We start from the raw sequence: 144179 nt of genomic DNA on the forward strand, positions 1-144179 counted from the left end.
TAGTTGAAGAAGTAATGGCCCCTAAACTATGTTCTGGGATGAAAGTTACAGCTTCAGTTAAATCCGTTTGCAAATCGGCGTGATAGATTAGAATCTAGAGCCAACGGTAAGTTTTCTATGTTAAACCATTACACCATTGAAAAACTGGTTATGTTTGCAATTGAAAGAAAAATGACTATAGTTGAAGAAGTAATGGCCCCTAAACTATGTTCTGGGATGAAAGTTACAGCTTCAGTGAAATCCGTTTGCAAATCGGAGTGATAGATTAGAATCTAGAGCCAACGGTAAGTTTTCTATGTTAAACCATTACACCATTGAAAAACTGGTTACGTTTGCAATTGAAAGAAAAATGACTATAGTTGAAGAAGTAATGGCCCCTAAACTATGTTCTGGGATGAAAGTTACAGCTTCAGTGAAATCCATTTGCAAATCGAAGTGATAGATTAGAATCTAGAGCCATCGGTAAGTTTTCTATGTTAAACCATTACACCATTGAAAAACTGGTTACGTTTGCAATTGAAAGAAAAATGACTATAGTTGAAGAAGTAATGGCCCCTAAACTATGTTCTGGGATGAAAGTTACAGCTTCAGTGAAATCCGTTTGCAAATCGGAGTGATAGATTAGAATCTAGAGCCAACGGTAAGTTTTCTATGTTAAACCATTACACCATTGAAAAACTGGTTACGTTTGCAATTGAAAGAAAAATGACTATAGTTGAAGAAGTAATGGCCCCTAAACTATGTTCTGGGATGAAAGTTACAGCTTCAGTGAAATCCGTTTGCAAATCGGAGTGATAGATTAGAATCTAGAGCCAACGGTAAGTTTTCTATGTTAAACCATTACACCATTGAAAAACTGGTTACGTTTGCAATTGAAAGAAAAATGACTATAGTTGAAGAAGTAAGGGCCCCTAAACTATGTTCTGGGATGAAAGTTACAGCTTCAGTGAAATCCGTTTGCAAATCGGAGTGATAGATTAGAATCTAGAGCCAACGGTAAGTTTTCTATGTTAAACCATTACACCATTGAAAAACTGGTTACGTTTGCAATTGAAAGAAAAATGACTATAGTTGAAGAAGTAATGGCCCCTAAACTATGTTCTGGGATGAAAGTTACAGCTTCAGTGAAATCCGTTTGCAAATCGGAGTGATAGATTAGAATCTAGAGCCAACGGTAAGTTTTCTATGTTAAACCATTACACCATTGAAAAACTGGTTACGTTTGCAATTGAAAGAAAAATGACTATAGTTGAAGAAGTAATGGCCCCGAAACTATGTTCTGGGATGAAAGTTACAGCTTCAGTGAAATCCGTTTGCAAATCGGAGTGATAGATTAGAATCTAGAGCCAACGGTAAGTTTTCTATGTTAAACCATTACACCATTGAAAAACTGGTTACGTTTGCAATTGAAAGAAAAATGACTATAGTTGAAGAAGTAATGGCCCCTAAACTATGTTCTGGGATGAAAGTTACAGTTTCAGTGAAATCCGTTTGCAAATCGGAGTGATAGATTAGAATCTAGAGCCAACGGTAAGTTTTCTATGTTAAACCATTACACCATTGAAAAACTGGTTACGTTTGCAATTGAAAGAAAAATGACTATAGTTGAAGAAGTAATGGCCCCTAAACTATGTTCTGGGATGAAAGTTACAGCTTCAGTGAAATCCGTTTGCAAATCGGAGTGATAGATTAGAATCTAGAGCCAACGGTAAGTTTTCTATGTTAAACCATTACACCATTGAAAAACTGGTTACGTTTGCAATTGAAAGAAAAATGACTATAGTTGAAGAAGTAATGGCCCCTAAACTATGTTCTGGGATGAAAGTTACAGCTTCAGTGAAATCGGTTTGCAAATCGGAGTGATAGATTAGAATCTAGAGCCAACGGTAAGTTTTCTATGTTAAACCATTACACCATTAAAAAACTGGTTACGTTTGCAATTGAAAGAAAAATGACTATAGTTGAAGAAGTAATGGCCCCTAAACTATGTTCTGGGATGAAAGTTACAGCTTCAGTGAAATCCGTTTGCAAATCGGAGTGATAGATTAGAATCTAGAACCAACGGTAAGTTTTCTATGTTAAACCATTACACCATTGAAAAACTGGTTACGTTTGCAATTGAAAGAAAAATGACTATAGTTGAAGAAGTAATGGCCCCTAAACTATGTTCTGGGATGAAAGTTACAGCTTCAGTGAAATCCGTTTGCAAATCGGAGTGATAGATTAGAATCTAGAGCCAACGGTAAGTTTTCTATGTTAAACCATTACACCATTGAAAAACTGGTTACGTTTGCAATTGAAAGAAAAATGACTATAGTTGAAGAAGTAATGGCCCCTAAACTATGTTCTGGGATGAAAGTTACAGCTTCAGTGAAATCCGTTTGCAAATCGGAGTGATAGATTAGAATCTAGAGCCAACGGTAAGTTTTCTATGTTAAACCATTACACCATTGAAAAACTGGTTACGTTTGCAATTGAAAGAAAAATGACTATAGTTGAAGAAGTAATGGCCCCTAAACTATGTTCTGGGATGAAAGTTACAGCTTCAGTGAAATCCGTTTGCAAATCGGAGTAATAGATTAGAATCTAGAGCCAACGGTAAGTTTTCTATGTTAAACCATTACACCATTGAAAAACTGGTTATGTTTGCAATTGAAAGAAAAATGACTATAGTTGAAGAAGTAATGGCCCCTAAACTATGTTCTGGGATGAAAGTTACAGCTTCAGTGAAATCCGTTTGCAAATCGGAGTGATAGATTAGAATCTAGAGCCAACAGTAAGTTTTCTATGTTAAACCATTACACTATTGAAAAACTGGTTACGTTTGCAATTGAAAGAAAAATGACTATAGTTGAAGAAGTAATGGCCCCTAAACTATGTTCTGGGATGAAAGTTACAGCTTCAGTGAAATCCGTTTGCAAATCGGAGTGATAGATTAGAATCTAGAGCCAACGGTAAGTTTTCTATGTTAAACCATTACACCATTGAAAAACTGGTTACGTTTGCAATTGAAAGAAAAATGACTATAGTTGAAGAAGTAATGGCCCCTAAACTATGTTCTGGGATGAAAGTTACAGCTTCAGTGAAATCCGTTTGCAAATCGGAGTGATAGATTAGAATCTAGAGCCAACGGTAAGTTTTCTATGTTAAACCATTACACCATTGAAAAACTGGTTACGTTTGCAATTGAAAGAAAAATGACTATAGTTGAAGAAGTAATGGCCCCGAAACTATGTTCTGGGATGAAAGTTACAGCTTCAGTGAAATCCGTTTGCAAATCGGAGTGATAGATTAGAATCTAGAGCCAACGGTAAGTTTTCTATGTTAAACCATTACACCATTGAAAAACTGGTTACGTTTGCAATTGAAAGAAAAATGACTATAGTTGAAGAAGTAATGGCCCCTAAACTATGTTCTGGGATGAAAGTTACAGTTTCAGTGAAATCCGTTTGCAAATCGGAGTGATAGATTAGAATCTAGAGCCAACGGTAAGTTTTCTATGTTAAACCATTACACCATTAAAAAACTGGTTACGTTTGCAATTGAAAGAAAAATGACTATAGTTGAAGAAGTAATGGCCCCTAAACTATGTTCTGGGATGAAAGTTACAGCTTCAGTGAAATCCGTTTGCAAATCGGAGTGATAGATTAGAATCTAGAGCCAACGGTAAGTTTTCTATGTTAAACCATTACACCATTGAAAAACTGGTTACGTTTGCAATTGAAAGAAAAATGACTATAGTTGAAGAAGTAATGGCCCCTAAACTATGTTCTGGGATGAAAGTTACAGCTTCAGTGAAATCGGTTTGCAAATCGGAGTAATAGATTAGAATCTAGAGCCAACGGTAAGTTTTCTATGCTAAACCATTACACCATTAAAAAACTGGTTACGTTTGCAATTGAAAGAAAAAAGACTATAGTTGAAGAAGTAATGGCCCCTAAACTATGTTCTGGGATGAAAGTTACAGCTTCAGTGAAATCCGTTTGCAAATCGGAGTGATAGATTAGAATCTAGAACCAACGGTAAGTTTTCTATGTTAAACCATTACACCATTGAAAAACTGGTTACGTTTGCAATTGAAAGAAAAATGACTATAGTTGAAGAAGTAATGGCCCCTAAACTATGTTCTGGGATGAAAGTTACAGCTTCAGTGAAATCCGTTTGCAAATCGGAGTGATAGATTAGAATCTAGAGCCAACGGTAAGTTTTCTATGTTAAACCATTACACCATTGAAAAACTGGTTACGTTTGCAATTGAAAGAAAAATTACTATAGTTGAAGAAGTAATGGCCCCTAAACTATGTTCTGGGATGAAAGTTACAGCTTCAGTGAAATCCGTTTGCAAATCGGAGTGATAGATTAGAATCTAGAGCCAACGGTAAGTTTTCTATGTTAAACCATTACACCATTGAAAAACTGGTTACGTTTGCAATTGAAAGAAAAATGACTATAGTTGAAGAAGTAATGGCCCCTAAACTATGTTCTGGGATGAAAGTTACAGCTTCAGTGAAATCCGTTTGCAAATCGGAGTAATAGATTAGAATCTAGAGCCAACGGTAAGTTTTCTATGTTAAACCATTACATCATTGAAAAACTGGTTATGTTTGCAATTGAAAGAAAAATGACTATAGTTGAAGAAGTAATGGCCCCTAAACTATGTTCTGGGATGAAAGTTACAGCTTCAGTGAAATCCGTTTGCAAATCGGAGTGATAGATTAGAATCTAGAGCCAACAGTAAGTTTTCTATGTTAAACCATTACACTATTGAAAAACTGGTTACGTTTGCAATTGAAAGAAAAATGACTATAGTTGAAGAAGTAATGGCCCCTAAACTATGTTCTGGGATGAAAGTTACAGCTTCAGTTAAATCCGTTTGCAAATCGGCGTGATAGATTAGAATCTAGAGCCAACGGTAAGTTTTCTATGTTAAACCATTACACCATTGAAAAACTGGTTATGTTTGCAATTGAAAGAAAAATGACTATAGTTGAAGAAGTAATGGCCCCTAAACTATGTTCTGGGATGAAAGTTACAGCTTCAGTGAAATCCGTTTGCAAATCGGAGTGATAGATTAGAATCTAGAGCCAACGGTAAGTTTTCTATGTTAAACCATTACACCATTGAAAAACTGGTTACGTTTGCAATTGAAAGAAAAATGACTATAGTTGAAGAAGTAATGGCCCCTAAACTATGTTCTGGGATGAAAGTTACAGCTTCAGTGAAATCCATTTGCAAATCGAAGTGATAGATTAGAATCTAGAGCCATCGGTAAGTTTTCTATGTTAAACCATTACACCATTGAAAAACTGGTTACGTTTGCAATTGAAAGAAAAATGACTATAGTTGAAGAAGTAATGGCCCCTAAACTATGTTCTGGGATGAAAGTTACAGCTTCAGTGAAATCCGTTTGCAAATCGGAGTGATAGATTAGAATCTAGAGCCAACGGTAAGTTTTCTATGTTAAACCATTACACCATTGAAAAACTGGTTACGTTTGCAATTGAAAGAAAAATGACTATAGTTGAAGAAGTAATGGCCCCTAAACTATGTTCTGGGATGAAAGTTACAGCTTCAGTGAAATCCGTTTGCAAATCGGAGTGATAGATTAGAATCTAGAGCCAACGGTAAGTTTTCTATGTTAAACCATTACACCATTGAAAAACTGGTTACGTTTGCAATTGAAAGAAAAATGACTATAGTTGAAGAAGTAAGGGCCCCTAAACTATGTTCTGGGATGAAAGTTACAGCTTCAGTGAAATCCGTTTGCAAATCGGAGTGATAGATTAGAATCTAGAGCCAACGGTAAGTTTTCTATGTTAAACCATTACACCATTGAAAAACTGGTTACGTTTGCAATTGAAAGAAAAATGACTATAGTTGAAGAAGTAATGGCCCCTAAACTATGTTCTGGGATGAAAGTTACAGCTTCAGTGAAATCCGTTTGCAAATCGGAGTGATAGATTAGAATCTAGAGCCAACGGTAAGTTTTCTATGTTAAACCATTACACCATTGAAAAACTGGTTACGTTTGCAATTGAAAGAAAAATGACTATAGTTGAAGAAGTAATGGCCCCGAAACTATGTTCTGGGATGAAAGTTACAGCTTCAGTGAAATCCGTTTGCAAATCGGAGTGATAGATTAGAATCTAGAGCCAACGGTAAGTTTTCTATGTTAAACCATTACACCATTGAAAAACTGGTTACGTTTGCAATTGAAAGAAAAATGACTATAGTTGAAGAAGTAATGGCCCCTAAACTATGTTCTGGGATGAAAGTTACAGTTTCAGTGAAATCCGTTTGCAAATCGGAGTGATAGATTAGAATCTAGAGCCAACGGTAAGTTTTCTATGTTAAACCATTACACCATTGAAAAACTGGTTACGTTTGCAATTGAAAGAAAAATGACTATAGTTGAAGAAGTAATGGCCCCTAAACTATGTTCTGGGATGAAAGTTACAGCTTCAGTGAAATCCGTTTGCAAATCGGAGTGATAGATTAGAATCTAGAGCCAACGGTAAGTTTTCTATGTTAAACCATTACACCATTGAAAAACTGGTTACGTTTGCAATTGAAAGAAAAATGACTATAGTTGAAGAAGTAATGGCCCCTAAACTATGTTCTGGGATGAAAGTTACAGCTTCAGTGAAATCGGTTTGCAAATCGGAGTGATAGATTAGAATCTAGAGCCAACGGTAAGTTTTCTATGTTAAACCATTACACCATTAAAAAACTGGTTACGTTTGCAATTGAAAGAAAAATGACTATAGTTGAAGAAGTAATGGCCCCTAAACTATGTTCTGGGATGAAAGTTACAGCTTCAGTGAAATCCGTTTGCAAATCGGAGTGATAGATTAGAATCTAGAACCAACGGTAAGTTTTCTATGTTAAACCATTACACCATTGAAAAACTGGTTACGTTTGCAATTGAAAGAAAAATGACTATAGTTGAAGAAGTAATGGCCCCTAAACTATGTTCTGGGATGAAAGTTACAGCTTCAGTGAAATCCGTTTGCAAATCGGAGTGATAGATTAGAATCTAGAGCCAACGGTAAGTTTTCTATGTTAAACCATTACACCATTGAAAAACTGGTTACGTTTGCAATTGAAAGAAAAATGACTATAGTTGAAGAAGTAATGGCCCCTAAACTATGTTCTGGGATGAAAGTTACAGCTTCAGTGAAATCCGTTTGCAAATCGGAGTGATAGATTAGAATCTAGAGCCAACGGTAAGTTTTCTATGTTAAACCATTACACCATTGAAAAACTGGTTACGTTTGCAATTGAAAGAAAAATGACTATAGTTGAAGAAGTAATGGCCCCTAAACTATGTTCTGGGATGAAAGTTACAGCTTCAGTGAAATCCGTTTGCAAATCGGAGTAATAGATTAGAATCTAGAGCCAACGGTAAGTTTTCTATGTTAAACCATTACACCATTGAAAAACTGGTTATGTTTGCAATTGAAAGAAAAATGACTATAGTTGAAGAAGTAATGGCCCCTAAACTATGTTCTGGGATGAAAGTTACAGCTTCAGTGAAATCCGTTTGCAAATCGGAGTGATAGATTAGAATCTAGAGCCAACAGTAAGTTTTCTATGTTAAACCATTACACTATTGAAAAACTGGTTACGTTTGCAATTGAAAGAAAAATGACTATAGTTGAAGAAGTAATGGCCCCTAAACTATGTTCTGGGATGAAAGTTACAGCTTCAGTGAAATCCGTTTGCAAATCGGAGTGATAGATTAGAATCTAGAGCCAACGGTAAGTTTTCTATGTTAAACCATTACACCATTGAAAAACTGGTTACGTTTGCAATTGAAAGAAAAATGACTATAGTTGAAGAAGTAATGGCCCCTAAACTATGTTCTGGGATGAAAGTTACAGCTTCAGTGAAATCCGTTTGCAAATCGGAGTGATAGATTAGAATCTAGAGCCAACGGTAAGTTTTCTATGTTAAACCATTACACCATTGAAAAACTGGTTACGTTTGCAATTGAAAGAAAAATGACTATAGTTGAAGAAGTAATGGCCCCTAAACTATGTTCTGGGATGAAAGTTACAGCTTCAGTGAAATCCGTTTGCAAATCGGAGTGATAGATTAGAATCTAGAGCCAACGGTAAGTTTTCTATGTTAAACCATTACACCATTGAAAAACTGGTTACGTTTGCAATTGAAAGAAAAATGACTATAGTTGAAGAAGTAATGGCCCCTAAACTATGTTCTGGGATGAAAGTTACAGCTTCAGTGAAATCCGTTTGCAAATCGGAGTAATAGATTAGAATCTAGAGCCAACGGTAAGTTTTCTATGTTAAACCATTACACCATTGAAAAACTGGTTATGTTTGCAATTGAAAGAAAAATGACTATAGTTGAAGAAGTAATGGCCCCTAAACTATGTTCTGGGATGAAAGTTACAGCTTCAGTGAAATCCGTTTGCAAATCGGAGTGATAGATTAGAATCTAGAGCCAACAGTAAGTTTTCTATGTTAAACCATTACACTATTGAAAAACTGGTTACGTTTGCAATTGAAAGAAAAATGACTATAGTTGAAGAAGTAATGGCCCCTAAACTATGTTCTGGGATGAAAGTTACAGCTTCAGTGAAATCCGTTTGCAAATCGGAGTGATAGATTAGAATCTAGAGCCAACGGTAAGTTTTCTATGTTAAACCATTACACCATTGAAAAACTGGTTACGTTTGCAATTGAAAGAAAAATGACTATAGTTGAAGAAGTAATGGCCCCTAAACTATGTTCTGGGATGAAAGTTACAGCTTCAGTGAAATCCGTTTGCAAATCGGAGTGATAGATTAGAATCTAGAGCCAACGGTAAGTTTTCTATGTTAAACCATTACACCATTGAAAAACTGGTTACGTTTGCAATTGAAAGAAAAAAGGCGCATGTGCAGAGCTACAGAGAGGATGTGTGCTCTGTGAGCTCTGCAATCTAAGGGCTTCCACCACTAACAGCACCAGCCAAACCTGGGATCAAAGCACACCATTGGAAAGCTTATCTTCTAAGCTATGAGAAGATCGCCCTTTGGATATCCCCTGAGAAGCAGAGCCGACACTAGACCCCTTCTTTCCCCGCTGAAATTCCGGAGAAGATACTCTAAGATGGCCGACCAGGCCCAAACAAAAGCCTCCAGGTCCAGCGCTGCTCTCCCAAGGGCTCAGGCCGCTTACCAGGCACCAAAAGGGGCGGCCGGAAAACTGACAGGCTCACCTCTACACCGCCCAGCCACATCACCGCCGATGGCAGCCACCGGGACCTTCGCACAGCATCCGCAGCAGGTAGGCGCCAGCTCCCCACCGCAGAACGCTATGCCAGAGGCCGGAACAGAGCCCACTGTTTCACCGCAGGGAGACACGCGTACGGCGGCGGAGCACGCGTACATAAGTACGCATGACACGACGCGTCCAGATCCGCATAGAGGTACGCCTTCCCCTCCATTGCAATATGTCAGGCCTCCATCCACTCATGATGATACGTATGAAAATACGCATAGCGATCCGCATAGGAATCCGCATGGCAACGCGTACACAGGCACCCAGAATACGCATGGCGCTTCACATAGGAATTTGCATGGCAATCTGCATACAAGCCCCCAAGGAGATGGGCAGACTCACAAGAATTCGCAGGGACATATACAGGATATTCACAACAGAAATACGCATACAAATACACAACCCCTCCCAACAGGAGCTATGTCAAACGAAGAGCTACTGATGGCAATTACACGCATCTTTCGCGCGGAACTACGTGAGGCTGTAAATGAATTAAATACTAAAATCGATGACCTGGGTGAACGTGTCAATCTACTGGAAAGTCAGTCTGATGACCTACTATCAGCAGTCCAAATCGATAAATCTCAAATAGACTCCCAAGATAATCGAATCACCTCTGTTGAGGAAAAAATGGAGGACTTAGAGAACAGATGCCGACGAGCCAATGTAAGAATCAGAGGCCTTCCTGAAACGTACGATGACCTAGAACAGATCGCCTCAAACATGATCTCTGAGCTTCTTCCAAATATAGAACCGTCCCTAAGGCGCATAGTTCGAATCCACAGAGCTTTTGCTCGCCCTCGAAACCCAGAACTGCCCAGGGACATAATAGCTAAAATAGCATCAGAGGATGCCAGGGACAAGATCCTATTAGCGGCTCGAGACCTTGATCATCTACCCGGAGTCCCACAAACGGTCCAGATTTTTGCAGACCTGGCGCCTACCACCATTGCAAAAAGACGGGCACTGAGACCGTATACACTTGCTCTCCAGAAGGCCCAAATAAGATATCGCTGGAGATTCCCTTTTATGATATCTTTCTCCATCAACGGCAAACAGCACAACTGCAAGACCCCGGAGGAAATGGCCACAGCTTTAGACGAAGCAAATATACCTTACACAGTACCTCCACCTAACAACCAACCGGCGAAACAACAGAGATCCCCGAGGAGAAGGAGAAACTGGGACACGATCGGCCGATCGCGTTTTCAACCACGGGCTCTGGAATATCCTTCCCATGATCCTTCGCAAGATGAGTAACAGGCAGTATGACCACAACGCCAATTACAGCTTTGACCTCCATTAGGTAGGTCGTACTCTTTAGAGTTCCCCTGCTCCTCCTGTAACGTCACAGGCTCCTAGACAAGTCCCCTTTATGATGTGGGATAGAACCTCATGCCAACGAGTCGGGCTGCAAAACGGAGACTTCAATAGAACCTATTGATAAGCCCTACAACAAACCCCCCTTTATGATGCGGGGGCCCTCCCATGCTCACACGACCCCCCTTTATGATGTGGGGGTCAAGGTTATTTGGAGCCACTGGAACTAACCATGTAGGACTACTCCAGCGAAGCTAGGATCTTGGAGAGCCGTTAGGCTCCATCCTGACGGACATCTTGAAGGACTTTAGCATGGGAACTCAAGTTGTAAAACAACAACTTTTGGTTAAATCTGTTTAGTAAGTAAACCCACCATCAGGTGTGTATTGGTGATCTGTTTTAATAATTTGGTTCTGTTTTAAGATAGAAGTTTATCCAATGTAAGCTAGGAATGTTTAAATGTTAATAACCCCAGGCCAGGCTGTACACACGGTTTGTAGGTTTTAACGGGTGGATAGCCCTGGAGTTTATTGCGTCCCCCGAACTAGTCATTCGAGTGCAGCCTTACCTTAATATGGGCTGTATCTCAGCTGAGTTATTAGCCCCATTGGGCTACCTTAAGGCTCTTGGCCTTATCCTAATCTCCTTGTTAGCAAATAGTTTACACCCAGTTCTGAACTCCCTAAGAATATGTAGCATAGAGCAAAAATATACAATTAACACACAGCTAATCAAAACTACCCTTACTTTCTTCTTTGAGCGTCTTATAGCATGGCCCCTTTTAGACCATGGCTAATAAGACCCTAAATATAGTTTCGCACAATCCCAGAGGCCTAAACTCGCCTCAAAAACGAAATAAAGCCTTTAAGGAATATAGTAAGCATTCCCCCGATATTCTATGTCTCCAGGAGACACATTTCACCCCAAAGTCCCACCCGTCCTTTTTCCATAAAAAATTTCGGAGATTTTATTTATCAAACTATGCCACGAAACGTAGAGGGGTGGCAATATTCCTATCCAATGATTTCCCCATAGAAGTACAACAACAAATCATGGACCCTGAAGGTACATTTATCATTCTGATAGGAACCCTTTACTCAAAAACATTATGCGTAGTAAATGTATATGCGCCTCCTGATAAGCCTCATGACACCATAACCAAGGTTTCGGAACCTTAAATTTGATTCTATAATCTGGTCAGGGGACTTTAATACCACCCCAAATGATAATCTGGATAGGACCAACCCCCCCCGACCATCTGATGTTAAGAAAAACAAGACATATTTCGATAATTTATGCAGACTCCACTCCTTGGTGGACTCATGGAGGGAGCATAATGGTTCCAAGAGAGGCTACACATTCTATTCAGCACCACATAACACATACTCTAGAATAGATTTGATTCTAATATCGGCAGCATGTGTTCCCTCCGTGGTCTACTCAAGGAACTTATTGACACCATGGTCAGACCACGATCCTGTGCTGACAGTATTATCCACTCTATCCGCCAGGCCCCAACCATCACCTTGGAGATTTAATGACTCCCTACTCCTCAATTCGGACATATATGAAAAAATAGATACTTGCATCAATCATTATTTCGCAGAAAACGAGACTCCAGACATATCTCCTGGTATTTGCTGGATGGCTCACAAAGCTGTTGTTAGAGGGGAGTTTATTCGCATCGCTTCAACTTATAAAAAATCTAAAAACACAATTCAAGCTAATCTAGAGCACAAAATACGAATGCTCGCATTTAAAAACCAGACTAACCCCTCTAGATTCTTAAAAAAACAGATCCAAGACCTGCAATTACAGCTGAACGTTATTCTTAACACAGAGTCGGAAAAATCTCTAAGGTGGTGCAAGGCAATAACATACGAACAAATCAACAAGCCGAATCGCTGGTTAGCAAAAAAACTAAGAGGCCAACAGGTCCTCAACAGAATTACCAAAATCAGAAAGGCGGATGGTACAGTTACATCAAATCCTGATAAGATTTATGGCACCTTCCTGGAGTTTTATAAATCCTTATACACTGATCGATCCGATAACGCCTATTCCAAAACCCAAGAGGATTTCTTAAACCATAACATCAGGGGCTCACTTTCTGAGGATACTGCAAAATCCCTTAACCATGATGTAACACAGGAGGAACTTCATGAAGCCATCAAAAAACTTAAGAGGCCAAAAGCCCCGGGCCCGGACGGCCTGACAGCTTTCTATTACAAAAAATTCGAATGTAAACTCGCCCCATATTTACTAAAATTTTATAACACTATATTAAAAGGAATAGTCCCCCCCCCTGAATTTTTATCCTCAGCCTTAGTAGTCATCCCCAAGCCCGACAGAGACCCTCTCCTAGTAAAAAACTATAGGCCCATATCGCTTTTAGGCATTGATTATAAACTATTTACATCAATATTAGCAACTAGATTAAATAATGTATTGCCCATGCTTATTAACAAGGATCAAGTAGGATTTATTCCCTTTCGCCAGGCATCTGACAACATCAGAAAAATCATCGATATACAACACACCTGTAAGCAGTCCCACACCAATCTGGCCCTCCTAGCCTTAGATATGGAGAAGGCCTTTGATCTAGTAAAATGGCCCTACATGACAGCAGTTCTCCAGAAATTAGGCTTCAAGGGCAATTACCTGAAAGCCTTGAATGCTTTATACTCGTCACCTTTCGCTACTTTGAAAATGCCCTCTTCATGCAGATCTTCATTCCCTATACAGAGGGGGACTCGACAGGGGTGCCCCTTGTCACCTGGGTTATTTGCCCTCATGATGGAGCCCTTAGCCAACGCAATACGCAACTCTAAAGAAATTCTTGGTGTTACTATAGGGAACAGAGAACAGAAAGTTAGTCTTTTTGCAGATGATATTTTTTTGACCCTTACCTCCCCACACACCTCTATCCCAAACCTTTTTAAGATCCTCCAGACCTTCACTACTTTCTCAGGCTTAAAGCTCAACTTTGATAAGTCAGAATTGATGCTCACTGAATCTTCCTCACGGGATACAGAATCTCTAGCTAAATCATTAGGCATTCAATCTCAAACCACAAAGATAAAATATCTGGGAATTAACCTTACCCGTGACCTCAAAAAATTATATGATCATAATTATCCAGCCTTACTCAGGAAACTTCAGGCAGACCTGGAGTCTTGGAATGAATATCCAATTTCGCTTCTTGGTAGGATCATATCAGCTAAAATGACCCTCCTCCCACGCATCTTATATTTATTTAGGGTACTCCCTATTCCCGTCAAAAAGTCCGCTATTCACAATCTACAACAACAGATCCAAAAATTTATCTGGAGACAACGCAAACCTAGAATTAAATATCTCACACTAGCTAGACCAAAAGATAGGGGCGGCTTAGGTGCCCCCATACTTTGGAACTACTACTTAGCTGCGCAGATATCCCAATTGGCGGTGGCAAATTCGGGAACCGCAGCACCACTATGGGTAAATATAGAATCACAATTAATAAGCCCATTATCTTTACCAGCAGCTATGTGGGCAACTAAAATTCCCTATAAAACTATACATAAGAATTCCCCTGTATCAGCCCATTCATTAAAACTTTGGAATAAATTCAGATATAAATACGGTTTTCAAGCACCAGTATCTTGTATGACTCATATCCTGAGAAATCCCGACTTCCCCATGGGCCACACCACATCACCCTTTAAGTGGTGGTATGAAAAAGGGCTGCTATTTCTGGGAAAATTCCTAAGAGCATTTAAAATTATGTCTCTACCTCACATGCTCGAAGAATTGGCAGTTCCACTAGCTGAACGCTATAGAGCAGGCCAGATATTTAGCTTTTTGAAATCACTTGACAAAAACGACGATTCTTTAGTTTACACCCCATTTGAGGTGAGATGCAGAGGAAGAGCACTAGACAGAGGCTTTATTTCTGAGATTTACTCCAAGATTCTCGAACACGATATGGAGGACAAATTGAAATGTCAGATCGACTGGGAGAGAGACTGCTCAACTACTATAACAACCGCAAAATGGTCACACTGTTGCACCCAACTGACCAAAAATAGCCTATTTTACTCATCCATAGAAACCTCATTCAAACTTCTCCACAGAGTCCACTATACTCCTGCAAGACTTAGCATATTCTCCACATCACACTCTGATCAGTGTTTCAGAGGATGCCCTGAAAAGGGGGATACATGGCACATATGGTGGGCATGCCCGGTAGCGCAAGCATATTGGAAAAACATATGGAGAAAAATAGAATTGATCTTGGGCAAAAAAATCCCGTTTGACCCCACAATATCCCTCCTAGGCAATAAACCTCCATCTCTGTCATATGCTTCACATACATTTCTTCAGTTTATCATGGCACAAGCCAAAAGACACCTTGCCTCTAAATGGCGGTCGCCCTCATTGTCAACTGACGCAGTCTTTCAAGGCCTCAACGGCACGATGCAATCTGAGCACATTCTGGCTAAACTTTTTGATAAACTAGATAATTTCTTTAAGATATGGGAACCCTGGATAACATGGCAGGACAATCAAGGCTTTTCCTACATTCTACACACCTTTTAGGCCATGATTGTGCGAATATCTCTTACTTTCATGCTACATATAGGGTACAATGATGAAGTTGTGTGCTGATGAACTGGGCTTTGATCCATAAGATGTTAATTCTGACAAGTTATTGATGTTTTCACTTTTTCTTGCACAATATATTCCCCTGCCCTGTCTTATCCCCCTTCCCCTCATTCCTTTCCTCTTTGCCTCCCCCCATTCTGTGCGGACGCGAGAGACCCTTGGCATGATGTGGAATCCCCACTCAGGGCTCTTGCTACCCACACCTACCCCATCCCCCCCTACCTTCTCTCCCTTTCCCTTCCCCATTCTCACCTTATTCCCTACCTCCTATCCCTTACCCCCTAAACGATATGGAAGTGTGTAATTTGAAGCAATCATTAGCAGTTCTCTTATACTAATTACATGTGAATCTTTCATTGAATAAATAATGTCATGTAGAGCTATAAATATGTTCCCCTAAGGGGGGTAATCTTAAGTATACCACATTGTTGTTATTGTATTTTACACTTTCTGTCAATAAACACCCTTGAAACGAAAGAAAAAAGACTATAGTTGAAGAAGTAATGGCCCCTAAACTATGTTCTGGGATGAAAGTTACAGCTTCAGTGAAATCCGTTTGCAAATCGGAGTGATAGATTAGAATCTAGAGCCAACGGTAAGTTTTCTATGTTAAACCATTACACCATTGAAAAACTGTTTACGTTTGCAATTGAAATAAAAATGACTATAGTTGAAGATGTAATGGCCCCTAAACTATGTTCTGGGATGAAAGTTACAGCTTCAGTGAAATCCGTTTGCAAATCGGAGTGATAGATTAGAATCTAGAGCCAACGGTAAGTTTTCTATGTTAAACCATTACACCATTGAAAAACTGGTTACGTTTGCAATTGAAAGAAAAATGACTATAGTTGAAGAAGTAATGGCCCCTAAACTATGTTCTGGGATGAAAGTTACAGCTTCAGTGAAATCCGTTTGCAAATCGGAGTGATAGATTAGAATCTAGAGCCAACGGTAAGTTTTCTATGTTAAACCATTACACCATTGAAAAACTGGTTACGTTTGCAATTGAAAGAAAAATGACTATAGTTGAAGAAGTAATGGCCCCTAAACTATGTTCTGGGATGAAAGTTACAGCTTCAGTGAAATCCGTTTGCAAATCAACGGTAAGTTTTCTATGTTAAACCATTACACCATTGAAAAACTGGTTACGTTTGCAATTGAAAGAAAAATGACTATAGTTGAAGAAGTAATGGCCCCTAAACTATGTTCTGGGATGAAAGTTACAGCTTCAGTGAAATCCGTTTGCAAATCGGAGTGATAGATTAGAATCTAGAGCCAATGGTAAGTTTTCTATGTTAAACCATTACACCATTGAAAAACTGGTTACGTTTGCAATTGAAAGAAAAATGACTATAGTTGAAGAAGTAATGGCCCCTAAACTATGTTCTGGGATGAAAGTTACAGCTTCAGTGAAATCCGTTTGCAAATCGGAGTGATAGATTAGAATCTAGAGCCAACGGTAAGTTTTCTATGTTAAACCATTACACCATTGAAAAACTGGTTACGTTTGCAATTGAAAGAAAAATGACTATAGTTGAAGAAGTAATGGCCCCTAAACTATGTTCTGGGATGAAAGTTACAGCTTCAGTGAAATCCGTTTGCAAATCGGAGTGATAGATTAGAATCTAGAGCCAACGGTAAGTTTTCTATGTTAAACCATTACACCATTGAAAAACTGGTTACGTTTGCAATTGAAAGAAAAATGACTATAGTTGAAGAAGTAATGGCCCCTAAACTATGTTCTGGGATGAAAGTTACAGCTTCAGTGAAATCCGTTTGCAAATCGGAGTGATAGATTAGAATCTAGAGCCAACGGTAAGTTTTCTATGTTAAACCATTACACCATTGAAAAACTGGTTACGTTTGCAATTGAAAGAAAAAATGACTATAGTTGAAGAAGTAATGGCCCCTAAACTATGTTCTGGGATGAAAGTTACAGCTTCAGTGAAATCCGTTTGCAAATCGGAGTGATAGATTAGAATCTAGAGCCAACGGTACGTTTTCTATGTTAAACCATTACACCATTGAAAAACTGGTTACGTTTGCAATTGAAAGTAAAATGACTCCCAATCACAACCTGATATACTGGCTATACAAGAAACCCATTTCTCAAGAAACTCCTTCCCAAAACTATTCCACAAAAATTACACTAGGGTGTATATGTCTAACTTTCATAAAAAACAAAGAGGCGTAGCCACCTTCCTATCCAATTTCTTTCCTATGGAAGTCTCCACACACATGGAAGACGAACAGGGAACCTTCAATATTATTTTGGGAAGCTTTCAGAATGGGACCCTATGTATAGTCAATATATATGCTCCACCAAACCTAGTCCACTCAACCATTAACAAGATTTCTGAAATTCTGGTAACACTAAAATATGACTCAATAATTTGGCTAGGAGACTTTAATATGGCCCCCAATGACTCCCTAGATAAGACACTCCCTGCCCGTCCTTCTGAGGCTAAGAAAAACAAAGCCTTTTTTGACAACATACTGAAACAATATGCGTTGGTGGATTCTTGGAGAGAACATAATGGTAATCGACTAGGCTATTCTTTCTACTCAGCACCTCACAATTCGTACTCAAGAATAGACCTGGTATTGCTATCCTCTCATTGCATTCCTAACATTGCATACTCAAGACATCTTTTATGTCCTTGGTCAGACCATGATCCAGTCTTAACATCTATGACCTCCTTATTACCAAAGACCCAGAGAGCCCCATGGAGGCTCAACGAGTCCTTTTTGCACAACCCAGAGATTTGTGGGGAGATCGATAAGGCATTGGATAACTATTTTGCAGATAATGTCACTCCAGAGGTTTCTCCAGCAATTTGCTGGATGGCCCACAAAGCGGTAATTAGGGGTAATTTTATCAAAATAGCGTCAAAACATAAGAGAGAGAGGGGAATTGCAATTTCAAACTTGAAGCACAAAGTAGCTAATCTGCATTACCTTAATCAGATCCATCAAGGTACCTGAGTAAGCAAATCTACGATACAAACACACAACTGGAAGCTATCTTGAATTCAGAATCCGAAAAAGCCCTAAGTTGGACAAATGCTAAAGCCTATGACCAACTAAATAAGCCCAATAGGTGGCTAGCCCAGAAGCTGAGAGCCCAACAAACCGTGAACAGAGTAGTCAGAATTAAAGATCATAAGGGTAAAATAACCTCTAACCCTGACAAAATGTATGATACATTTTTAACTTATTATAAACAACTGTATAAGGATCAAGACCCCCAAAGTCACTCGGAGAGTGGGATCAAATTCTTGAATTCTACTATCCATAAAACCTTATCCCCTATCACTGTATCTCAGCTTAACCAGAATATAACACCTGAGGAACTGAAGGAGGCTATTAAAAAAACAAAAAACGCAAAGTCACCGGGCCCAGATGGTCTAACCGCTCTCTATTATAAAAAATTTGAGCAGACCCTAACGCCCCATATTCTAAAAATTTTTAATTCTATATTGAAAGGCCATCTCCCCCCTCAAGAATTTTTAGCTTCCTCAATTGTAGTAATTCCAAAGCCCCAACGTGACCCCCTACTAACAAAGAATTACCGCCCGATATCCCTACTAGGTGTGGATTATAAATTATTTACAGCCATTTTGGCCACTAGACTAAATAACATACTACCCGCTCTGGTCCATAAAGATCAGGTGGGATTTATTCCATCAAGGCAGGCTTCGGATAACATTCGAAAAATTGTAGATATCCAGCACTTCTCAAAGAGGTCTTCCTCATGTTTAGCCATTTTAGCGCTGGACATGGAGAAGGCCTTCGATTTGATTAAATGGCCATACATGATCTCGGTTCTTCAGAAATATGGGTTCTCTGGTAATTATCTTAATGCTATAAGAGTCCTATATTCCTCCCCCACAGCTTCCCTTAAAATGCCGGCAGTCAACAGGGTGTCGTTCCCAATTCAAAGGGGGACCAGGCAGGGGTGTCCCTTATCACCTGCAATTTTTGCTCTAATGATAGAACCCCTGGCTGAAATGATAAGGCGAACCCCTTCTATAGAGGGTGTCACTATAGGCTCAAAGGAATATAAATTATCTTTGTTTGCGGACGACATCCTGTTGACTCTATCCTCCCCCAAAACATCCATCCCAGCCCTACTAAAAGTGGTAGAGGAATTTTCCCTTTTCTCAGGATTTAAACTGAACCTGGAGAAATCCGAGCTGATGTTGTCCAATACCTCGACTAAAGCAGGTCAAGACCTAGCACGCTCTTTAGGTCTACAGTACCAGCCAAAATTCATAAAATACTTAGGCATAAATTTGCCCATAGATCCCCTTAAATTGTATGACCAAAATTATCCCTCAATGATTAGAAAAGTATCCAATGATCTGGAAATCTGGAATAACTACCCAATTTCACTCTTGGGCAGAGTTACCTCAGTTAGGATGACTTTATTGCCACGTATTCTCTACTTATTTCGAGTATTGCCCATAGCTGTAAAAAAGGGAGAACTGGGGCGACTCCAAAAGCAAATTCAACAATTTATATGGAGAAAACGTAAAGCACGTATCAAGTATCCAACTCTGGCAAGGCCTCGGGACATGGGAGGCTTGAATGCCCCGATTCTGATAAACTACTGTTATGCTGCCCAGCTGTCTCAGCTTGCAGTAGCAAATTCAACTTTTAACCTGCCGATTTGGGTGGAAATAGAGTCGGGGCTTCTTGGCCCTTCATCCCTAGCAGGCTTGATGTGGTCCAGAAAAATTCATACCAATATAATTAGGAAAAAAGCCCCGGTTGCTGCTCACTCATTGGGAGTTTGGTCAAAATTAAGATTTATTCATGCATTACAATCACCAATCTCTTGCATGACTAATATATTTAAAAATCCGGACTTCCCAAAAGGCCTACAAATCAATAGGTTCAAATGGTGGGTCTCAAAGGGATTCATCACCTTGGGCAAATATATGTCCCATTTTAAACTGGCCTCTCCAGCACAATTTAGCAGGGAACATAGTGTCCCGAGGGAAGAAATGGATAATCTGGTTTTTATCTTTAATTTTTTGCAATCCTTGGTCAAAGAAGGGGAGATCTTGATCTATACTCCATTTGAGGTAAGGTGCAAAAACCGTCCCATGGATAGAGGTTTTGTTTCGGAGCTATACACCATATTGTGCCACACAAACATAACGCCTAGGCTGAAGGTCCAGGATCAGTGGGAACAAGAATGCAATATCTCCCTCTCTGAAGCGAGATGGGCTCACTCTTGCTCAATTCTCACGAGGGGCTCTATGTTCTACTCATCCATAGAAACGTCTTTAAAATTATTCCATAGAATATACTTTACCCCCTCTAGGCTACATCTATTCTACCATGATACCTCTGACCTTTGTTTTAGACAATGCCGTAAGAAAGGAGATTTGTGGCATATGTGGTGGGAGTGTCCCACAGCAGAACACTATTGGAGGGCTATATGGAATAAAATATGTCTAATGCTGGGTAAGCAGATACCTTTAGATCCATCGGTTGTTCTCCTTGGGAACAGGCCCAAATCTGTGCTACACCCAAATCATAAGCTTATTCAATTTATTATGGCACAAGCTAAAAGACACCTTGCTTCACAGTGGAAACAGCCCCTTCTGTCCGTGGATGTTGTCTTTAGAGATCTCAATAAAACAATGCTCTCCGAACATATTAGAGCCAAGATCTTTGATAGATTAGAACATTTCTTTAAAATATGGGATCCTTGGATTGTTTACCAAGATAATCTAGGTCTCAGGTACACTCTTCATACATTCTAAATCCCCTGACAACAACCATTCCCCTTTGAGAAATGATCTGGCTTTGGCGACCTGGGATGGGTGCGACTTCTCTCTTAATCGTTGTTAGAAATGGTGGTACGTGTTGATAATGAGCGTAATTCTCACCGTCTGCTTCCCTTTCCCCTACTTTTTCCCCGGCTCTACCCTGTCTTGCCGTAGGACTGATCCATCGGCATGATGTGGCTTTCTCCACCCATGGATCGTTCTTCATCCCTCCCACTCCCCTATCCTCCCCCCCTCTCACCATCCAATTTTCCCTCATCATTCCTTCCCCTTACCCCCTGAACTATACCCGCTATTATAATATGGTTGTCTCTATTCGATGTTTTTGTGAAACCTTTATAACTAAACCACACTGTTAGTTAAATATACAATGTTATCTTATATAGCGATTCCCCATGTGTGGGGTTATATTGTTTTACCCTATTGTATAACTGAGATTATATCAATAAAAACCCTTGAAACGAAAGAAAAATGACTATAGTTGAAGAAGTAATGGCCCCTAAACTATGTTCTGGGATGAAAGTTACAGCTTCAGTGAAATCCGTTTGCAAATCGGAGTGATAGATTAGAATCTAGAGCCAACGGTAAGTTTTCTATGATAAACCATTACACCATTGAAAAACTGGTTACGTTTGCAATTGAAAGAAAAATGACTATAGTTGAAGAAGTAATGGCCCCTAAACTATGTTCTGGGATGAAAGTAACAGCTTCAGTGAAATCCGTTTGCAAATCGGAGTGATAGATTAGAATCTAGAGCCAACGGTAAGTTTTCTATGTTAAACCATTACACCATTGAAAAACTGGTTACGTTTGCAATTGAAAGAAAAATGACTATAGTTGAAGAAGTAATGGCCCCTAAACTATGTTCTGGGATGAAAGTTACAGCTTCAGTGAAATCCGTTTGCAAATCGGAGTGATAGATTAGAATCTAGAGCCAACGGTACGTTTTCTATGTTAAACCATTACACCATTGAAAAACTGGTTACGTTTGCAATTGAAAGAAAAACGACTATAGTTGAAGAAGTAATGGCCCCTAAACTATGTTCTGGGATGAAAGTTACAGCTTCAGTGAAATCCGTTTGCAAATCGGAGTGATAGATTAGAATCTAGAGCCAACGGTAAGTTTTCTATGTTAAACCATTACACCATTGAAAAACTGGTTACGTTTGCAATTGAAAGAAAAATGACTATAGTTGAAGAAGTAATGGCCCCTAAACTATGTTCTGGGATGAAAGTTACAGCTTCAGTGAAATCCGTTTGCAAATCGGAGTGATAGATTAGAATCTAGAGCCAGTGGTAAGTTTTCTATGTTAAACCATTACACCATTGAAAAACTGGTTACGTTTGCAATTGAAAGAAAAATGACTATAGTTGAAGAAGTAATGGCCCCTAAACTATGTTCTGGGATGAAAGTTACAGCTTCAGTGAAATCCGTTTGCAAATCGGAGTGATAGATTAGAATCTAGAGCCAACGGTAAGTTTTCTATATTAAACCATTACACTATTGAAAAACTGGTTACGTTTGCAATTGAAAGAAAAATGACTATAGTTGAAGAAGTAATGGCCCCTAAACTATGTTCTGGGATGAAAGTTACAGCTTCAGTGAAATCCGTTTGCAAATCGGAGTGATAGATTAGAATCTAGAGCCAACGGTAAGTTTTCTATGTTAAACCATTACACCATTGAAAAACTGGTTACGTTTGCAATTGAAAGAAAAATGACTATAGTTGAAGAAGTAATGGCCCCTAAACTATGTTCTGGGATGAAAGTTACAGCTTCAGTGAAATCCGTTTGCAAATCGGAGTGATAGATTAGAATCTAGAGCCAACGGTAAGTTTTCTATGTTAAACCATTACACCATTGAAAAACTGGTTACGTTTGCAATTGAAAGAAAAATGACTATAGTTGAAGAAGTAATGGCCCCTAAACTATGTTCTGGGATGAAAGTTACAGCTTCAGTGAAATCCGTTTGCAAATCGGAGTGATAGATTAGAATCTAGAGCCAACGGTAAGTTTTCTATGTTAAACCATTACACCATTGAAAAACTGGTTACGTTTGCAATTGAAAGAAAAATGACTATAGTTGAAGAAGTAATGGCCCCTAAACTATGTTCTGGGATGAAAGTTACAGCTTCAGTGAAATCCGTTTGCAAATCGGAGTGATAGATTAGAATCTAGAGCCAACGGTAAGTTTTCTATGTTAAACCATTACACCATTGAAAAACTGGCTACGTTTGCAATTGAAAGAAAAATGACGGTGGGCGCTGTTGCAGTGCCACAGAGTGAGGATGTGTGCTCTGTGAGCTCTGCAATCCAAGGGCTATAACCGCAAAAATATTAGCTCAATCTGGGACATACATACATCGCCGGAAAGCTTAACTCCTAAGCTATGAGAAGATCGCCATCCGGATACCCCCTGAGAAGCAAGCCAGAAGTAAGACCCCTTCTTTCACCGCTGAAATTTAAGAGGAGATTATCTAAAATGGCCGACCAGGCCCAAACAAAAGCCTCCAGGACCAGCGCTGTCTCCCAACAGGCTCATGCCGCCTACCAGGCACCAAAAGGGGCGGCCGGAAAAATGACAGGCTCACCTCCGCATCGTCCAGCCACATCACCACCGCCAGCCGCCACTGGGACCTTCAAGCAACACTCGCAGCAGGTAGGCGCCCACACCCCATCCCAAATAACCACATCAGAGGCCGGAGCGGGACCTTCCTCTATACCGCATGGGCCAACGCGTACGGCGGAGGCTAACGCGACCATTAATACGCATGACCCAACGCGTCAGGAGTCGCATAGAGATATGCCTTCACCTCCAATCCAACTCGCATCCACTACCGCCAACGCGTACAAAAATTCGCATGGAGTGTCGCACAGCGATCCGCATAGCAATTCGCATGCAGCCATGCAAGGCGAAATACAAGGTCATGAATAGCCGCATAGAAATACGCAAGACACAACCAATAGAAACACCTATGCGAATTCATCACAGGCACCAGGCGCCATGACAAATGAAGAGCTACTTGGGGCAATCACACATATTTTCAGGTCAGAGTTACGCGAGGCAGTAAACGAACTTAACGTCAAAATCGACGACTTAGGGGAACGAGTTCATCTTCTAGAGGGACAGTCAGATGATTTACTATCGGCAGTCCAAATCGACAAAGCCCAGATTGACTCTCAAGATGTCCGTATCACTACGGTTGAAGAAAAAATGGAGGACCTAGAGAACAGATGTAGGTGAGCCAACATCAGAATTAGGGGCCTTTCTGAGTCATACGATGACCTAGAACAAATAGCCACCAACATGTTCTCAGAGCTACTCCCAAACATTGACCCGTCCCTAAGGCGCATAGTGAGAATCCATAGAGCCTTCGTCCGTCCCCGAAACCCGGAATTGCCCAGGGACATAATTGCTAAAATAGCATCCGAAGATGCCAGGGACATGATACTGCTGGCAGCTCGTGATCGCGATCATCTACCGGGGGTCCCACAACCGGTCCAGATCTTCGCCGACCTGGCGCCCATCACTATCACTAAGAGAAGGGCACTAAGACCTTACACGCTAACCCTCCAGAAGGCACAAATAAGATACCGCTGGAGATTTCCATTTATGATCTCCTTCTCCATCAACAGTAAACAGTTCAACTGTAAAACCCCAGAAGAAATGGCTACTGCCCTGGATGAGGCGAATATCCCATATACACTACCTCCTCCTAACAACCAACAGGCGAGACAGCAGAGATCTCCTAGGGGTCGAAGGAACTGGGACACGGCTTCCCGATCGCGTTTCCAATCGCGGGCCCTGGAATTCCACCCTCGTGGCTCTTCACAAGATGATTGATAAGCTTCATGAACACATCACCTTACAACGAAAAGAGTCTTCTTTTCATATGTTTATTCGCTCCAGCAATGAAAAGTCTTAGCCTTTTAGAATAGTCCCCTTTATGATGCGGGACGGAACCTTCAGCTAATAAGCCTGGCTATAACATTGCAATATCTCTGGGTTTAGTTGAAGAGCCCTGTAATAGACCCCCCTTTATGATGTGGGGACGAAATATCCCGGCCCCCTTTATGATGTGGGGGCCAAGGTTATTTGGAACTACCGGAGAAGACCCAGCAGGACTATCCCAGGAAAAGCTTATCTCCTGTGAACTAATAGTCTTAAATGGTTATTGGATAACATATGCCTTTCTTTATAGGTTGTTATAATCATTAGTTTGTTAGAATTTATTTTGGTTTCATGTCCCAGATGGGCTTCACCTCAGCTTAACACTTTAGAACTAAGCGGTTGGCCCTGGAGTTCTATGCTCCCCCCTATCTCGATGTCCTGGTCGTGGCTCTCTATTATTATGGGCCACGTGCCGGATATCTTCTTTGCCCTACTGGGCAGTTTGCTGGCACTTGGCCAGCTTTATCCTAATTTTCTTGTCCTCTCATCTCAAACTTGTTTGTCTTATGTTTTAGTTAAGGTAACACCAATTCTTGCCCTGATGACCCTGTTATATTCAAAAAAGACTTCAACCCTGCATTATGGCTAACAAACCAATTATAGTGCTGTCACACAATCCTAGAGGCCTAAATTCCCCCATGAAACGTAATAAGGCCTTTAAAGAATACCATAAACACGCCCCCGATATTCTATGCCTCCAGGAGACGCACTTTACTCAAAATTCCCACCCCAAATTTTTTCATAGAAACTACCACAGATTCTACTTATCTAATTTCTCAACTAAGCGTAGAGGGGTGGCAGTCTTTTTATCTGACAATTTCCCATTCGAAGTAACTACAAAGAACATTGATATAGAGGGAACCTATGTTATACTGACTGGTGATTTTCAGGGAAAAGTGTTATGCATTGTAAGCATCTATGCTCCCCCCGAGAAAGCTGCAGCTGTCATATCAAAGGTCTCTGACATCCTACTTACAATGAAATAAGACTCCATGATCTGGACCGGAGACTTTAATATAGCCCCCAATGACAACCTAGACCGCACCACCCAGACAAGACCCTCTGAGGCTAAAAAGCACAAACTCCTTTTTGATAACTTATTTAGACAGCTGTCTCTGGTGGACTCATGGCGGGAGCACAACGGCAATAAAGGAGGATATACTTACCTCTCAGCACCTCACAACTCGTACTCGAGAATTGATTTGATTCTTCTCTTGGCCTCATGTGCTCCCCTTATGGCCTACTCTAGACATCTTCTCACCTCCTGGTCAGACCATGACCCTGTCCTCACAGCTCTAACCTCACCCATTCCCCGATCTCAACCATCACCATGGAGACTCAACGATTCCCTACTACTTAACACGGAAATTCATGACAAAATAGACACTTGCATCAATAATTACTTTACTGACAACACCACACCTGATGTTTCACCAGGCATATGTTGGTTGGCACATAAGACGGTTGTAAGAGGAGAAATCATTAAATTATCTTCAGCCTACAAAAAGTCCAAAAACATTATTCAAGCCAACATAGAACACAAAATTCAGACCCTATCCTTAATAAATCAATCCAACCCCACCAGATTCCTACTAAAACAAATACGGGACTTACAACTACAACTGAATATAATTTTAAACACAGAAGCAGAAAAAGCCCTTAGATGGTGTAAAGCCATATCATATGAGCAGTTAAACAAGCCGAACCGATGGCTGGCTAAAAGACTAAGAAATCAGCAGACCCTTAATAAAGTCTTAAGAATTAGGGACTCCAAAGGCTCAGTAACGTCTAACCCAGACAGAATTTATAGCACTTTTCTAGACTTCTACAAGAAATTATATGCAGACCAATTCCCCCCAATTAGCCCCACACCACAAACTGACTTCTTAGAAAACAATATGCACTCCACGATACCCCCGGCAATATCCACTACTCTGAACAGCAAAATTTCGTCAGAGGAAATACACGAGGCCATCAAAAAACTTAAAAGACCAAAAGCACCGGGCCCAGACGGCCTTACGGCATCATATTATAAAAAGTTTGAACATCAGTTAACCCCACATATGCTTACATTTTTTAATACAATTCTCAAAGGGACGGTTCCCCCTATCCTCATCACTCATTGTCATTCCAAAACCAAATAGGGACCCCCTACTAGTTAAAAACTATCGCCCCATCTCCCTTTTAGGGATAGATTATAAGATCCTCACTTCCATTCTAGCCACTAGACTAAACTTGGCTCTCCCTCTTCTGATCAATAAAGATCAAGTGGGATTCATCCCTTTCCACCAGGCATCAGACAATATTAGGAAGATGATTGACATACAATATCATTGCAAACGACTGAACACCAATCTAGCATTGTTAGCATTAGACATGGAAAAGGCCTTCGACCTAGTGAAATGGCCATACATGAAGGCAGTTATGAGAAAATTCGGTTTCTCAGGCAGATTTCTTAATGCAATTAATGCCCTATATTCCACACCTACAATGTCACTTAAAATGCCTTCCCCTAATAAAAGCTCATTCCCCATTCACCGCGGCACCAGGCAGGGGTGCCCCTTATCCCCTGGAATTTTCGCACTTATGATGGAACCATTGGCCAATGCCATCAGACAGTCCCGCGATATACAGGGAGTCCGTATTGGCAACAAAGAACATAAAATTAGTCTCTTCGCGGACGATATTTTCCTGACACTACTATCCCCCCATACATCTATACCCAATACTTTAGATATTATCTGACACTTCTCAACATTTTCAGGGTTCAAACTTAACCTTGACAAGTCAGACCTTATGCTCACTAGATCCCCATACACCGTAACATCTAACTTAGCCTCAAAACTGGGCATTCAACCCCAACCCAAATCCATTAAATACCTTGGAATAAATCTTACCCGCGACCCTGCTCAATTATACGACAAAAATTATCCGTCCCTATACAGAAAACTCCAGTCTGATCTACAAAATTGGAACGATCTCCCTATCTCACTTTCAGGTAGAATTACTTTAATAAAAATGATGCTTCTCCCCCGCCTTCTATACCTATTTAGAGTCCTTCCAATCCCTATCAAGAAATTCGCGATTCACAATCTCCAGAAATTCATATGGAAACAGCGCAAACCACGCATCAAATACACTACGCTAAAGAGACCTAAAGACAAGGGTGGACTTGGAGCGCCTGACCTCTGGCTCTATTATGTTGCTGCCCATATCACTCAACTAGCTGTGGTTAATGCAGGAACAGCAGCGCCACTGTGGGTAGACCTCGAAACACAACTAGTACTACCACTATCTATGCCTGCCATTATGTGGGCAACCAAAATTCCTTACCAAGCAATCAATAAGGTGTCCCCCACCTCTGCCCATTCCTTCAAACTTTGGCAGAAATATAGATATACCTACGGCTTGCAAGCCCCAGTATCGTGCATGACACACATACTTAGAAATCCAGATGTTCCCCAGGGCCACATCACGAGTTCATATAAATGGTGGTATACTAACGGTCTGGTCTTTCTAGGCAAATTCCTGAGAGCATTTAAGATAATGTCTATATCAGCTTTCCGTGAAAATTTTGCAGTCCCACCGACTGAGCACTTCAGAACCAATTTGATTTTTCACTTCCTAAAATCGTTAGACAGAGATAGCGAAATATTAATATATACTCCCTTTGAAGTTAGGTGTAGAGGTCGCTCACTAGACAAAGGATTCATCTCTGAAATTTACACAACTCTGCTATACCACGATATGGCTCCTAAACTAAAGTGTCAGACTGACTGGGAAAAAGATTGCTCTATAGATTTATCAGATGTAAAATGGTCACATTGCTTCACTCAGTTAACCAAGAACAGTCTTTTTTACTCGTCAATAGAGACCTCCATCAAACTATTACATAGGGTATACTATACCCCCGCTAGGATACATTTATTCTCTGCTTCGCAACCTGACATGTGCTTCAGAGGATGTCTGGCGAAGGCCGACATGTGGCACATATGGTGGGACTGCCCGAAAGCTAAAGCATATTGGAAGAGAATATGGGACAAGCTAGAACTAATTATAGGTAAATCTATACCATTTGATCCTACGATAGCACTTTTAGGCAACAAACCCTCAGGCTTACCTCATGCCACCCACAAATTCATTCAATTTATCATGGCTCAGGCCAAAAGACACTTAGCCTCGAAATGGAGGTCCTCATCCCTACAAGTAAATGCTGTTTTCCAGTCCCTAAACGATACGATGCAATCAGAGCACATTCTTGCTAAGCTGTATGATAGGATGGACAATTTTTTTAAGATCTGGGACAAATGGATTACGTGGCAAGAAAACCCAGGTCTCTCTTACACTCTGCATTCATTCTAGGTCTCAGGATGTGGACATCACTTATTTGAATTTTATTAAGGTCATCAGGGAAATTAGTATCAGGACCAGAAAAGTTAATATGTTTAATTGGCACTATATGTTTTCCCCTGTCCCCCTGCCTTATTATCCCTAATGTCTTCCCTTCTGCTCCCCATTGTCGGCTCAGTTCGGGGTCGGTCGGAATGATGTGGTACCCCCACCCACGGCCCTGACTGTTCTGACACTTACCCTTCCCCCTTTTTCCTTTATCCCCTCCCCCCCCCAAATATACTAAGGAAGATTCACATGTTTTTTCAAGTTAAAACCTGTTATTAGATGCTATTTACATACATAATGCATACAATTTATTTGACTGCTAACATGCTATTTCCCCCATGTGGGGTACTTGATGTTGATTGAAGTTATAATTTTTTGTATTGTGCATTTTCCTTTCAATAAACACCCTTGAAACGAAAGAAAAATGACTACAGTTGAAGAAGTAATGGCCCCTAAACTATGTTCTGGGATGAAAGTTACAGCTTCAGTGAAATCCGTTTGCAAATCGGAGTGATAGATTAGAATCTAGAGCCAACGGTATGTTTTCTATGTTAAACCATTACACCATTGAAAAACTGGTTACGTTTGCAATTGAAAGAAAAATGACTATAGTTGAAGAAGTAATGGCCCCTAAACTATGTTCTGGGATGAAAGTTACAGCTTCAGTGAAATCCGTTTGCAAATCGGAGTGATAGATTAGAATCTAGAGCCAACGGTAAGTTTTCTATGTTAAACCATTACACCATTGAAAAACTGGTTACGTTTGCAATTGAAAGAAAAATGACTATAGTTGAAGAAGTAATGGCCCCTAAACTATGTTCTGGGATGAAAGTTACAGCTTCAGTGAAATCCGTTTGCAAATCGGAGTGATAGATTAGAATCTAGAGCCAACGGTAAGTTTTCTATGTTAAACCATTACACCATTGAAAAACTGGTTACGTTTGCAATTGAAAGAAAAATGACTATAGTTGAAGAAGTAATGGCCCCTAAACTATGTTCTGGGATGAAAGTTACAGCTTCAGTGAAATCCGTTTGCAAATCGGAGCGATAGATTAGAATCTAGAGCCAACGGTAAGTTTTCTATGTTAAACCATTACACCATTGAAAAACTGGTTACGCTTGCAATTGAAAGAAAAATGACTATAGTTGAAGAAGTAATGGCCCCTAAACTATGTTCTGGGATGAAAGTTACAGCTTCAGTGAAATCAGTTTGCAAATCGGAGTGATAGATTAGAATCTAGAGCCAACGGTAAGTTTTCTATGTTAAACCATTACACCATTGAAAAACTGGTTACGTTTGCAATTGAAAGAAAAATGTTAAACCATTACACCATTGAAAAACTGGTTACGTTTGCAATTGAAAGAAAAATGACTATAGTTGAAGAAGTAATGGCCCGTAAACTATGTTCTGGGATGAAAGTTACAGCTTCAGTGAAATCCGTTTGCAAATCGGAGTGATAGATTAGAATCTAGAGTCAACGGTAAGTTTTCTATGTTAAACCATTACACCATTGAAAAATTGGTTACGTTTGCAATTGAAAGAAAAATGACTATAGTTGAAGAAGTAATGGCCCCTAAACTATGTTCTGGGATGAAAGTTACAGCTTCAGTGAAATCCGTTTGCAAATCGGAGTGATAGATTAGAATCTAGAGCCAACGGTAAGTTTTCTATGTTAAACCATTACACCATTGAAAAACTGGTTACGTTTGCAATTGAAAGAAAAATGACTATAGTTGAAGAAGTAATGGCCCCTAAACTATGTTCTGGGATGAAAGTTACAGCTTCAGTGAAATCCGTTTGCAAATCGGAGTGATAGATTAGAATCTAGAGCCAACGGTACGTTTTCTATGTTAAACCATTACACCATTGAAAAACTGGTTACGTTTGCAATTGAAAGAAAAATGACTATAGTTGAAGAAGTAATGGCCCCTAAACTATGTTCTGGGATGAAAGTTACAGCTTCAGTGAAATCCGTTTGCAAATCGGAGTGATAGATTAGAATCTAGAGCCAACGGTAAGTTTTCTATGTTAAACCATTACACCATTGAAAAACTGGTTACGTTTGCGATTGAAAGAAAAATTACTATAGTTGAAGAAGTAATGGCCCGTAAACTATGTTCTGGGATGAAAGTTACAGCTTCAGTGAAATCCGTTTGCAAATCGGAGCGATAGATTAGAATCTAGAGCCAACGGTAAGTTTTCTATGTTAAACCATTACACCATTGAAAAACTGGTTACGTTTGCAATTGAAAGAAAAATGACTATAGTTGAAGAAGTAATGGCCCCTAAACTATGTTCTGGGATGAAAGTTACAGCTTCAGTGAAATCCGTTTGCAAATCGGAGCGATAGATTAGAATCTAGAGCCAACGGTAAGTTTTCTATGTTAAACCATTACACCATTGAAAAACTGGTTACGCTTGCAATTGAAAGAAAAATGACTATAGTTGAAGAAGTAATGGCCCCTAAACTATGTTCTGGGATGAAAGTTACAGCTTCAGTGAAATCCGTTTGCAAATCGGAGTGATAGATTAGAATCTAGAGCCAACGGTAAGTTTTCTATGTTAAACCATTACACCATTGAAAAACTGGTTACGTTTGCAATTGAAAGAAAAATGACTATAGTTGAAGAAGTAATGGCCCCTAAACTATGTTCTGGGATGAAAGTTACAGCTTCAGTGAAATCCGTTTGCAAATCGGAGTGATAGATTAGAATCTAGAGCCAACGGTAAGTTTTCTATGTTAAACCATTACACCATTGAAAAACTGGTTACGTTTGCAATTGAACGAAAAATGACTATAGTTGAAGAAGTAATGGCCCCTAAACTATGTTCTGGGATGAAAGTTACAGCTTCAGTGAAATCCGTTTGCAAATCGGAGTGATAGATTAGAATCTAGAGCCAACGGTAAGTTTTCTATGTTAAACCATTACACCATTGAAAAACTGGTTACGTTTGCAATTGAAAGAAAAATGACTATAGTTGAAGAAGTAATGGCCCCTAAACTATGTTCTGGGATGAAAGTTACAGCTTCAGTGAAATCCGTTTGCAAATCGGAGCGATAGATTAGAATCTAGAGCCAACGGTAAGTTTTCTATGTTAAACCATTACACCATTGAAAAACTGGTTACGTTTGCAATTGAAAGAAAAATGACTATAGTTGAAGAAGTAATGGCCCCTAAACTATGTTCTGGGATGAAAGTTACAGCTTCAGTGAAATCCGTTTGCAAATCGGAGTGATAGATTAGAATCTAGAGCCAACGGTAAGTTTTCTATGTTAAACCATTACACCATTGAAAAACTGGTTACGTTTGCAATTGAACGAAAAATGACTATAGTTGAAGAAGTAATGGCCCCTAAACTATGTTCTGGGATGAAAGTTACAGCTTCAGTGAAATCCGTTTGCAAATCGGAGTGATAGATTAGAATCTAGAGCCAACGGTAAGTTTTCTATGTTAAACCATTACACCATTGAAAAACTGGTTACGTTTGCAATTGAAAGAAAAATGACTATAGTTGAAGAAGTAATGGCCCCTAAACTATGTTCTGGGATGAAAGTTACAGCTTCAGTGAAATCCGTTTGCAAATCGGAGTGATAGATTAGAATCTAGAGCCAACGGTAAGTTTTCTATGTTAAACCATTACACCATTGAAAAACTGGTTACGTTTGCAATTGAAAGAAAAATGACTATAGTTGAAGAAGTAATGGCCCCTAAACTATGTTCTGGGATGAAAGTTACAGCTTCAGTGAAATCCGTTTGCAAATCGGAGCGATAGATTAGAATCTAGAGCCAACGGTAAGTTTTCTATGTTAAACCATTACACCATTGAAAAACTGGTTACGCTTGCAATTGAAAGAAAAATGACTATAGTTGAAGAAGTAATGGCCCCTAAACTATGTTCTGGGATGAAAGTTACAGCTTCAGTGAAATCCATTTGCAAATCGGAGTGATAGATTAGAATCTAGAGCCAACGGTAAGTTTTCTATGTTAAACCATTACACCATTGAAAAACTGGTTACGTTTGCAATTGAAAGAAAAATGACGGGGGGCGCTAGTGAGGCGCTTACTGGAGTGGATGCACCTTCAGTGAGCTCCTGCTTCCCAGCTTGATTGCCACAGCAATACTGCACCGATCGGGGCAAGACTTATATCCCTGGATACCTAAGGATCCCAGGAATGCTTGGATCTCCTCAGCAATATCCAATTAGAAGTCGTTTATCCTCCAGGCCACTTCTTTCGCCGCTCAAGTTCAGGAGAAGATTCTCCAAGATGGCCGCCAAGGCCCACACAGAGAGAGAGGCTAGAAGCCCTGCACCAGAAGGTATGTGCCATCCTGACAGCCCACCTATCTCAGGATCCTCTAAGAGGTCCCCGCAGGCTCCCGCACCCCTAGAGACCCCAAAACGAGCACCCCAAACCTCCCCAAAGGCATCAGCAAGTGAAGCCGCGCGGGCCGCCGCGCCGCTGAAAAATACGCATGCCGCATCCAAAAGTACGCCTGGCAATAGTAAAAATACGCATGCTACACATGGCAGTACGCATAGCGGACATGACAGTACGCATACCGGCAAAACAGAAAGTACGCATCAACAGCATGAACGTACGCATGGCGGGCATGAAAATACGCATACCGGCAAATCAGAAGGTCCGCATCACCAGCATGAACGTACGCATAAATGCCACGAAAATACGCATTCTCAACAGATTTCAAGACTTTCTCCACATGCAGAAAACCTGCCATCAGGAATGTCCACAGAACAACTGATGGCTATGATGCGGTCCGTTTTCAAAGAGGAACTTCGTGGGGCGGTCAATGAGCTCTCAGAACAGATTGCTGATGTGGGGCAACGAGTTGACATCTTAGAACATCAATCAAATGAGCTAGTTAAAGCAATCAACGAGGACAGGCTCAAAATAGATGAGCATGATGAACGCCTGGACGAAGCGGAAGCCAAACTGGAGGATTTGGAGAATAGGAGCAGACGCTCCAATGTAAGGCTGCGGGGACTACCAGAATCGTTCACGGATTTGGAAGCGGTCGCAGCGAATCTCTTTGGAGCCCTCCTACCACAACTCGACTCTGCACAACTCCGAGTGGTCCGCATCCATAGGTCTCTGGTTAAAATGCGCAACCCAGAGCTACCCAGAGACATCATCGCAAAATTTTACTCGGAGGATATCCGAGATAAGATCCTGTTGGCTGCTCGGGGCTTGACATCTCTTCCGGATGTCCCGGCTTCTGTTCAAATATTTGCAGACCTGGCCCCAACTACCATACTCAAGCGACGTGAGATGAGGCCATACACATTGGCGTTGCAGCAGCAAGACATACGCTATAGATGGGGATTCCCCTTCATGATCACCTTCAAAATCAATAATAAAATCCATACCTGCAAGAGACCGGAAGAGGTCGCTAAGATCTTAACAGATGCTGATATACCTTTTACTCTACCTACGCCTCTGAACCAACAACCTAAACCCAGACGTACTGAGAGGCCAGTCCAATCCTGGACCACAGCACGAGGATCCTCATCCATACGACCAAGGTCCCTTGATATGGACGCCGCCTGATCGGAGCTCGTACAACCTTATGAGCCTTTCTTGACGTAAGTCTTTTATGGGATATCCGATATTGAAACCCCTTTATGATGTGGGTAATGCTATAATAGCACTTTTATTAGATGACATCCCCCCACAGTTACATCTAAGACTATATTGTTTCCTTCGGCCTTTTAACAGCCGGAAGACGCCCCTTTTTAAGTTGTTGGGCTTGACATTCTCATCACTGCTTCACCATGAGATACCACTTTTGAATCTGGAAGGACGGTTACCCCAGACTATATATGAGCTCCGCCTTTTCAGGCGATATGTGTCCTTTCTTTTCTTTTTTTTTTTTTTCTTCTTTATTTTTTCATGCTTAAATAATTAGTTAAGTAGTTCTCCTAAAGACATGTTGATGTTATATATGCCCCGATGCCTGGTGTATAGTTTTTATATGTTTCATTTAGGTTATAAGGCAGATCAAGCTGAGACCACTGTTGCTGTCCCCCAAGTTTAGGGTGATGCCTGGACTACGGCCAGCGCTGATAGTGTGGGCTTTTCTTCAGTCATTATCTCTGCACACTTGTGCTTCTCCTTTCCCCCCAGGTTGTAAACTTGTATTTATAATTTACTCCCACTTCCTAAGAGTTGAGAATTCACTTTCCTCCCCCCTTTGCTGCCGCCTGCTCCCTGCCCGGGGCTCGATAGTTAGTGATGCCTTAATATGCTCTGGTACATGTGCTCATAATACAGCTACCTGGATATATCATTACCCATGACGAGCACTAAACCATATAATGTGATTAGCCATAATGTCAGAGGACTTAATTCTTCCCAAAAAAGGAAAAAGGCAATTACAGAATTAATAAGACTTCATCCTGATGTGATATGTATTCAGGAAACCCATTTTACCGATAAGTCCCACTCAAATTCTTCCACACTCAATATCAGAGGACATTTCTTTCTAATTATCACAAAAAACAGAGAGGTGTCTTGACCATGCTGGCAAATTCCTTCCCGTTCGAATTAATAACGCATCTCAAAGATGACGAAGGCACTCATAATATTCTACTGGGTCGGCACCAAGATAAAATTTTGTGCATAGTCAATATGTATGCCCCCCCAGATAAATATCTCTCCGTAGCCTCCAAGATATCGGATCTCTTGGTTAGAGTTGGGCCGAACGGTTCGCCGGCGAACGTGGTTCGCGCGAACTTAGGTGGTACGCGAACGTTTTGCGGAAGAAGTTCGGTTCGCCCCATAATGCACCTGAGGGTCAACTTTGACCCTCTACATCACAGTCAGCAGGCCCAGTGTAGCCAATTAGGCTACACTAGCCCCTGGAGCCCCACCCCCCTTATATAAGGCAGGCAGCGGCGGCCATTACGGCCACTCGTGTGCCTGCATTAGTGAGAGTAGGGCGAGCTGCTGCAGTCTCTCATATAGGGAAAGATTAGTTAGGCTTAACTTCTTCCTGGCTGCATACCTGTTCTGTTCAGTGAGCCCTCAGCCCACTGCATACCTGTACTGTGATCCTGCCACTGCATACCTGTTCAGTGATCCTGCCACTGCATACCTGTTCTGTGAACCCACCCACCACCACTGCATACCTGTTCAGTGATCCTGCCACTGCATACCTGTTCAGTGATCCTGCTGCCACTGCATACCTGTTCTGTGAACCCACCCACCACTGCATACCTGTTCAGTGATCCTGCCAGTGCATACTTGTTCTGTGAACCCACCCACCACCACTGCATACCTGTTCAGTGATCCTGCCACTGCATACCTGTTCTGTGAACCCACCACTGCATACCTGTTCTGTGAACCCACCCACCACTGCATACCTGTTCAGTGATCCTGCTGCCACTGCATACCTGTTCTGTGAACCCACCCACCACTGCATACCTGTTCAGTGATCCTGCTGCCACTGCATACCTGTTCTGTGAACCCACCACTGCATACCTGTTCTGTGAACCCGCCACTGCATACCTGTTCTGTTCAGTGGAGTTTGGTGTGTCAGTGTGAAGCAGTACCTTAATTACACTACCTGATTGATGTATACACATGCAAGATGTTTTAAAGCACTTTAGGCCTGTCATTTAGCATTCAATGTGATTTCTGCCGTTAAAACGCTGCTTTTCGTCAAATCCAGATTTTTCCCGGGGACTTTTGGCGTGTATCCCACTCCGCCATGCCCCCCTCCAGGTGTTAGACCCCTTGAAACATCTTTTCCATCACTTTTGTGGCCAGCATAATTATTTTTTTTTTTCAAAGTTCGCATCCCCATTGAAGTCTATTGCGGTTCGCGAACTTTAACGCGAACCGAACCTTCCGCGGAAGTTCGCGAACCCGGTTCGCGAACCTAAAATCGGAGGTTCGGCCCAACTCTACTCTTGGTAACTTTAACCTATGACTCCCTTATCTGGGCAGGTGACTTTAATATGGCCCCCAATAATACCCGAGATAGAACGCATCCTGTACGACCCTCTGAAGCCAAAAGAAATACCCAATTCTTTGACAAATTACTAAAGCTTCATTCGCTTACTGACATATGGAGGGAATATAATGGCGACAAAATGGGATACACGCACATGTCAGCACCACACAATTCTTACGCAAGAATTGACCTGATCCTGGTTTCAGCTCATTCAGTCTCTTCCCTGATATGCTCCAGAATACTATTGTGCCCATGGTCAGACCATGATCCTGTCCTAGCATCATTCCACTCCTTGACCCCCACAACCCAAAAATCACCTTAGCGATTGAATGAATCACTATTATACAATTCGGAAATTTTTGCGAAAGTGGAATCCTCTCTGGATGACTACTTCCTCCATAATGTCTCGGATGAGATCTCACCGGCCATGGTGTGGCTTGCCCACAAGGCCGTTATAAGAGGTAACTTCATTCAGATCGCTTCCAAATTTAAGAAGGAAAGGAATGAAGTCCTATCCAACCTAGAACACAAAATCCTGAAACTCCACCTGGTCAATCAGATTCAACCCTCTAGATACCTACTTAAACAGATACAGGATCTCCAACTTCAATTTGACGTTATACTGAACTCTGAAGTAGAAAAAGCCCTACGTTGGTCAGCAGCCACTGCATATGATCAGATCAATAAACCGAAGAGATGGTTAGCATCCAAGCTAAGAGCGCAGCAATCCATCAACAGAGTGGTTAAAATTAGGTACAAGAGTGGAAAGATCACATCCAGCCCGGATAAAATATATGACACCTTCTCAGAATACTATAAAAATCTCTATTCAGACGACTCCCCAAACTCCCACCCCCGACAGAGACAACAGTACTTGGATGATACCGTTAAAAAAAGATTAACTGATACCACACTAACTATGCTCAATGCAGACATTTCCTTAGAAGAACTTCACCAAGCGATTAAAAATACCAAGCGTTCAAAGGCCCCCGGACCAGACGGCCTGACGGCCCTTTATTACAAAAAATACGAGACAACTCTTTCACCCCACTTACTTAAATTCTACAATAATATCCTGAAAGGCAATACTCCCCCACCCGAATTCCTATCCTCGGCAATTGTCGTCATTCCTAAACCCCAGAGAGACCCACTACTCCCCAAAAACTATCGTCCTATCTCCCAATTGGGAGTGGACTACAAAATTTTCACCTCTATCCTAGCAGAGAGAATTAATAAAATTTTGCCAGCACTTATTAATAGGGATCAAGTAGGCTTCATCCCAATGAGACAAGCCCCTGACAATATCAGGAAAATCGTCAACTTACAACACTTTTGTAAACGAACGGCCACATGTATGGCCACCCTATCTCTAGATATGGAAAAGGCCTTTGACCTTATTAAGTGGCCATACATGTTGGCCGTACTACAACAGTACGGAATTAGGGGAAACTACCTAAACGCGATAAAGGCCCTATATTCTTCCCCCTCGGCTGCCCTCAAAATGCCGGCCTCTTTGAGAACCACATTCCCAATCCAGAGAGGCACAAGGCAGGGATGTCCCCTCTCCCCAGGGATCTTTGCATTGGTCATGGAACCTCTGGCGGAGAAAATAAGGAGAACACCTGAGATCTCGGGGGTGAAAATCAAATCAAAAGAATACAAGCTATCGCTCTTCGCTGACGACATACTCTTGACCTTGACGTCTCCTCATACGTCAATCCCAAAACTTTTAGACGAAATAAGGCACTTCTCGACATTCTCTGGATTTAAATTAAATATAGACAAATCCGAACTAATGATGTCCCATACTCCCCAGACCCAGGCAACAGCATTGGCAAATTCTTTAGGACTCACTTATCAACCTAAATACATCAATTACCTGGGCATTAAACTAACAGTAGATCCACAAAATTTATACCCCACTAATTATCCACCCATGTACACTAAACTGGCCAAGGACTTGGAGACTTGGACTGACTATCCTCTTTCAATGCTGGGAAGAGTAGCAGCGGTCAGGATGACACTACTTCCAAGACTGTTATACCTTTTTAGAACCATACCTATCTGTATTACGAAGGGACCGATACAGCGTTTGCAAACATTAATTCAGTGTTTCATTTGGAGAAACCGAAAGGCCAGGATCAAATATATAACTTTGGCTAGATCCAGGGATCTCGGGGGATTGAATGCCCCATTGCTTTTTAACTATTACAAAGCAGCCAGACTTACCCAGCTAGCGAGTGTCAATGTCCCCACAGAGATGGCTCCTTTGTGGGTTGAAATAGAATCTCTTTTGGTGGCCCCCTCATCCATGGTAGGACTTATGTGGGCCCGCACTATACCCTTACATAAGATCTCTAAAGTCTCCCCTATCTCAGCATACGCCCTAAGTCTGTGGTCTAAATCTAGACACATATACACCCTACAATCACAGGTCTCTTGCATGACTAGCATCATTTCTAACCCTGATTTCCCCCCAGGCCTAAAACCAGCCCAATATAAATGGTGGATCCAGAATGGGCTGACCAGAGTGGGAAAATTCTTACTGGCCTTTAAGATATGCACACCGAGACACTTCTGTGAAAAATGTGGAGTCCCTAAGGTAGAATTAGGCAGGCTTGATGAGATCTTTAAATACCTGAACACATTAGATCCTCATAGGACAATACTAACATACTCTCCATTTGAAATCCGGTGTAAAAACCGTCCCATAGACAGAGGATTCATATCAGATGTATATGCCATGCTCTCTCACCCGGCCCTGGCAGGCAAACTTAAGCCCCAGCTTGACTGGGAGAGAGAGTGTGGTTTCGAGCTAACTGAAGCTAGATGGGCCCACTGCTGTACCTCACTGATGCGAGGATCTTTGTTCTACTCGTCAATCGAGACATCCCTGAAGCTGCTCCACAGACTTTATCTCACTCCTTATAAGCTAAATCTTTTTAATCCTTCCTCCACGGACCTATGCTTCCACAAATGTAACCAAATTGGGGATTTGTGGCACACTTGGTGGGCCTGCCCAAAAGCACAAAAATTTTGGAAGGGAGTGTGGTCTAAGATCAAACTAATCACCAAAATTCAAACAGATCTAGACCCCTCCGTCCTATTACTTGGAAACAGACCTGCTGCACTTAAATATGCAACACTTAAATTTATTCAATATATTGCAGCACAGGCTAAGAGACATCTAGCACGTAATTGGAGGAAAGAATGCTTATCGGTGGAAGCAGTCTTCGGGGAACTCAACAATACCATGGCATCGGAACATATACGGGCTAAAATCTTTGACACTCTGGATAACTTTTATAAGTATGTATAAGTATGGGATCCATGGATCGACTGGCAGGAGAACCTTGGCCTTTCACATGTTCTCCATACATTCTAATTTTCTATATATCCCCATTTGGAGTTATACATTTTCCTATCATGCTTTTCCTCTGCAGGGTTGCTTCCTGTTGAGGTGACGGGAGGTAGCATGTTGGCAGTGTGATTACAGCTGGAATAATATGCTTTCTCAACTCGTTCTTTCCTTACCCCTTCTATACCCCTTTTTTACCCATGGATGTCACCTACGGCATGATGTGGACACCCACCCTAGGTGCACCCTTATATCCCCCCCCCCCCCCCTTCCCTCAGCTTTTCCTCCCCTTTTCCCACCCACTCTTTCCTCTTCCTATGTTCATAAGGACGAAAATTTGGAATCTTACAATCAGTATGTAGATTTGATATGTTTATTACTTTCTAAGTTGAATGTTTTGATTGGCAATGGTTAGTTCACGTGATAAGCAATTATTTGAAACTCCCCGCATGTGGGGAATATTTGACCCTATTTGTATTGTCATGTGATTTCTCTTAATAAACATCCTTGAAACGAAAGAAAAATGACTATAGTTGAAGAAGTAATGGCCCCTAAACTATGTTCTGGGATGAAAGTTACAGCTTCAGTGAAATCCGTTTGCAAATCGGAGTGATAGATTAGAATCTAGAGCCAACGGTAAGTTTTCTATGTTAAACCATTACACCATTGAAAAACTGGTTACGTTTGCAATTGAAAGAAAAATGACTATAGTTGAAGAAGTAATGGCCCCTAAACTATGTTCTGGGATGAAAGTTACAGCTTCAGTGAAATCCGTTTGCAAATCGGAGTGATAGATTAGAATCTAGAGCCAACGGTAAGTTTTCTATGTTAAACCATTACACCATTGAAAAACTGGTTACGTTTGCAATTGAAAGAAAAATGACTATAGTTGAAGAAGTAATGGCCCCTAAACTATGTTCTGGGATGAAAGTTACAGCTTCAGTGAAATCCGTTTGCAAATCGGAGTGATAGATTACAATCTAGAGCCAACGGTAAGTTTTCTATGTTAAACCATTACACCATTGAAAAACTGGTTACGTTTGCAATTGAAAGAAAAATGACGGGGCGCTAGTGAGGCGCTTACTGAAGTGTAAAAACAAAGAACCGAGAGCCCAATATAGTGCAGTACGTACCGGAATTAGTGGAATGAATGAAAAGTATAAAGATTATACTCACAAACCAGGGTTGCCGCCAAGGCAACCACTGTAAGAGCAGGTGGGGAGAACAAGCCTGTCCCCACTCAGGAATAAAACGTCGCTCTCTGCGGATAGAAGGAAAATTAGGGTATGCCACCCTTCCACCAAGGGTGGATTCTTGATGAGTAGGAAAATACAGAGGCGCCAGTAGGATAAAATATTCTAAAATGTCTAAAAAACTTATGGGAAGCGGTGGTGGACCAGCAACCCCAAAAGACAACGGTACTGTCGGTTATGGTCAAAACAATCTTTTTAATCACATACTCCTAGTATAGGTTGCAACGCGTTTCGCAGGCAAAATCCCGCTTCATCAGGCAGTAAATAACCGGAGCAAACAACTGGAAATGACAGAGATACAAAACAGTGATTGGAACAGCGTGTGTGGCAATAGTTTTACACATAGTATTCTCAAAACGATCTTAAACAAGTGTATAGAAACTGACATAGTTATGATCCACATGGTATATATAGGGAATATCCTGTTGCAATCAGATGGGGCTTACATTATATCAATAATAGTTTTATGTGGTCTGTGGTGTTAAATCAGCGTGATATGGTATTATGGTGTAACTGCTAGGGGGTGGTGCTATTTCACTATTCTTACTAAATGGTGAGAACATGTGGCGTCCTAAGTGGTTATCTAAATGATTTGGACGGCATGGGGGAAGGGAAATAAAAGGGGGGATGACGGGTTGAGGTAGGGGTTGAAATGGTGAGGAGTAGCGGAGTGTGAAAGGGAAAGGAGGTGAAGGGGTTAAGGAGGGTGGCAGACAGGTTTCATATACAGCTGCGTGGATCTGTGTATACCCTGTGGTGCAGGTATAGGCGTGCGGAGATCCATACATACTGTAGTAAGAGCGAGCAAGATTGTTTGGAGGTCACTTACCAGCACGGGGTCCAAACGGAGCTTGGCACCTCTGTATTGGTCCGTGGGAAGTGACCTGATTGATATAGGAATGCCGGCCTGTGGAGCAGTGACGTGGAGGGGGCGGGGCGGGATAAGGAAGTGAAGAGCGAGGTAAATGAAGTGGCCAATGGGATGTGAGTGGGCGGGGATGTCGTGGTACGGGGCTGACGGCACGTAGTGAACGTCAGATGGCGCTGTGGGAGGGAGTGGGGATACATTAGCAGGTTTATAAGCATGCGCGGTGAGGGACTCCTATGTTCCCTTATGTAACGCTGGCGGCCATGTTTGTAGAGGGCACGGGTGTCGTATAGACACACGAAGGTGGTGTATTTATTTGTGACATCAGTTCTCATTGGCATGTCCACTAGCGAATGAGTCTATCAAGTTCTTATTATGTCGGGGGGGGGGGGGGGGGGAAAGGGGGGTTGTTTTATGTATTTACTAATTTCGTGTATCATTTATTAAAGAAAGACATTTAAGGGGGAGAGTGATGTCGGCCCCTGCTGGTGTACAATTGGTACTGTTATCTGAGCATGTGGTTCTCAAGGCTGGAACCCACATTACATGTTGGTGAAAACAAAGTAGATCCATATGAATAGAAGTGATTATTTGAAAAATTAATAAACATACTCATGGAGTATCTGATTGACTAAAAAATGTATATATATGTATGCAACATAAAAACAATAGACATAGTAAAATAGACAAAATTCAATCAATAAAAATCAATCGATAAAATCATAAATCATAAAAAAAGAATGATTACATCCTCCAAATGCATTACAACATGTCCTTAATCAGCATGATCTCGTATTTGTATATACCAAGATAAGTTCTGTATGTTGATACATACATCAATTGGAGTAAAATACATAAAACTTAAACGATAAAAAGGAGAGGACGAATAAAAAGAGAGACTTCAATAATTGTGGAAATGACATTAGTAGATTTTCTCCAGCTGTTCATTAAGACCGCCTGGAGTTAAGGATTTTGCCTGCGAAACGCGTTGCAACCTATACTAGGAGTATGTGATTAAAAAGATTGTTTTGACCATAACCGACAGTACCGTTGTCTTTTGGGGTTGCTGGTCCACCACCGCTTCCCATAAGCTTACTGAAGTGGATGCACCTTCACTGAGCTCCTGCTTCCCAGCTTGACTGCCGCTGAAATACTGCACCGATTGGGGCAAGACATACATCCCCGGATTGCTTAGGACCCCAGGAATGCTTGGGTCCCCACGACATTACCCCATCCGAAGCCGTTCATCCAGCAGACCTCTTCTTTCGCCACTCAGCTTCAAAAGGAGATTCTCCAAGATGGCCGACAGGGCCCAGCCAGAGGAAAAGCCTGCAAGCCCAGCACTAGAAGGTGGGTCTCACCCCGACAATCTAAGCACCCCAGCCCCTTCCCAGAGGTCTGCACAGGCCCCCGCACGCTCGGAGACCCAAAAATGAGGACCCCAAACCTCTCTAAAGACCCTAGCAAGCCAGGCCGCTCGGGCCGCCTCGCAGACGAAAAATTCGCATAACGCTACCAAAAGTTCGCATGCCAATACTAAAAGTTCGCATCCTCCACAGACAACTTCGCATACAGCGCTGAAAAGTTTGCATGAAGAGCATAAAAGTTCGCATGCCGCTCGCGCGGAAAATTCGCGTCAAGGGCAAGAAAGTTCGCATCAAAGTTCGCATGAAGAGCATAAAAGTTCGCATGCCTCTCGCGCGGAAAATTCGCGTCAAGGGCAAGAAAGTTCGCATCAAAGTTCGCATGGAGAGCAAGCTGAAAATTCGCATCAACTTCATGAACATGCGCACTCTAGCCCTGAAAGTACGCGTTCACAGCCTGAATACTCCAGCCCACCACGAGTTGAGGCATTGCCAATAGGAATGTCATCCGACCAATTGATGGCGATGATGAGGTCTGTATTTAAGCAAGATCTTCGTGGGGCGGTCAACGAGCTATCCCAACAGATTGCTGATGTGGGACAAAGGGTTGACTTACTTGAACACCAGTCGGACGAGATGGTCAAAGTCATCAATGAAGATAGGCTCAAGATAGACGAGCATGATGACCGACTAGAGGAAGCTGAAGCAAAATTAGAGGACCTGGAGAACAGGAGCAGAAGGTCAAATGTCCGCTTACGAGGCCTGCCGGAATCATTTACTGATTTGGAGGCGGTCGCAGCTAACCTGTTTGGAGCCCTTCTACCACAAATTGATTCCTCATTGCTTCGAGTGGTGCGTATACATCGCTCCCTAGTCAAAATGCGCAACCCAGAGCTACCAAGGGATGTCATCGCAAAATTCTACTCGGAAGACATCCGGGACAAGATCCTTTTAGCAGCCCGAGGCCTGACATCCCTCCCAGATGTCCCATCATCCGTCCAGATTTTCGCAGATCTGTCACCCATGACCATCCAAAAGAGGCGAGAAATGCGGCCCTACACCTTGGCCTTGCAACAAAAAGACATTCGCTACAGGTGGGGTTTCCCATTCATGATTACTTTCAAGATTGACAACAAGGTCTTCACCTGCAAGAAACCGGATGAAGTCAAGGCGATCCTCATAGAGGCTGACATACCATTCACTTTACCCTCTCCACCGACTCAACAGCCCAAGCCCAGACGTACGGGACGTCTGACCCAATCATGGAACACAGCACGAGGCTCTTCATCTTATCGCCCAAGAGCCCTTGACATGGATGCAGCTTGATATTCTTCTTGCAAGACTCAAGAGGACTCACCTCTCCTAGATCGCCGCTGGGAGACTCGAGGACTAACCCCTTTATGATGTGGGTCATGGTCTACCATTAACATTACTGGTTGTCAGAATATGATGGCCCACACGGGACTATATTGTTTCCTCAGATCTCTCCCTGCGGGACTACAGGCCCCTTTATGATGTTGGGCCTGTCTCCTTCATGTTCGCCCTGTTATGGGTCATACCGTGAGGCTAAGGATGAACGAATATCCTGAAAATCATCGGGACATTGTCTTTACGGGTGATGCCCTTTTTTTTTTCTTTTGTTTATATTAGTTGATTCATCATGAGCTATAGTAAGTTACTGTTGACTTATGTGCCCCGATGCCTGGTGTTTAGGTTGTATTATATGCTTTTTCTTATAGGTTTTAAGGCAGTTCAAGTTGGGACCACAGTTGTTGTCCCCCAATACCAGGATGGTGTCTGGATTATGGACCACACTGTTAGCGTGGACCCTTTTCCGGTCATTATCTCTGCACACTTGTGCTACTCCCCTTCCCCCAGACTGTGATTTCGTGTTCATAGATACCCCTTTAACCCCCAGAGTTGAGCGATGTGTTGCTTTATGCTTTTGCAGCCGATACTTGTCCACCCCGGTGACACGCACCCCCGATGTCCTGACCCTCCCTGGGTTTAGGGCTCATCAATCTACCACCTGGATATACCACTACCCATGATGAGCACTAGATCCTTTAATTTAATCTCACATAATGTCAGAGGCCTTAACTCCCCCCAAAAACGGAAGAAGGCAATTATGGAACTGGTGAGGTCCTCTCCTGATGTGATTTGTATTCAGGAGACGCACTTCACTGACAAGTCCCACCCGAAATTTTTCCACCTCCAATACCAGAGAACGTTCCTCTCAAATCACCATAAAAAACAAAGAGGAGTCCTGACTATGCTGGCTAATTCTTTTCCTTTTGAATTATCATCACACCTTCATGATGAGGAGGGAACAAACAGCATTCTATTAGGCCAACATCAGGACAAGACTCTATGCATAGTTAACATGTATGCTCCCCCAGACAGAGCACTCAATATACCCTCTAAGGTCTCTGACATTCTGTCGACACTTACATATGATTCTCTTATTTGGGCGGGCGATTTTAATATGGCCCCCAATAATTTGATAGACAGAACACACCCAGCCAGACCCTCAGATGCCAAAAGAATCACACAATTTTTTGATAATCTGTTAAAATTGCATTCCCTCATTGATCTATGGAGGGAATATAATGGCAATAAGAAAGGATACACCCATATGTCGGCACCACACAATTCTTATGCCAGGATTGACCTGATTTTGGCCTCCTCGAACTTGGTCTCCTCGTTAATTTACTCCAGGATACTCCTGTGCCCGTGGTCAGATCACGACCCGGTGCTGGCCTCATTTCATTCTCTGACCCCAAAAACGCAGAAATCACCCTGGAGGCTGAATGAGTCGCTTCTTTACAACTCAGAGATCTATGAGAAAGTCGAATCCTCCCTAGATGATTATTTCCATCACAATGCATCGGAGGACATATCTCCAGCCATGGTATGGCTAGCCCATAAGGCTGTGATTAGAGGCACCCTTATACAGATAGCATCTAAATTTAAGAGGGAACGGAAGGAAGTTTTATCTAATCTGGAACATAAACTACATAAATTACATCTAGCTAATCAACTCCACCCGACTAAATACCTCCTTAAACAAATACAAGATCTCCAACTTCAAATGGAGGTCATACTGAATTCTGAGGTGGAAAAGGCTTTGCGATGGTCTGCGGCAACCGCATATGATCAAATCAATAAGCCCAAAAGATGGCTGGCGTCCAAGCTTAGGGCTCAGCAGGCAGTTAATCGGGTGGTGAAGATTAGAGATAAAAGTGGAAAGATCACTTCCAGTCCAGATAAAATATATGAGACCTTCTCCAACTATTATAAGAACTTATATTCGGATACCTCCCCTGACTCTTCCCCTCGACTGAGACAGAATTACCTGGCAGACACCATTAGGAAAACAGTTACTGAAACTACCCTTACCATGCTCAATGCTGACGTTTCCCAGGAAGAATTACACGACGCAATTAAGAAATCGAAGCGTTCAAAAGCCCCTGGACCGGACGGACTGACTGCCCTATATTATAAAAAATACGAGACCACTCTCTCACCCCATCTTATCAAATTTTATAATCATATCTTGAGGGGAAATGCCCCCCCCTCCCGAATTCTTGTCATCGGCCATCGTTGTGATCCCTAAACCCCAAAGAGACCCACTTTTACCCAAGAACTATCGCCCAATCTCCCTTCTTGGGGTAGATTACAAGCTCCTAACCTCTATTTTAGCGGAAAGGGTAAATAAAATCTTGCCGGCCTTGGTCAATAAGGACCAAGTCGGTTTTATCCCCATGAGACAAGCCCCGGACAATATAAGGAAGATTGTCAACTTGCAACAGCACTGCAAGCGGACAGCCGTATGCATGGCCACCCTATCGCTAGATATGGAGAAGGCCTTTGACCTTATAAAGTGGCCATACATGCTGGCTGTCCTACGACAATACGGAATTAAGGGTAACTTCTTAAACGCGATAACAGCACTTTACTCGGCCCCTTCTGCCGCATTAAAAATGCCTGCCTCTTTGAGGACTACATTTCCAATACAGAGAGGTACGAGACAAGGCTGCCCTCTCTCACCGGCCATCTTTGCGTTGGTGATGGAGCCCTTGGCAGAGAGGATACGGAGAACGCCCGAAATTACAGGAGCCATGATCAAATCCAAAGAGTACAAACTTTCGCTATTCGCGGATGATATTCTTCTGACTCTAACTACACCGCACACTTCCATCCCAAAACTTCTTGAAGAGATTGACCATTTCTCGATGTTCTCCGGATTTAAATTAAATTTGGATAAATCGGAAGTAATGATAGCGGACATGCCCCAAAATCAGGCCACAGCACTAGCAGATTCCCTGGGCCTGATATATCAGCCCAAATACATAAATTACTTAGGTATCAAATTAACTGTTGACCCACAGAAATTATATCCTACTAATTACCCGCCAAAGTATGCCAAATTAGCAAAAGACTTGGAGACTTGGACTGACTATCCCCTCTCTATGCTGGGTAGAGTGGCGGCGGTCAGGATGACTTTGCTCCCGCGGCTATTATACCTCTTTAGGACCATACCGATTCCCGTCACCAAAGGCCCGATACAACACTTACAAACCCTGATACAGCGTTTTATCTGGAGGAACCGGAAGGCTAGGATCAAATATCTGACATTAGCCAGACCCAGGGAGCTCGGAGGCCTTAACGCCCCACTGCTATTTAACTATTACAAGGCTGCCAGACTCACCCAACTAGCTAGTGTTAACGCCCCTATTGAGACGGCCCCCCTGTGGGTAGAAATTGAATCATTGCTGGTAGCCCCCTTTTCCATGGTAGGACTCATGCGGGCCTGTAATATACCCATCCAGAAGATAACAAAAGTCTCACCCATCTCAGCATATGCTCTAAGCTTATGGTCTAGAACTAGACACCTATACTCTCTGCAATCTCCCACCTCGCTTATGACCTCCATACTTGGCAACCCGGATTTCCCGTCAGGGTTAAAGGTAGCGCAATATAAATGGTGGACTTATAATGGATTAACTAGAGTGGGTAAATTCTTGCTGGCCTTCAAAATTTGTACCCCGAAACACTTCTGCGAGAAATACAGAGTACCTCGGGAGGAGTGGGGCAGACTAGAAGACATATTCAGATATCTGGATACTATAGATCCGCATGGGACGATCCTCACTTACTCTCCGTTCGAGATTAGATGTAAGAGTCGGCCGATTGATAGGGGGTTTATATCGGACACGTACGCCATACTCTCTCAACCAGTTCTAGATGGGAAGATCAAGGCCCAGCTGGACTGGGAGAGGGATTGTGGGTTTGAACTATCAGAAACTAGATGGGCTCACTGCTCCACAACTTTAACACGTGGATCCCTGTTCTACTCATCCATAGAAACTTCCCTGAAGCTGCTTCACAGAACTTACCTCACCCCATATAAATTAAATCTCTTCAACCCTTCATCTACAGATCTTTGCTTCCGTAAGTGCAACCAAATTGGAAATGTATGGCACACATGGTGGGCCTGCCCCAAAGCACAAATATTTTGGAAGGCTATCTGGGCAAAGATCAAATTGATCACTAACATCCAGACGGATTTAGACCCATCTGTGATACTCCTTGGGAATAGACCAGCCCCAATCAAATACGCTCTGCACAAATTTATTCAATTTGTAATGGCACAAGCCAAGAGACATCTAGCACGCAATTGGAGAGGGAGATCTTTGTCTGTTGAGGCAGTCTTCAGGGAACTAAATAACACCATGGCATCGGAACACATAAGGGCCAAAATTTTTGATACCATGGAAAGCTTTTATAAAGTGTGGGATCTGTGGATAGACTGGCAAGAGAACCTGGGCCTTTCACATGTTCTCCATGTCTTTTGATCCTTGACCCGTTCAGGGAGCCCTATGATTCTACGCCTCTACATGTATTTGCTTTTCCTCTGACACCAAGAAGATATCGCGCGGGATTGCGTGATGGGGGGTGGTACCACGGCTGTGTTACCCTGAGTGTGAATTTACGTTAGCTCAACTCGTATCTTTCCCTTTTCCCTTTCTTTCCCTCTCTTCCCCCCGGACGTTACCTATGGCATGCCGTGGTCTATCAACTCTAGGTGCGTCCCTGGATCCCATCCCTTTTCCCCTTGTCCTTCCTCTTCTTTCCCTACCCCTCTACCCCAAACAGTTGATAAAATTAGGGTTAAACAATCTGGGTTATAGTTATGTTATATGTTTAGATTGCAGGGTTGAAATCTCGGATTGGCAATGATTTGCTCACATGGTAAGCTATTATTTGCTACTCCCCGCATGTGGGGAATATTTGAACGTATTTGTTTTGTTCATGTGATATTACTTCAATAAACACCCTTGAAACGAAAGAAAAATGACTATAGTTGAAGAAGTAATGGCCCCTAAACTATGTTCTGGGATGAAAGTTACAGCTTCAGTGAAATCCGTTTGCAAATCGGAGTGATAGATTAGAATCTAGAGCCAACGGTAAGTTTTCTATGTTAAACCATTACACCATTGAAAAACTGGTTACGTTTGCAATTGAAAGAAAAATGACTATAGTTGAAGAAGTAATGGCCCCTAAACTATGTTCTGGGATGAAAGTTACAGCTTCAGTGAAATCCGTTTGCAAATCGGAGTGATAGATTACAATCTAGAGCCAACGTTAAGTTTTCTATGTTAAACCATTACACCATTGAAAAACTGGTTACGTTTGCAATTGAAAGAAAAATGACTATAGTTGAAGAAGTAATGGCCCCTAAACTATGTTCTGGGATGAAAGTTACAGCTTCAGTGAAATCCGTTTGCAAATCGGAGTGATAGATTAGAATCTAGAGCCAACGGTAAGTTTTCTATGTTAAACCATTACACCATTGAAAAACTGGTTACGTTTGCAATTGAAAGAAAAATGACTATAGTTGAAGAAGTAATGGCCCCTAAACTATGTTCTGGGATGAAAGTTACAGCTTCAGTGAAATCCGTTTGCAAATCGGAGTGATAGATTACAATCTAGAGCCAACGTTAAGTTTTCTATGTTAAACCATTACACCATTGAAAAACTGGTTACGTTTGCAATTGAAAGAAAAATGACTATAGTTGAAGAAGTAATGGCCCCTAAACTATGTTCTGGGATGAAAGTTACAGCTTCAGTGAAATCCGTTTGCAAATCGGAGTGATAGATTAGAATCTAGAGCCAACGGTAAGTTTTCTATGTTAAACCATTACACCATTGAAAAACTGGTTACGTTTGCAATTGAAAGAAAAATGACTATAGTTGAAGAAGTAATGGCCCCGAAACTATGTTCTGGGATGAAAGTTACAGCTTCAGTGAAATCCGTTTGCAAATCGGAGTGATAGATTAGAATCTAGAGCCAACGGTAAGTTTTCTATGTTAAACCATTACACCATTGAAAAACTGGTTACGTTTGCAATTGAAAGAAAAATGACTATAGTTGAAGAAGTAATGGCCCCGAAACTATGTTCTGGGATGAAAGTTACAGCTTCAGTGAAATCCGTTTGCAAATCGGAGTGATAGATTAGAATCTAGAGCCAACAGTAAATTTTCTATGTTAAACCATTACACCATTGAAAAACTGGTTACGTTTGCAATTGAAAGAAAAATGACTATAGTTGAAGAAGTAATGGCCCCTAAACTATGTTCTAGGATGAAAGTTACAGCTTCAGTGAAATCCGTTTGCAAATCGGAGTGATAGATTAGAATCTAGAGCCAACGGTAAGTTTTCTATGTTAAACCATTACACCATTGAAAAACTGGTTACGTTTGCAATTGAAAGAAAAATGACTATAGTTGAAGAAGTAATGGCCCCTAAACTATGTTCTGGGATGAAAGTTACAGCTTCAGTGAAATCCGTTTGCAAATCGGAGTGATAGATTAGAATCTAGAGCCAACGGTAAGTTTTCTATGTTAAACCATTACACCATTGAAAAACTGGTTACGTTTGCAATTGAAAGAAAAATGACTATAGTTGAAGAAGTAATGGCCCCTAAACTATGTTCTGGGATGAAAGTTACAGCTTCAGTGAAATCCGTTTGCAAATCGGAGTGATAGATTAGAATCTAGAGCCAACGGTAAGTTTTCTATGTTAAACCATTACACCATTGAAAAACTGGTTACGTTTGCAATTGAAAGAAAAATGACTATAGTTGAAGAAGTAATGGCCCCTAAACTATGTTCTGGGATGAAAGTTACAGCTTCAGTGAAATCCGTTTGCAAATCGGAGTGATAGATTAGAATCTAGAGCCAACGGTAAGTTTTCTATGTTAAACCATTACACCATTGAAAAACTGGTTACGTTTGCAATTGAAAGAAAAATGACTATAGTTGAAGAAGTAATGGCCCCTAAACTATGTTCTGGGATGAAAGTTAAAGCTTCAGTGAAATCCGTTTGCAAATCGGAGTGATAGATTAGAATCTAGAGCCAACGGTAAGTTTTCTATGTTAAACCATTACACCATTGAAAAACTGGTTACGTTTGCAATTGAAAGAAAAATGACTATAGTTGAAGAAGTAATGGCCCCGAAACTATGTTCTGGGATGAAAGTTACAGCTTCAGTGAAATCCGTTTGCAAATCGGAGTGATAGATTAGAATCTAGAGCCAACGGTAAGTTTTCTATGTTAAACCATTACACCATTGAAAAACTGGTTACGTTTGCAATTGAAAGAAAAATGACTATAGTTGAAGAAGTAATGGCCCCTAAACTATGTTCTGGGATGAAAGTTACAGCTTCAGTGAAATCCGTTTGCAAATCGGAGTGATAGATTAGAATCTAGAGCCAACGGTAAGTTTTCTATGTTAAACCATTACACCATTGAAAAACTGGTTACGTTTGCAATTGAAAGAAAAATGACTATAGTTGAAGAAGTAATGGCCCCGAAACTATGTTCTGGGATGAAAGTTACAGCTTCAGTGAAATCCGTTTGCAAATCGGAGTGATAGATTAGAATCTAGAGCCAACGGTAAATTTTCTATGTTAAACCATTACACCATTGAAAAACTGGTTACGTTTGCAATTGAAAGAAAAATGACTATAGTTGAAGAAGTAATGGCCCCTAAACTATGTTCTAGGATGAAAGTTACAGCTTCAGTGAAATCCGTTTGCAAATCGGAGTGATAGATTAGAATCTAGAGCCAACGGTAAGTTTTCTATGTTAAACCATTACACCATTGAAAAACTGGTTACGTTTGCAATTGAAAGAAAAATGACTATAGTTGAAGAAGTAATGGCCCCTAAACTATGTTCTGGGATGAAAGTTACAGCTTCAGTGAAATCCGTTTGCAAATCGGAGTGATAGATTAGAATCTAGAGCCAACGGTAAGTTTTCTATGTTAAACCATTACACCATTGAAAAACTGGTTACGTTTGCAATTGAAAGAAAAATGACTATAGTTGAAGAAGTAATGGCCCCTAAACTATGTTCTGGGATGAAAGTTACAGCTTCAGTGAAATCCGTTTGCAAATCGGAGTGATAGATTAGAATCAAGAGCCAACGGTAAGTTTTCTATGTTAAACCATTACACCTTTGAAAAACTGGTTACGTTTGCAATTGAAAGAAAAATGACTATAGTTGAAGAAGTAATGGCCCCGAAACTATGTTCTGGGATGAAAGTTACAGCTTCAGTGAAATCCGTTTGCAAATCGGAGTGATAGATTAGAATCTAGAGCCAACGGTAAGTTTTCTATGTTAAACCATTACACCATTGAAAAACTGGTTACGTTTACAATTGAAAGAAAAATGACTATAGTTGAAGAAGTAATGGCCCCTAAACTATGTTCTGGGATGAAAGTTACAGCTTCAGTGAAATCCGTTTGCAAATCGGAGTGATAGATTAGAATCTAGAGCCAACGGTAAGTTTTCTATGTTAAACCATTACACCATTGAAAAACTGGTTACGTTTGCAATTGAAAGAAAAATGACTATAGTTGAAGAAGTAATGGCCCCGAAACTATGTTCTGAGATGAAAGTTACAGCTTCAGTGAAATCCGTTTGCAAATCGGAGTGATAGATTAGAATCTAGAGCCAACGGTAAGTTTTCTATGTTAAACCATTACACCATTGAAAAACTGGTTACGTTTGCAATTGAAAGAAAAATGACTATAGTTGAAGAAGTAATGGCCCCTAAACTATGTTCTGGGATGAAAGTTACAGCTTCAGTGAAATCCGTTTGCAAATCGGAGTGATAGATTAGAATCTAGAGCCAACGGTAAGTTTTCTATGTTAAACCATTACACCATTGAAAAACTGGTTACGTTTGCAATTGAAAGAAAAATGACTATAGTTGAAGAAGTAATGGCCCCGAAACTATGTTCTGGGATGAAAGTTACAGCTTCAGTGAAATCCGTTTGCAAATCGGAGTGATAGATTAGAATCTAGAGCCAACGGTAAATTTTCTATGTTAAACCATTACACCATTGAAAAACTGGTTACGTTTGCAATTGAAAGAAAAATGACTATAGTTGAAGAAGTAATGGCCCCTAAACTATGTTCTAGGATGAAAGTTACAGCTTCAGTGAAATCCGTTTGCAAATCGGAGTGATAGATTAGAATCTAGAGCCAACGGTAAGTTTTCTATGTTAAACCATTACACCATTGAAAAACTGGTTACGTTTGCAATTGAAAGAAAAATGACTATAGTTGAAGAAGTAATGGCCCCTAAACTATGTTCTGGGATGAAAGTTACAGCTTCAGTGAAATCCGTTTGCAAATCGGAGTGATAGATTAGAATCTAGAGCCAACGGTAAGTTTTCTATGTTAAACCATTACACCATTGAAAAACTGGTTACGTTTGCAATTGAAAGAAAAATGACTATAGTTGAAGAAGTAATGGCCCCTAAACTATGTTCTGGGATGAAAGTTACAGCTTCAGTGAAATCCGTTTGCAAATCGGAGTGATAGATTAGAATCAAGAGCCAACGGTAAGTTTTCTATGTTAAACCATTACACCTTTGAAAAACTGGTTACGTTTGCAATTGAAAGAAAAATGACTATAGTTGAAGAAGTAATGGCCCCTAAACTATGTTCTGGGATGAAAGTTACAGCTTCAGTGAAATCCGTTTGCAAATCGGAGTGATAGATTAGAATCTAGAGCCAACGGTAAGTTTTCTATGTTAAACCATTACACCATTGAAAAACTGGTTACGTTTACAATTGAAAGAAAAATGACTATAGTTGAAGAAGTAATGGCCCCTAAACTATGTTCTGGGATGAAAGTTACAGCTTCAGTGAAATCCGTTTGCAAATCGGAGTGATAGATTAGAATCTAGAGCCAACGGCAAGTTTTCTATGTTAAACCATTACACCATTGAAAAACTGGTTACGTTTGCAATTGAAAGAAAAATGACTATAGTTGAAGAAGTAATGGCCCCTAAACTATGTTCTGGGATGAAAGTTACAGCTTCAGTGAAATCCGTTTGCAAATCGGAGTGATAGATTAGAATCTAGAGCCAACGGCAAGTTTTCTATGTTAAACCATTACACCATTGAAAAACTGGTTACGTTTGCAATTGAAAGAAAAATGACTATAGTTGAAGAAGTAATGGCCCCTAAACTATGTTCTGGGATGAAAGTTACAGCTTCAGTGAAATCCGTTTGCAAATCGGAGTGATAGATTAGAATCTAGAGCCAACGGTAAGTTTTCTATGTTAAACCATTACACCATTGAAAAACTGGTTACGTTTGCAATTGAAAGAAAAATGACTATAGTTGAAGAAGTAATGGCCCCTAAACTATGTTCTGGGATGAAAGTTACAGCTTCAGTGAAATCCGTTTGCAAATCGGAGTGATAGATTAGAATCTAGAGCCAACGGTAAGTTTTCTATGTTAAACCATTACACCATTGAAAAACTGGTTACGTTTGCAATTGAAAGAAAAATGACTATAGTTGAAGAAGTAATGGCCCCTAAACTATGTTCTGGGATGAAAGTTACAGCTTCAGTGAAATCCGTTTGCAAATCGGAGTGATAGATTAGAATCTAGAGCCAACGGTAAGTTTTCTATGTTAAACCATTACACCATTGAAAAACTGGTTACGTTTGCAATTGAAAGAAAAATGACTATAGTTGAAGAAGTAATGGCCCCTAAACTATGTTCTGGGATGAAAGTTACAGCTTCAGTGAAATCCGTTTGCAAATCGGAGTGATAGATTAGAATCTAGAGCCAACGGTAAGTTTTCTATGTTAAACCATTACACCATTGAAAAACTGGTTACGTTTGCAATTGAAAGAAAAATGACTATAGTTGAAGAAGTAATGGCCCCGAAACTATGTTCTGGGATGAAAGTTACAGCTTCAGTGAAATCCGTTTGCAAATCGGAGTGATAGATTAGAATCTAGAGCCAACGGTAAATTTTCTATGTTAAACCATTACACCATTGAAAAACTGGTTACGTTTGCAATTGAAAGAAAAATGACTATAGTTGAAGAAGTAATGGCCCCTAAACTATGTTCTAGGATGAAAGTTACAGCTTCAGTGAAATCCGTTTGCAAATCGGAGTGATAGATTAGAATCTAGAGCCAACGGTAAGTTTTCTATGTTAAACCATTACACCATTGAAAAACTGGTTACGTTTGCAATTGAAAGAAAAATGACTATAGTTGAAGAAGTAATGGCCCCTAAACTATGTTCTGGGATGAAAGTTACAGCTTCAGTGAAATCCGTTTGCAAATCGGAGTGATAGATTAGAATCTAGAGCCAACGGTAAGTTTTCTATGTTAAACCATTACACCATTGAAAAACTGGTTACGTTTGCAATTGAAAGAAAAATGACTATAGTTGAAGAAGTAATGGCCCCGAAACTATGTTCTGGGATGAAAGTTACAGCTTCAGTGAAATCCGTTTGCAAATCGGAGTGATAGATTAGAATCTAGAGCCAACGGTAAATTTTCTATGTTAAACCATTACACCATTGAAAAACTGGTTACGTTTGCAATTGAAAGAAAAATGACTATAGTTGAAGAAGTAATGGCCCCTAAACTATGTTCTAGGATGAAAGTTACAGCTTCAGTGAAATCCGTTTGCAAATCGGAGTGATAGATTAGAATCTAGAGCCAACGGTAAGTTTTCTATGTTAAACCATTACACCATTGAAAAACTGGTTACGTTTGCAATTGAAAGAAAAATGACTATAGTTGAAGAAGTAATGGCCCCTAAACTATGTTCTGGGATGAAAGTTACAGCTTCAGTGAAATCCGTTTGCAAATCGGAGTGATAGATTAGAATCTAGAGCCAACGGTAAGTTTTCTATGTTAAACCATTACACCATTGAAAAACTGGTTACGTTTGCAATTGAAAGAAAAATGACTATAGTTGAAGAAGTAATGGCCCCTAAACTATGTTCTGGGATGAAAGTTACAGCTTCAGTGAAATCCGTTTGCAAATCGGAGTGATAGATTAGAATCAAGAGCCAACGGTAAGTTTTCTATGTTAAACCATTACACCTTTGAAAAACTGGTTACGTTTGCAATTGAAAGAAAAATGACTATAGTTGAAGAAGTAATGGCCCCTAAACTATGTTCTGGGATGAAAGTTACAGCTTCAGTGAAATCCGTTTGCAAATCGGAGTGATAGATTAGAATCTAGAGCCAACGGTAAGTTTTCTATGTTAAACCATTACACCATTGAAAAACTGGTTACGTTTACAATTGAAAGAAAAATGACTATAGTTGAAGAAGTAATGGCCCCTAAACTATGTTCTGGGATGAAAGTTACAGCTTCAGTGAAATCCGTTTGCAAATCGGAGTGATAGATTAGAATCTAGAGCCAACGGCAAGTTTTCTATGTTAAACCATTACACCATTGAAAAACTGGTTACGTTTGCAATTGAAAGAAAAATGACTATAGTTGAAGAAGTAATGGCCCCTAAACTATGTTCTGGGATGAAAGTTACAGCTTCAGTGAAATCCGTTTGCAAATCGGAGTGATAGATTAGAATCTAGAGCCAACGGTAAGTTTTCTATGTTAAACCATTACACCATTGAAAAACTGGTTACGTTTGCAATTGAAAGAAAAATGACTATAGTTGAAGAAGTAATGGCCCCTAAACTATGTTCTGGGATGAAAGTTACAGCTTCAGTGAAATCCGTTTGCAAATCGGAGTGATAGATTAGAATCTAGAGCCAACGGTAAGTTTTCTATGTTAAACCATTACACCATTGAAAAACTGGTTACGTTTGCAATTGAAAGAAAAATGACTATAGTTGAAGAAGTAATGGCCCCTAAACTATGTTCTGGGATGAAAGTTACAGCTTCAGTGAAATCCGTTTGCAAATCGGAGTGATAGATTAGAATCTAGAGCCAACGGTAAGTTTTCTATGTTAAACCATTACACCATTGAAAAACTGGTTACGTTTGCAATTGAAAGAAAAATGACTATAGTTGAAGAAGTAATGGCCCCTAAACTATGTTCTGGGATGAAAGTTACAGCTTCAGTGAAATCCGTTTGCAAATCGGAGTGATAGATTAGAATCTAGAGCCAACGGTAAGTTTTCTATGTTAAACCATTACACCATTGAAAAACTGGTTACGTTTGCAATTGAAAGAAAAATGACTATAGTTGAAGAAGTAATGGCCCCTAAACTATGTTCTGGGATGAAAGTTACAGCTTCAGTGAAATCCGTTTGCAAATCGGAGTGATAGATTACAATCTAGAGCCAACGGTAAGTTTTCTATGTTAAACCAATTTCAATAATTTTTATTGGAGTTTTTTAAAACCTATAATATATATACAAGCTTTGAATGGCATGTACATCAAAATAGAAAACACAACAAATGTAGATGTTATACATAATACAGATATGAGTACAAGTACAAGTACCGTAATCTTTTCAGCATTGTAGGCCGGTGTTCAAGTGAAGCTCAGGATGGTTATACAGTTGTTATTATAGAGCTTGATTACAAACATACAAATAAGCTGTTTATCTTTATGCTAAATGGAAAATGCGCAAAGTTTTAATATGAACTCGTTGTGTATTATTTGTGATTGTATTGGTGCTAAATATACACTTATGGGTATGCTCTATATGCGTACATACATGTCCATACGCAAATTTTGTACTTAGAGACCTACAACAAAGCTGATATCATGCCTAATCAGTCTACAATGAGTAGTGGAAGTCTTTCAGAATTATTATCAAACCACAAGTTTGATATAATTCTCCTAACAACTATACTATTGTCCCATATGTCTTGTAGGTTTTATAGTATGAGGTACAGTATCACAGAGTATATACTCATATATCAGATCCAATCTAATCTAGTCTGAGGTTGAGTCTGCTTGTGTGAGAGGAAGGGTTACCTCATAAAGCTCAAAACTCAAGGAGTTTGGACTTCCTGAACACAGTAGGCCATAGACTAGCCCTGTTCAGGAAAGACTGTAGTGTTCCACATCTGATTGACCAGGCTTTTTCAGCTAACAGATTTGTTTCAACTCTTTTCAAAATTTCTCCCATTGTCGGTATTTCTGTGGATTTCCAGTTAGAGGCAATTAGGCCTTTTGTCACAATAAAGATGTGGTTTGAAATCAGTCTTTCCTGAGAGGGCAAGTCCTCAATCCCTAAGTGTAGTAGTGCCATACCAGGAGAAATAGTCTGGAGGGACATTGGAAGCTGACCGAGAAAACGTTCAATATCCTTCCAAAGGTCCTCAATTTTAGGGCATTCCCAGAAAATATGCTCAATGGTACCCGTCAAGCCACAGTTCCTCCAACATAGTGGGGAAGCTTTCATGTCAAATTTTGATATTTTTTCCGGACTCATGTACCACTGCCAAATGATCTTGAGTAATCCCTCATGATGGGCGACACAGTGAGACGATTTTTTCAAGTTTCTAACAGTCATTTCCCATTTCTCCATATCAATTTCAGCTCCCAAGAAAGTCTGCCATCTCATTAATTGCAGTTTAGGGGCCTCCTCTTTCAAATCCAATAGTGTTTTATAAAAGGTAGCTGTGCCTTTCAAATTAACTCCTTCTGGTTTGATCAATTTATTTATTTTAGGTATTAAGCTGATTGGGGTATAAGGATGTCTTGCTAGGAATCTGTGGATTAGATCATACGTTTGTTTTTCTTCTGCTGGAATACCATACGTATTTTTTAGGTAGTCAAAGGACCTGATCTCAGAGTTGTCTAGCAAATCCTCTATTGTTTTAATTCCTTGTTCTTCCCATTTTTCCAGGTTTATGTTTCTAAGGACTGCATATAATGTATTCAATGGTGTAGGTATTGGTATAGACAATAGATCTCCCTTGTGTAGCTGAACTATCTCTTTCCATAGTCTTAAGGTATTAGCTGATACTGGGTTACGAATTTTAGGTTGGACTTTCCAAACCAGTCTGGATACTAAGAATGTTTTAAATGAACTATATGGGAGATGTTCTTCCTCTATGGAGAGCCACTGTTTATCCCTATCTTCCAACCATATTGTCCTGGATTGATCTAGTATAGTTGCTCTATAGTAAGATTCAATCTTAGGGACACCTAGGCCTAAATCAGAGGTATGTGATGTTAAAATCTTGTGGGAAAATCTGGACTTTTTGTTTGCAAGGACAAATCTATTCAGTATTTTTTGAAGGTCCTCTAGAAATTTTTGGGGGATTCTAATGGGTAGATTCCTGAATAGGTACAGAAGCTGGGGTAGTAACATCATCTTAAATGCGGCAACTCTACCTAGCCAGGAATATTCTAATTTTGCTATATTTTCTAGTTTGGATTTGAGTTTGGTCAGCCAGGGAGTATAATTTTCTCTGAATAATTAGGCTATTGTAGGGGTTATTTGTATACCTAGATATTTTAGTGTTTTTTCGTTCCATGAGTAATGGCAGAGTCCCCTGAGAGCATCTTTGAGTGTTTGGGGAACAAAACATGGGAGAATAACTGTTTTCTTTTCATTAACCTTATAAAATGATATTTTAGAAAAGTTGTCAAGATCAGTGAGTACATTTGGCAGTGATACAAGAGGCTTTTGTATGAATAGTATGATGTCATCTGCATACAAACTTAATTTTATTTGGGATTTGTCTAATTTTATACCATAAATTTGAGGATTTTGTCTAATTTGTTGGGCTAATGGTTCCAGTGTTAAATTAAATATCAGTGGAGATAGTGGGCAGCCTTGACGGGTACCATTGTTGATATCAAAGGAGTCAGACAGAGATCCTGAAGACATGACTCTGGCAGAAGGATGAGTATATAAGGCCAGAATTGCCCTATGAAGGGGAGCAGGAATTCCAAATTTTGTCAACACCCTAGACAGATACAGCCAGTTAACTCTGTCGAACGCCTTCTCCGCGTCTAAAGAGACGAGGAGGGTAGGCGTCCGACAGAGCTTAAGTTTGTGTAGTAATGCTAAAACTTTCCTAGTGCTATCACTGGTGGATCTACCTCTGGTGAATCCTACCTGGTCAGAATGTATTAATTGGGGCATAAGGGGGGCTAGTCTGTTGGCAATGATTTTGGCATAAATTTTTATATCTGTATTTAAAAGGGATATTGGCCTATAGCTACTGGGGTCTGTTGGGTCTTTATCATCTTTGGGTATTGTAGATATCAATGCTGTGAGTGATTCTTGGGGAAAACTACCTTGTAAAGCTATCTCGTTAAACATTGCCGTAAGTGGTTTGGCTAGTATATCTATACATTTTTTATAATAGTCGTTAATATAGCCGTCAGGGCCAGGGGCTTTATCATTTTTGAGTGTGTTGATGGCTGAAATAATTTCTTGTTGTCTAAATGGGACTGCTATGGATTTCTGCTCAAATTCTGATAATGTGGGGAGTTCTACTTTATCTAAATATTTGTCTATTTCTTGTACTGATGGTATATGTGTGTTTGGATCTTTTTCCAGGTTGTACAGGTTTTCATAGTACGATGCCAGGGCATCCACTATGTCCTTGGGGTGATGCACTACTGTACCTGCCTTAGGGTGTTTGATCTTAACTATCCTTTGAGAGATTCTTTTTCCCTTAATTTTTTGTGCCATGGATTTTCCGGCCTTATTCCCTTCATAGTACCAACTCTGTTTCAACATAGTCTGCCATTTATCGTATTGATAAAACATACAATCTGCCAGTTCTTGTCTTTTTTCCTCTAAGGTCATAATTAGGTCTGTCTTCCCCTTGTTAAAAATCTCTTTTTCCAAACTTTTAATTTCATCTAATAATGAATTGGTCTTTCCAGATATTTTCTTCCTCAATATGGCACTGTATTTCATAATTACCCCTCTCATGAAGGCTTTATGGGTATTCCAGAGTGTAGCTCTGGAGATTTCTTTAGTATCATTAAAGTGAAAGAACTCAAGTAAATCTTTCTTAATGCTGGGAGAGGTAAATTCTGAATTTAAAGTGAACTTGTTTAGCCTCCAGATATAAGGTTGTTGGGATGTAGTTTGCAGTTTAAAGTTAGTTGTTATAGGGGCATGGTCAGACCATACTCTGGTGCCTATGTCTACATTTGAGACTAGCGGTAATGAGAACCTGTCAGTGAGACAGAGATCTATCCTGGTAAAGGATTTATGGATGGGTGAGTAGTAAGTATATTGTTTTTCTTTGGGGTGTGTACACCTCCAAACATCATATAATTCAAATCTAAGCAATGCTGGTTGGAGGATCGAATGAGCTCTTCTAATCTTAGAGGTGCTATCAATTTGGGGGTCAACAATAGAGTTAAAGTCTCCATTGATAAATATATGTCCTTTAGCCATATTAGAAATTTTTTGGAGTTTTTTATTGATAAATTTGATCTGATGGAAATTAGGGGCATAAATATTTGCAAAAGTATATTCTTTAGAATTAATTGTTCCAACAATCACTACCATCCTACCATCCTCACTGCTAAATGTCTCCTTTACCACTAGTCCCAACGTATCTTTAATGGCTATACATACCCCCGCTTTTTTCTTATCTTGCAGCGTTGCATGTATTATTGTTGAGTATTGGTATATTTTAAATTTTTTAGCTGCTTTTTTGTTTAGGTGAGTCTCTTGGAGGCATATAATATCAGCTTTGTTTTCCTTTGCCAATTTTTGCAGTAAATACCTCTTCCTACAAGAGTTCAAGCCTCTCACATTCAATGATAACATTTTGCAATCACCTGCCATGTTCTTCACTTTTGCTATTACCTGTGGAATAAAATTGTAAAACAATAAACTCATACATTTCAGACCTTAGAAAAGAAGGATCCTTCCAAATGTCCATTTGGAGTTGACATCTGTGGTGTACCTTATCTCTGCGATTTAAAGAGCAAGTTAGTTGGGAACATTTCCTATAAGACATTAGGGAACAAGAAAAAAACAGTAACATCAACAAATCAAACTTCAGGTCATGTGGGATATATGTGGGCATCCGGTTTTACCCACACATAAACCACTAAGGCTACTGTTCAGTCCAATTAAGCTAAACAGTAAGAGAAAAAGGAAAGCAAAGAATAAGAAAAAAGAAAAAGAAAAATTAGTTTCCTGGAGTGTAGATCAGGGAAACAGCAACAAAACTTCAGAGTACTAAAGTTCCGGGTTGTACTTTTTCCAAAAAGTGGGGACACAAGTCCACGGAAAAAGACAAAAAGTGAAGGGGAAAATAGTTTATGGCTTCTCACCCATACAGTCAAGAAGTGCCTGAAGCCTCCGCAGCTTTATCCTTGTCTGGTGTGATGGGTAGTGATGTGTCCATTGCTGACGGTTTAGGTAGAAGTGGTGGTTTGTAGAGTCTATCTTTCCTCGGGTCTCTGGGGACGAAGATAGGGATGTCCCATTTGGCAAAAAGATCTTTTCCTTCCTGTGGTGTTTTGATTATGTGGGTCATGCCACTGTCTCTGACGATCAACTTGGGTGGAAATCCCCAGGAGTATTCCAGCTTGTGATGTCTCAGGGTGTTGGTTATCTGTGCAAATCCTCGTCTGGCAAGTAGGGTAGCTTTAGAGAGATCCTGGTCTAAAATCAGATCTTGATACGGACTGGGCAGTTTCTTCCCAGCTCTTGTCGAGTTAAGTAATAGTTCCTTGACGTGGAAGAAGTGGATTCTCGCTATAACATCCCTTGGCAGATGTTTAGGGATATGGCCAGGTTTGGGCAGTCTATGGGCCCGATCCACAGTCAACTCACTCTCAGTCAAAGTTGGAGAGATCACTTTCAGTATGTTCATTATATAGTCCTTCAGATCATCTGTTTGGACTGTCTCCGGGACCCCTCTTATTTTTATATTGTTTCGCCTGTTTCTGTCCTCCCCATCTGCTATCTTCTCCTTCATCAGGTTATTTTCCTTCACCAACTCTGTGTGTGCATCCACCAGCTCATTATGGGCTATAGACATCTCCTCTATTCTGCTCTCTAATCTAGAGATCCTCTGGTCATTTTCACTAGTGTAGGTGGAAAGATGTGATACCAGGGAGTGAAAGTCACTTCTAAGATCAGCATTGTTGCTTTTCATCTCCTTACAGAATGATGTCATGAACTCCCTAAAGAATCCCTGTGTCACAGGCTGGTCTGAGGCATTGAGGGATGTTAAGGGATCTGGCATGGTGTTTTGGGGTAGTTGGGTGAATGGTTGGTCAGCTGGGGATGGGGAGGATTGTGGCCTTTGTCCTACCTGAGATCCTGGTGGTTCTTGTGCGCTGTTTCCGGAAAAAAATGCGTATTTTCCGGGTTTTCCTCCTGGATTCGGATTTTGCATAGACTTATGCGGACTTCTTTCGCGGAATTCCGCGTCGGCGGTTTTCACTGCGTCCTCTTCTTCACCGCTGTCTTCCTCTGCGTGGTCCGCTCTGTCACCTCTCCTATAGGGGGTCTGTAGAGGGGCAAATCGATTCCTCTGTGCCAGCGGTGGTGGAGTTCTGTAGTTAGCTTCATAGCTGGAGCTGGGCCTGTAATGGCGGTGGCCATCTTGTTTTTCTTCAGAGAAAAAGCTGGAGAGCTTGCGAGGGATGGTGGATCTGTGTTTCTGGTTGCTTCTCACAGTCTGCCACTTCTCTGTGTCCTCTGGGTGTTCACCCATGTTTTAGGTGAAAATTGGGGCTTTTAGGTCGCTGTAAGTCACTTTAGAAGGGTGAGATCAGCAGGAGCTACAGGCTCAGGCAACCATCCAGCTCCAGCGTCAAGCCACGCCCCCCTTTTCTATGTTAAACCATTACACCATTGAAAAACTGGTTACGTTTGCAATTGAAAGAAAAATGACTATAGTTGAAGAAGTAATGGCCCCTAAACTATGTTCTGGGATGAAAGTTACAGCTTCAGTGAAATCCGTTTGCAAATTCGGAGTGATAGATTAGAATCTAGAGCCAACGGTAAGTTTTCTATGTTAAACCATTACACCATTGAAAAACTGGTTACGTTTGCAATTGAAAGAAAAATGACTATAGTTGAAGAAGTAATGGCCCCTAAACTATGTTCTGGGATGAAAGTTACAGCTTCAGTGAAATCCGTTTGCAAATCGGAGTGATAGATTAGAATCTAGAGCCAATGGTAAGTTTTCTATGTTAAACCATTACACCATTGAAAAATTGGTTACGTTTGCAATTGAAAGAAAAATGACTATAGTTGAAGAAGTAATGGCCCCTAAACTATGTTCTGGGATGAAAGTTACAGCTTCAGTGAAATCCGTTTGCAAATCAGAGTGATAGATTAGAATCTAGAGCCAACGGTAAGTTTTCTATTTTAAACCATTACACCATTGAAAAACTGGTTATGTTTGCAATTGAAAGAAAAATGACTATAGTTGAAGAAGTAATGGCCCCTAAACTATGTTCTGGGATGAAAGTTACAGCTTCAGTGAAATCCGTTTGCAAATCGGAGTGATAGATTAGAATCTAGAGCCAACGGTAAGTTTTCTATGTTAAACCATTACACCATGGAAAAACTGGTTACGTTTGCAATTGAAAGAAAAATGACTATAGTTGAAGAAGTAATGGCCCCTAAACTATGTTCTGGGATGAAAGTTACAGCTTCAGTGAAATCCGTTTGCAAATCGGAGTGATAGATTAGAATCTAGAGCCAACGGTAAGTTTTCTATGTTAAACCATTACACCATTGAAAAACTGGTTACGTTTGCAATTGAAAGAAAAATGACTATAGTTGAAGAAGTAATGTCCCCTAAACTTTGTTCTGGGATGAAAGTTACAGCTTCAGTGAAATCCGTTTGCAAATCGTAGTGATAGATTAGAATCTAGAGCCAACGGTAAGTTTTCTATTTTAAACCATTACACCATTGAAAAACTGGTTACGTTTGCAATTGAAAGAAAAATGACTATAGTTGAAGAAGTAATGGCCCCTAAACTATGTTCTGGGATGAAAGTTACAGCTTCAGTGAAATCCGTTTGCAAATCGGAGTGATAGATTAGAATCTAGAGCCAACGGTAAGTTTTCTATGTTAAACCATTACACCATTGAAAAACTGGTTACGTTTGCAATTGAAAGAAAAATGACTATAGTTGAAGAAGTAATGGCCCCTAAACTATGTTCTGGGATGAAAGTTACAGCTTCAGTGAAATCCGTTTGCAAATCGGAGTGATAGATTAGAATCTAGAGCCAACGGTAAGTTTTCTATGTTAAACCATTACACCATTGAAAAACTGGTTACGTTTGCAATTGAAAGAAAAATGACTATAGTTGAAGAAGTAATGGCCCCTAAACTATGTTCTGGGATGAAAGTTACAGCTTCAGTGAAATCCGTTTGCAAATCGGAGTGATAGATTAGAATCTAGAGCCAACGGTAAGTTTTCTATGTTAAACCATTACACCATTGAAAAACTGGTTACGTTTGCAATTGAAAGAAAAATGACTATAGTTGAAGAAGTAATGGCCCCTAAACTATGTTCTGGGATGAAAGTTACAGCTTCAGTGAAATCCGTTTGCAAATCGGAGTGATAGATTAGAATCTAGAGCCAACGGTAAGTTTTCTATGTTAAACCATTACACCATTGAAAAACTGGTTACGTTTGCAATTGAAAGAAAAATGACTATAGTTGAAGAAGTAATGGCCCCTAAACTATGTTCTGGGATGAAAGTTACAGCTTCAGTGAAATCCGTTTGCAAATCGGAGTGATAGATTAGAATCTAGAGCCAACGGTAAGTTTTCTATGTTAAACCATTACGCCATTGAAAAACTGGTTACGTTTGCAATTGAAAGAAAAATGACTATAGTTGAAGAAGTAATGGCCCCTAAACTATGTTCTGGGATGAAAGTTACAGCTTCAGTGAAATCCGTTTGCAAATCGGAGTGATAGATTAGAATCTAGAGCCAACGGTAAGTTTTCTATGTTAAACCATTACACCATTGAAAAACTGGTTACGTTTGCAATTGAAAGAAAAATGACTATAGTTGAAGAAGTAATGGCCCCTAAACTATGTTCTGGGATGAAAGTTACAGCTTCAGTGAAATCCGTTTGCAAATCGGAGTGATAGATTAGAATCTAGAGCCAACGGTAAGTTTTCTATGTTAAACCATTACACCATTGAAAAACTGGTTACGTTTGCAATTGAAAGAAAAATGACTATAGTTGAAGAAGTAATGGCCCCTAAACTATGTTCTGGGATGAAAGTTACAGCTTCAGTGAAATCCGTTTGCAAATCGGAGTGATAGATTAGAATCTAGAGCCAACGGTAAGTTTTCTATGTTAAACCATTACACCATTGAAAAACTGGTTAGTTTGCAATTGAAAGAAAAATGACTATAGTTGAAGAAGTAATGGCCCCTAAACTATGTTCTGGGATGAAAGTTACAGCTTCAGTGAAATCCGTTTGCAAATCGGAGTGATAGATTAGAATCTAGAGCCAACGGTAAGTTTTCTATTTTAAACCATTACACCATTGAAAAACTGGTTACGTTTGCAATTGAAAGAAAAATGACTATAGTTGAAGAAGTAATGGCCCCTAAACTATGTTCTGGGATGAAAGTTACAGCTTCAGTGAAATCCGTTTGCAAATCGGAGTGATAGATTAGAATCTAGAGCCAACGGTAAGTTTTCTATGTTAAACCATTACACCATTGAAAAACTGGTTACGTTTGCAATTGAAAGAAAAATGACTATAGTTGAAGAAGTAATGGCCCCTAAACTATGTTCTGGGATGAAAGTTACAGCTTCAGTGAAATCCGTTTGCAAATCGGAGTGATAGATTAGAATCTAGAGCCAACGGTAAGTTTTCTATGTTAAACCATTACACCATTGAAAAACTGGTTACGTTTGCAATTGAAAGAAAAATGACTATAGTTGAAGAAGTAATGGCCCCTAAACTATGTTCTGGGATGAAAGTTACAGCTTCAGTGAAATCCGTTTGCAAATCGGAGTGATAGATTAGAATCTAGAGCCAACGGTAAATTTTCTATGTTAAACCATTACACCATTGAAAAACTGGTTACGTTTGCAATTGAAAGACAAATGACTATAGTTGAAGAAGTAATGGCCCCTAAACTATGTTCTGGGATGAAAGTTACAGCTTCAGTGAAATCCGTTTGCAAATCGGAGTGATAGATTAGAATCTAGAGCCAACGGTAAGTTTTCTATGTTAAACCATTACACCATTGAAAAACCGGTTATGTTTGCAATTGAAAGAAAAATGACTATAGTTGAAGAAGTAATGGCCCCTAAACTATGTTCTGGGATGAAAGTTACAACTTCAGTGAAATCCGTTTGCAAATCGGAGTGATAGATTAGAATCTAGAGCCAACGGTAAGTTTTCTATGTTAAACCATTACACCATTGAAAAACTGGTTACGTTTGCAATTGAAAGAAAAATGACTATAGTTGAAGAAGTAATGGCCCCTAAACTATGTTCTGGGATGAAAGTTACAGCTTCAGTGAAATCCGTTTGCAAATCGGAGTGATAGATTAGAATCTAGAGCCAACGGTAAGTTTTCTATGTTAAACCATTACACCATTGAAAAACTGGTTACGTTTGCAATTGAAAGAAAAATGACTATAGTTGAAGAAGTAATGGCCCCTAAACTATGTTCTGGGATGAAAGTTACAGCTTCAGTGAAATCCGTTTGCAAATCGGAGTGATAGATTAGAATCTAGAGCCAACGGTAAGTTTTCTATGTTAAACCATTACACCATTGAAAAACTGGTTACGTTTGCAATTGAAAGAAAAATGACTATAGTTGAAGAAGTAATGGCCCCTAAACTATGTTCTGGGATGAAAGTTACAGCTTCAGTGAAATCCGTTTGCAAATCGGAGTGATAGATTAGAATCTAGAGCCAACGGTAAGTTTTTTATGTTAAACCATTACACCATTGAAAAACTGGTTACGTTTGCAATTGAAAGAAAAATGACTATAGTTGAAGAAGTAATGGCCCCTAAACTATGTTCTGGGATGAAAGTTACAGCTTCAGTGAAATCCGTTTGCAAATCAGAGTGATAGATTAGAATCTAGAGCCAACGGTAAGTTTTCTATGTTAAAACCATTACACCATTGAAAAACTGGTTACGTTTGCAATTGAAAGAAAAATGACTATAGTTGAAGAAGTAATGGCCCCTAAACTATGTTCTGGGATGAAAGTGACAGCTTCAGTGAAATCCGTTTTCAAATCGGAGTGATAGATTAGAATCTAGAGCCAACGGTAAGTTTTCTATGTTAAACCATTACACCATTGAAAAACTGGTTACGTTTGCAATTGAAAGAAAAATGACTATAGTTGAAGAAGTAATGGCCCCTACACTATGTTCTGGGATGAAAGTTACAGCTTCCGTGAAATCCGTTTGCAAATCGGAGTGATAGATTAGAATCTAGAGCCAACGGTAAGTTTTCTATGTTAAACCATTACACCACTGAAAAACTGGTTACGTTTGCAATTGAAAGAAAAATGACTATAGTTGAAGAAGTAATGGCCCCTAAACTATGTTCTGGGATGAAAGTTACAGCTTCAGTGAAATCCGTTTGCAAATCGGAGTGATAGATTAGAATCTAGAGCCAACGGTAAGTTTTCTATGTTAAACTATTACACCATTGAAAAACTGGTTACGTTTGCAATTGAAAGAAAAATGACTATAGTTGAAGAAGTAATGGCCCCTAAACTATGTTCTCGGATGAAAGTTACAGCTTCAGTGAAATCCGTTTGCAAATCGGAGTGATAGATTAGAATCTAGAGCCAACGGTAAGTTTTCTATGTTAAACCATTACACCATTGAAAAACTGGTTACGTTTGCAATTGAAAGAAAAATGACTATAGTTGAAGAAGTAATGGCCCCTAAACTATGTTCTGGGATGAAAGTTACAGCTTCAGTGAAATCCGTTTGCAAATCGGAGTGATAGATTAGAATCTAGAGCCAACGGTAAGTTTTCTATGTTAAACCATTACACCATTGAAAAATTGCTTACGTTTGCAATTGAAAGAAAAATGACTATAGTTGAAGAAGTAATGGCCCCTAAACTATGTTCTGGGATGAAAGTTACAGCTTCAGTGAAATCCGTTTGCAAATCGGAGTGATAAATTAGAATCTAGAGCCAACGGTAAGTTTTCTATGTTAAACCATTACACCATTGAAAAACTGGTTACGTTTGCAATTGAAAGAAAAATGACTATAGTTGAAGAAGTAATGGCCCCTAAACTATGTTCTGGGATGAAAGTTACAGCTTCAGTGAAATCCGTTTGCAAATCGGAGTGATAGATTAGAATCTAGAGCCAACGGTAAGTTTTCTATGTTAAACCATTACACCATTGAAAAACTGGTTACGTTTGCAATTGAAAGACAAATGACTATAGTTAAAGAAGTAATGGCCCCTAAACTATGTTCTGGGATGAAAGTTACAGCTTCAGTGAAATCCGTTTGCAAATCGGAGTGATAGATTAGAATCTAGAGCCAACGGTAAGTTTTCTATGTTAAACCATTACACCATTGAAAAACTGGTTATGTTTGCAATTGAAAGAAAAATGACTATAGTTGAAGAAGTAATGGTCCCTAAACTATGTTCTGGGATGAAAGTTACAACTTCAGTGAAATCCGTTTGCAAATCGGAGTGATAGATTAGAATCTAGAGCCAACGGTAAGTTTTCTATGTTAAACCATTACACCATTGAAAAACTGGTTACGTTTGCAATTGAAAGAAAAATGACTATAGTTGAAGAAGTAATGGCCCCTAAACTATGTTCTGGGATGAAAGTTACAGCTTCAGTGAAATCCGTTTGCAAATCGGAGTGATAGATTAGAATCTAGAGCCAACGGTAAGTTTTCTATGTTAAACCATTACACCATTGAAAAACTGGTTACGTTTGCAATTGAAAGAAAAATGACTATAGTTGAAGAAGTAACAGCCCCTAAACTATGTTCTGGGATGAAAGTTACAGCTTCAGTGAAATCCGTTTGCAAATCGGAGTGATAGATTAGAATCTAGAGCCAACGGTAAGTTTTCTATGTTAAACCATTACACCATTGAAAAACTGGTTACGTTTGCAATTGAAAGAAAAATGACTATAGTTGAAGAAGTAATGGCCCCTAAACTATGTTCTGGGATGAAAGTTACAGCTTCAGTGAAATCCGTTTGCAAATCGGAGTGATAGATTACAATCTAGAGCCAACGGTAAGTTTTCTATGTTAAACCATTACACCATTGAAAAACTGGTTACGTTTGCAATTGAAAGAAAAATGACTATAGTTGAAGAAGTAATGGCCCCTAAACTATGTTCTGGGATGAAAGTTACAGCTTCAGTGAAATCCGTTTGCAAATCGGAGTGATAGATTAGAATCTAGAGCCAACGGTAAGTTTTCTATGTTAAACCATTACACCATTGAAAAACTGGTTACGTTTGCAATTGAAAGAAAAATGACTATAGTTGAAGAAGTAATGGCCCCTAAACTATGTTCTGGGATGAAAGTTACAGCTTCAGTGAAATCCGTTTGCAAATCAGAGTGATAGATTAGAATCTAGAGCCAACGGTAAGTTTTCTATTTTAAACCATTACACCATTGAAAAACTGGTTATGTTTGCAATTGAAAGAAAAATGACTATAGTTGAAGAAGTAATGGCCCCTAAACTATGTTCTGGGATGAAAGTTACAGCTTCAGTGAAATCCGTTTGCAAATCGGAGTGATAGATTAGAATCTAGAGCCAACGGTAAGTTTTCTATGTTAAACCATTACACCATGGAAAAACTGGTTACGTTTGCAATTGAAAGAAAAATGACTATAGTTGAAGAAGTAATGGCCCCTAAACTATGTTCTGGGATGAAAGTTACAGCTTCAGTGAAATCCGTTTGCAAATCGGAGTGATAGATTAGAATCTAGAGCCAACGGTAAGTTTTCTATGTTAAACCATTACACCATTGAAAAACTGGTTACGTTTGCAATTGAAAGAAAAATGACTATAGTTGAAGAAGTAATGGCCCCTAAACTATGTTCTGGGATGAAAGTTACAGCTTCAGTGAAATCCGTTTGCAAATCGGAGTGATAGATTAGAATCTAGAGCCAACGGTAAGTTTTCTATTTTAAACCATTACACCGTTGAAAAACTGGTTACGTTTGCAATTGAAAGAAAAATGACTATAGTTGAAGAAGTAATGGCCCCTAAACTATGTTCTGGGATGAAAGTTACAGCTTCAGTGAAATCCGTTTGCAAATCGGAGTGATAGATTAGAATCTAGAGCCAACGGTAAGTTTTCTATGTTAAACCATTACACCATTGAAAAACTGGTTACGTTTGCAATTGAAAGAAAAATGACTATAGTTGAAGAAGTAATGGCCCCTAAACTATGTTCTGGGATGAAAGTTACAGCTTCAGTGAAATCCGTTTGCAAATCGGAGTGATAGATTAGAATCTAGAGCCAACGGTAAGTTTTCTATGTTAAACCATTACACCATTGAAAAACTGGTTACGTTTGCAATTGAAAGAAAAATGACTATAGTTGAAGAAGTAATGGCCCCTAAACTATGTTCTGGGATGAAAGTTACAGCTTCAGTGAAATCCGTTTGCAAATCGGAGTGATAGATTAGAATCTAGAGCCAACGGTAAGTTTTCTATGTTAAACCATTACACCATTGAAAAACTGGTTACGTTTGCAATTGAAAGAAAAATGACTATAGTTGAAGAAGTAATGGCCCCTAAACTATGTTCTGGGATGAAAGTTACAGCTTCAGTGAAATCCGTTTGCAAATCGGAGTGATAGATTAGAATCTAGAGCCAACGGTAAGTTTTCTATGTTAAACCATTACACCATTGAAAAACTGGTTACGTTTGCAATTGAAAGAAAAATGACTATAGTTGAAGAAGTAATGGCCCCTAAACTATGTTCTGGGATGAAAGTTACAGCTTCAGTGAAATCCGTTTGCAAATCGGAGTGATAGATTAGAATCTAGAGCCAACGGTAAGTTTTCTATGTTAAACCATTACACCATTGAAAAACTGGTTACGTTTGCAATTGAAAGAAAAATGACTATAGTTGAAGAAGTAATGGCCCCTAAACTATGTTCTGGGATGAAAGTTACAGCTTCAGTGAAATCCGTTTGCAAATCGGAGTGATAGATTAGAATCTAGAGCCAACGGTAAGTTTTCTATGTTAAACCATTACACCATTGAAAAACTGGTTACGTTTGCAATTGAAAGAAAAATGACTATAGTTGAAGAAGTAATGGCCCCTAAACTATGTTCTGGGATGAAAGTTACAGCTTCAGTGAAATCCGTTTGCAAATCGGAGTGATAGATTAGAATCTAGAGCCAACGGTAAGTTTTCTATGTTAAACCATTACACCATTGAAAAACTGGTTACGTTTGCAATTGAAAGAAAAATGACTATAGTTGAAGAAGTAATGGCCCCTAAACTATGTTCTGGGATGAAAGTTACAGCTTCAGTGAAATCCGTTTGCAAATCGGAGTGATAGATTAGAATCTAGAGCCAACGGTAAGTTTTCTATGTTAAACCATTACACCATTGAAAAACTGGTTACGTTTGCAATTGAAAGAAAAATGACTATAGTTGAAGAAGTAATGGCCCCTAAACTATGTTCTGGGATGAAAGTTACAGCTTCAGTGAAATCCGTTTGCAAATCGGAGTGATAGATTAGAATCTAGAGCCAACGGTAAGTTTTCTATGTTAAACCATTACACCATTGAAAAACTGGTTAGTTTGCAATTGAAAGAAAAATGACTATAGTTGAAGAAGTAATGGCCCCTAAACTATGTTCTGGGATGAAAGTTACAGCTTCAGTGAAATCCGTTTGCAAATCGGAGTGATAGATTAGAATCTAGAGCCAACGGTAAGTTTTCTATTTTAAACCATTACACCATTGAAAAACTGGTTACGTTTGCAATTGAAAGAAAAATGACTATAGTTGAAGAAGTAATGGCCCCTAAACTATGTTCTGGGATGAAAGTTACAGCTTCAGTGAAATCCGTTTGCAAATCGGAGTGATAGATTAGAATCTAGAGCCAACGGTAAGTTTTCTATGTTAAACCATTACACCATTGAAAAACTGGTTACGTTTGCAATTGAAAGAAAAATGACTATAGTTGAAGAAGTAATGGCCCCTAAACTATGTTCTGGGATGAAAGTTACAGCTTCAGTGAAATCCGTTTGCAAATCGGAGTGATAGATTAGAATCTAGAGCCAACGGTAAGTTTTCTATGTTAAACCATTACACCATTGAAAAACTGGTTAGTTTGCAATTGAAAGAAAAATGACTATAGTTGAAGAAGTAATGGCCCCTAAACTATGTTCTGGGATGAAAGTTACAGCTTCAGTGAAATCCGTTTGCAAATCGGAGTGATAGATTAGAATCTAGAGCCAACGGTAAGTTTTCTATTTTAAACCATTACACCATTGAAAAACTGGTTACGTTTGCAATTGAAAGAAAAATGACTATAGTTGAAGAAGTAATGGCCCCTAAACTATGTTCTGGGATGAAAGTTACAGCTTCAGTGAAATCCGTTTGCAAATCGGAGTGATAGATTAGAATCTAGAGCCAACGGTAAGTTTTCTATGTTAAACCATTACACCATTGAAAAACTGGTTACGTTTGCAATTGAAAGAAAAATGACTATAGTTGAAGAAGTAATGGCCCCTAAACTATGTTCTGGGATGAAAGTTACAGCTTCAGTGAAATCCGTTTGCAAATCGGAGTGATAGATTAGAATCTAGAGCCAACGGTAAGTTTTCTATGTTAAACCATTACACCATTGAAAAACTGGTTACGTTTGCAATTAAAAGAAAAATGACTATAGTTGAAGAAGTAATGGCCCCTAAACTATGTTCTGGGATGAAAGTTACAGCTTCAGTGAAATCCGTTTGCAAATCGGAGTGATAGATTAGAATCTAGAGCCAACGGTAAATTTTCTATGTTAAACCATTACACCATTGAAAAACTGGTTACGTTTGCAATTGAAAGACAAATGACTATAGTTGAAGAAGTAATGGCCCCTAAACTATGTTCTGGGATGAAAGTTATAGCTTCAGTGAAATCCGTTTGCAAATCGGAGTGATAGATTAGAATCTAGAGCCAACGGTAAGTTTTCTATGTTAAACCATTACACCATTGAAAAACCGGTTATGTTTGCAATTGAAAGAAAAATGACTATAGTTGAAGAAGTAATGGCCCCTAAACTATGTTCTGGGATGAAAGTTACAACTTCAGTGAAATCCGTTTGCAAATCGGAGTGATAGATTAGAATCTAGAGCCAACGGTAAGTTTTCTATGTTAAACCATTACACCATTGAAAAACTGGTTACGTTTGCAATTGAAAGAAAAATGACTATAGTTGAAGAAGTAATGGCCCCTAAACTATGTTCTGGGATGAAAGTTACAGCTTCAGTGAAATCCGTTTGCAAATCGGAGTGATAGATTAGAATCTAGAGCCAACGGTAAGTTTTCTATGTTAAACCATTACACCATTGAAAAACTGGTTACGTTTGCAATTGAAAGAAAAATGACTATAGTTGAAGAAGTAATGGCCCCTAAACTATGTTCTGGGATGAAAGTTACAGCTTCAGTGAAATCCGTTTGCAAATCGGAGTGATAGATTAGAATCTAGAGCCAACGGTAAGTTTTCTATGTTAAACCATTACACCATTGAAAAACTGGTTACGTTTGCAATTGAAAGAAAAATGACTATAGTTGAAGAAGTAATGGCCCCTAAACTATGTTCTGGGATGAAAGTTACAGCTTCAGTGAAATCCGTTTGCAAATCGGAGTGATAGATTAGAATCTAGAGCCAACGGTAAGTTTTCTATTTTAAACCATTACACCATTGAAAAACTGGTTACGTTTGCAATTGAAAGAAAAATGACTATAGTTGAAGAAGTAATGGCCCCTAAACTATGTTCTGGGATGAAAGTTACAGCTTCAGTGAAATCCGTTTGCAAATCGGAGTGATAGATTAGAATCTAGAGCCAACGGTAAGTTTTCTATGTTAAACCATTACACCATTGAAAAACTGGTTACGTTTGCAATTGAAAGAAAAATGACTATAGTTGAAGAAGTAATGGCCCCTAAACTATGTTCTGGGATGAAAGTTACAGCTTCAGTGAAATCCGTTTGCAAATCGGAGTGATAGATTAGAATCTAGAGCCAACGGTAAGTTTTCTATGTTAAACCATTACACCATTGAAAAACTGGTTAGTTTGCAATTGAAAGAAAAATGACTATAGTTGAAGAAGTAATGGCCCCTAAACTATGTTCTGGGATGAAAGTTACAGCTTCAGTGAAATCCGTTTGCAAATCGGAGTGATAGATTAGAATCTAGAGCCAACGGTAAGTTTTCTATTTTAAACCATTACACCATTGAAAAACTGGTTACGTTTGCAATTGAAAGAAAAATGACTATAGTTGAAGAAGTAATGGCCCCTAAACTATGTTCTGGGATGAAAGTTACAGCTTCAGTGAAATCCGTTTGCAAATCGGAGTGATAGATTAGAATCTAGAGCCAACGGTAAGTTTTCTATGTTAAACCATTACACCATTGAAAAACTGGTTACGTTTGCAATTGAAAGAAAAATGACTATAGTTGAAGAAGTAATGGCCCCTAAACTATGTTCTGGGATGAAAGTTACAGCTTCAGTGAAATCCGTTTGCAAATCGGAGTGATAGATTAGAATCTAGAGCCAACGGTAAGTTTTCTATGTTAAACCATTACACCATTGAAAAACTGGTTACGTTTGCAATTAAAAGAAAAATGACTATAGTTGAAGAAGTAATGGCCCCTAAACTATGTTCTGGGATGAAAGTTACAGCTTCAGTGAAATCCGTTTGCAAATCGGAGTGATAGATTAGAATCTAGAGCCAACGGTAAATTTTCTATGTTAAACCATTACACCATTGAAAAACTGGTTACGTTTGCAATTGAAAGACAAATGACTATAGTTGAAGAAGTAATGGCCCCTAAACTATGTTCTGGGATGAAAGTTATAGCTTCAGTGAAATCCGTTTGCAAATCGGAGTGATAGATTAGAATCTAGAGCCAACGGTAAGTTTTCTATGTTAAACCATTACACCATTGAAAAACCGGTTATGTTTGCAATTGAAAGAAAAATGACTATAGTTGAAGAAGTAATGGCCCCTAAACTATGTTCTGGGATGAAAGTTACAACTTCAGTGAAATCCGTTTGCAAATCGGAGTGATAGATTAGAATCTAGAGCCAACGGTAAGTTTTCTATGTTAAACCATTACACCATTGAAAAACTGGTTACGTTTGCAATTGAAAGAAAAATGACTATAGTTGAAGAAGTAATGGCCCCTAAACTATGTTCTGGGATGAAAGTTACAGCTTCAGTGAAATCCGTTTGCAAATCGGAGTGATAGATTAGAATCTAGAGCCAACGGTAAGTTTTCTATGTTAAACCATTACACCATTGAAAAACTGGTTACGTTTGCAATTGAAAGAAAAATGACTATAGTTGAAGAAGTAATGGCCCCTAAACTATGTTCTGGGATGAAAGTTACAGCTTCAGTGAAATCCGTTTGCAAATCGGAGTGATAGATTAGAATCTAGAGCCAACGGTAAGTTTTCTATGTTAAACCATTACACCATTGAAAAACTGGTTACGTTTGCAATTGAAAGAAAAATGACTATAGTTGAAGAAGTAATGGCCCCTAAACTATGTTCTGGGATGAAAGTTACAGCTTCAGTGAAATCCGTTTGCAAATCGGAGTGATAGATTAGAATCTAGAGCCAACGGTAAGTTTTCTATGTTAAACCATTACACCATTGAAAAACTGGTTACGTTTGCAATTGAAAGAAAAATGACTATAGTTGAAGAAGTAATGGCCCCTAAACTATGTTCTGGGATGAAAGTTACAGCTTCAGTGAAATCCGTTTGCAAATCGGAGTGATAGATTAGAATCTAGAGCCAACGGTAAGTTTTTTATGTTAAACCATTACACCATTGAAAAACTGGTTACGTTTGCAATTGAAAGAAAAATGACTATAGTTGAAGAAGTAATGGCCCCTAAACTATGTTCTGGGATGAAAGTTACAGCTTCAGTGAAATCCGTTTGCAAATCGGAGTGATAGATTAGAATCTAGAGCCAACGGTAAGTTTTCTATGTTAAAACCATTACACCATTGAAAAACTGGTTACGTTTGCAATTGAAAGAAAAATGACTATAGTTGAAGAAGTAATGGCCCCTAAACTATGTTCTGGGATGAAAGTGACAGCTTCAGTGAAATCCGTTTTCAAATCGGAGTGATAGATTAGAATCTAGAGCCAACGGTAAGTTTTCTATGTTAAACCATTACACCATTGAAAAACTGGTTACGTTTGCAATTGAAAGAAAAATGACTATAGTTGAAGAAGTAATGGCCCCTACACTATGTTCTGGGATGAAAGTTACAGCTTCCGTGAAATCCGTTTGCAAATCGGAGTGATAGATTAGAATCTAGAGCCAACGGTAAGTTTTCTATGTTAAACCATTACACCACTGAAAAACTGGTTACGTTTGCAATTGAAAGAAAAATGACTATAGTTGAAGAAGTAATGGCCCCTAAACTATGTTCTGGGATGAAAGTTACAGCTTCAGTGAAATCCGTTTGCAAATCGGAGTGATAGATTAGAATCTAGAGCCAACGGTAAGTTTTCTATGTTAAACTATTACACCATTGAAAAACTGGTTACGTTTGCAATTGAAAGAAAAATGACTATAGTTGAAGAAGTAATGGCCCCTAAACTATGTTCTGGGATGAAAGTTACAGCTTCAGTGAAATCCGTTTGCAAATCGGAGTGATAGATTAGAATCTAGAGCCAACGGTAAGTTTTCTATGTTAAACCATTACACCATTGAAAAACTGGTTACGTTTGCAATTGAAAGAAAAATGACTATAGTTGAAGAAGTAATGGCCCCTAAACTATGTTCTGGGATGAAAGTTACAGCTTCAGTGAAATCCGTTTGCAAATCGGAGTGATAGATTAGAATCTAGAGCCAACGGTAAGTTTTCTATGTTAAACCATTACACCATTGAAAAATTGCTTACGTTTGCAATTGAAAGAAAAATGACTATAGTTGAAGAAGTAATGGCCCCTAAACTATGTTCTGGGATGAAAGTTACAGCTTCAGTGAAATCCGTTTGCAAATCGGAGTGATAAATTAGAATCTAGAGCCAACGGTAAGTTTTCTATGTTAAACCATTACACCATTGAAAAACTGGTTACGTTTGCAATTGAAAGAAAAATGACTATAGTTGAAGAAGTAATGGCCCCTAAACTATGTTCTGGGATGAAAGTTACAGCTTCAGTGAAATCCGTTTGCAAATCGGAGTGATAGATTAGAATCTAGAGCCAACGGTAAGTTTTCTATGTTAAACCATTACACCATTGAAAAACTGGTTACGTTTGCAATTGAAAGACAAATGACTATAGTTAAAGAAGTAATGGCCCCTAAACTATGTTCTGGGATGAAAGTTACAGCTTCAGTGAAATCCGTTTGCAAATCGGAGTGATAGATTAGAATCTAGAGCCAACGGTAAGTTTTCTATGTTAAACCATTACACCATTGAAAAACTGGTTATGTTTGCAATTGAAAGAAAAATGACTATAGTTGAAGAAGTAATGGTCCCTAAACTATGTTCTGGGATGAAAGTTACAACTTCAGTGAAATCCGTTTGCAAATCGGAGTGATAGATTAGAATCTAGAGCCAACGGTAAGTTTTCTATGTTAAACCATTACACCATTGAAAAACTGGTTACGTTTGCAATTGAAAGAAAAATGACTATAGTTGAAGAAGTAATGGCCCCTAAACTATGTTCTGGGATGAAAGTTACAGCTTCAGTGAAATCCGTTTGCAAATCGGAGTGATAGATTAGAATCTAGAGCCAACGGTAAGTTTTCTATGTTAAACCATTACACCATTGAAAAACTGGTTACGTTTGCAATTGAAAGAAAAATGACTATAGTTGAAGAAGTAACGGCCCCTAAACTATGTTCTGGGATGAAAGTTACAGCTTCAGTGAAATCCGTTTGCAAATCGGAGTGATAGATTAGAATCTAGAGCCAACGGTAAGTTTTCTATGTTAAACCATTACACCATTGAAAAACTGGTTACGTTTGCAATTGAAAGAAAAATGACTATAGTTGAAGAAGTAATGGCCCCTAAACTATGTTCTGGGATGAAAGTTACAGCTTCAGTGAAATCCGTTTGCAAATCGGAGTGATAGATTAGAATCTAGAGCCAACGGTAAGTTTTCTATGTTAAACCATTACACCATTGAAAAACTGGTTACGTTTGCAATTGAAAGAAAAATGACTATAGTTGAAGAAGTAATGGCCCCTAAACTATGTTCTGGGATGAAAGTTACAGCTTCAGTGAAATCCGTTTGCAAATCGGAGTGATAGATTAGAATCTAGAGCCAACGGTAAGTTTTCTATGTTAAACCATTACACCATTGAAAAACTGGTTACGTTTGCAATTGAAAGAAAAATGACTATAGTTGAAGAAGTAATGGCCCCTAAACTATGTTCTGGGATGAAAGTTACAGCTTCAGTGAAATCCATTTGCAAATCGGAGTGATAGATTAGAATCTAGAGCCAACGGTAAGTTTTCTATGTTAAACCATTACACCATTGAAAAACTGGTTACGTTTGCAATTGAAAGAAAAATGACTATAGTTGAAGAAGTAATGGCCCCTAAACTATGTTCTGGGATGAAAGTTACAGCTTCAGTGAAATCCGTTTGCAAATCGGAGTGATAGATTAGAATCTAGAGCCAACGGTAAGTTTTCTATGTTAAACCATTACACCATTGAAAAACTGGTTACGTTTGCAATTGAAAGAAAAATGACTATAGTTGAAGAAGTAATGGCCCCTAAACTATGTTCTGGGATGAAAGTTACAGCTTCAGTGAAATCCGTTTGCAAATCGGAGTGATAGATTAGACTCTAGAGCCAACGGTAAGTTTTCTATGTTAAACCATTACACCTTTGAAAAACTGGTTACGTTTGCAATTGAAAGAAAAATGACGGGGGGGCGCTAGTGAGGCTCTGCCAAGAAGGATGCATCTCTGCTGAGCTCTTTCTTCCACACCCGATATCGCCTATCAAAAGCACAATTTTGGAGCTGGACCTGCACCATCTGCTGTCTGAGGACCCCAGGAATGCTTGGAACCCCTTGTGAGTACCCTATACGAAGCCGCCCCGTCTCCAGACCCCTTCTTTCTCCACTATGTTTTAGAAGGAGATTCTCCAAAATGGCTGACAGTGCCTTGCATGAGGAAGGCCCTGACACCATAGGGAGCGGAACCCCTTATCAGCCGGGGAGCCCAACTAGTTCGGGGACATCAGGAGAGGACCCCCACCTCCCCCCTACCCATCAGACCCCAAAACGAGCAGTGGGTAGCCCAGGGGACCCCGAAGTGCGTCAGACCTCCGCCGCGACGCATGCGTACAAAAATACGCATGGTAAGCATGACTGTACGCGTCCGCCCACAGACAGGCAAGCGGCTGAGAGTCGGCATGGAGACAGGCGTACCAATGCGGCCGAAAATACGCATCAAAGGCATGACCATCCGCAAGACAATGCGTCAACATCTCCGCATACTATGCTAGCCCATCAGCAGGAAGGGGATGGCCATACCCTGTTGCTCCCCCAGTCGCTCACCACCACAGATCTAATGGCAATGATGAGGAAAGTCTTTAAGGAAGAACTCCGGGATGCGGTTCAAGAATTGTCAGAACAAATAAACGATATTGGGCAGAGGGTCGATGTCCTTGAGAAACAATCTGACGAAATTGTAGCGGCCATTAATGAAGACAGAGCACAACTGGATGAACATGATGACAGACTAGATCAAGCTGAAGCCAAACTGGAGGACCTGGAGAATAGGAGCAGGCGGGCAAATGTCCGGATAAGGGGCCTTCCTGAATCTTTTCTGGATCTAGAGTCGGTAGCCACAAACCTTTTTGGGTCATTACTTTCTCAGATGGACCCCTCCCTCCTTAGGGTGGTTCGGATTCACTGCTCCCTGGCTAAACCTCGCAACCCGGAACTACCAAGAGACATTATTGCCAAGCTAGCCTCAGAGGACGCTAGGGACAAACTACTTCTGGCAGCCCGAGATTTAACGGCCCTTCCGGGGGTCCCCACTTCAGTTCAAATCTTTGCGGATCTCGCTCCCATCACTATCCTCAAAAGGAGAGCAATGCGTCCATATACCTTGGCGCTTCAACAAAAAGCTATTCGCTACAAATGGGGATTTCCATTTATGCTGTCTTTTAAAATCAACAACAAAACTTACACTTGCAAGCGCCCAGAAGAGGCAGCAAAGGCACTTCGGGAGGCAGCCATTCCTTTCACCGTCCCGACCGCCCCGCGGCAGTCCCCGAGGCAGCAACGTACCGAGGGGCCAGCCACTCAATGGTCCGCAGCTAGAGGCTCGTCCTTCAGACCAAGGGCTCTTGACATGAATGCTGTTCCTTGAGCAGTCCCATCTGAAATCTATTGGCGTCTGATGGCCCCTTTGGAGGCCCCTACTTTGGTGTCCTGTGGCCACCTCTCCCCTTTATGATGTGGGAGTGGCTGTCGCCTTTTCTTGATGACACTGCAGTTTCGGGAGATCCCTGTTGGATCCTTCGGAGGAAAAAATGTTGACTCTGGGGTGTCCCCTTTATGATGTTGGGACACTGAAGAGTTATATCGCTTGAGTTTTCTCGGGGTTTCCACTGATGTGCTTGGAACTATATCTTGCCCTGGAGAACCTCTCAAGTATCTGTGAACTGAATGCCAAGGTTGGGTGCATATTACAGTTTTTGATTATATTTAGTGATGTGAACTTTTAATAGTATCTTTACTAGGTTACATTTAATGTTACATGTTTGTATGCGAAAAGATTTGGACCTTTCTCTTTTGGCCACGACTAGCGCTTTGGGGCCCTCGTCTGAATCTCCAGGAGGTTGGTTGACCCCCGGCCTATGATCCAGATTCGGCCTCTTGGTGCGGGTCCCGGCCTAAAGGTGAAAAGCTAAGGGCGAATCGGGTGTGGCTCACTACTGTTGTCCCCCCTTCCCAGGATGGTGTCTGGGGCCGGGCTGGCACTTATTGTGCTGCCCCTGCTCCACACGCTATCCACGCATGATTGTGCTACTCCTCCCTACCCGGGATGCAGGAGTTTTTCACCTCTGTTTTCCCCCCCTACTACCCAAGTTGAGTTCTTACTTTCTCAGTGCATGACTGGATGGGCGACCTACCTGGCTGGTAAAAATAGTCCCTTATGCCCCGCCACAGTTTTTTACCTGAGTATATCTGTTCTCCCAACATGACCTCCAGGCCTTGTAATATTGTTTCTCATAATGTTAGGGGCTTGAACTCTCCCCAGAAGAGGAAGAAAGCCCTCCGGGAATTGATGAGGTCGGCTCCTGAGGTAATATGCCTTCAGGAGACTCATTTTGTGGATAAAGCTTGTCCCAAGTTTTTCCATCATCGTTTTAGACGGGTGTACCTCTCAAATTATCATAAAAAACAAAGAGGAGTGGCCATTCTTTTGGCTAACTCCTTTCCTTTTGAACCATCTACTACTCTCAGGGATTCAGAGGGCACCTATGTTATCCTATTAGGATCACACCAAGGTAAAAGTCTCTGTATAGTGAATATGTATGCCCCCCCCCGAATCTAATCTTAACACTATGTCTGAAATATCGGATATTCTGCTGACTCTTAAATTTGATACCTTGGTCTGGGCGGGAGATTTCAATTTGGCTCCTAATGATTCTATAGATAGGACCCACCCACAAAGACCATCGGTAGCTAAAAAAACAACTTGCTACTTTAATGACCTTTTGAAACGCCACTCCCTTCTGGATTCCTGGAGAGAGTTCAATGGGAACAAGAGAGGTTACACCCATATGTCATTCCCCCACAATTCATATGCCAGGATCGACCTTATATTAATTTCCCTTTCATCTACGTCGTCCCTAATATATGCAAGGAACTTGTTATGCCCCTGGTCGGACCACGACCCGGTATTGTTGTCCCTGACCACTCTCACCCCTAAACTCCAAAAGGCACCCTGGAGACTAAATGAATCCCTTCTCCACAACCCCGACATCAATAGCAAGATTGAATCCTCAATGTCAGATTACTTTGATATCAATACAACTTCCGAAGTTTCCCCTGCCACCGTTTGGCTAGCTCATAAAGCGGTCATTAGAGGCACCTTTATTCAACAGGCTTCCCAATTTAAAAAGGACCGAGCCGTGATAGTGTCCAATTTAGAGTATAAGATTCACAAGCTTCACTTGGCAAACCAAACACGCCCCTCAAGATACTGTCTCAAATTAATCAACGACCTACAATTACAATTGAACGCAATTCTTGATTCCGAATCTGAAAAGGCCCTGAGATGGACGGCAGCCACCGCCTATGATCAAATAAATAAACCCAAGAGGTGGCTGGCGGCTAAGCTGAGGTCCCAGCAGACAATAAATCACGTCCTTAGAGTCAGAGATAAAAAGGGTGACATCACGGCTAAGCCCGATAAAATCTACAAAGCCTTCTCTGAATACTACAGTCGTCTATACAGCGACGATAACCCATCCCTTAATGCCCAACAAAGACAAGCCTTCCTTGATCGCTCCATTACCCGCTCCCTGACGTCGGAAGCCGGGGTGGCCATCAGCTCTGATGTTTCAATGGAGGAACTTCACCTTGCCATTAAAAAGCTAAAGAGATCCAAAGCACCCGGTCCGGACGGTTTTACTGCTCTCTATTACAAAAAATATGAAGCAAATTTGGCCCCACACCTCCTAAAATTTTATAACCACATCATGAGGGGAAACTCACCACCTCCTGAGTTTCTCTCATCATCCATAGTTGTAATTCCCAAACCCCAACGAGATCCCCTCCTGATTAAAAATTATCGTCCCATATCCCTTTTGGGCATTGATTATAAAATCTTTACTTCCATTTTAGCTGAAAGGCTTAATGGCGTTCTCCCTGCTTTAATTCATCGTGACCAAGTGGGTTTCATTCCCAAACGCCAAGCCCCCGACAATATTAGAAAAATTGTTAACCTTCAATATCACTGTAGGAGGGCCGCTACATGTATGGCCACATTGGCTCTTGATATGGAGAAGGCTTTTGACCTTATCAAGTGGCCGTACATGTTGGCGGTCCTCCAGAGGTTCGGGCTGGGGGGAAACTTTATTAAGGCTATTTCAGCTATTTACTCTCACCCCTCCGCGTCCCTAAAAATGCCCGCCACGACCAAAGAGTCATTCACAATTCACCGGGGGACGAGACAGGGGTGCCCTCTTTCACCAGCCATTTTTGCGCTGGTCATGGAACCCCTGGCTGAAATGATCCGGAGAGAGCCTGAAATCAAAGGTGTGAGGGTGGCTGCTAGGGAATACAAGCTTTCCCTATTTGCAGATGATCTATTGCTGACCCTGACGTCCCCCCATACATCTATCCCGAAACTTCTAGAACTAATTAAAGAGTTCTCTCCCTTTTCCGGTCTCTCTTTAAACCTTGAGAAATCGGAGCTGATGGTCATGAATATGCCCCAGTCACAGGCATCTCAACTAGCCACCTCTTTGGGACTTCAGTACCAGCCCCATTACTTGAAGTATCTGGGGGTAAAACTTACGGTAGACCCAACCAAATTGTATTCCACCAATTATCCCCAGCTATACAATAAATTGTCCCAGGACCTAGAATCCTGGGCCAAATATCCCATATCTATGTTGGGCAGAGTGTCAGCAGTTCGTATGACGCTCCTTCCTAGGCTCTTGTATTTATTCAGAGCATTGCCAATTCCAATCACTAGGGGTCCGATAACACGCCTCCAGATTCATTTGGAGAAACAGGAAGTCGAGAATCAAGTATCTGACATTAGCTAGACCTAGAGACCTTGGGGGCCTCAATGCCCCACTATACTATAATTATTATAAGGCTGCCCAAATTTCTCAACTGGCCCAAGCTAACGCCAATCCATGGGAAGCCCCCATCTGGGTAGATATCGAGTCCTCCCTTATGGCCCCACTGTCTCTTGCTGGAGCGATGTGGGCAAGATCTATCCCTGTCATGAAAATTAAACAATCCTCTCCCTTATCAGCATATTCTTTGAGTCTGTGGACTAAGTTGAGATTTCTCCATGCTCTACAGTCTCCCATTTCCTGTATGACCAGGATTTTTCGGAACCCAGATTTCCCATTAGGCCTAAATTCAATCACATATAAATGGTGGACCCAAAAAGGCCTGACAACCGTGGGCAAATTCCTTTCTGCCTTTAAGATCTCTAAACCCACTCACTTTATTAAGGCCCACAAGGTCCCACGGGAAGAATGGACTAACTTAGACACCATATTCCGATTTTTGCTTAAGCTCGACCCCAGCGGCGAGATACTAATGTATTCGCCATTCGAGGTCAGATGCAAGAATCAGCTTCTTGATAGAGGCTTTCTCTCTCACTTGTACTCCCTTCTCTCTCATCCGGTTATAGATGGCAAACTTAAATGCCAGCTGGATTGGGAGAGGGATTCTGGAATCGAGCTGTCCGAAGCCAAATGGGCTCATTGTTGTTCCACGCTGACTAGGGGCTCTCTCTTCCACTCATCTATCGAGACCTCACTGAAACTACTACATCGGGTATATTACACCCCAAAGAGGCTCCATATGTTTAACCCTCTCTTCTCACCTCTATGTTTTCGAAATTGCTCTCAACCTGCTGATATTTGGCATGTGTGGTGGTCTTGTCCTAGAGCACAAACCTTTTGGAGGGGCATCTGGAATAAAACCAAACTTATTTTGCATATACAAAATGATCTAGACCCCTCAGTGCTTTTACTAGGTAACAGACCCAGCTCATTTAAATATCCTGTTCACAAATTAGTGCAATTCATAGCTTCACAAGCAAAAAGACACTTAGCGGCTCAGTGGAAGAGGGAGTCCCTTCATGTGGAAACAGTTTTTAATGAGCTTAATAAGACAATGGTGTCGGAACAAATTCGGGCCAAAATTTTCGATAACATGGAGATCTTCTTTAAAATCTGGGACCCATGGATTGATTGGCAGACGAACATGGGTCTATCACACGTCTTGCATTCATTCTAACATAATTGTCGGGACCTAGGAGTCTAGTGGAACTGTGGAGTTCTGGTTTGTGTGGTGCTGTGTGGCGGGGCGGGGCGGAATCTCATTTTATCATTAAGCTATTCCTAGGAGGTTAGCCCATCTTTAAAGGTGTGCACCGTTTACCTGTTTTATGCACCAACTCAACTTAAATCCCCTTCTCCCCGGGACCCCTTTCTGGTCCCTTGACCCTTCCTTCCACCCTACCCTTTTCCACTGGTAGGCACCATTGACATGAAGTGGAATCCCCACCTATGGTGCCACCTTTCATCCCACTACCCCTCCCTCCCCTTCTCTCCCTTCCTTCCCCTACCCCTTAAGAAGTTTTATATTATGTTTCATGTGCTTCTGTACAGTCTACCTCTTTATCTAAACTTAGACTATAGTATTAGCCCGGACAATACAGACTCAATGTTAATGTTATTGACTCTAAAAGTTTCATGTGAAATTCCCCACATGTGGGGCATATGTATAATACTTTGTATTTCATGCTTTTTGTATTTTAATAAACACCCTTGGAACGAAAGAAAAATGACTATAGTTGAAGAAGTAATGGCCCCTAAACTATGTTCTGGGATGAAAGTTACAGCTTCAGTGAAATCCGTTTGCAAATCGGAGTGATAGATTAGAATCTAGAGCCAACGGTAAGTTTTCTATGTTAAACCATTACACCATTGAAAAACTGGTTACGTTTGCAATTGAAAGAAAAATGACTATAGTTGAAGAAGTAATGGCCCCTAAACTATGTTCTGGGATGAAAGTTACAGCTTCAGTGAAATCCGTTTGCAAATCGGAGTGATAGATTAGAATCTAGAGCCAACGGTAAGTTTTCTATTTTAAACCATTACACCATTGAAAAACTGGTTATGTTTGCAATTGAAAGAAAAGTGACTATAGTTGAAGAAGTAATGGCCCCTAAACTATGTTCTGGGATGAAAGTTACAGCTTCAGTGAAATCCGTTTGCAAATCGGAGTGATAGATTAGAATCTAGAGCCAACGGTAAGTTTTCTATGTTAAACCATTACACCATTGAAAAACTGGTTACGTTTGCAATTGAAAGAAAAATGACTATAGTTGAAGAAGTAATGGCCCCTAAACTATGTTCTGGGATGAAAGTGACAGCTTCAGTGAAATCCGTTTGCAAATCGGAGTGATAGATTAGAATCTAGAGCCAACGGTAAGTTTTCTATGTTAAACCATTACACCATTGAAAAACTGGTTACGTTTGCAATTGAAAGAAAAATGACTATAGTTGAAGAAGTAATGGCCCCTAAACTATGTTCTGGGATGAAAGTTACAGCTTCAGTGAAATCCGTTTGCAAATCGGAGTGATAGATTAGAATCTAGAGCCAACGGTAAGTTTTCTATTTTAAACCATTACACCATTGAAAAACTGGTTACGTTTGCAATTGAAAGAAAAATGACTATAGTTGAAGAAGTAATGGCCCCTAAACTATGTTCTGGGATGAAAGTTACAGCTTCAGTGAAATCCGTTTGCAAATCGGAGTGATAGATTAGAATCTAGAGCCAACGGTAAGTTTTCTATGTTAAACCATTACACCATTGAAAAACTGGTTACGTTTGCAATTGAAAGACAAATGACTATAGTTGAAGAAGTAATGGCCCCTAAACTATGTTCTGGGATGAAAGTTACAGCTTCAGTGAAATCCGTTTGCAAATCGGAGTGATAGATTAGAATCTAGAGCCAACGGTAAGTTTTCTATGTTAAACCATTACACCATTGAAAAACTGGTTATGTTTGCAATTGAAAGAAAAATGACTATAGTTGAAGAAGTAATGGCCCCTAAACTATGTTCTGGGATGAAAGTTACAGCTTCAGTGAAATCCGTTTGCAAATCGGAGTGATAGATTAGAATCTAGAGCCAACGGTAAGTTTTCTATGTTAAACCATTACACCATTGAAAAACTGGTTACGTTTGCAATTAAAAGAAAAATGACTATAGTTGAAGAAGTAACGGCCCCTAAACTATGTTCTGGGATGAAAGTTACAGCTTCAGTGAAATCCGTTTGCAAATCGGAGTGATAGATTAGAATCTAGAGCCAACGGTAAGTTTTCTATGTTAAACCATTACACCATTGAAAAACTGGTTACGTTTGCAATTGAAAGAAAAATGACTATAGTTGAAGAAGTAATGGCCCCTAAACTATGTTCTGGGATGAAAGTTACATCTTCAGTGAAATCCGTTTGCAAATCGGAGTGATAGATTAGAATCTAGAGCCAACGGTAAGTTTTCTATGTTAAACCATTACACCATTGAAAAACTGGTTACGTTTGCAATTGAAAGAAAAATGACTATAGTTGAAGAAGTAATGGCCCCTAAACTATGTTCTGGGATGAAAGTTACAGCTTCAGTGAAATCCGTTTGCAAATCGGAGTGATAGATTAGAATCTAGAGCCAACGGTAAGTTTTCTTTGTTAAACCATTACACCATTGAAAAACTGGTTACGTTTGCAATTGAAAGAAAAATGACTATAGTTGAAGAAGTAATGGCCCCTAAACTATGTTCTGAGATGAAAGTTACAGCTTCAGTGAAATCCGTTTGCAAATCGGAGTGATAGATTAGAATCTAGAGCCAACGGTAAGTTTTCTATGTTAAACCATTACACCATTGAAAAACTGGTTACGTTTGCAATTGAAAGAAAAATGACTATAGTTGAAGAAGTAATGGCCCCTAAACTATGTTCTGGGATGAAAGTTACAGCTTCAGTGAAATCCGTTTGCAAATCGGAGTGATAGATTAGAATCTAGAGCCAACGGTAAGTTTTCTATGTTAAACCATTACACCATTGAAAAACTGGTTACGTTTGCAATTGAAAGAAAAATGACTATAGTTGAAGAAGTAATGGCCCCTAAACTATGTTCTGGGATGAAAGTTACAGCTTCAGTGAAATCCGTTTGCAAATCGGAGTAATAGATTAGAATCTAGAGCCAACGGTAAGTTTTCTATGTTAAACCATTACACCATTGAAAAACTGGTTACGTTTGCAATTGAAAGAAAAATGTCGGGGGCGCTAGTGAGGCGCTTATTGAAGTGGATGCATCCCCAGTGAGCTCCTGCTTCCCAGCTTGATTGCCGCAGTAATACTGCACAGATATGGGCAAGTTATACATCTACGGATTCATTAGGATCTCAGGCATGCTTGGATCCCCTCGGCAATACCCTATAAGAAGCCATTCATCCACCAGAACCCTTCTTTCGCCGCTGAAGTTCAAAAGACGGTTTTCCAAGATGGCCGCCAAGGCCCACACAGAGGGAGAAGCTCAGAGCCCTGCATCAGGTAATGAGAGCCATCCTGACAGCCCACCTTTCACAGGATCCTCACAGAGGTCCCCGCAGGCCCCTGCTACCCTCGGCACCCCAAAACGAGTGTCCCAGACCCCTCCTAAAGCAGCGGTGAACCAGGCCTCGCGAGCCGCTACGCCAGCTAAAAATACGCATGCCGCATGCAAAAGTACCCCTGGCAATACCAAAAGTACGCATGGAGCACATGGCAGTACGCATGGCAGCCAGAAAAGTACGCGTAACACAACACCCGAAAGTTTGCATCCCCCACATGAACGTACGCATGCCGGGCATACAGAGACGCATCCAGACCAGGCTGAAAATACGCATCATCAGCATGAAAGTACGCATGTGGATCAGGCAAATACGCATACTCAGCAAACTTTGGTACAAACTCTCCCACCACCAAATCTGCCATCAGGAATGTCAACAGACCAATTGATGACCATCATGCGATCTGTCTTCAAAGAGGAACTGCGGGTGGCAGTGAATGAGCTGTCGCAACAGATTGCAGATGTGGGGCAAAGAGTCGACCTTTTGGAGCACCAGTCAGACGAGATTGTTAAAGCTATCAACGAAGATAGACTCCAGCTAGACGACCATGAAGACCGTCTAGATGAGGCGGAGGCCAAACTCGAAGATCTCGAGAACAGAAGTAGGCGCTCTAATGTACGTCTGAGGGGACTACCGGAATCATTCGTGGATCTAGAAGCAGTTGCAGCTAATCTTTTTGGAGCTCTTCTCCTGCACCTAGATTCCTCTCAACTCCGAGTGGTTCGTATACACAGGTCCCTGGTAAAAATGCGCAACCCAGAATTGCCCAGAGATGTTATTGCAAAATTCTATTCGGAGGATATCCGAGATAAAATCTTACTGGCCGCACGGGGTCTGACAACCCTTCCCGACGTTCCGACCTCTGTCCAAATCTTTGCAGATCTGGCCCCAATAACAATCCTTAAGAGACGCGAAATGAGGCCATACACTCTAGCCTTACAGCAGCGAGACATCCGCTACAGATGGGGATTCCCGTTCATGATCACTTTTAAAATTAACAATAAAACACACATATGCAAGAGACCGGAGCAGGTCGCTAAAATTCTTACGGAGGCTGATATACCCTTCACTATCCCTACTCCCCTGAATCAACAGCCGAAACCCGGAAGAACAGGAAGACCTGTCCAGGCCTGGTCCACAGCTCGTGGATCCTCATCCATTCGCCCAAGAGCTTTGGACATGGACGCACCATGATCTGTGGCTATACCGACCCATGAGTCCACTCTACTTGAATAAGTCCTAAGTGACTTCCGGTGACAAAGCCCCTTTATGATGTGGGTTATGTTACATTGACATTCTCATCAGCTGTCTCATTTCCTCACTGCAACAAGGACTATATTGTTTCTTCCGACTTCTTCACATTCAAAAGACGCCCCTTTATGATGTTGGGTATGATACTTTCCTCAATGCCTCACCTTTGGCTACCGCCTCTGTAGCGGGTCGGATGAACACCCTAGATTTTGTTGGAACATTGCCTTCTTGGGTGATATATGTTATCTATGGTTTATACAACTTGTTAATTGGTATCTTTAGCGATTTATGGTTATTATACATGCCCCGATGTCTGGTGCATAGACTTAAGTGGTTACATAAAGGTTATATAGCAGATCAAGCAGGGACCACTGTTGCTGTCCCCCACTACTAGGGTGATGTCTGGTCTATGGCCCGCACTGATTGTGTGGACCCTTTTCCAGTCGCTGCTCCTGTACACTTGTGCTTGTTTTTTCCCCCCAAGTTCTCAACTTGCATTTATAGCTCACCCCCACCACTCTAGAGTTGAAAACCTACTTCTACCACATCTTCGCAGCCAACTTTTCCCCACCCGGGTCCCGTGGATAGGTAGTGCCTCTATAAAGTCTGGTACATGTGCTTGTAACACATCTACGTGGATATATTATTACCCATGACGAGCACTAAACCATATACTGTGATTAGTCACAACGTCAGAGGCCTTAATTCTCCTCAAAAGCGGAAAAAAGCAATCACGGAATTAGCTAGATCTTCCCCCGATGTGATATGTATCCAAGAGACCCACTTCACAGCTAAGTCCCATCCGAAATTCTTTCATATTCACTACCAAAGAACGTTTATGTCCAGTTTTCATAAAAAACAGAGAGGGGTTTTAACAATGTTAGCAAATTCCTTTCCATTCGAATTAACAACACACCTCACAGATGAAGAAGGTACCTACAGCATTGTACTAGGTCAGCATCAAGGCAAAACTTTGTGTATAGTCAATATGTATGCCCCGCCCGGTAACTCTATCTCCACAGCCTCCAGGGTCTCTGACCTTTTGGTAACGTTAACATATGATTCTATTATTTGGGCAGGTGATTTTAATATGGCTCCTAATAACACATTAGATAGAACACACCCTGTCAAGCCTTCAGATGCAAAGAGAAATACCCAATTTTTTGATAAATTGTTGAAGCTCCATTCCCTCACTGACATATGGAGAGAATTTAACGGGGACAAAAAGGGATACACACATATGTCAGCACCACACAACTCTTATGCAAGGATTGATTTGATCCTTGTATCATCTCACTCAGTCTCTTCTCTAATATTTTCGAGAATCCTGTTGTGCCCATGGTCTGACCATGATCCTGTACTAGCTTCATTCCACTCCTTGACCCCCACAACCCAGAAATCGCCTTGGCGCCTAAATGAGTCACTCTTATACAATACAGAAATTTATCAGAAAGTAGAATCCTCTTTAGATGACTATTTTCTCCATAATACTTCGGATGAGGTGTCATCTGAATTAAGTTGCCCCTGATCACTGCTTTATGGGCTAGCCATAAAGCAGTGATCAGGGGCAACTTAATTCTAGCTTCTAAATTTAAGAGGGAAAGGAATGAAGTATTATCCAATTTAGAATATAAGATCCAAATCCAGCCATCCAGATACCTACACAAACAGATTCAAGACCTCCAACTTCAAATGGACGTCATTTTAAATTCTGAGGTGGAAAAAGCCCTACGTTGGTCAGCCGCAACTGCATACGACCAGATAAACAAACCTAAGAGATGGTTAGCATCCAAACTTAGAGCCCAACAATCCATAAATAGAGTGATTAAAATTAGGAATAAGAATGGTAGAATCACCTCAAGCCCAGATAAAATATACGAAACCTTTTCAGATTACTATAGAACCCTTTACTCAGACGATTCCCCAAATTCCCATCCCCAACAGAGACAAAATTATCTGGACGATACCGTTACAAAACGACTGACAGAAAATACACTAACCATGCTTAACGCAGACATATCCCTAGAAGAACTTCACCAGGCCATTAAAAAGACTAAGCGCTCAAAGGCCCCTGGGCCTGATGGCCTAACAGCCCTTTACTACAAAAAATATGAGACAACTCTTTCGCCCCATTTACTTAAATTCTATAATTACATCATGAAAGGTAATACCCCTCCCCCCGAATTTTTGTCCTCGGCAATTGTCGTCATCCCAAAACCTCAAAGGGACCCACTCCTTCCCAAAAATTACCGCCCCATCTCACTTTTAGGAGTGGATTACAAAATTTTCACTTCTATCCTGGCTGAAAGGATAAATAAAATACTCCCAGCACTTATTAATAGAGATCAGGTAGGTTTCATACCAATGAGACAAGCTCCCGATAATATCAGGAAAATTGTCAACTTACAATATTTTTGCAAGAGAACGGACACATGTATGGCCACCCTATCCTTAGATATGGAAAAGGCCTTTGACCTTATCAAGTGGCCATACATGTTGGCAGTATTGCAACAATATGGAATAAGGGGTAACTACCTAAACGCGATCAAAGCCTTATATTCTACCCCATCAGCAGCCCTCAAAATGCCGGCCTCTCAGAGAACTACTTTCCCAATACAAAGGGGCACTAGGCAGGGATGCCCCCTATCACCAGGGATCTTTGCATTGGTCATGGAACCCCTGGCTGAAAAAATAAGAAGAACACCTGAGATCTCGGGGGTTTCCATTAAATCAAAAGAATATAAACTATCATTATTTGCCGACGACATACTCTTGACCTTGACATCCCCACACACATCTGTTCCAAAACTACTAGACGAGATAGGGCACTTTTCAACATTTTCTGGATTTAAACTAAATCTAGATAAATCTGAAATTATGATATCCCACATCTCCCAGACCCAAGCTGTATCACTAGCGAAGTCCCTAGGACTTACATATCAAGCCAAATACATTAATTATCTGGGCATTAAATTAACGGCAGACCCACAAAAATTATATCCGACTAATTTCCCACCCATGTACACTAAGTTGGCCAAGGATCTGGAGACCTGGGTTGACTACCCCCTTTCAATGTTGGGCAGAGTGGCAGCGGTCAGGATGACGCTACTCCCAAGACTCTTATATCTCTTTCGGACTATACCGATTTCTATAACGAAGGGACCAATACAGCACTTACAAACCTTGATCCAACGCTTTATATGGAGAAACCGAAAGGCCAGGATCAAATATTTAACTCTTGCCAGACCCAGGGATCTCGGAGGCCTTAATGCCCCGCAACTCTTCAACTATTATAAAGCTGCTAGACTTACACAGTTAGCGAGCGTTAATGTTCCTACAGAAATGGCTCCTCTATGGGTCGAGATAGAATCTCTATTGGTGGCCCCCTACTCCATGGTAGGACTTATGTGGGCTCATTCTATACCCTTACACAAGATCTCAAGTACATCACCCATTTCAGCATACGCACTAAGCCTATGGTCTAAATCCAGACATACTTATGCTCTTCAATCACAGGTCTCATGTATGACTAGTATAATTTCCAATCCTGACTTCCCCCCAGGCCTAAAACCACTACAATATAAATGGTGGATACAAAATGGGCTGACCAGGGTGGGTAAGTTCCTATTGGCTTTCAAGATCTGCACACCAAGACATTTCTGCGAAAAGTACAGAGTGCCTAGTGTGGAGCTGGGTAGGCTTGATGAGATCTTTAAATATCTAGATGCTTTAGATCCGAATAGAACAATATTGACCTACTCCCCCTTTGAAATCAGATGTAAAAATCGACCTATGGATAGGGGCTTTATATCTGATGTATACGCCATACTCTCTTACCCGGCCCTGGATGGCAAAATTAAGCCCCAGCTGGACTGGGAGAGAGAGTAGGGATTTGAGTTGACAGACGCTAGATGGGTCCATTGTTGCACCTCATTGACGCGCGGATCTTTGTTCTACTCGTCAATTGAGACATCCCTGAAGCTGCTTCACCGAGTTTACCTCACTCCTTACAAATTAAATCTCTTTAATCCTTCTTCTACAGATTTATGTTTTCGCGAATGCAACCAAATTGGGGACCTGTGGCACACTTGGTGGGCCTGCCCAAAAGCACAAATATTCTGGAAGGGGGTCTGGGGTAAGATTATATTGATAACTAAAATTCAAACAGATTTAGACCCCTCCGTTCTACTGCTAGGAAATAGACCAGCCGCATTAAAACACGCTACGCATAAATTAGTCCAATATGTCGCGGCACAGGCCAAGAGACATTTGGCACGCAACTGGAGGAAGGAGTGCTTATCGGTTGAAGCAGTATTTGGGGAGCTCAATAACACCATGGCATCGGAGCATATAAGGGCTAAAATTTTTGACACCCTAGACAATTTCTACAAAGTATGGGACCCATGGATTGACTGGCAGAAGAACCTTGGCCTTTCACATGTTCTCCATTCATTCTAGTGCCTGGTTCCATGCATTTCGCCTTAGGGTCGTAAGGCTATCTAAGATTTCTTACCTCTGACAATAAAATGGGCGTTGCATTCCACTGAAGTAACGGGAGGCGGTTTAGTGGCTGTGTGATGGTAGACTGAAGACACTGTTTTCTCAACTCGTTCCTTCCCCAGCCCCCCCAACATCCTTCCTTACCCTTGGATGTCGCCTATGGAATAATGTGGTCACCCACCCTAGGTGCGTCCTCATATCCCAATCCCCTTTCCCTAATCTTCCCTACCCTATCCTTACTCCCTATCCCCCCCCCCCCCATATGACTAAAAAAATGGAAAATTTTAGAATTTAACAATCATTATGTAGATTCGAAATAGCTATGTTTTTACAAGTTAAATGTTTTGATTGGCATTGGTTTGTTCACGTGATAAGCTAATATATAAAAATCCCCGCATGTGGGGAATATTTGATCCCACCTGTTTTGTCATGTGAATTTTCTAAATAAACACCCTTGAAACGAAAGAAAAATGACTATAGTTGAAGAAGTAATGGCCCCTAAACTATGTTCTGGGATGAAAGTTACAGCTTCAGTGAAATCCGTTTGCAAATCGGAGTGATAGATTAGAATCTAGAGCCAACGGTAAGTTTTCTATGTTAAACCATTACACCATTGAAAAACTGGTTACGTTTGCAATTGAAAGACAAATGACTATAGTTGAAGAAGTAATGGCCCCTAAACTATGTTCTGGGATGAAAGTTACAGCTTCAGTGAAATCCGTTTGCAAATCGGAGTGATAGATTAGAATCTAGAGCCAACGGTAAGTTTTCTATGTTAAACCATTACACCATTGAAAAACTGGTTACGTTTGCAATTGAAAGAAAAATGACTATAGTTGAAGAAGTAATGGCCCCTAAACTATGTTCTGGGATGAAAGTTACAGCTTCAGTGAAATTCGTTTGCAAATCGGAGTGATAGATTAGAATCTAGAGCCAACGGTAAGTTTTCTATGTTAAACCATTACACCATTGAAAAACTGGTTACGTTTGCAATTGAAAGAAAAATGACTATAGTTGAAGAAGTAATGGCCCCTAAACTATGTTCTGGGATGAAAGTTACAGCTTCAGTGAAATCCGTTTGCAAATCGGAGTGATAGATTAGAATCTAGAGCCAACGGTAAGTTTTCTATGTTAAACCATTACACCATTGAAAAACTGGTTACGTTTGCAATTGAAAGAAAAATGACTATAGTTGAAGAAGTAATGGCCCCTAAACTATGTTCTGGGATGAAAGTTACAGCTTCAGTGAAATCCGTTTGCAAATCGGAGTGATAGATTAGAATCTAGAGCCAACGGTAAGTTTTCTATGTTAAACCATTACACCATTGAAAAACTGGTTACGTTTGCAATTGAAAGAAAAATGACTATAGTTGAAGAAGTAATGGCCCCTAAACTATGTTCTGGGATGAAAGTTACAGCTTCAGTGAAATCCGTTTGCAAATCGGAGTGATAGATTAGAATCTAGAGCCAACGGTAAGTTTTCTATGTTAAACCATTACACCATTGAAAAACTGGTTACGCTTGCAATTGAAAGAAAAATGACTATAGTTGAAGAAGTAATGGCCCCTACACTATGTTCTGTGATGAAAGTTACAGCTTCAGTGAAATCCGTTTGCAAATCGGAGTGATAGATTAGAATCTAGAGCCAACGGTAAGTTTTCTATGTTAAACCATTACACCATTGAAAAACTGGTTACGTTTGCAATTGAAAGAAAAATGACTATAGTTGAAGAAGTAATGGCCCCTAAACTATGTTCTGGGATGAAAGTTACAGCTTCAGTGAAATCCGTTTGCAAATCGGAGTGATGGATTAGAATCTAGAGCCAACGGTAAGTTTTCTATGTTAAACCATTACACCATTGAAAAACTGGTTACGTTTGCAATTGAAAGAAAAATGACTATAGTTGAAGAAGTAATGGCCCGTAAACTATGTTCTGGGATGAAAGTTACAGCTTCAGAGAAATCCGTTTACAAATCGGAGTGATAGATTAGAATCTAGAGCCAACGGTAAGTTTTCTATGTTAAACCATTACACCATTGAAAAACTGGTTACGTTTGCAATTGAAAGAAAAATGACTATAGTTGAAGAAGTAATGGCCCCTAAACTATGTTCTGGGATGAAAGTTACAGCTTCAGTGAAATTCGTTTGCAAATCGGAGTGATAGATTAGAATCTAGAGCCAACGGTAAGTTTTCTATGTTAAACCATTACACCATTGAAAAACTGGTTACGTTTGCAATTGAAAGAAAAATGACTATAGTTGAAGAAGTAATGGCCCCTAAACTATGTTCTGGGATGAAAGTTACAGCTTCAGTGAAATCCGTTTGCAAATCGGAGTGATAGATTAGAATCTAGAGCCAACGGTAAGTTTTCTATGTTAAACCATTACACCATTGAAAAACTGGTTACGTTTGCAATTGAAAGAAAAATGACTATAGTTGAAGAAGTAATGGCCCCTAAACTATGTTCTGGGATGAAAGTTACAGCTTCAGTGAAATCCGTTTGCAAATCGGAGTGATAGATTAGAATCTAGAGCCAACGGTAAGTTTTCTATGTTAAACCATTACACCATTGAAAAACTGGTTACGTTTGCAATTGAAAGAAAAATGACTATAGTTGAAGAAGTAATGGCCCCTAAACTATGTTCTGGGATGAAAGTTACAGCTTCAGTGAAATCCGTTTGCAAATCGGAGTGATAGATTAGAATCTAGAGCCAACGGTAAGTTTTCTATGTTAAACCATTACACCATTGAAAAACTGGTTACGTTTGCAATTGAAAGAAAAATGACTATAGTTGAAGAAGTAATGGCCCCTAAACTATGTTCTGGGATGAAAGTTACAGCTTCAGTGAAATCCGTTTGCAAATCGGAGTGATAGATTAGAATCTAGAGCCAACGGTAAGTTTTCTATGTTAAACCATTACACCACTGAAAAACTGGTTACGTTTGCAATTGAAAGAAAAATGACTATAGTTGAAGAAGTAATGGCCCCTAAACTATGTTCTGGGATGAAAGTTACAGCTTCAGTGAAATCCGTTTGCAAATCGGAGTGATAGATTAGAATCTAGAGCCAACGGTAAGTTTTCTATGTTAAACCATTACACCATTGAAAAACTGGTTACGTTTGCAATTGAAAGAAAAATGACTATAGTTGATGAAGTAATGGCCCCTAAACTATGTTCTGGGATGAAAGTTACAGCTTCAGTGAAATCCGTTTGCAAATCGGAGTGATAGATTAGAATCTAGAGCCAACGGTAAGTTTTCTATGTTAAACCATTACACCATTGAAAAACTGGTTACGTTTGCAATTGAAAGAAAAATGACTATAGTTGAAGAAGTAATGGCCCCTAAACTATGTTCTGGGATGAAAGTTACAGCTTCAGTGAAATCCGTTTGCAAATCGGAGTGATAGATTAGAATCTAGAGCCAACGGTAAGTTTTCTATGTTAAACCATTACACCATTGAAAAACTGGTTACGTTTGCAATTGAAAGAAAAATGACTATAGTTGAAGAAGTAATGGCCCCTAAACTATGTTCTGGGATGAAAGTTACAGCTTCAGTGAAATCCGTTTGCAAATCGGAGTGATAGATTAGAATCTAGAGCCAACGGTAAGTTTTCTATGTTAAACCATTACACCATTGAAAAACTGGTTACGTTTGCAATTGAAAGAAAAATGACTATAGTTGAAGAAGTAATGGCCCGTAAACTATGTTCTGGGATGAAAGTTACAGCTTCAGAGAAATCCGTTTACAAATCGGAGTGATAGATTAGAATCTAGAGCCAACGGTAAGTTTTCTATGTTAAACCATTACACCATTGAAAAACTGGTTACGTTTGCAATTGAAAGAAAAATGACTATAGTTGAAGAAGTAATGGCCCCTAAACTATGTTCTGGGATGAAAGTTACAGCTTCAGTGAAATTCGTTTGCAAATCGGAGTGATAGATTAGAATCTAGAGCCAACGGTAAGTTTTCTATGTTAAACCATTACACCATTGAAAAACTGGTTACGTTTGCAATTGAAAGAAAAATGACTATAGTTGAAGAAGTAATGGCCCCTAAACTATGTTCTGGGATGAAAGTTACAGCTTCAGTGAAATCCGTTTGCAAATCGGAGTGATAGATTAGAATCTAGAGCCAACGGTAAGTTTTCTATGTTAAACCATTACACCATTGAAAAACTGGTTACGTTTGCAATTGAAAGAAAAATGACTATAGTTGAAGAAGTAATGGCCCCTAAACTATGTTCTGGGATGAAAGTTACAGCTTCAGTGAAATCCGTTTGCAAATCGGAGTGATAGATTAGAATCTAGAGCCAACGGTAAGTTTTCTATGTTAAACCATTACACCATTGAAAAACTGGTTACGTTTGCAATTGAAAGAAAAATGACTATAGTTGAAGAAGTAATGGCCCCTAAACTATGTTCTGGGATGAAAGTTACAGCTTCAGTGAAATCTGTTTGCAAATCGGAGTGATAGATTAGAATCTAGAGCCAACGGTAAGTTTTCTATGTTAAACCAATTCCAACGTTTTTTATTGAAAAAGTTTTGAAAAACATTTTACAGAAATAAAATAATGTGGTTAGTGCAGTGTACAAGTTATAACAATAGTACAGTATATTGAATTAGGTAGGTAATGAAATACATAATCAAAAGCATTGACAAATATTATAAAGAAGTTACTTTCAGATATGCATAAAATCTAGAGGATTTTGTGTTTTATTATCAATTTTTATTATTATGCATCAGTAAAAATGAAGTTGAAGAAAATAATTAGTCTATACTCAATACTCAATCAAACCTGTAAGAGAAAGAAAGCATGAAATATTGTGCACTACTCTATAAGGAAGTCAAAGTCAAGAATGATACTTGACGCACTTTAGCTGTATTTACCTTTGTTGTTAAAGTAAAGGGTTGGGGGTATACCCCTATTGTTTTGTATGTACCATCAATAATGATAAGGGGAATAAGTTGTTGATCCCAACAAGTTTTGTTGTGTAGTTTTGAAGAAATCTAATATGTTAGTCCTGTTGTTATTATCCCATATAGGAAGTGGTTAGTGAAAATCTCTCTACCTGGAGAATGGGGGAATTATACCACCCTACAGAGACTCCAGGGAGTGATTATGCCATGTAATACATATCCTGGGTCTTCCAAATATGGATTGCGGGTATAAATGTTGTTTGGTTGGCTCTAAAATTGATAAATATTAGGAGGAGGCTGCAAGCAGTTTAATGGTTGAATTTAAAGTTTATTATTGTTATTGTTAATGGTATGAGTCTGTATTGATTATTAATTGGTATTTGGCGTATAAATAGAGGTGTTTAGACCATAGGTCAGCTATGCTAGATAACTCTAGCAATCAACAATCTATTCTACATTGAACATTGAACAGGGGGGTGCAGGGTTGTCCTGAAGTTAGTGTGTGGATAGGTAGGATCAGGTTACACATCCTCAGATATTCTGTTGAGGATTTACAGCTAAAAATAACATATAACATATACAATTTCCAGGATCTGTCTCGTGAGAACCAACAAGCAACCATCAGTCATGCTTCCAATCATTCACTCAGTCTGTGAGAGGGAAATATACTCAAAATTTCAAAAGTTTGGAGTTTTTATATACTGTGGGCCAAAGATTGGCTTTACTCAGAAAAGAGTTTATGGTGCCATTCCTGATTGCCCAAGCCTTCTCCGCAAGGAGGTTGGACTCAACAATCCTTAGAATTTCCCCCATGGTGGGGATAGTATCAGATTTCCAATTAAGAGCAATTTGGTTCCTAGTAACAATGAAGACATGGTTATAGATCAATCTTTCTTGTGGTGGGATATCCCTAGTACCCAGGTGTAAGAGGGCCATGCCAGAGGGGATGGCTTGCAGAGACATGGGTAACTTCTTTAAAAAACCTTCTATGTTGTTTCTAAGTGTGGCTAATTTGGGGCAGTCCCAAAGAAGGTGGCCGATGGAGCCCGTCAAGTTGCACCCCCTCCAACATAGGGGGGAAGATTTTGTGTCAAATTTGGCTATTTTCTCTGGGGTCATATACCATTGCCATACTGTTTTAATTAATCCTTCATAATGGTTCACACAGTGTGAAGATTGTTTCACAGATTTTGCTGTGAGCTCCCATTCTTCCACGTTGATTTCTACTCCCAAGTTATCCTGCCAGCTTTTAAATTGCCACTTTGGGAATTTTTCCTTCAAGTATAATAGGGTTCTATAAATGAGTGATGTACCCTTAGTATGAGTACCCTCTGGTTGAATAAGTTTCTTAATTTGGGGGAGTATAATGATAGGGGAGAAATGGTGTTTTTTAATGAATCTGTTAATTCTAGAATATAGGGGTGAGTCTGTGGTGGGGATGTTATAACTTGTCCTCAGCTGGTCAAATGGTTTAATTTCATCATTGTCTAATAAGTCTTTAATATTTTTATTCCTGCATCTATCCAGCTTTGTACATTTATGTCTCTAATAACCATATTAAGAGCTGCTAAGGGAGTATCTACTTCTATTGCTAAGGGATCATCTTTACAGAGTTTCAATATTTCCTTCCATAATCTAATAGTGTTGGCTGTAATAGGGTTGTAATTAGTGTGTCTAACCTGCCAAACCAGTCTAGATTCTAGAAGAAGTCTATATGAGTTGTGTGGAAGCTGTTCTTCTTCTATGGAGAACCATTGTTTGGTAAGGTCTTCCAACCAAATTGATCTAGACTGGTCTAGCAGGGTTGCCTTATAATAAAATTCTAGATTGGGGACTCCTAATCCTAGATTTGAGGTATGGGACGTTAATACTTTATTAGAAAATCTAGATTTTTTGTTTAGTAGAATAAATTTGTTAAGGAGTTTTTGAAGGGAGTTAAAAAAGGTTTGAGGGACTTTGATAGGTAGGTTCCTGAACAGGTAGAGAAGTTGGGGGAGTACTATCATTTTAAAGGCCGCTGCTCTACCCATCCAAGAATACTCTATTTTAGCTAAAGCTTCTAGTTTGTCTTTAAACTGTTTCAACCAGGGGTTGTAATTCTCTTTATAAAGCTGGGATATTTGTGGGGTCAGATATATACCCAGATATTTTATGGCAGTATCATTCCATGTAAAGCTACAGGATTTCTTGAGAGTTTCTCTGATTTGAGGAATAAAACATGGGAGGATTACAGTTTTCTTTTGGTTGAGTTTGTAATATGAAATATGGGAGAAGTTATTAATTTCTTTATTGGCAGCTGGCAATGATGTTAAGGGTTTCTGAAGGAATAAAATTATGTCATCGGCATATAGGCTAAGTTTGCTAGTTGATTGATTTAGTTTTATACCATGTATTTGGGGATTGTCTCTAATACTTTGGGCTAAGGGTTCTAATGAAAGGTTAAAAATTAAAGGGGAGAGGGGGCATCCTTGACGGGTTCCATTTTTAATGTCAAAAGCTTGGGACAGAGAGCCAGAAGATAATACTTTCGCTGAAGGTTGGGTATACAGAGCAAGAATTGCTTTGTGTAGAAAGCTAGGAATTCCAAATTTAGATAGTACTCTTGATAAGTACAACCAGTTGACTCTGTCGAACGCCTTCTCCGCATCAAGTGATACCAGGAGGGTAGGCGTCCGACAGAGTCCCACTTTATGAATCAAGGCGAGAGCCTTTCGAGTACCATCACATGTCGATCTATGTCTGGTGAAACCTACTTGATCAGGGTGTAACATCTGTGTCATCCAAGGGGCAATTCTGTTCGCTATTACTTTGGAGTAAATTTTGATGTCAGTATTCAAAAGGGATATGGGTCGGTAACTGCTTGGGTCAGATGGATCTTTATCCTCTTTAGGGATGGTGGTAATTAAGGCCGATAATGACTCCTTGGGGAAGGTACCTGATAGTGCTACCTCATTATACATGTCTGTAAGGGGTTTAACTAATGTGGAGATAAATTTCTTAAAATAACTATTAATAAAGCCATCTGGCCCTGGGGCCTTGTCATTTTTAAGGGAGTTTATAGCCCGGGTGACTTCTTGCTGATTAAAGGGGATTTGTAGAGTTTTCTGTTCGAATTCAGATAGAGTAGGGAGATTAATCTTGTCTAGGTATTTGTCAATTTCCTGTATGCTTGGAGTGTGGGTATTTGGGTCTGACTCTAGGTTGTAAAGGGACTCATAGTATGAAGCCAGGGCATCAATTATTTCTTGGGGGTGGTGAACTACTTTTTTTGAGTTAGGGTGTGTAATCTTTACTATTCTGTGGAGAACTCTTTTTCCTTTGATCTTTCTGGCCATTATTTTCCCAGCTCTATTATTTTCGTAGTACCAATTTTCTTTAAGGATGGTTTGCCACTTGTCATATTCATAGTAGAGTGTGTCTGCCAACTCTTGTCTTGTTTCCTCTAGGGACTTTATCAGCTCTCTTTTTTTGTTTTTGAATATTTCCTTTTCCAAGGATTTAATTTTTTGTAACAACCTGTTTGTGTTTTCATTTCTTTTTTTCTTTTGTATAGCACTTAGTTTCAAAAATACTCCTCTAATGAAGGCTTTGTGTGCATTCCATAGTACTGTTTTGGAAACATCTTCGGTATCATTTATTTCAAAGTACTCTGAGAGTTCTTTTTTGATGATGGGTAAAGAATGTTCGGAGTTCAAAATGAATTTATTCAATTTCCATAGATGGGGGCGTGCAGGGGAATTAGTTAAACTAAATTTGATGAGTAGGGGGGAGTGATCCGACCAAATTCTGGGTATAATTTCGACTTCTGTGAGTAGTGGTAGGGTAAACCTGTCAACTAGGCAATAATCGATACGTGTGAAGGATTTTTGTACAGGGGAATAATAAGTATATTCTTTAGAGTTAGGATGAAAGCATCTCCATGAATCATAAAGTTCATGGTTCAATAGCGCTGGTTGAAGTATGGAGTGGGTTCTTCTGGTATTGGAAGTACAATCCATTTGTATGTCAGCTATGGCGTTAAAGTCACCCGAGATAAACAGGTGTCCTTTTTGTAATGTTGATAATTTCTTTAATTTTTTGTTAATAAATTTGAGTTGGTGTGAGTTTGGGGAATATAAGTTTGCAAAAGTATACTCTTGGGAGTTGATGGTACCTTTAACAATTACGAATCTGCCATCATCACTAGCGAAAGTTTCCTCTACCACTAAGCCCAGCGAGTCTTTAACCGCTATGCAGACCCCTGCTTTTTTCTTTTTACTTTTTAATGTTGAGTGGAATATTTGAGAAAATTGATGGATTTTAAATCTGCTTGCAGAAATTTTGGTCAGATGCGATTCCTGGATGCACACAATGTCTGCACTTTGTTCCTTTATCAGTTTCTGTAAGAGGAAGCGTTTTCTATATGAATTGAGTCCTCTCACATTAACTGATAGGATATTACAGTTTAAAACCATGGTTACTATAACAAATGCATTCATACAAAACATACCAATCAGTCGGTTCTTTACGAGACAGTCCTGGAGCATCCGTTAACCCTCTGCATATCATGTTGATGAACACACCTATATAGTTTGAGGACAACAACCTGCAAAACATACAAACCTGGAGAAAAAACAGAAAAAACAGAGAATACAGAAACTTAGGCCGCATACTGGTGGGCATCCGGTTCTACCCTCCAGTTAGCTGCCTGCCTGGAGAATGAGGGCTTACTGAGAAGCCTCCCGACTGAGACTCCAGACAAAGAGTCTTAAGACACTAGTGTTAAACAACTAGAACAATGATAACAAAAACAGTTAGGATCTAGTTGATCCAAAAAGGAAGCTTGATTGATGGTATGAACCCGAATGGTTCAAATCAAGCCTATTCCTGCAAGGGGGAAAAACAAGTTCGTTTATACCCTAGGGAATAGAGCCTTTGGGGGGAAAAAAGAGTTTGTGGATGAATACCTTGTGCTCAAGAAACTGAAGAAGCCCCTGCTGAATCTTTTTTCTCCGCTTGGTCAGGGGGAGGGGTAGTGTCCATCTGATTCGGTGGAGCACTTCTGAGGTTTTGCCTCGGGGAAGCCAGCTGTTTGGATAAAGATACCTGGTATGTAGGCATTTCTGTGTGAAATGGTCTGTCCTTCCTGGGATCTCTTGGGACAAAGATTGGGATATCCCATTTAGCCAATAGGCCGTAAGCTTCTTTGGGGTTCCTGGCAACTCTAGCAATCAACAATCTATTCTACATTGAACATTGAACAGGGGGGTGCAGGGTTGTCCTGAAGTTAGTGTGTGGATAGGTAGGATCAGGTTACACATCCTCAGATATTCTGTTGAGGATTTACAGCTAAAAAAGACATATAACATATACAATTTCCAGGATCTGTCTCGTGAGAACCAACAAGCAACCATCAGTCATGCTTCCAATCATTCACTCAGTCTGTGAGAGGGAAATATACTCAAAATTTCAAAAGTTTGGAGTTTTTATATACTGTGGGCCAAAGATTGGCTTTACTCAGAAAAGAGTTTATGGTGCCATTCCTGATTGCCCAAGCCTTCTCCGCAAGGAGGTTGGACTCAACAATCCTTAGAATTTCCCCCATGGTGGGGATAGTATCAGATTTCCAATTAAGAGCAATTTGGTTCCTAGTAACAATGAAGACATGGTTATAGATCAATCTTTCTTGTGGTGGGATATCCCTAGTACCCAGGTGTAAGAGGGCCATGCCAGAGGGGATGGCTTGCAGAGACATGGGTAACTTCTTTAAAAAACCTTCTATGTTGTTTCTAAGTGTGGCTAATTTGGGGCAGTCCCAAAGAAGGTGGCCGATGGAGCCCGTCAAGTTGCACCCCCTCCAACATAGGGGGGAAGATTTTGTGTCAAATTTGGCTATTTTCTCTGGGGTCATATACCATTGCCATACTGTTTTAATTAATCCTTCATAATGGTTCACACAGTGTGAGGATTGTTTCACAGATTTTGCTGTGAGCTCCCATTCTTCCACGTTGATTTCTACTCCCAAGTTATCCTGCCAGCTTTTAAATTGCCACTTTGGGAATTTTTCCTTCAAGTATAATAGGGTTCTATAAATGAGTGATGTACCCTTAGTATGAGTACCCTCTGGTTGAATAAGTTTCTTAATTTGGGGGAGTATAATGATAGGGGAGAAATGGTGTTTTTTAATGAATCTGTTAATTCTAGAATATAGGGGTGAGTCTGTGGTGGGGATGTTATAACTTGTCCTCAGCTGGTCAAATGGTTTAATTTCATCATTGTCTAATAAGTCTTTAATATTTTTATTCCTGCATCTATCCAGCTTTGTACATTTATGTCTCTAATAACCATATTAAGAGCTGCTAAGGGAGTATCTACTTCTATTGCTAAGGGATCATCTTTACAGAGTTTCAATATTTCCTTCCATAATCTAATAGTGTTGGCTGTAATAGGGTTGTAATTAGTGTGTCTAACCTGCCAAACCAGTCTAGATTCTAGAAAAAGTCTATATGAGTTGTGTGGAAGCTGTTCTTCTTCTATGGAGAACCATTGTTTGGTAAGGTCTTCCAACCAAATTGATCTAGACTGGTCTAGCAGGGTTGCCTTATAATAAAATTCTAGATTGGGGACTCCTAATCCTAGATTTGAGGTATGGGACGTTAATACTTTATTAGAAAATCTAGATTTTTTGTTTAGTAGAATAAATTTGTTAAGGAGTTTTTGAAGGGAGTTAAAAAAGGTTTGAGGGACTTTGATAGGTAGGTTCCTGAACAGGTAGAGAAGTTGGGGGAGTACTATCATTTTAAAGGCCGCTGCTCTACCCATCCAAGAATACTCTATTTTAGCTAAAGCTTCTAGTTTGTCTTTAAACTTTTTCAACCAGGGGTTGTAATTCTCTTTATAAAGCTGGGATATTTGTGGGGTCAGATATATACCCAGATATTTTATGGCAGTATCATTCCATGTAAAGCTACAGGATTTCTTGAGAGTTTCTCTGATTTGAGGAATAAAACATGGGAGGATTACAGTTTTCTTTTGGTTGAGTTTGTAATATGAAATATGGGAGAAGTTATTAATTTCTTTATTGGCAGCTGGCAATGATGTTAAGGGTTTCTGAAGGAATAAAATTATGTCATCGGCATATAGGCTAAGTTTGCTAGTTGATTGATTTAGTTTTATACCATGTATTTGGGGATTGTCTCTAATACTTTGGGCTAAGGGTTCTAATGAAAGGTTAAAAATTAAAGGGGAGAGGGGGCATCCTTGACGGGTTCCATTTTTAATGTCAAAAGCTTGGGACAGAGAGCCAGAAGATAATACTTTCGCTGAAGGTTGGGTATACAGAGCAAGAATTGCTTTGTGTAGAAAGCTAGGAATTCCAAATTTAGATAGTACTCTTGATAAGTACAACCAGTTGACTCTGTCGAACGCCTTCTCCGCATCAAGTGATACCAGGAGGGTAGGCGTCCGACAGAGTCCCACTTTATGAATCAAGGCGAGAGCCTTTCGAGTACCATCACATGTCGATCTATGTCTGGTGAAACCTACTTGATCAGGGTGTAACATCTGTGTCATCCAAGGGGCAATTCTGTTCGCTATTACTTTGGAGTAAATTTTGATGTCAGTATTCAAAAGGGATATGGGTCGGTAACTGCTTGGGTCAGATGGATCTTTATCCTCTTTAGGGATGGTGGTAATTAAGGCCGATAATGACTCCTTGGGGAAGGTACCTGATAGTGCTACCTCATTATACATGTCTGTAAGGGGTTTAACTAATGTGGAGATAAATTTCTTAAAATAACTATTAATAAAGCCATCTGGCCCTGGGGCCTTGTCATTTTTAAGGGAGTTTATAGCCCGGGTGACTTCTTGCTGATTAAAGGGGATTTGTAGAGTTTTCTGTTCGAATTCAGATAGAGTAGGGAGATTAATCTTGTCTAGGTATTTGTCAATTTCCTGTATGCTTGGAGTGTGGGTATTTGGGTCTGACTCTAGGTTGTAAAGGGACTCATAGTATGAAGCCAGGGCATCAATTATTTCTTGGGGGTGGTGAACTACTTTTTTTGAGTTAGGGTGTGTAATCTTTACTATTCTGTGGAGAACTCTTTTTCCTTTGATCTTTCTGGCCATTATTTTCCCAGCTCTATTATTTTCGTAGTACCAATTTTCTTTAAGGATGGTTTGCCACTTGTCATATTCATAGTAGAGTGTGTCTGCCAACTCTTGTCTTGTTTCCTCTAGGGACTTTATCAGCTCTCTTTTTTTGTTTTTGAATATTTCCTTTTCCAAGGATTTAATTTTTTGTAACAACCTGTTTGTGTTTTCATTTCTTTTTTTCTTTTGTATAGCACTTAGTTTCAAAAATACTCCTCTAATGAAGGCTTTGTGTGCATTCCATAGTACTGTTTTGGAAACATCTTCGGTATCATTTATTTCAAAGTACTCTGAGAGTTCTTTTTTGATGATGGGTAAAGAATGTTCGGAGTTCAAAATGAATTTATTCAATTTCCATAGATGGGAGCGTGCAGGGGAATTAGTTAAACTAAATTTGATGAGTAGGGGGGAGTGATCCGACCAAATTCTGGGTATAATTTCGACTTCTGTGAGTAGTGGTAGGGTAAACCTGTCAACTAGGCAATAATCGATACGTGTGAAGGATTTTTGTACAGGGGAATAATAAGTATATTCTTTAGAGTTAGGATGAAAGCATCTCCATGAATCATAAAGTTCATGGTTCAATAGCGCTGGTTGAAGTATGGAGTGGGTTCTTCTGGTATTGGAAGTACAATCCATTTGTATGTCAGCTATGGCGTTAAAGTCACCCGAGATAAACAGGTGTCCTTTTTGTAATGTTGATAATTTCTTTAATTTTTTGTTAATAAATTTGAGTTGGTGTGAGTTTGGGGAATATAAGTTTGCAAAAGTATACTCTTGGGAGTTGATGGTACCTTTAACAATTACGAATCTGCCATCATCACTAGCGAAAGTTTCCTCTACCACTAAGCCCAGCGAGTCTTTAACCGCTATGCAGACCCCTGCTTTTTTCTTTTTACTTTTTAATGTTGAGTGGAATATTTGAGAAAATTGATGGATTTTAAATCTGCTTGCAGAAATTTTGGTCAGATGCGATTCCTGGATGCACACAATGTCTGCACTTTGTTCCTTTATCAGTTTCTGTAAGAGGAAGCGTTTTCTATATGAATTGAGTCCTCTCACATTAACTGATAGGATATTACAGTTTAAAACCATGGTTACTATAACAAATGCATTCATACAAAACATACCAATCAGTCGGTTCTTCACGAGACAGTCCTGGAGCATCCGTTAACCCTCTGCATATCATGTTGATGAACACACCTATATAGTTTGAGGACAACAACCTGCAAAACATACAAACCTGGAGAAAAAACAGAAAAAACAGAGAATACAGAAACTTAGGCCGCATACTGGTGGGCATCCGGTTCTACCCTCCAGTTAGCTGCCTGCCTGGAGAATGAGGGCTTACTGAGAAGCCTCCCGACTGAGACTCCAGACAAAGAGTCTTAAGACACTAGTGTTAAACAACTAGAACAATGATAACAAAAACAGTTAGGATCTAGTTGATCCAAAAAGGAAGCTTGATTGATGGTATGAACCCGAATGGTTCAAATCAAGCCTATTCCTGCAAGGGGGAAAAACAAGTTCGTTTATACCCTAGGGAATAGAGCCTTTGGGGGGAAAAAAGAGTTTGTGGATGAATACCTTGTGCTCAAGAAACTGAAGAAGCCCCTGCTGAATCTTTTTTCTCCGCTTGGTCAGGGGGAGGGGTAGTGTCCATCTGATTCGGTGGAGCACTTCTGAGGTTTTGCCTCGGGGAAGCCAGCTGTTTGGATAAAGATACCTGGTATGTAGGCATTTCTGTGTGAAATGGTCTGTCCTTCCTGGGATCTCTTGGGACAAAGATTGGGATATCCCATTTAGCCAATAGGCCGTAAGCTTCTTTGGGGTTCCTGGCAACATGAGTTATTCCATTGTCTGAAATCAAAAGTTTTGGAGGGAAACCCCAGGAGTAGGCAATTTTCCTATGGCGTAGGGTGGTGGTAACTTCTGAGAACTGCCTTCTTGCATGAAGTGTCGCTTGTGAAAGGTCCTGGTACAGGATGAGGTCTTGAAATGGGTTGGGTAGTTTTTTGCCACCTCTAGTTGCTGCGAGCAATCTTTCCTTAGCGTGAAAGAAGTGTACCCTCGTTATAACATCCCGTGGAAGGTGCTTGGGTACGTGGGAGGGCTTTGGCAGACGATGGGCCCTGTCAATCACTAGTTCTTGGTCCGGGAGATCAGGAGCTGTGGTCTTCAAAATGTCTTTAACATAATCCTTTAGGTCATCAGAGTTAACAGATTCTGGTACGCCTCTTATTTTAATATTATTCCGGCGGTTTCTGTCCTCGTTGTCGGATATTTTCTCCTTCATAAAGATGTGTTCTTTCAGTAACTCTTTATGTGCTCCAACAAGGTTATTGTGGGCAATGGTCATCTCCTCTATTCTCCTTTCAAGCTTGGAAATTCTGGAGTCAGTTTCCCCTGCAATTTGTGAGACGTGACCTGCTAAGGATTGAAGGTCTGCTCTGACTTCTCCAATGTCATTTTGGATGACTGTTCTGAAGGAAAGCATGAAGTCCTTTAGAAACTGCTGTGAAGTGGGTTGGTCAGTTACTGGAAAAGATTCCAGAGGATCCAGAGCTTGCGGTTGTCTTTGTGACCTATTTTCCCTTTGAAACCGTTGGGGAAGTGAGTGAATGTTTTCCTGTGTTGATGCGACCATCTGGGCGCTTGATGCAGGGTATTGCGAATTTCTAATGTTGTTGGACGCGTCTGCATGTTCGCCTGGAGTGGTGGGATGCGACTTTTGCGAACCGTCCGATGCGACCAAACGTTCGCATGCGTCAGGGGAATGTTCGCGTGGCGGTGCCCGGGCCTCCTGGTCCCGGCTTCAGGGGGCTCCGTTCGCGGAGCTTCTTGGCCTGCCGCTGGCACTGATAATTCTCCTCATCAGAGTCCTCCTCATACAGCGCTTCATGGCCTCTTGGGTAGGGGGTCTGGAGGGGTGCAAACCTGTTTTTCAGTGGGATGGAAGGTGGAGTGCTGAAGGCAGATCTGTCCAGGGCCTCCCTGCTGTGATAGCGGTGGCCATCTTGGTTTTCTTCAGCCTGATAGGGAGACAGCTTTCTCAGGGCTGGAGAGCTGTAATTCCTTCCTGATTTTGTTCTTCTGTACTCCCAGTCGTCCTCATGACGTCCTGCCATCTTTCTGTGTGGTTTTTGGGGCTTTTCAGAGTGCTTTTAGTAGCTGTTTCTGGTATTCAGGCAGAGAGCTCTGGTCTCACACAGCCATGCAGCTCAGCAGCCAGCCACGCCCCCCTTTCTATGTTAAACCATTACACCATTGAAAAACTGGTTACGTTTGCAATTGAAAGAAAAATGACTATAGTTGAAGAAGTAATGGCCCCTAAACTATGTTCTGGGATGAAAGTTACAGCTTCAGTGAAATCCGTTTGCAAATCGGAGTGATAGATTAGAATCTAGAGCCAACGGTACGTTTTCTATGTTAAACCATTACACCATTGAAAAACTGGTTACGTTTGCAATTGAAAGAAAAATGACTATAGTTGAAGAAGTAATGGCCCCTAAACTATGTTCTGGGATGAAAGTTACAGCTTCAGTGAAATCCGTTTGCAAATCGGAGTGATAGATTAGAATCTAGAGCCAACGGTAAGTTTTCTATGTTAAACCATTACACCATTGAAAAACTGGTTACGTTTGCAATTGAAAGAAAAATGACTATAGTTGAAGAAGTAATGGCCCCTAAACTATGTTCTGGGATGAAAGTTACAGCTTCAGTGAAATCCGTTTGCAAATCGGAGTGATAGATTAGAATCTAGAGCCAACGGTAAGTTTTCTATGTTAAACCATTACACCATTGAAAAACTGGTTACGTTTGCAATTGAAAGAAAAATGACTATAGTTGAAGAAGTAATGGCCCCTAAACTATGTTCTGGGATGAAAGTTACAGCTTCAGTGAAATCCGTTTGCAAATCGGAGTGATAGATTAGAATCTAGAGCCAACGGTAAGTTTTCTATGTTAAACCATTACACCATTGACAAACTGGTTACGTTTGCAATTGAAAGAAAAATGACTATAGTTGAAGAAGTAATGGCCCCTACACTATGTTCTGGGATGAAAGTTACAGCTTCCGTGAAATCCGTTTGCAAATCGGAGTGATAGATTAGAATCTAGAGCCAACGGTAAGTTTTCTATGTTAAACCATTACACCATTGAAAAACTGGTTACGTTTGCAATTGAAAGAAAAATGACTATAGTTGAAGAAGTAATGGACCCTAAACTATGTTCTGGGATGAAAGTTACAGCTTCAGTGAAATCCGTTTGCAAATCGGAGTGATAGATTAGAATCTAGAGCCAACGGTAAGTTTTCTATGTTAAACCATTACACCATTGAAAAACTGGTTACGTTTGCAATTGAAAGAAAAATGACTATAGTTGAAGAAGTAATGGCCCGTAAACTATGTTCTGGGATGAAAGTTACAGCTTCAGTGAAATCCGTTTGCAAATCGGAGTGATAGATTAGAATCTAGAGCCAACGGTAAGTTTTCTATGTTAAACCATTACACCATTGAAAAACTGGTTACGTTTGCAATTGAAAGAAAAATGACTATAGTTGAAGAAGTAATGGCCCCTAAACTATGTTCTGGGATGAAAGTTACAGCTTCCGTGAAATCCGTTTGCAAATCGGAGTGATAGATTAGAATCTAGAGCCAACGGTAAGTTTTCTATGTTAAACCATTACACCATTGAAAAACTGGTTACGTTTGCAATTGAAAGAAAAATGACTATAGTTGAAGAAGTAATGGCCCCTAAACTATGTTCTGGGATGAAAGTTACAGCTTCAGTGAAATCCGTTTGCAAATCGGAGTGATAGATTAGAATCTAGAGCCAACGGTAAGTTTTCTATGTTATACCATTACACCATTGAAAAACTGGTTACGTTTGCAATTGAAAGAAAAATGACTATAGTTGAAGAAGTAATGGCCCCTAAACTATGTTCTGGGATGAAAGTTACAGCTTCAGTGAAATCCGTTTGCAAATCGGAGTGATAGATTAGAATCTAGAGCCAACGGTAAGTTTTCTATGTTAAACCATTACACCATTGAAAAACTGGTTACGTTTGCAATTGAAAGAAAAATGACTATAGTTGAAGACGTAATGGCCCCTAAACTATGTTCTGGGATGAAAGTTACAGCTTCAGTGAAATCCGTTTGCAAATCGGAGTGATAGATTAGAATCTAGAGCCAACGGTAAGTTTTCTATGGTAAACCATTACACCATTGAAAAACTGGTTACGTTTGCAATTGAAAGAAAAATGACTATAGTTGAAGAAGTAATGGCCCCTAAACTATGTTCTGGGATGAAAGTTACAGCTTCAGTGAAATCCGTTTGCAAATCGGAGTGATAGATTAGAATCTAAAACCAACGGTACGTTTTCTATGTTAAACCATTACACCATTGAAAAACTGGTTACGTTTGCAATTGAAAGAAAAATGACTATAGTTGAAGAAGTAATGGCCCCTAAACTATGTTCTGGGATGAAAGTTACATCTTCAGTGAAATCCGTTTGCAAATCGGAGTGATAGATTAGAATCTAGAGCCAACGGTAAGTTTTCTATGTTAAACCATTACACCATTGAAAAACTGGTTACGTTTGCAATTGAAAGAAAAATGACTATAGTTGAAGAAGTAATGGCCCCTAAACTATGTTCTGGGATGAAAGTTACAGCTTCAGTGAAATCCGTTTGCAAATCGGAGTGATAGATTAGAATCTAGAGCCAATGGTAAGTTTTCTATGTTAAACCATTACACCATTGAAAAACTGGTTACGTTTGCAATTGAAAGAAAAATGACTATAGTTGAAGAAGTAATGGCCCCTAAACTATGTTCTGGGATGAAAGTTACAGCTTCAGTGAAATCCGTTTGCAAATCGGAGTGATAGATTAGAATCTAGAGCCAACGGTAAGTTTTCTATGTTAAACCATTACACCATTGAAAAACTGGTTACGTTTGCAATTGAAAGAAAAATGACTATAGTTGAAGAAGTAATGGCCCCTAAACTATGTTCTGGGATGAAAGTTACAGCTTCAGTGAAATCCGTTTGCAAATCGGAGTGATAGATTAGAATCTAGAGCCAACGGTAAGTTTTCTATGTTAAACCATTACACCATTGAAAAACTGGTTACGTTTGCAATTGAAAGAAAAATGACTAGAGTTGAAGAAGTAATGGCCCCTAAACTATGTTCTGGGATGAAAGTTACAGCTTCAGTGAAATCCGTTTGCAAATCGGAGTGATAGATTAGAATCTAGAGCCAACGGTAAGTTTTCTATGTTAAACCATTACACCATTGAAAAACTGGTTACGTTTGCAATTGAAAGAAAAATGACGGGGGCGCTAGTGAGGCGCTTACTGAAGTGGATGCATCCCCAGTGAGCTCCTGCTTCCCAGCTTGATTGCCGCAGTAATACTGCACAGATATGGGCAAGTTATACATCTACGGATTCATTAGGATCTCAGGCATGCTTGGATCCCCTCGGCAATACCCTATAAGAAGCCATTCATCCACCAGAACCCTTCTTTCGCCGCTGAAGTTCAAAAGACGGTTTTCCAAGATGGCCGCCAAGGCCCACACAGAGGGAGAAGCTCAGAGCCCTGCATCAGGTAATGAGAGCCATCCTGACAGCCCACCTTTCACAGGATCCTCACAGAGGTCCCCGCAGGCCCCTGCTACCCTCGGCACCCCAAAACGAGTGTCCCAGACCCCTCCTAAAGCAGCGGTGAACCAGGCCTCGCGAGCCGCTACGCCAGCTAAAAATACGCATGCCGCATGCAAAAGTACCCCTGGCAATACCAAAAGTACGCATGGAGCACATGGCAGTACGCATGGCAGCCAGAAAAGTACGCGTAACACAACACCCGAAAGTTTGCATCCCCCACATGAACGTACGCATGCCGGGCATACAGAGACGCATCCAGACCAGGCTGAAAATACGCATCATCAGCATGAAAGTACGCATGTGGATCAGGCAAATACGCATACTCAGCAAACTTTGGTACAAACTCTCCCACCACCAAATCTGCCATCAGGAATGTCAACAGACCAATTGATGACCATCATGCGATCTGTCTTCAAAGAGGAATTGCGGGTGGCAGTGAATGAGCTGTCGCAACAGATTGCAGATGTGGGGCAAAGAGTCGACCTTTTGGAGCACCAGTCAGACGAGATTGTTAAAGCTATCAACGAAGATAGACTCCAGCTAGACGACCATGAAGACCGTCTAGATGAGGCGGAGGCCAAACTCGAAGATCTCGAGAACAGAAGTAGGCGCTCTAATGTACGTCTGAGGGGACTACCGGAATCATTCGTGGATCTAGAAGCAGTTGCAGCTAATCTTTTTGGAGCTCTTCTCCTGCACCTAGATTCCTCTCAACTCCGAGTGGTTCGTATACACAGGTCCCTGGTAAAAATGCGCAACCCAGAATTGCCCAGAGATGTTATTGCAAAATTCTATTCGGAGGATATCCGAGATAAAATCTTACTGGCCGCACGGGGTCTGACAACCCTTCCCGACGTTCCGACCTCTGTCCAAATCTTTGCAGATCTGGCCCCAATAACAATCCTTAAGAGACGCGAAATGAGGCCATACACTCTAGCCTTACAGCAGCGAGACATCCGCTACAGATGGGGATTCCCGTTCATGATCACTTTTAAAATTAACAATAAAACACACATATGCAAGAGACCGGAGCAGGTCGCTAAAATTCTTACGGAGGCTGATATACCCTTCACTATCCCTACTCCCCTGAATCAACAGCCGAAACCCGGAAGAACAGGAAGACCTGTCCAGGCCTGGTCCACAGCTCGTGGATCCTCATCCATTCGCCCAAGAGCTTTGGACATGGACGCACCATGATCTGTGGCTATACCGACCCATGAGTCCACTCTACTTGAATAAGTCCTAAGTGACTTCCGGTGACAAAGCCCCTTTATGATGTGGGTTATGTTACATTGACATTCTCATCAGCTGTCTCATTTCCTCACTGCAACAAGGACTATATTGTTTCTTCCGACTTCTTCACATTCAAAAGACGCCCCTTTATGATGTTGGGTATGATACTTTCCTCAATGCCTCACCTTTGGCTACCGCCTCTGTAGCGGGTCGGATGAACACCCTAGATTTTGTTGGAACATTGCCTTCTTGGGTGATATATGTTATCTATGGTTTATACAACTTGTTAATTGGTATCTTTAGCGATTTATGGTTATTATACATGCCCCGATGTCTGGTGCATAGACTTAAGTGGTTACATAAAGGTTATATAGCAGATCAAGCAGGGACCACTGTTGCTGTCCCCCACTACTAGGGTGATGTCTGGTCTATGGCCCGCACTGATTGTGTGGACCCTTTTCCAGTCACTGCTCCTGCACACTTGTGCTTGTTTTTTCCCCCCAAGTTCTCAACTTGCATTTATAGCTCACCCCCACCACTCTAGAGTTGAAAACCTACTTCTACCACATCTTCGCAGCCAACTTTTCCCCACCCGGGTCCCGTGGATAGGTAGCGCCTCTATAAAGTCTGGTACATGTGCTTGTAACACATCTACGTGGATATATTATTACCCATGACGAGCACTAAACCATATACTGTGATTAGTCACAACGTCAGAGGCCTTAATTCTCCTCAAAAGCGGAAAAAAGCAATCACGGAATTAGCTAGATCTTCCCCCGATGTGATATGTATCCAAGAGACCCACTTCACAGCTAAGTCCCATCCGAAATTCTTTCATATTCACTACCAAAGAACGTTTATGTCCAGTTTTCATAAAAAACAGAGAGGGGTTTTAACAATGTTAGCAAATTCCTTTCCATTCGAATTAACAACACACCTCACAGATGAAGAAGGTACTGTGACAAAGTGGCTGGCAAAGTGCCGCTCTCTTTGTCACAAGTGGTGTGCGATGGACGGTATGTTGCACCCGGGTTCAGGCGCTACATCCTGTAGCAGCTCCGGAGGATAGGCTTTTGCTGACTGTCAGGAGTGACAGGGGTTAAGGCCTTGAGAAGGGTCCGGAGCTGACCAGATGTAGAGCAGGGTGGGTGCATCTGGTCGCCAGGTCCTGGGTGGAATATATTATGCCTTGTATTTGTGGACTGCTGCCTGTCTAGCCCACAAAGGGTTAACAACAGAGCTAACAAGTCTCTGGAGAGGAAGAGGTGAGAGAGAGGTGTGTCCAGCAGGTTCTGTCAGTTTGCACAGAAAAGGTTTCGTTTGTTTCCAGGAAGTAGCTCTGCTGAGAAGCTGCTGCAGGGGACTGCATGTGTTTGGACTGACATTTGTGTGTTACTCAACGCTGAAAGTAAGCACCCGGCCGGAGTTGGCCTTATCTTTGTTTTGTGGAATTACTGACTTTATTACTGAACTGCAAACTGTTGTTTGTGAACCTGCTGCAAATAAACTTGGATTTATGTTTGCATACAAACCTGCTTGGAGCTGCTCTGTTCCTGCTACAATGCTTACCATCTGAAGCTGATCCCTCACAATTGGTGCTCGGATGCGGGCAAACAAGAGCTAGCACTATTACAGAGCCAGCGGGTTTTGCACTGCAGCATGGATGAGTTGGTGAAGCAATTAGCGTTGGCCAATGCAGCCTTACAACAGGCAAATGCTGAACAGCGACAGACTAATGCAGCCATCCAAAAGCAGACCCTGGCGGTGCAGCAGCAGGCTGTGGCGATGTGTGAAAGTCTGGCTGCAGCAGCAGAAGTGGATCGGCGCACTGCTGAGGCTGATCGGAAAGCTATGGCTGAGTTGGTGCAGCAACTGGTGGTTCGTAACCAGGAGGATCAGCTGGCTGGTCCTGGCAATGGAGGTGTTATCCGTGCAAGTCATTTCCTCCAGAAAATGACACCCCATGATGATGTGGAGGCTTTCCTTCATACGTTTGAGAGGACGGCAGAGAGGGAAGCCTGGCCTAAGCCGCAGTGGGCAGGATTGGTAGCGCCTTTCTTGACTGGTGATGCCCAAAAGGCCTACTTTGATCTTGCTTTGGAAGATGCCAAAGACTACGACATATTGAAAGATGAGATCCTGAGACGGCTTGGGGTTACGCCGGCCGTGAGGGCCCAACGCGTCCACAAGTGGACCTACTCGGCAGCAAGCTCCCCGAGGTCACAGATGCACGACTTGGTCCATCTGGTAAAGAAGTGGCTTGAACCGGAGAAGTTGACTGGTCCCCAGATTGTTGAAAGGGTTACAGTCGACCGTTTTTTGCGCTCACTGCCGCAGGCATTGCGAAGGTGGGTGAGCCATGCAGATCCTCAATCAGCCGACCAACTTATTGAGTTGCTGGAACGTTACTTGGCTGCGGAGGATTCCCTGGCGTGGTCGGCTGCCCAGCGCTCCTGGACCCAGAAACTGTCTACTCCCCAGGTTACCGGTAAGACAAAAGCTGGTATGGCGGGAGGATTTGTGGGGGAGCGGAAGTCCCCTGAGGGTCCTAAGGGGACAGGCAGAGTTCGCCCAGTGTCCACTACAAGGAACCCAGGGTCTGTTCAGTGCTGGCGATGTAATGAGTGGGGACACATTGCTGTTAACTGCCCTATTGCTGTAGAGGAAATGGAGTGTGATCATGCCAGGCGGAGGTCTTTGTTTGCCCGACCTGTATACCTGGCGAACTCTGAATCACACATGACTTTGATAAAGGTATCTGGCCAAACTGTCCAAGCCCTTTTAGACTCTGGCAGTTTGGTGACCCTTGTACATGCCAGCCTGGTGGACAATGCCTTGCTTGGTGATAGGCACATCACGGTGCAGTGTGTCCATGGAGACTCTAAACGATACCCTACAGCACTCCTTACCCTAGAGACAGACTGTGGGCCTGCCACACAGGAAGTAGTGGTGAGCCCAAATTTGGCACACAGTGTTATTTTGGGGAGGGACTTTCCCCTGTTTTGGAACTTGTGGGAAGGGAAAAATGACAAGTGTTCAGATCTTGGTAATGCAAATAGCCCAGGATGGGATGAGAATAATGTTGAAACAACGGCTGTTGATGAAGTTGATCATGAAATGTCTTTTCCACTGTCTGTTCTTGCGGGACAGACGGAGTTGTCCCCAGAAGCCTCAGAGGGTACGGTGCTCTCAGATTTAGAGGTTTCTCGGGATAACTTCGGTACTGCCCAGCTGAGAGATCCCACTCTGAGCAAAGCTTGGGGAAAATGTTAAGGTGGTAAATGGTGAACCCCATGTTCCCGGGGCTGACAAACTGTTCCCTCACCTGGCAGTAAATGCTGATTTATTATACCAAGTTTGCAAGGTACAGGAGGAAATTGTGGAACAGCTCGTTGTGCCTCAGCCTTATCGCACTATGGTCCTAGACCTTGCCCATAAACATCCCCTAGGGGGTCATTTAGGGTATGAGAAAACCAAGGACAGGATTTTACAAAGGTTCTTTTGGCCTGGAGTGCATGGGGATGTTAAGAAATATTGTGAATCCTGCCCTGATTGCCAGATGTGTGCGCCTGCTCCTCACTTTCGCAGTCCACTTGTCCCATTACCAGTCATCGAGGTCCCTTTTGAAAGAATAGCCATGGATTTAGTTGGGCCCTTAGTCCGGGCTGCCCGGGGTCACCAGTATATTCTGGTAGTTGTAGACTATGCTACCCGCTATCCGGAAGCAGTACCCCTGAGAAACACATCTTCCAAGCTGATTGCACGAGAGCTCTTCCACATGTTTACAAGAACTGGTTTGCCTAAAGAAATCTTGACAGACCAGGGAACTCCATTCATGTCTAAGTTAATGAAGGAAGTGTGTAAATTGATGAAAATAAAACAGCTGCGCACCTCAGTGTACCATCCTCAAACGGATGGGCTTGTGGAAAGGTTCAATAAGACATTGAAAAATATGCTAAAGAAGGTGGTTGAAAAAGATGGAAAGGATTGGGACTGCCTCTTGCCCTATTTGTTATTTGCAGTAAGGGAGGTCCCTCAGTCTTCCACTGGTTTCTCTCCCTTTGAGTTATTGTATGGGCGGAGACCACGTGGAATTCTCGACATAGCAAAGGAAACATGGGAGCAAGAGGCAACCCCCTACCGAAGTGTGATTGAACACGTGTCTTGTATGCAGGATAGAATCGCTGCAGTCATGCCCTTGGTTAGAGAACATATGCAACAGGCCCAGGAGGCTCAGTGTCGAATTTACAACAAAGATGCAAAAGTGCGGTCTTTCAATCCTGGTGACCGAGTCCTGGTGTTGGTCCCCACGGTAGAAAGCAAATTTTTAGCTAAGTGGCAAGGCCCTTATGAAATTATTGAAAAGGTGGGTGAGGTGAATTATAGGGTTTACCAGCCTGGTAAGAGGAAGCCGGAGCAGCTCTACCATGTAAACCTAATAAAGCCCTGGAAGGAGAGGGTAGCCCTGTCAGCCTTGGTAGAAGGGCAAAGGCAGAACAAGTCTGGGGTAAATGACGTACAGGTTGCAGAAACCCTGTCATCCTCACAGAAACAGGAGGTTAGAGAGTTTCTTCTACGCAACCAAGATGTGTTCTCGGAACTCCCAGGCTGCACTCATCTAATTAGGCATGATATAGTGACAGAACCACATGTACAGGTCCGCCTTAAGCCATATAGGATACCTGAAGCCCGCAGACAAGCTATAGCAGAGGAGATTAAAAGGATGCTGGAATTGGGGGTAATAGAGGAGTCCAACAGTGAGTGGAGTAGCCCCATAGTTCTAGTCCCAAAGCCAGATGGGTCAATACGTTTTTGCAATGATTTTAGAAAGCTAAATGAGGTTTCTAGATTTGATGCCTACCCCATGCCCAGAGTGGACGAGTTGACTGAAAGGTTGGGTCCCGCTAGATATGTAACAACGCTGGATTTGACTAGGGGGTATTGGCAAGTGCCTTTAACTGGAACAGCCAAGGAGAAGACGGCATTTTCCACTCCTCAAGGGCTGTTCCAGTATGTAAGGATGCCTTTTGGGTTGCAAGGTGCTCCAGCAACCTTTCAGAGAATGATGGATAAAATTCTCAGACCTCATCAGCCCTTTGCTGCGGCCTACCTAGATGATGTGGTCATCTTTAGCAGTGACTGGGAAAGCCACTTACCAAAAGTTCAGGCTGTCTTGAACTCCATTAGAGAGGCAGGGTTGACAGCAAACCCTAAAAAGTGTGCAGTGGGGTTGGAGGAAGCCCGGTACTTGGGGTACACCATAGGACGAGGCTTGATTAAGCCCCAGATCCAGAAGGTTGAGGCCATTAGGGAGTGGCCTCAACCTAAGACGAAGAAGCAGGTGAGAACATTCCTAGGGTTGGTGGGGTACTATAGAAGGTTCATCCCAAATTTCGCCACGGTGGCTACTCCCATCACAAACCTGACAAAGGGAAAAGGTTCTACCACGATTAAGTGGGGGTCTGATGCAGAGAGAGCATTTCAGAGTCTTAAGGCGGCTTTGTGCAAGTGTCCTGTACTAATTACGCCTAATTTTGAGAAGGAATTTCTGGTTCAAACTGATGCATCAAGTGTGGGTTTAGGAGCAGTTCTATCCCAAGTGCTCAATGGTGAGGAGCACCCGGTTGCGTATTTGAGCCGGAAGCTGACGGCTGCGGAAGAAAGGTATAGTATCGTTGAACGAGAGTGTCTGGCCATCAAGTGGGCCCTGGAGGCACTCCGATACTATCTCCTAGGCCGTCGCTTTCGGCTCATTACAGACCATGCCCCACTTACTTGGATGTGTCAGAACAAGGAGAAAAATGCCAGAGTAACACGGTGGTTTTTGGCATTACAGGCCTTCAACTTCTCAGTAGAGCATAGAGCAGGGAAGTTACATGGTAATGCCGATGCTCTATCGAGAACCTACTGTCTTGCAGCAGATTATGTCCGATCCCATGGGCTCGAACAGAGGGGGGGAGTATGTGACAAAGTGGCTGGCAAAGTGCCGCTCTCTTTGTCACAAGTGGTGTGCGATGGACGGTATGTTGCACCCGGGTTCAGGCGCTACATCCTGTAGCAGCTCCGGAGGATAGGCTTTTGCTGACTGTCAGGAGTGACAGGGGTTAAGGCCTTGAGAAGGGTCCGGAGCTGACCAGATGTAGAGCAGGGTGGGTGCATCTGGTCGCCAGGTCCTGGGTGGAATATATTATGCCTTGTATTTGTGGACTGCTGCCTGTCTAGCCCACAAAGGGTTAACAACAGAGCTAACAAGTCTCTGGAGAGGAAGAGGTGAGAGAGAGGTGTGTCCAGCAGGTTCTGTCAGTTTGCACAGAAAAGGTTTCGTTTGTTTCCAGGAAGTAGCTCTGCTGAGAAGCTGCTGCAGGGGACTGCATGTGTTTGGACTGACATTTGTGTGTTACTCAACGCTGAAAGTAAGCACCCGGCCGGAGTTGGCCTTATCTTTGTTTTGTGGAATTACTGACTTTATTACTGAACTGCAAACTGTTGTTTGTGAACCTGCTGCAAATAAACTTGGATTTATGTTTGCATACAAACCTGCTTGGAGCTGCTCTGTTCCTGCTACAATGCTTACCATCTGAAGCTGATCCCTCACAGTACCTACAGCATTGTACTAGGTCAGCATCAAGGCAAAACTTTGTGTATAGTCAATATGTATGCCCCGCCCGGTAACTCTATCTCCACAGCCTCCAGGGTCTCTGACCTTTTGGTAACGTTAACATATGATTCTATTATTTGGGCAGGTGATTTTAATATGGCTCCTAATAACACATTAGACAGAACACACCCTGTCAAGCCTTCAGATGCAAAGAGAAATACCCAATTTTTTGATAAATTGTTGAAGCTCCATTCCCTCACTGACATATGGAGAGAATTTAACGGGGACAAAAAGGGATACACACATATGTCAGCACCACACAACTCTTATGCAAGGATTGATTTGATCCTTGTATCATCTCACTCAGTCTCTTCTCTAATATTTTCGAGAATCCTGTTGTGCCCATGGTCTGACCATGATCCTGTACTAGCTTCATTCCACTCCTTGACCCCCACAACCCAGAAATCGCCTTGGCGCCTAAATGAGTCACTCTTATACAATACAGAAATTTATCAGAAAGTAGAATCCTCTTTAGATGACTATTTTCTCCATAATACTTCGGATGAGGTGTCATCTGAATTAAGTTGCCCCTGATCACTGCTTTATGGGCTAGCCATAAAGCAGTGATCAGGGGCAACTTAATTCTAGCTTCTAAATTTAAGAGGGAAAGGAATGAAGTATTATCCAATTTAGAATATAAGATCCAAATCCAGCCATCCAGATACCTACACAAACAGATTCAAGACCTCCAACTTCAAATGGACGTCATTTTAAATTCTGAGGTGGAAAAAGCCCTACGTTGGTCAGCCGCAACTGCATACGACCAGATAAACAAACCTAAGAGATGGTTAGCATCCAAACTTAGAGCCCAACAATCCATAAATAGAGTGATTAAAATTAGGAATAAGAATGGTAGAATCACCTCAAGCCCAGATAAAATATACGAAACCTTTTCAGATTACTATAGAACCCTTTACTCAGACGATTCCCCAAATTCCCATCCCCAACAGAGACAAAATTATCTGGACGATACCGTTACAAAACGACTGACAGAAAATACACTAACCATGCTTAACGCAGACATATCCCTAGAAGAACTTCACCAGGCCATTAAAAAGACTAAGCGCTCAAAGGCCCCTGGGCCTGATGGCCTAACAGCCCTTTACTACAAAAAATATGAGACAACTCTTTCGCCCCATTTACTTAAATTCTATAATTACATCATGAAAGGTAATACCCCTCCCCCCGAATTTTTGTCCTCGGCAATTGTCGTCATCCCAAAACCTCAAAGGGACCCACTCCTTCCCAAAAATTACCGCCCCATCTCACTTTTAGGAGTGGATTACAAAATGTTCACTTCTATCCTGGCTGAAAGGATAAATAAAATACTCCCAGCACTTATTAATAGAGATCAGGTAGGTTTCATACCAATGAGACAAGCTCCCGATAATATCAGGAAAATTGTCAACTTACAATATTTTTGCAAGAGAACGGACACATGTATGGCCACCCTATCCTTAGATATGGAAAAGGCCTTTGACCTTATCAAGTGGCCATACATGTTGGCAGTATTGCAACAATATGGAATAAGGGGTAACTACCTAAACGCGATCAAAGCCTTATATTCTACCCCATCAGCAGCCCTCAAAATGCCGGCCTCTCAGAGAACTACTTTCCCAATACAAAGGGGCACTAGGCAGGGATGCCCCCTATCACCAGGGATCTTTGCATTGGTCATGGAACCCCTGGCTGAAAAAATAAGAAGAACACCTGAGATCTCGGGGGTTTCCATTAAATCAAAAGAATATAAACTATCATTATTTGCCGACGACATACTCTTGACCTTGACATCCCCACACACATCTGTTCCAAAACTACTAGACGAGATAGGGCACTTTTCAACATTTTCTGGATTTAAACTAAATCTAGATAAATCTGAAATTATGATATCCCACATCTCCCAGACCCAAGCTGTATCACTAGCGAAGTCCCTAGGACTTACATATCAAGCCAAATACATTAATTATCTGGGCATTAAATTAACGGCAGACCCACAAAAATTATATCCGACTAATTTCCCACCCATGTACACTAAGTTGGCCAAGGATCTGGAGACCTGGGTTGACTACCCCCTTTCAATGTTGGGCAGAGTGGCAGCGGTCAGGATGACGCTACTCCCAAGACTCTTATATCTCTTTCGGACTATACCGATTTCTATAACGAAGGGACCAATACAGCACTTACAAACCTTGATCCAACGCTTTATATGGAGAAACCGAAAGGCCAGGATCAAATATTTAACTCTTGCCAGACCCAGGGATCTCGGAGGCCTTAATGCCCCGCAACTCTTCAACTATTATAAAGCTGCTAGACTTACACAGTTAGCGAGCGTTAATGTTCCTACAGAAATGGCTCCTCTATGGGTCGAGATAGAATCTCTATTGGTGGCCCCCTACTCCATGGTAGGACTTATGTGGGCTCATTCTATACCCTTACACAAGATCTCAAGTACATCACCCATTTCAGCATACGCACTAAGCCTATGGTCTAAATCCAGACATACTTATGCTCTTCAATCACAGGTCTCATGTATGACTAGTATAATTTCCAATCCTGACTTCCCCCCAGGCCTAAAACCACTACAATATAAATGGTGGATACAAAATGGGCTGACCAGGGTGGGTAAGTTCCTATTGGCTTTCAAGATCTGCACACCAAGACATTTCTGCGAAAAGTACAGAGTGCCTAGTGTGGAGCTGGGTAGGCTTGATGAGATCTTTAAATATCTAGATGCTTTAGATCCGAATAGAACAATATTGACCTACTCCCCCTTTGAAATCAGATGTAAAAATCGACCTATGGATAGGGGCTTTATATCTGATGTATACGCCATACTCTCTTACCCGGCCCTGGATGGCTAAATTAAGCCCCAGCTAGACTGGGAGAGAGAGTAGGGATTTGAGTTGACAGACGCTAGATGGGCCCATTGTTGCACCTCATTGACGCGCGGATCTTTGTTCTACTCGTCAATTGAGACATCCCTGAAGCTGCTTCACCGAGTTTACCTCACTCCTTACAAATTAAATCTCTTTAATCCTTCTTCTACAGATTTATGTTTTCGCAAATGCAACCAAATTGGGGACCTGTGGCACACTTGGTGGGCCTGCCCAAAAGCACAAATATTCTGGAAGGGGGTCTGGGGTAAGATTATATTGATAACTAAAATTCAAACAGATTTAGACCCCTCCGTTCTACTGCTAGGAAATAGACCAGCCGCATTAAAACACGCTACGCATAAATTAGTCCAATATGTCGCGGCACAGGCCAAGAGACATTTGGCACGCAACTGGAGGAAGGAGTGCTTATCGGTTGAAGCAGTATTTGGGGAGCTCAATAACACCATGGCATCGGAGCATATAAGGGCTAAAATTTTTGACACCCTAGACAATTTCTACAAAGTATGGGACCCATGGATTGACTGGCAGAAGAACCTTGGCCTTTCACATGTTCTCCATTCATTCTAGTGCCTGGTTCCATGCATTTCGCCTTAGGGTCGTAAGGCTATCTAAGATTTCTTACCTCTGACAATAAAATGGGCGTTGCATTCCGCTGAAGTAACGGGAGGCGGTTTAGTGGCTGTGTGATGGTAGACTGAAGACACTGTTTTCTCAACTCGTTCCTTCCCCAACCCCCCCAACATCCTTCCTTACCCTTGGATGTCGCCTATGGAATAATGTGGTCACCCACCCTAGGTGCGTCCTCATATCCCAATCCCCTTTCCCTAATCTTCCCTACCCTATCCTTACTCCCTATCCCCCCCCCCCCCCATATGACTAAAAAATTGGAAAATTTTAGAATTTAACAATCATTATGTAGATTCGAAATAGCTATGTTTTTACAAGTTAAATGTTTTGATTGGCATTGGTTTGTTCACGTGATAAGCTAATATATAAAAATCCCCGCATGTGGGGAATATTTGATCCCACCTGTTTTGTCATGTGAATTTTCTAAATAAACACCCTTGAAACGAAAGAAAAATGACTATAGTTGAAGAAGTAATGGCCCCTAAACTATGTTCTGGGATGAAAGTTACAGCTTTAGTGAAATCCGTTTGCAAATCGGAGTGATAGATTAGAATCTAGAGCCAACGGTAAGTTTTCTATGTTAAACCATTACACCATTGAAAAACTGGTTACGTTTGCAATTGAAAGACAAATGACTATAGTTGAAGAAGTAATGGCCCCTAAACTATGTTCTGGGATGAAAGTTACAGTTTCAGTGAAATCCGTTTGCAAATCGGAGTGATAGATTAGAATCTAGAGCCAACGGTAAGTTTTCTATGTTAAACCATTACACCATTGAAAAACTGGTTACGTTTGCAATTGAAAGAAAAATGACTATAGTTGAAGAAGTAATGGCCCCTAAACTATGTTCTGGGATGAAAGTTACAGCTTCAGTGAAATTCGTTTGCAAATCGGAGTGATAGATTAGAATCTAGAGCCAACGGTAAGTTTTCTATGTTAAACCATTACACCATTGAAAAACTGGTTACGTTTGCAATTGAAAGAAAAATGACTATAGTTGAAGAAGTAATGGCCCCTAAACTATGTTCTGGGATGAAAGTTACAGCTTCAGTGAAATCCGTTTGCAAATCGGAGTGATAGATTAGAATCTAGAGCCAACGGTAAGTTTTCTATGTTAAACCATTACACCACTGAAAAACTGGTTACGTTTGCAATTGAAAGAAAAATGACTATAGTTGAAGAAGTAATGGCCCCTAAACTATGTTCTGGGATGAAAGTTACAGCTTCAGTGAAATCCGTTTGCAAATCGGAGTGATAGATTAGAATCTAGAGCCAACGGTAAGTTTTCTATGTTAAACCATTACACCATTGAAAAACTGGTTACGTTTGCAATTGAAAGAAAAATGACTATAGTTGAAGAAGTAATGGCCCCTAAACTATGTTCTGGGATGAAAGTTACAGCTTCAGTGAAATCCGTTTGCAAATCGGAGTGATAGATTAGAATCTAGAGCCAACGGTAAGTTTTCTATGTTAAACCATTACACCATTGAAAAACTGGTTACGCTTGCAATTGAAAGAAAAATGACTATAGTTGAAGAAGTAATGGCCCCTACACTATGTTCTGGGATGAAAGTTACAGCTTCAGTGAAATCCGTTTGCAAATCGGAGTGATAGATTAGAATCTAGAGCCAACGGTAAGTTTTCTATGTTAAACCATTACACCATTGAAAAACTGGTTACGTTTGCAATTGAAAGAAAAATGACTATAGTTGAAGAAGTAATGGCCCCTAAACTATGTTCTGGGATGAAAGTTACAGCTTCAGTGAAATCCGTTTGCAAATCGGAGTGATAGATTAGAATCTAGAGCCAACGGTAAGTTTTCTATGTTAAACCATTACACCATTGAAAAACTGGTTACGTTTGCAATTGAAAGAAAAATGACTATAGTTGAAGAAGTAATGGCCCGTAAACTATGTTCTGGGATGAAAGTTACAGCTTCAGAGAAATCCGTTTACAAATCGGAGTGATAGATTAGAATCTAGAGCCAACGGTAAGTTTTCTATGTTAAACCATTACACCATTGAAAAACTGGTTACGTTTGCAATTGAAAGAAAAATGACTATAGTTGAAGAAGTAATGGCCCCTAAACTATGTTCTGGGATGAAAGTTACAGCTTCAGTGAAATTCGTTTGCAAATCGGAGTGATAGATTAGAATCTAGAGCCAACGGTAAGTTTTCTATGTTAAACCATTACACCATTGAAAAACTGGTTACGTTTGCAATTGAAAGAAAAATGACTATAGTTGAAGAAGTAATGGCCCCTAAACTATGTTCTGGGATGAAAGTTACAGCTTCAGTGAAATCCGTTTGCAAATCGGAGTGATAGATTAGAATCTAGAGCCAACGGTAAGTTTTCTATGTTAAACCATTACACCATTGAAAAACTGGTTACGTTTGCAATTGAAAGAAAAATGACTATAGTTGAAGAAGTAATGGCCCCTAAACTATGTTCTGGGATGAAAGTTACAGCTTCAGTGAAATCCGTTTGCAAATCGGAGTGATAGATTAGAATCTAGAGCCAACGGTAAGTTTTCTATGTTAAACCAATTCCAATGTTTTTTATTGAAAAAGTTTTGAAAAACATTTTACAGAAATAAAATAATGTGGTTAGTGCAGTGTACAAGTTATAACAATAGTACAGTATATTGAATTAGGTAGGTAATGAAATACATAATCAAAAGCATTGACAAATATTATAAAGAAGTTACTTTCAGATATGCATAAAATCTAGAGGATTTTGTGTTTTTATTATCAATTTTTATTATTATGCATCAGTAAAAATGAAGTTGAAGAAAATAATTAGTCTATACTCAATACTCAATCAAACCTGTAAGAGAAAGAAAGCATGAAATATTGTGCACTACTCTATAAGGAAGTCAAAGTCAAGAATGATACTTGACGCACTTTAGCTGTATTTACCTTTGTTGTTAAAGTAAAGGGTTGGGGGTATACCCCTATTGTTTTGTATGTACCATCAATAATGATAAGGGGAATAAGTTGTTGATCCCAACAAGTTTTGTTGTGTAGTTTTGAAGAAATCTAATATGTTAGTCCTGTTGTTATTATCCCATATAGGAAGTGGTTAGTGAAAATCTCTCTACCTGGAGAATGGGGGAATTATACCACCCTACAGAGACTCCAGGGAGTGATTATGCCATGTAATACATATCCTGGGTCTTCCAAATATGGATTGCGGGTATAAATGTTGTTTGGTTGGCTCTAAAATTGATAAATATTAGGAGGAGGCTGCAAGCAGTTTAATGGTTGAATTTAAAGTTTATTATTGTTATTGTTAATGGTATGAGTCTGTATTGATTATTAATTGGTATTTGGCGTATAAATAGAGGTGTTTAGACCATAGGTCAGCTATGCTAGATAACTCTAGCAATCAACAATCTATTCTACATTGAACATTGAACAGGGGGGTGCAGGGTTGTCCTGAAGTTAGTGTGTGGATAGGTAGGATCAGGTTACACATCCTCAGATATTCTGTTGAGGATTTACAGCTAAAAATAACATATAACATATACAATTTCCAGGATCTGTCTCGTGAGAACCAACAAGCAACCATCAGTCATGCTTCCAATCATTCACTCAGTCTGTGAGAGGGAAATATACTCAAAATTTCAAAAGTTTGGAGTTTTTATATACTGTGGGCCAAAGATTGGCTTTACTCAGAAAAGAGTTTATGGTGCCATTCCTGATTGCCCAAGCCTTCTCCGCAAGGAGGTTGGACTCAACAATCCTTAGAATTTCCCCCATGGTGGGGATAGTATCAGATTTCCAATTAAGAGCAATTTGGTTCCTAGTAACAATGAAGACATGGTTATAGATCAATCTTTCTTGTGGTGGGATATCCCTAGTACCCAGGTGTAAGAGGGCCATGCCAGAGGGGATGGCTTGCAGAGACATGGGTAACTTCTTTAAAAAACCTTCTATGTTGTTTCTAAGTGTGGCTAATTTGGGGCAGTCCCAAAGAAGGTGGCCGATGGAGCCCGTCAAGTTGCACCCCCTCCAACATAGGGGGGAAGATTTTGTGTCAAATTTGGCTATTTTCTCTGGGGTCATATACCATTGCCATACTGTTTTAATTAATCCTTCATAATGGTTCACACAGTGTGAGGATTGTTTCACAGATTTTGCTGTGAGCTCCCATTCTTCCACGTTGATTTCTACTCCCAAGTTATCCTGCCAGCTTTTAAATTGCCACTTTGGGAATTTTTCCTTCAAGTATAATAGGGTTCTATAAATGAGTGATGTACCCTTAGTATGAGTACCCTCTGGTTGAATAAGTTTCTTAATTTGGGGGAGTATAATGATAGGGGAGAAATGGTGTTTTTTAATGAATCTGTTAATTCTAGAATATAGGGGTGAGTCTGTGGTGGGGATGTTATAACTTGTCCTCAGCTGGTCAAATGGTTTAATTTCATCATTGTCTAATAAGTCTTTAATATTTTTATTCCTGCATCTATCCAGCTTTGTACATTTATGTCTCTAATAACCATATTAAGAGCTGCTAAGGGAGTATCTACTTCTATTGCTAAGGGATCATCTTTACAGAGTTTCAATATTTCCTTCCATAATCTAATAGTGTTGGCTGTAATAGGGTTGTAATTAGTGTGTCTAACCTGCCAAACCAGTCTAGATTCTAGAAAAAGTCTATATGAGTTGTGTGGAAGCTGTTCTTCTTCTATGGAGAACCATTGTTTGGTAAGGTCTTCCAACCAAATTGATCTAGACTGGTCTAGCAGGGTTGCCTTATAATAAAATTCTAGATTGGGGACTCCTAATCCTAGATTTGAGGTATGGGACGTTAATACTTTATTAGAAAATCTAGATTTTTTGTTTAGTAGAATAAATTTGTTAAGGAGTTTTTGAAGGGAGTTAAAAAAGGTTTGAGGGACTTTGATAGGTAGGTTCCTGAACAGGTAGAGAAGTTGGGGGAGTACTATCATTTTAAAGGCCGCTGCTCTACCCATCCAAGAATACTCTATTTTAGCTAAAGCTTCTAGTTTGTCTTTAAACTTTTTCAACCAGGGGTTGTAATTCTCTTTATAAAGCTGGGATATTTGTGGGGTCAGATATATACCCAGATATTTTATGGCAGTATCATTCCATGTAAAGCTACAGGATTTCTTGAGAGTTTCTCTGATTTGAGGAATAAAACATGGGAGGATTACAGTTTTCTTTTGGTTGAGTTTGTAATATGAAATATGGGAGAAGTTATTAATTTCTTTATTGGCAGCTGGCAATGATGTTAAGGGTTTCTGAAGGAATAAAATTATGTCATCGGCATATAGGCTAAGTTTGCTAGTTGATTGATTTAGTTTTATACCATGTATTTGGGGATTGTCTCTAATACTTTGGGCTAAGGGTTCTAATGAAAGGTTAAAAATTAAAGGGGAGAGGGGGCATCCTTGACGGGTTCCATTTTTAATGTCAAAAGCTTGGGACAGAGAGCCAGAAGATAATACTTTCGCTGAAGGTTGGGTATACAGAGCAAGAATTGCTTTGTGTAGAAAGCTAGGAATTCCAAATTTAGATAGTACTCTTGATAAGTACAACCAGTTGACTCTGTCGAACGCCTTCTCCGCATCAAGTGATACCAGGAGGGTAGGCGTCCGACAGAGTCCCACTTTATGAATCAAGGCGAGAGCCTTTCGAGTACCATCACATGTCGATCTATGTCTGGTGAAACCTACTTGATCAGGGTGTAACATCTGTGTCATCCAAGGGGCAATTCTGTTCGCTATTACTTTGGAGTAAATTTTGATGTCAGTATTCAAAAGGGATATGGGTCGGTAACTGCTTGGGTCAGATGGATCTTTATCCTCTTTAGGGATGGTGGTAATTAAGGCCGATAATGACTCCTTGGGGAAGGTACCTGATAGTGCTACCTCATTATACATGTCTGTAAGGGGTTTAACTAATGTGGAGATACATTTCTTAAAATAACTATTAATAAAGCCATCTGGCCCTGGGGCCTTGTCATTTTTAAGGGAGTTTATAGCCCGGGTGACTTCTTGCTGATTAAAGGGGATTTGTAGAGTTTTCTGTTCGAATTCAGATAGAGTAGGGAGATTAATCTTGTCTAGGTATTTGTCAATTTCCTGTATGCTTGGAGTGTGGGTATTTGGGTCTGACTCTAGGTTGTAAAGGGACTCATAGTATGAAGCCAGGGCATCAATTATTTCTTGGGGGTGGTGAACTACTTTTTTTGAGTTAGGGTGTGTAATCTTTACTATTCTGTGGAGAACTCTTTTTCCTTTGATCTTTCTGGCCATTATTTTCCCAGCTCTATTATTTTCGTAGTACCAATTTTCTTTAAGGATGGTTTGCCACTTGTCATATTCATAGTAGAGTGTGTCTGCCAACTCTTGTCTTGTTTCCTTTAGGGACTTTATCAGCTCTCTTTTTTTGTTTTTGAATATTTCCTTTTCCAAGGATTTAATTTTTTGTAACAACCTGTTTGTGTTTTCATTTCTTTTTTTCTTTTGTATAGCACTTAGTTTCAAAAATACTCCTCTAATGAAGGCTTTGTGTGCATTCCATAGTACTGTTTTGGAAACATCTTCGGTATCATTTATTTCAAAGTACTCTGAGAGTTCTTTTTTGATGATGGGTAAAGAATGTTCGGAGTTCAAAATGAATTTATTCAATTTCCATAGATGGGAGCGTGCAGGGGAATTAGTTAAACTAAATTTGATGAGTAGGGGGGAGTGATCCGACCAAATTCTGGGTATAATTTCGACTTCTGTGAGTAGTGGTAGGGTAAACCTGTCAACTAGGCAATAATCGATACGTGTGAAGGATTTTTGTACAGGGGAATAATAAGTATATTCTTTAGAGTTAGGATGAAAGCATCTCCATGAATCATAAAGTTCATGGTTCAATAGCGCTGGTTGAAGTATGGAGTGGGTTCTTCTGGTATTGGAAGTACAATCCATTTGTATGTCAGCTATGGCGTTAAAGTCACCCGAGATAAACAGGTGTCCTTTTTGTAATGTTGATAATTTCTTTAATTTTTTGTTAATAAATTTGAGTTGGTGTGAGTTTGGGGAATATAAGTTTGCAAAAGTATACTCTTGGGAGTTGATGGTACCTTTAACAATTACGAATCTGCCATCATCACTAGCGAAAGTTTCCTCTACCACTAAGCCCAGCGAGTCTTTAACCGCTATGCAGACCCCTGCTTTTTTCTTTTTACTTTTTAATGTTGAGTGGAATATTTGAGAAAATTGATGGATTTTAAATCTGCTTGCAGAAATTTTGGTCAGATGCGATTCCTGGATGCACACAATGTCTGCACTTTGTTCCTTTATCAGTTTCTGTAAGAGGAAGCGTTTTCTATATGAATTGAGTCCTCTCACATTAACTGATAGGATATTACAGTTTAAAACCATGGTTACTATAACAAATGCATTCATACAAAACATACCAATCAGTCGGTTCTTCACGAGACAGTCCTGGAGCATCCGTTAACCCTCTGCATATCATGTTGATGAACACACCTATATAGTTTGAGGACAACAACCTGCAAAACATACAAACCTGGAGAAAAAACAGAAAAAACAGAGAATACAGAAACTTAGGCCGCATACTGGTGGGCATCCGGTTCTACCCTCCAGTTAGCTGCCTGCCTGGAGAATGAGGGCTTACTGAGAAGCCTCCCGACTGAGACTCCAGACAAAGAGTCTTAAGACACTAGTGTTAAACAACTAGAACAATGATAACAAAAACAGTTAGGATCTAGTTGATCCAAAAAGGAAGCTTGATTGATGGTATGAACCCGAATGGTTCAAATCAAGCCTATTCCTGCAAGGGGGAAAAACAAGTTCGTTTATACCCTAGGGAATAGAGCCTTTGGGGGGAAAAAAGAGTTTGTGGATGAATACCTTGTGCTCAAGAAACTGAAGAAGCCCCTGCTGAATCTTTTTTCTCCGCTTGGTCAGGGGGAGGGGTAGTGTCCATCTGATTCGGTGGAGCACTTCTGAGGTTTTGCCTCGGGGAAGCCAGCTGTTTGGATAAAGATACCTGGTATGTAGGCATTTCTGTGTGAAATGGTCTGTCCTTCCTGGGATCTCTTGGGACAAAGATTGGGATATCCCATTTAGCCAATAGGCCGTAAGCTTCTTTGGGGTTCCTGGCAACATGAGTTATTCCATTGTCTGAAAGTTATTCCATTGTCTGAAATCAAAAGTTTTGGAGGGAAACCCCAGGAGTAGGCAATTTTCCTATGGCGTAGGGTGGTGGTAACTTCTGAGAACTGCCTTCTTGCATGAAGTGTCGCTTGTGAAAGGTCCTGGTACAGGATGAGGTCTTGAAATGGGTTGGGTAGTTTTTTGCCACCTCTAGTTGCTGCGAGCAATCTTTCCTTAGCGTGAAAGAAGTGTACCCTCGTTATAACATCCCGTGGAAGGTGCTTGGGTACGTGGGAGGGCTTTGGCAGACGATGGGCCCTGTCAATCACTAGTTCTTGGTCCGGGAGATCAGGAGCTGTGGTCTTCAAAATGTCTTTAACATAATCCTTTAGGTCATCAGAGTTAACAGATTCTGGTACGCCTCTTATTTTAATATTATTCCGGCGGTTTCTGTCCTCGTTGTCGGATATTTTCTCCTCCATAAAGATGTGTTCTTTCAGTAACTCTTTATGTGCTCCAACAAGGTTATTGTGGGCAATGGTCATCTCCTCTATTCTCCTTTCAAGCTTGGAAATTCTGGAGTCAGTTTCCCCTGCAATTTGTGAGACGTGACCTGCTAAGGATTGAAGGTCTGCTCTGACTTCTCCAATGTCATTTTGGATGACTGTTCTGAAGGAAAGCATGAAGTCCTTTAGAAACTGCTGTGAAGTGGGTTGGTCAGTTACTGGAAAAGATTCCAGAGGATCCAGAGCTTGCGGTTGTCTTTGTGACCTATTTTCCCTTTGAAACCGTTGGGGAAGTGAGTGAATGTTTTCCTGTGTTGATGCGACCATCTGGGCGCTTGATGCAGGGTATTGCGAATTTCTAATGTTGTTGGACGCGTCTGCATGTTCGCCTGGAGTGGTGGGATGCGACTTTTGCGAACCGTCCGATGCGACCAAACGTTCGCATGCGTCAGGGGAATGTTCGCGTGGCGGTGCCCGGGCCTCCTGGTCCCGGCTTCAGGGGGCTCCGTTCGCGGAGCTTCTTGGCCTGCCGCTGGCACTGATAATTCTCCTCATCAGAGTCCTCCTCATACAGCGCTTCATGGCCTCTTGGGTAGGGGGTCTGGAGGGGTGCAAACCTGTTTTTCAGTGGGATGGAAGGTGGAGTGCTGAAGGCAGATCTGTCCAGGGCCTCCCTGCTGTGATAGCGGTGGCCATCTTGGTTTTCTTCAGCCTGATAGGGAGACAGCTTTCTCAGGGCTGGAGAGCTGTAATTCCTTCCTGATTTTGTTCTTCTGTACTCCCAGTCGTCCTCATGACGTCCTGCCATCTTTCTGTGTGGTTTTTGGGGCTTTTCAGAGTGCTTTTAGTAGCTGTTTCTGGTATTCAGGCAGAGAGCTCTGGTCTCACACAGCCATGCAGCTCAGCAGCCAGCCACGCCCCCCTTTCTATGTTAAACCATTACACCATTGAAAAACTGGTTACGTTTGCAATTGAAAGAAAAATGACTATAGTTGAAGAAGTAATGGCCCCTAAACTATGTTCTGGGGTGAAAGTTACAGCTTCAGTGAAATCCGTTTGCAAATCGGAGTGATAGATTAGAATCTAGAGCCAACGGTACGTTTTCTATGTTAAACCATTACGCCATTGAAAAACTGGTTACGTTTGCAATTGAAAGAAAAATGACTATAGTTGAAGAAGTAATGGCCCCTAAACTATGTTCTGGGATGAAAGTTACAGCTTCAGTGAAATTCGTTTGCAAATCGGAGTGATAGATTAGAATCTAGAGCCAACGGTAAGTTTTCTATGTTAAACCATTACACCATTGAAAAACTGGTTACGTTTGCAATTGAAAGAAAAATGACTATAGTTGAAGAAGTAATGGCCCCTAAACTATGTTCTGGGATGAAAGTTACAGCTTCAGTGAAATCCGTTTGCAAATCGGAGTGATAGATTAGAATCTAGAGCCAACGGTAAGTTTTCTATGTTAAACCATTACACCATTGAAAAACTGGTTACGTTTGCAATTGAAAGAAAAATGACTATAGTTGAAGAAGTAATGGCCCCTAAACTATGTTCTGGGATGAAAGTTACAGCTTCAGTGAAATCCGTTTGCAAATCGGAGTGATAGATTAGAATCTAGAGCCAACGGTAAGTTTTCTATGTTAAACCAATTCCAATGTTTTTTATTGAAAAAGTTTTGAAAAACATTTTACAGAAATAAAATAATGTGGTTAGTGCAGTGTACAAGTTATAACAATAGTACAGTATATTGAATTAGGTAGGTAATGAAATACATAATCAAAAGCATTGACAAATATTATAAAGAAGTTACTTTCAGATATGCATAAAATCTAGAGGATTTTGTGTTTTATTATCAATTTTTATTATTATGCATCAGTAAAAATGAAGTTGAAGAAAATAATTAGTCTATACTCAATACTCAATCAAACCTGTAAGAGAAAGAAAGCATGAAATATTGTGCACTACTCTATAAGGAAGTCAAAGTCAAGAATGATACTTGACGCACTTTAGCTGTATTTACCTTTGTTGTTAAAGTAAAGGGTTGGGGGTATACCCCTATTGTTTTGTATGTACCATCAATAATGATAAGGGGAATAAGTTGTTGATCCCAACAAGTTTTGTTGTGTAGTTTTGAAGAAATCTAATATGTTAGTCCTGTTGTTATTATCCCATATAGGAAGTGGTTAGTGAAAATCTCTCTACCTGGAGAATGGGGGAATTATACCACCCTACAGAGACTCCAGGGAGTGATTATGCCATGTAATACATATCCTGGGTCTTCCAAATATGGATTGCGGGTATAAATGTTGTTTGGTTGGCTCTAAAATTGATAAATATTAGGAGGAGGCTGCAAGCAGTTTAATGGTTGAATTTAAAGTTTATTATTGTTATTGTTAATGGTATGAGTCTGTATTGATTATTAATTGGTATTTGGCGTATAAATAGAGGTGTTTAGACCATAGGTCAGCTATGCTAGATAACTCTAGCAATCAACAATCTATTCTACATTGAACATTGAACAGGGGGGTGCAGGGTTGTCCTGAAGTTAGTGTGTGGATAGGTAGGATCAGGTTACACATCCTCAGATATTCTGTTGAGGATTTACAGCTAAAAATAACATATAACATATACAATTTCCAGGATCTGTCTCGTGAGAACCAACAAGCAACCATCAGTCATGCTTCCAATCATTCACTCAGTCTGTGAGAGGGAAATATACTCAAAATTTCAAAAGTTTGGAGTTTTTATATACTGTGGGCCAAAGATTGGCTTTACTCAGAAAAGAGTTTATGGTGCCATTCCTGATTGCCCAAGCCTTCTCCGCAAGGAGGTTGGACTCAACAATCCTTAGAATTTCCCCCATGGTGGGGATAGTATCAGATTTCCAATTAAGAGCAATTTGGTTCCTAGTAACAATGAAGACATGGTTATAGATCAATCTTTCTTGTGGTGGGATATCCCTAGTACCCAGGTGTAAGAGGGCCATGCCAGAGGGGATGGCTTGCAGAGACATGGGTAACTTCTTTAAAAAACCTTCTATGTTGTTTCTAAGTGTGGCTAATTTGGGGCAGTCCCAAAGAAGGTGGCCGATGGAGCCCGTCAAGTTGCACCCCCTCCAACATAGGGGGGAAGATTTTGTGTCAAATTTGGCTATTTTCTCTGGGGTCATATACCATTGCCATACTGTTTTAATTAATCCTTCATAATGGTTCACACAGTGTGAGGATTGTTTCACAGATTTTGCTGTGAGCTCCCATTCTTCCACGTTGATTTCTACTCCCAAGTTATCCTGCCAGCTTTTAAATTGCCACTTTGGGAATTTTTCCTTCAAGTATAATAGGGTTCTATAAATGAGTGATGTACCCTTAGTATGAGTACCCTCTGGTTGAATAAGTTTCTTAATTTGGGGGAGTATAATGATAGGGGAGAAATGGTGTTTTTTAATGAATCTGTTAATTCTAGAATATAGGGGTGAGTCTGTGGTGGGGATGTTATAACTTGTCCTCAGCTGGTCAAATGGTTTAATTTCATCATTGTCTAATAAGTCTTTAATATTTTTTATTCCTGCATCTATCCAGCTTTGTACATTTATGTCTCTAATAACCATATTAAGAGCTGCTAAGGGAGTATCTACTTCTATTGCTAAGGGATCATCTTTACAGAGTTTCAATATTTCCTTCCATAATCTAATAGTGTTGGCTGTAATAGGGTTGTAATTAGTGTGTCTAACCTGCCAAACCAGTCTAGATTCTAGAAAAAGTCTATATGAGTTGTGTGGAAGCTGTTCTTCTTCTATGGAGAACCATTGTTTGGTAAGGTCTTCCAACCAAATTGATCTAGACTGGTCTAGCAGGGTTGCCTTATAATAAAATTCTAGATTGGGGACTCCTAATCCTAGATTTGAGGTATGGGACGTTAATACTTTATTAGAAAATCTAGATTTTTTGTTTAGTAGAATAAATTTGTTAAGGAGTTTTTGAAGGGAGTTAAAAAAGGTTTGAGGGACTTTGATAGGTAGGTTCCTGAACAGGTAGAGAAGTTGGGGGAGTACTATCATTTTAAAGGCCGCTGCTCTACCCATCCAAGAATACTCTATTTTAGCTAAAGCTTCTAGTTTGTCTTTAAACTTTTTCAACCAGGGGTTGTAATTCTCTTTATAAAGCTGGGATATTTGTGGGGTCAGATATATACCCAGATATTTTATGGCAGTATCATTCCATGTAAAGCTACAGGATTTCTTGAGAGTTTCTCTGATTTGAGGAATAAAACATGGGAGGATTACAGTTTTCTTTTGGTTGAGTTTGTAATATGAAATATGGGAGAAGTTATTAATTTCTTTATTGGCAGCTGGCAATGATGTTAAGGGTTTCTGAAGGAATAAAATTATGTCATCGGCATATAGGCTAAGTTTGCTAGTTGATTGATTTAGTTTTATACCATGTATTTGGGGATTGTCTCTAATACTTTGGGCTAAGGGTTCTAATGAAAGGTTAAAAATTAAAGGGGAGAGGGGGCATCCTTGACGGGTTCCATTTTTAATGTCAAAAGCTTGGGACAGAGAGCCAGAAGATAATACTTTCGCTGAAGGTTGGGTATACAGAGCAAGAATTGCTTTGTGTAGAAAGCTAGGAATTCCAAATTTAGATAGTACTCTTGATAAGTACAACCAGTTGACTCTGTCGAACGCCTTCTCCGCATCAAGTGATACCAGGAGGGTAGGCGTCCGACAGAGTCCCACTTTATGAATCAAGGCGAGAGCCTTTCGAGTACCATCACATGTCGATCTATGTCTGGTGAAACCTACTTGATCAGGGTGTAACATCTGTGTCATCCAAGGGGCAATTCTGTTCGCTATTACTTTGGAGTAAATTTTGATGTCAGTATTCAAAAGGGATATGGGTCGGTAACTGCTTGGGTCAGATGGATCTTTATCCTCTTTAGGGATGGTGGTAATTAAGGCCGATAATGACTCCTTGGGGAAGGTACCTGATAGTGCTACCTCATTATACATGTCTGTAAGGGGTTTAACTAATGTGGAGATAAATTTCTTAAAATAACTATTAATAAAGCCATCTGGCCCTGGGGCCTTGTCATTTTTAAGGGAGTTTATAGCCCGGGTGACTTCTTGCTGATTAAAGGGGATTTGTAGAGTTTTCTGTTCGAATTCAGATAGAGTAGGGAGATTAATCTTGTCTAGGTATTTGTCAATTTCCTGTATGCTTGGAGTGTGGGTATTTGGGTCTGACTCTAGGTTGTAAAGGGACTCATAGTATGAAGCCAGGGCATCAATTATTTCTTGGGGGTGGTGAACTACTTTTTTTGAGTTAGGGTGTGTAATCTTTACTATTCTGTGGAGAACTCTTTTTCCTTTGATCTTTCTGGCCATTATTTTCCCAGCTCTATTATTTTCGTAGTACCAATTTTCTTTAAGGATGGTTTGCCACTTGTCATATTCATAGTAGAGTGTGTCTGCCAACTCTTGTCTTGTTTCCTCTAGGGACTTTATCAGCTCTCTTTTTTTGTTTTTGAATATTTCCTTTTCCAAGGATTTAATTTTTTGTAACAACCTGTTTGTGTTTTCATTTCTTTTTTTCTTTTGTATAGCACTTAGTTTCAAAAATACTCCTCTAATGAAGGCTTTGTGTGCATTCCATAGTACTGTTTTGGAAACATCTTCGGTATCATTTATTTCAAAGTACTCTGAGAGTTCTTTTTTGATGATGGGTAAAGAATGTTCGGAGTTCAAAATGAATTTATTCAATTTCCATAGATGGGGGCGTGCAGGGGAATTAGTTAAACTAAATTTGATGAGTAGGGGGGAGTGATCCGACCAAATTCTGGGTATAATTTCGACTTCTGTGAGTAGTGGTAGGGTAAACCTGTCAACTAGGCAATAATCGATACGTGTGAAGGATTTTTGTACAGGGGAATAATAAGTATATTCTTTAGAGTTAGGATGAAAGCATCTCCATGAATCATAAAGTTTATGGTTCAATAGCGCTGGTTGAAGTATGGAGTGGGTTCTTCTGGTATTGGAAGTACAATCCATTTGTATGTCAGCTATGGCGTTAAAGTCACCCGAGATAAACAGGTGTCCTTTTTGTAATGTTGATAATTTCTTTAATTTTTTGTTAATAAATTTGAGTTGGTGTGAGTTTGGGGAATATAAGTTTGCAAAAGTATACTCTTGGGAGTTGATGGTACCTTTAACAATTACGAATCTGCCATCATCACTAGCGAAAGTTTCCTCTACCACTAAGCCCAGCGAGTCTTTAACCGCTATGCAGACCCCTGCTTTTTTCTTTTTACTTTTTAATGTTGAGTGGAATATTTGAGAAAATTGATGGATTTTAAATCTGCTTGCAGAAATTTTGGTCAGATGCGATTCCTGGATGCACACAAAGTCTGCACTTTGTTCCTTTATCAGTTTCTGTAAGAGGAAGCGTTTTCTATATGAATTGAGTCCTCTCACATTAACTGATAGGATATTACAGTTTAAAACCATGGTTACTATAACAAATGCATTCATACAAAACATACCAATCAGTCGGTTCTTCACGAGACAGTCCTGGAGCATCCGTTAACCCTCTGCATATCATGTTGATGAACACACCTATATAGTTTGAGGACAACAACCTGCAAAACATACAAACCTGGAGAAAAAACAGAAAAAACAGAGAATACAGAAACTTAGGCCGCATACTGGTGGGCATCCGGTTCTACCCTCCAGTTAGCTGCCTGCCTGGAGAATGAGGGCTTACTGAGAAGCCTCCCGACTGAGACTCCAGACAAAGAGTCTTAAGACACTAGTGTTAAACAACTAGAACAATGATAACAAAAACAGTTAGGATCTAGTTGATCCAAAAAGGAAGCTTGATTGATGGTATGAACCCGAATGGTTCAAATCAAGCCTATTCCTGCAAGGGGGAAAAACAAGTTCGTTTATACCCTAGGGAATAGAGCCTTTGGGGGGAAAAAAGAGTTTGTGGATGAATACCTTGTGCTCAAGAAACTGAAGAAGCCCCTGCTGAATCTTTTTTCTCCGCTTGGTCAGGGGGAGGGGGTAGTGTCCATCTGATTCGGTGGAGCACTTCTGAGGTTTTGCCTCGGGGAAGCCAGCTGTTTGGATAAAGATACCTGGTATGTAGGCTTTTCTGTGTGAAATGGTCTGTCCTTCCTGGGATCTCTTGGGACAAAGATTGGGATATCCCATTTAGCCAATAGGCCGTAAGCTTCTTTGGGGTTCCTGGCAACATGAGTTATTCCATTGTCTGAAATCAAAAGTTTTGGAGGGAAACCCCAGGAGTAGGCAAATTTCCTATGGCGTAGGGTGGTGGTAACTTCTGAGAACTGCCTTCTTGCATGAAGTGTCGCTTGTGAAAGGTCCTGGTACAGGATGAGGTCTTGAAATGGGTTGGGTAGTTTTTTGCCACCTCTAGTTGCTGCGAGCAATCTTTCCTTAGCGTGAAAGAAGTGTACCCTCGTTATAACATCCCGTGGAAGGTGCTTGGGTACGTGGGAGGGCTTTGGCAGACGATGGGCCCTGTCAATCACTAGTTCTTGGTCCGGGAGATCAGGAGCTGTGGTCTTCAAAATGTCTT

Source organism: Hyperolius riggenbachi, chromosome 12, assembly GCF_040937935.1.
Source record: "Hyperolius riggenbachi isolate aHypRig1 chromosome 12, aHypRig1.pri, whole genome shotgun sequence".
In the NCBI taxonomy this organism is placed as follows: Eukaryota; Metazoa; Chordata; class Amphibia; order Anura; family Hyperoliidae; genus Hyperolius; species Hyperolius riggenbachi.